At 43.7% G+C, this 144,179-nt stretch overlaps 1 protein-coding gene and 1 pseudogene across 2 annotated transcripts; one reads left to right on the plus strand and one right to left on the minus strand.

Moving 5' to 3' along the window:
* Positions 1 to 1,589: 1,589 nt before the first annotated feature.
* On the plus strand, positions 1,590 to 92,319 carry LOC307176060 (uncharacterized protein; the record flags this gene model as incomplete). The annotated part of the gene is made up of 4 exons (XM_079901805.1): positions 1,590 to 1,622; positions 13,841 to 14,033; positions 23,617 to 23,776; positions 91,751 to 92,319. The coding sequence occupies 4 exons, from the start codon at positions 1,590 to 1,592 to the stop codon at positions 91,767 to 91,769; spliced, it is 405 nt and encodes a 134-aa protein (XP_079757931.1). The 3' UTR covers positions 91,770 to 92,319.
* On the minus strand, positions 64,606 to 65,904 carry LOC307175810 (calreticulin-like; annotated as a pseudogene). Its single transcript has one exon. The product of its transcript is annotated as a calreticulin-like (transcript).
* Positions 92,320 to 144,179: the final 51,860 nt, after the last annotated feature.

Raw genomic sequence — 144,179 nt, forward strand, 5'->3', positions numbered from 1 at the left:
AAAATACACTCACAGAAACACTCATATACATACACACAGACACTGCATGTGTGTGCACATCCCCATAACTTGTTAGTCCAAAAGGAAAGATTTGGTTTATACAGGGAGAGAAGATGGAAAATGAAGGAAGAGGAGAATCAAACACACTGGTAAATATATATCTATATACATACACACGGTCTGCTTTGGATCCTTGACACTTTGAGATTCCAGTTTAATCATGTGTCGTCCCTTTCCTTTACTCTCGTTAGCTATTCTTTCCCCTTAGTTATTATTTACAATTTATACATAAGTGTATTGCTCAGGTGCAAGATAGTTTCTATTCCAGCTTGTATGGACGAACGTCAGCAAGATAAAGTTTTTTGCATATTACTTCCTGAAAGAAAGAAAGACAAGACATATTATCCCTTCAACAACACCCACGGTCTTTCTAAAATAAACCTTCCTTCTTCATTATTCCTGAATGGACATCTCGATCTGTTTCACACGAATGTAAAAGTGTGGATACTAATTAAGGAAAAAAAGCAAAGCACAAGTAATTAGTAAGGATTTAAAATTCTTGTGTTTGTATGGGGCGTCACTGTGACACGGAATATGCTTTTCCAGGTTTTATTTTATTTAATGACTAAAGCAACCTGTTAGAGAAAGTAGGTGAAGTATTATAATCCTCACTTCATAGATGAGAAAACTGAGGCTCAGAGAAATTAAGTATCTTGCTTAAAGTTACGTGCTTAGAAAGTGGCTGAATTCATTTATAGTTTAGGTTTTCTGACTCTAAATTCAGTGCTCTGTGTTGTAGGATTCTTAATATTTGATATCAACAAATTTATGTGTTCAATATTGAGGTTTAACCAAGTTTACAGTTTCCCGGCAGAAATAGTGAGTTTCATTTTGCCGATGGATAGCTTTTGTTCTTATCTTTTCATGTGTCAGTATTAATTTCAGATGGGTGATTTCCGAAAGCCTATTATCTGTTTACATGAATATTAAGTCCTACTATATATGCCCTTAGCCAGGATGGCTGGTGAGAAGCCACCGTTCGCACTGATGTTTCAGTGACGTCAGACATGCTGTGGCTTGCTCTGTGCACCATCAGGCCTGTGGACAGGGCGAGAGGTCCCAGTGTAATAGGGAAGAACCTTTATATTCTATTACAAGTTAATCACTAAAGGGATGTTGCCTATAAGTTTAAATTATACATAATGCCCCCCCCCCCCCCCCCCCCCCCCCCCCGCTTCCCAGGTAATGAGCATTAAGCTAAAATACCTTTGTTTAGCTCACAGGAAACATCCTGACCGGGCCCACCTGTGCACGACTGCAGGGAGGAAGAAATGAACACATGCCCTCCGGAGGCTGATGGGAACCAGGAAGTGTTTGACCTTACTCCCTCCCCTTTTAGTATAAAAGGAGCCTGAATTCTAATTCAGACAAGTCGGTTCTTTGGGGCAGGAGCTCACCGTCTTCTCAGTTAGTTGGCTTTCCCAACTAAACTAAAGCAATTATTCCTTGTCCCAACAACTCATTTCTTAATTATTGGCCTGTTGTACGGCGAGCACTACGAACTTAGGCTCGGTAACGCCAGGCGTGCTATGGAAAGAATTGGGGGAGGCTTCCTAGAGGAGGTATTTATTTATTTATTTATTTATTTATTTATTTTTGGCTGTGTTGGGTCTTCGTTTCTGTGCGCGGGCTTTCTCTAGATGCGGCGAGCGGGGGCCACTCTTCATCGCGGTGCGCGGGCCTCTGACTGTCGCGGCCTCTCTTGTTGCGGAGCACAGGCTCCAGACGCGCAGGCTCAGTAGCTGTGGCGCGGGCTAAGTTGCTCCACGGCATGTGGGATCTTCCCAGACCAGGGCTCGAATTCGTGTACCCCTGCATTAGCAGGCAGATTCTCAATGACTGCGCCACCAGGGAAGCCCCTGAGGTGAGGTCTTCAATATGATTTATCTTTCCCTGGTGGTCAAGGGGCACAGAGAAAGCATTTCAGGCAGGGGAGGTAGTGTGAGCAGATATACAGAGGAGTGATACAGCTTGGTGTATTCCAGCCATGCGGTCTGGAGGGGCTGGACAAAGGAGCCTGTTTCAGATGCAGATGGGCTGATGTGGGGTTGACAGAGATGAAGGTCAACCCAGCCAGAATTCAAGGCGTCCTCCAGTCTGAGAGTCAGTCCATCACAAAGGAGATGTGTGCAGACTTTCTGGGCCAGCGATTCTTACCCCAGTACACATTAGAACCAAGCCCACGGTTCTGACTCCTTGGTCTCAGGTGGGGTCCAGGTCTCCCCAGAATTAAAAAAAATGCTCCAGGTGTTCTTAACCAACTGTGAAATAATTATTCCAACACTTGTTAAAATGGTAAGGGAGACTTATTCAGACTATTGCAATGGGGATATTGCAAGAGGGGAGAGACATGGAGTTCAACTCCAAATACGACAAAGACAAGTGGGGGTTTATAGCCAATGGGTAAAATGCCCAGGGCACAACTGGTGACATTAAGATGTAGCTGACTTTTCCTATTGAAACTACTGTACACATTTTGAGTATAAGTTTTTTAGTTGCTAAAAGTCCAGATATTTGAAGAAAGCTTAGAGATCTAAGGGAGATGCTGGCAGCCATTCAGAGATCATTCTCCAATATTTTAACCTCTTCTTCTGGTTGGCAAAGGCTGCATCTCTCTGCAGGTAGAGGGTAAGGACTCATTCATATAATTCTAAAGTGACTTCTGTTTTTGTCAAGGAAAATTTGTTACAGTGGCAACTTTATAGTGAGTGACAGGAGGATGCAAGCATGGTGATTACAAATTATTGGTGTAATCTATATGGTTTTTTAGGATGAACCCTTCTAATGTTGATCCTGACTTAGAATAAAAAAGAAAGATTTGGCAATAGAAGTCTTTGAGCTATCATCTTAACCTTCATTAGTGTGCATCCTTGTTTTATTTTGTGCTAATTTTCCTTTGATGTACTTCATTTTTCATGTAGAAAATGGTCGAAATTAATTATTTTTTTATATTACCTCCATGGAATTCCATAAGTAATATGTTCTAACTAATCTGTGCTGAATAAAAATAGGATATTCTTGTAAAAAAAAAAAAGTAGCTGTATTTAAACTAGGATTCAGAGTAAGGAAGGAAGTTCAGAAGACATGATTTCCTATCCTGTACTTCTGCCCTGCTCCCTCACCAATAATGATAATGATAGTGATAATATATATATATATATAATATACTTAATATACTATATAACACATTATTTATAAAGTAAAATATAAGTGATGCTTTGGATTCTGTTGTAGTCATGAAACCTCTGAGCTGTGGGTCCACTGGAGAAGAGTAAAAGGATTATTGAGCACAGGGAGAGACCATCTGGGGCTAGATAACATGATTTGACTTAATAGCATGATTTATGATTTGACACCAGCAAGCTGGGTGGCTCAGAGGTAGAGACGGGGATAACAAATCTATAAGGTTGGCAATAAACAGAGTAAGATTGTGAACAAGGCACACATTTTGAGGTGGCTGAGAGGGTATTATTAAAATGACCTTGGGGACCTGGATAATAGGAAGAAGGGGGACTAGGACAAGTTTGAGAGACTGGGGTCCATGGAATCTGACACTTACATAGGCAGGAGGTCATTGATTCCTCCCAATAACCTTGTAAGAAGGGTAATATTATTATTCCCAATTAACAGATGAGGAAACTGAGGCTCAGAGCAGTTTTATGATTTGCTCCAGCTCATAAAGCTTGTAAGAGGTCACAGCAGGACCAGCACCCAAGTTTGTTTAACACTAACAACAGTGTCCTTTTCCTAGAGAGGGAAGAGTGAAGTCATGAGAAGACCCATGTAAGCCAACGAGGCAATATGCCCGTCTAAGTAGCCATTGTGGTCTTCCACCTTCCCAGCCCAGCCCTAGGGAAGCCCAGGGCTCCCTGTCCAAAGGCTCTGGAGAATGGCATCTGAAGATATTCTAGTGTCATCTTGCATGTGGTCCTGTGTGCCAGCATGACAGGTAAAGGTCAAGGCTGCAGTGAGGGATTTCCCATCTGTTGATAATTAAGTTCTTCAGCCAACCACTCCAAACTTGAAATGCATATTTAATAAGCTGACTCTCTGCGACAAAGCAATTTAACTCACTGATAATTATGCAGGTCCACCTCTTGCTCTCAGGATGCTGGCTTCACTCACAGTGTCCTCCATTTGGCATAATGAAGACCCTTACATCTGTCTTGGGCATTTAAATTCCCGGAGATGTGATCATTATTTTGGAAATGTCAAGAATTCAGAGTCCTGCAAAAGGACCACGTTTCCACTAGGTTTGGCAGTTAAATATAGGATACCCAGTTACATTTGAATTTCAGACAAACAATGAAGCATTTTTAGTATAAGTAGGTCCCAAATATCACGTGGGATAAAATTCTTTTTGTTAAATATTCAAATTTGATTGGGCATCTTGTACTTTTATTTGCTAAGGCTGGCCACCCTACTTTCCACTGAATTAAGATTTCTACTTGCTCACAGATTTCGGCTGAATCTTTAGCTCTAGGACAGAAGGAACCTTCAGCATATAAAAGGACCATGGATTGGGGGAGTGTAGTCCAGCTTACACTGACCTCCTTTTTAGATAGTTGCTCAAAGCAGCCATGTTTGTCCATGGGATCCAGACCCTCAGCAAGAGTTGATTGGCTGGGGTGACCATGTGAGTTGAGTTGGTCCAATCAGATCTCTTTCTGAGAATTGGGATTCAGAGAAAGCCAGTTAGTCTTTGCAAGTGGTTGGAACTGAGGGGATGGCCCATGAGATAACACATTATCTCTCCCACAAATCTTCCCCTTTCACTGAGCTAGACAAAGTTGATTTTTGTTACTTGAAACCAAAGAGAAGGGGTGGTAATCCTAGATGGTTTTTTAGTAGAGGCATGAACGAATCCTCTCCTGGGATTGCCTTGCTAACCTCTTCCCCACTGTCTTAGTCCATTCAGGCTTCTATAACAGAATATCACAGACTGGGTAGCTTATAAATGATAGAAATTTATTTCTCATCATTCTGGAGCCTGGAAGTCCAAGATCAGAGTGCTGGCATGATTGTGTGAGGGCCCTCTTCTGGGTTGCAGACTTCTTGTATCCTCACATGGTGGAAGGGGCTAGGGATCTCTCTGGGGCCTCTTTTATAAGGGCACCAATCCCAATCATGAGGGCTCCACCTTCCCTATTTAAGCACCTCAAAAAGGCCCCACATACTAATACCATCAACTTCAGGGGTTAAGATGACAACATATGAATTTTGGGGGGGAACACAAACATTCAGATGATAGCACCCACCCATTCACAGAAATGCTACTCATTCTTCAAGACCAGATTAAGTCCCATTTTGTCCATCTTAATGGTCCAGCACATTTTAAAAAACTGACCAATTGCCTGATTATCGAGGGCTACCTCAACTGAAATGTGAGTACGTGAAATTCCATCAGAAAAGTAGGACTTAGTGGAAGCTATAAAGAAGACATTTCTTTTCGACCTTTTTATATTTCTCCACTTGAAACCTCCATAGAGAGCCAACACTTGCATTACCTGAGACCCTTCCAGGCTGTACCCTCTCTGAGACAGGATAAAGAACCCTGCTTCAGGATGCAGTATATGAACCTGCTAGTTGACTTCCACTTTTGCCACATACCAAAGCGTGACTTTGGACAATGCTCTTGGGATGCATTCTCGCTTTGACTCATCTGCTTTGGGTCTGCATTGCTTGTAAGTGGACGAATAATTTCCTAATGAATGCCTTATCTTCAGCTTTCCCCCACTGTAACCTACTCTATGCACTACTACAGTTTAAGTCTCTAATTTATGACATGAGTAGACAAAGGAATGATAGCCTTAATTTATAAAGAGCTTATGCAAATGAATCAGAAAATCACTATGACCCCGAAAGTCTATGCCTTCCCACTCCCAGAACATGCCAGGCAGTCACGCCTCTTTTCCTTGCACATACTGTTCCCTCTGCCCGGAATCTCCTTCCCCTGCCTTTCTCCTAGTCACTTGTCAAGATGCAGCTTAATTATCACCTCTTCTGTGGAGCCTTTCCAGTCTCTTTCCCAGTCCCCTCTATCTCGATTGAATGTGTTCCCTGCTCTGTGCTCCCCTGCACTTTGTACTGTACATTGTCGCATTAGAGTATTTATCACATTGTATTGTACAACCGACCTTCCATATCCACAGCTTCTGCATCCTGGAATTCAACCAACCACAGTGCTGGTGGATGCTGAGCCTGCAGATACAGAGGGCCCACTGTATCATTTTATATAAGGGACTTGAGCACCTGCGGATTTTGGTGTCCACAGGGGCTCCTGGAACAAATTCCCTGCAGATACCGAGGGATAATTGTACTTATTATTACGTGTACTTCCTTGCATATCTGTCTCCTCCCACAGGCTACAAACCCCTCAAGGGCAAGGATGGGGCCTTCCTTGTGTCTGCAGCACCTGGCATGTATCAGGTGTTCAGATTGAAGCTCTCAGGATGAGAGTGAACCCTCCTCCCTGATACCCCATGGGTTCTTGGCCAAGTCATATGCAAGGAACAGTAGTCAAGTGGGGATAAAAAATTAGGAGCTTGCTTAATGATCTGCAAGTACCATAACCCGCACCCCACTGCCCCCCCCCCCACGGCAAAGAAGGCCTTCTTTGATAAAAGCTGGATAGGAGAATGGGGCCTCAGGCCAAGAGGAAAAATGGAGGTTCCTTCTCCCTGTTGTCTCAAATCTAGAATGGCTGGAACTACAGAGCCTTCTCCAAGTCCACTTACCCAACCAGCTCCAAGGTCCAGGATGGCCGGCTTGCATTCCACACCCAGTAACAGGCACAGAATCAGGCCCAGAAAGGGAGCTGGGTTCAGCAGGCTCTGCCCTGTGACAGAGAAATTGGGAAGAGGGTTGTGTTCACGGGTGCAGCACGTGTAGTGGTGTAGTAGGTCCACCTGACAAGAAACATGGTCCGATGATCCCCTCGGGTTCTGATCCGTGACAGGAGCTTGTCTCTCTCTCGGGGGGAAACTCTTAAGGGAGGGAGTAGACAGAGGCACTAGAAGTGATAAAAGGGATGGAGGTTCCTCTAATCCTATGAAAAAAGGACAGAAGACCCCCCCCTCCTCTTCTAAAAATCAGGAAATGTTTTTTGAGTGAACGTAAAGATTTTCTATACAGCCTCCTCCTTTCCTTACCTAAATCCTGCCTGAATCCTGCCTCAAAGGATGATCAGAGAACAAGAAATAATATAAAAAAGACCTAAAGATCAGACATTAGAAAGCAGTATAAGTACCGTATCCCCCCAGCCCCATTAAAAACCACTGGTAACTTCATAGAATCAACTCGTTTTAATCAGGCTTTGAGCAACCTAAACCAGCAGGTAGCCCTATTAGAATGATTAAAATTTGGAGATGGAGAAATTTACTGAGAAAAGCATTTAATTTCCTTCTCTGGTTGTGGGCTATATCTTCTCATTGGAAAAGCCCACGTGTTTTTAGAGATGCACGTGTCCCAGATGGGCTACTTAGAGGTTAGAGGTAAGCCAATCTCTCATAGGGGACTGATCTCCGGACCTTTCAGATCAGAGAAAAATACAAGCCCATTTGGACAGGCAGCTAAGTGATGCTCCCCCTTCTTGCAGACCCTCTGCATTGGCTGCCCGGTGCTGTCAGAGTCGCCCTTTAATACATGAACACTGTAGAACATTTTGAAAATACAGATTAAAGGAAAAAAACAGAAAATTAAAATACAATTCAACCACTCAGCTATTATCACTGTCATCATTTTTAGTCATTATCTTTCCAGGTCCCTGTGTGCGTGTGTATGTATGTGTGTGTGCACGTGTGTGCTTATTACATGAAAACTCTTATTAGGTCATATCACACATATTAGTTTATGTGTCTATGTACTTGCTTTTAAAAAAATGACCAAACAATATCATGGTCACTTTTCTGTGACATTAAATACTCTTGTACAAAATCATGTTCAGTGGCTGCTAGGTATTCCAATGTGGGGACGAACCATGGTTTAATTACCCCACTCTCCTGTTATTGGACATTTAGATGGTGTCCAATTTTTCACTATTATAAGCAATTCTGGGAATGAGGACTGTTAGCCATATTTTTGTGAACATCTGTGATTGTTCACCTAGGATAAATTCTTGGAAGCAGAACTGCTAAGTCAGAGTTTGCAAGCTTTTGAGGTTTTGGGGACAGCTGTTTGACATCAGGTTGCGCTAGTTCCTTTCAGCAGTGGTCATTTCCTCTGACATTCCATGACTGGGCAGTATTGGGTCTTCAGCATGTCCTTGTCTAGCTGGGAGATGAGGTGCTTTCCTCGGGGTTCAGTGAGCAGTGAGCTCCAGGGACACAAAAATACCCCTCCCGTTAACACACCCTTTATTGGTCTTCTTGCCTCCCTGTCTCACTTCTCCCACTTCCTCACCTGTCTTCCTGGGATCACGTCCCAAAGAAACTCCTTGCGTCCAAGTCTTTATCTCAGAGTCTGATTTTGAGGGAACCAACACCAAGGTTAGGAAACCCAACATAAGTCACGTGGAAACACCAGAGGCAGGATCCATTCTGCTTGGGTGTCTTGTTCAGGTTGCTGAAACAGAATACCACAGACTGGGTGGCTTATAAACAGTAGGAATTTGGGACTTCCCTGGCAGTCCAGTGGTTAAGACTTCACCTTCCAATGCAGGGGGTGTGCGTTCGATACCTTGTCCGGGAGCTAAGATCCCAGATGCCTTGTGGCCAAAAAACCAAAACATAAAACAAAAGCAATATTGTAACAAATTCAATAGAGACTTTAAAAATGGTCCACATCAAAAAAAAAAAATCTTAAAACAAAAATGGGAATTTATTGCTCCCAGTTCTGGAGGCTGGGAGTCCAAGATCAAGGAACTGGCAGATTTGGTGTCTGGTGAGGGCCTGGTTCCTCACAGATGGTGCCTACTAGCTGTGTGCTCACATGGTGGAAGAGAATTGGGGTCTCTCTCCAGCCTGTTTTGTAAGGGCACTAATCCTATTCATGAGGGCTCCACCTTCATGACCTAATCACTTCCCAAAGGCACCACCTCCAAATACCATTGCATTAGGCATTAAGATTTAACATATTAATTTGGGGGGCACACAAACATCCAGCCTATAGCCCTGGGAGAGAAGTGGTAGTAGTAGCAGTGGTTGTTAAAGTAATAACGATCATAGTTATAAAATGTCATGGGGATGTAATGTACAGCACAGGGAATATAGTCAATAATATTGTAATAACTTTGTATGGTAACAGATGGTGACTAGACTTACCGTGGTATCATTTTGAAACGTATAAAAATATTGAATCACTATGTTGTACACCTGAAACTAATATAATGTTGTAGATCAATTATAATTCAATAAAAAACGGTTTTGTACTCAAATTTTTTAAAGTAATAATGATAATGATATTGAAAATATATAGTAACAGTGTCATTGCTTATTGTGCGCTTACTGTGTGCCAGGCACTGTGACAGGCTCTTCCCGTGCATGAGGTCCCTTGATCCTCACAGTTCCATGAGGTGTGTACTGTTTATTATCATCCCTTTTTTTTTTTTTTTTTGCGGTACGCGGGCCTCTCACTGTTGTGGCCTCTCCCGTTGCGGAGCACAGGCTCCGGACGCGCAGGCTCAGCGGCCATGGCTCACGGGCCCAGCCACTCGGCGGCATGTGGGATCTTCCCGGACTGGGGCACGAACCCGTGTCCCCTGCATCAGCAGGCGGACCCTCAACCACTGCGCCGCCAGGGAAGCCCTATTATCATCCCTTTTGATGGATGAGGAAACTAGAGCCTCAGATAGTCCTAGACACTGGGTAAGAATGGCAGAGCTGGAAAAGTCTGACTCCAGGACCTGTGTCCTCAGAGAAGGGGACGTGTGAACTGGTCCTTTAAGGAGGAGTGTGTGGGGTCCATCAGGTGGATGGGGAGAGGCACCCCTCAGACAGATGGAGGAGGATAGGCAAAAGAGGCTTGCAGAGGGGCATGTAGGGAAAGTGTGATGTATTGGGAAGGGTCTAGATAGAACAAACGAGGGACACTGCAGCATTTGGCTGGGGCCGCATTGTGATGGACTTCATTACCTGCTAAGAACTTTGGGCTTGGAGCTATTGGATAGGACACTTAAAAATATATATATTTATTTATTTTATTTATTTCTTTATTTTTTTGGCTGAGTCAGGTCTTAGTTGCAGCATGCGGGATCTTTCGTTGCGGCGCACGGGCTTCTCTCTAGTTGTGGTGTGCAGGTTTTTTTTGCTCTCTCTAGTTGTGGCTTGCGGGCTCCAGGAAGTGAGGGCTCTGTAGTCTGCGGCCAGTGGGCTCTCTCATTGAGGCGCGTGAGCTCAGTAGTTGTGGCTCGTGGGCTTAGTTGCCCCGCACGGCATGTGGGATCTCAGTTCCCCAACCAGGGATCGAACCTGCGTCCCCTGCATTGGAAGGCAGATTCTTTACCACTGGACCACCAGGGAAGTCCCTGGATGGGACACTTTTAAGGACAGAAATGTCATGCTCAGGCCCGTGTGGCAGAGTGGAGAAGGGATAGTGAAGGGAGAGGTGGCAGGGAAACCAGTTGGGAAGTGATTGCAACTTGATCAGCCTCCATCCTACCGTTTCCATAACTCCCTCGGTGGAGATGGACCTGGGCTGCTTGGCAAACCAGCTGGGCAGCTCCCCGGGGATGATCTTTTTAGCAACTGGTTGTTCTTCCTATAGATGAGCTGGGTTTGCAGAGCAGCCCACGGACTGTCCTGATTTATAAATAAGCCTTCTCCAGCTCCATTCAGCCCTCCCCCAAGTGCTCCAGGCAAAGCCTTTTCTAGAATTCAGACAACCAGAGAAACCTCCGAAGCCTCCGTTTGGTGGGGACGGTCGTGGTGGGGGGTGGTGAAGAATGGACAGTGCTGAGGAATGTAGGTGGTGGAGTTGTGTATGTTTAGCTGGTCAGGACCTAGAGGGAGGAGACCTCGAAGACATGGGGAAACCGAGGCTCAGAGATGAGAGCCTGGGTCTCCAGACCCCTTTCAGTTACACAGCCCTTCCTTAGGTCCTTTGCTGTAGCCGTTTCTGTTGCCTAATGTTCTTTCCCCAGGGAGTCACTTGGAATACTGTGCCCCACCCCTTCCAGTCTTGTTTTACACTCGCATCTTCTCAATGAGACCCACCACGACCACCTATTCAATACTGCACTTGTTCCTTCCTCACCTGTACTTTCTTCTTTCTTTTGCCACAGTACTTCTCACCTCCGAAGATATGAGGTCATTAACTGTTTGTTTCTACCCCGTGTTAGCTTCTCAAGGTAGGACCTATGTTTGCTTTGTTCTCTGATGATCCCAAGTTTCTGGAAAGTGCCTGGCAACAGCAGATACTCAATAGATATCTGTTGGACTAACCATATTGTTTGTCTTTCTCTCTTCATGGCTGCCTTTAATGGCAATTTTCAACTGGTCTCACTGATGTTAAAGTGAGGTATAAATATGGTAGAGGGATGATGATGATAATTTTTAGCTAAGAGCCACAATCCAATTGTTAAAGAAGAACTTAAAAACCTGTAAATCCGTTCTCAAACATTTAATGAATTGCTTTTCTGAAAACACTAGTCCCTAGGCAGCCTTTATATTTCCAATAGAAATATAAGGACACACCTATATTTTAAAATTTTCTAGTAGCTACCCTAAAAAAAGTAAAAATGACAGGTGACATTAATTATAATAATTTATTTTGTTTAATCCAACACAGCCAAAATATTATCATTTTGAAATGTAATAAATATAAACATAATTGGTGAGCTAGTTTACTTTTTTTTCTCTAAGTCTTTAAAAGTCAGTGTGTATTTTATGCTTCAGCACATCTTGATTTGGACCAGCCACGTTTTTCTTCTTTTGAAGTACAGTTGATTTACAATGTTATGTCAGTTTCCGGTGTAGAGCAAAGTGTTTCAGTTATACGTACACACACATATATCATTTTCATATTCTTTTCCATTATGGTTTATTACAGGATATTGAATATAATTCCCTGTGCTTTACAATAGGACCTCGTCGTTTATCCATTCTACATATAATAGTTTGCATCTCTGGACTAGTCACATTTTAAGTGCTCAGCGGCCACAGGTAACTAGTGGCTACAGACAGGGGTTTGAAAAGGAAAACATAGCCCTTTCCCTCTAGGGGCTCATATATGAGCCAATAACTGCAACCCTGCGGTGTGTCCAAGAATAGAGGCAGGAACTAGGTACTAAGAGGGGACCAAGGAAGAGGTCATTAGTTTTGCTTCAGGAGAGGGAAATTGGCAAAGACATGAAAAATCAGGTCACATAAGAATCTATACTTAGCAGGTAAATATGGGAGCATGTTTAGCTTTCTTTATTATCAAAGAGATGAATTAAACTAAAGTCATAGTTTTATTTGATACAATTAAATTAGTAAGAATGAAAACTAAGGAGGTTGGTACACATGAATGGCTAGTGGCGGTGACAGTGACACAGCACTTTTGGGAAGCATTTTGGGAATATGTCTCAAGCACCAAAAGAGACCCTTATATACTTTACTCAATAAAACCCATTTCTGGGAATTCATCTTTAAAAATAATTCAGGGCTTCCCTGGTGGCGCAGTGGTTGAGAATCCGCCTGCCGATGCAGGGGACACGGGTTTGTGCCCTGGTCTGGGAAGATCCCACATGCTGCGGAGCGGCTGGGCCCGTGAGCCATGGCCGCTGAGCCTGCGTGTCTGGAACCTGTGCTCCGTAACGGGAGAGGCCAAAACAGTGACAGGCCCGCGTACCGCAAAAAAAAATTCAAAATGAAGGGAAAAAAGACAATACGTGACATTGCTCATTTTAGCGTTACTTAAAAACCAAAAAACTGAAAATGACTTAATGGACAGTAAAAGGTTTACCTCCATTTGGAAGACTATCTTGGAGAAAACGTACCAACCCGGGAAATGCTATTGTTACTATGATAAGGGAAAACAAGTTGAACCTAACATTATATCTATTTAATGCCTGTAACTCTATAAACATTACCCAAGCATCCTCAGAAAAACTGTGAGGGAACATGGAATGATTTTCTTGTATGGTGAGATTGTGGCCATTAAAAATTTCCCACGTTTTATCTGGTTTTGGAAAATTATTTAACATCTGAGTAGCATTCTCTTATCTGACTATCCCCTATTAACTGGATGATTGGGTTACTACTGAGTTTTTTATTGTTATAAAGCAAAGCTTCCAGCAGCATCCTTGTTAGCTGTCTTTGTGCACGCGCTTAATTATTTCTTCAGTTTACATTCCTGTACTGAAATTGGTGAGTAAATAGATTGCACAATAAAAAGTTTTAAAAAAGGAAATTGTTTTTAAAAAAGAAAAGCGGCAGCAGGACTTCCCTGGCTGTCCAGCGGTTAGGACTCCGAGCTTCCCCTGCAGGGGGCGTGGGTTCAATCCCTGGTTGGGGAACTAAGCTCCCGTGTGCTGCTCGGTGTGGCCAAAAAAAAAAAAAAAGAAAGAAAGAAAGGAAAGGAGAGGAACAAATTATAAGCAAATGATATGGTGATGGCCTCCTCACTCTTTCTGCCTCTCCAACTAACCCTACTCCCAGGGGCATCACTGCTAACATTCCCCTGGATAGCCTCCCGGAACCTTCTCCTAGATTCAGGCAAGCGTCCTTGTCCACTTATCCCCCTCATTCTACACTCACATGCACACACATTGCTTAAGGCTTTTGATTTGTAATGTCCATTTATCTTCCAGAAAGATTCTTTCTCTCATTTCCGCTTGTTTCTGTCTCTGACCCTGTTGCAGAGTTGCCTCTGCGAAGCACTGTGCCAGCTGCTGTGGCCTTTCGGCTCATCCTGGCTTTCGAGCTCTCTGAGGCAGGGCGGAGAAGGTTTGCAGCTGCAGGGGGAGGTGTTTCTGCATTGTGGCGTGTATTGGAAGCAACGCTCAGACCCGATTCTCATTCGGTTTTCACCCAGCGCATGTGTCACGAGGACAGGTAGGCACTGAGAGGCTTCAGAGACAGGTGTGGGCTCCTTGAGGGAGGTAATGTACCACCTCCACCTCGACAGAGCTTCCTGCTTCTTCATCATGAGGCTCGTGTGGAAGAAAAGAGAAAGAACAGGAGGACATAGTATCCCAGACCCTAATGCTGAGAGGGCTGGTTCCAGGGCAGAGGCAGGGAGCTCTGAGGCCAAGGCTACTGAGAAGAGGTGACCATATCATTTATTGTCCAAATGGGACATGAAAGAGACATTAATGATACTGATTCTGGGACAACAGCCATCTGGTCACCCTCCCGAAGAGGACGCTGGCTTCAGATAGGTGTGCTGTTGTGGATAGAGCACTGGGTTGGAATCAGAAGGCCTGGGTTTGAGGCCCTGCCCCTCATTGGCTGGTGAGACGTGAGCAGTCCCTTCACCCCCAGAGCCTGTTTCTTCCTCTGCAAAGCGAGGAGTGATACCATCGACCTCACAGGGACGTTGTAGTGAAAGAGTGGGATGCCAAGCTTTGTAAAGTGTGATTCTCTGTAAACATCCTAGGTATGGGAGACCAACCCCTGCAGTCTCTCATTAGTGAATCCCCAAGAAGGGCTTTGTGGGAGAAGCCCGATTAAGATACCAGAAGAGAGCCAGTGAACAGTACTGCCTCAAACTACATTGCAATCCTCCGAAAGGAGAAGAAACACTTACATTAACCCAAGGTATAGTCAAGGTGGGTGTAGGGGGTTGAATACTGTTCCCCAGAATTCACGTCTCCCTGGAAACTTAGAATGAGACCTTATTTGGAAATAGGGTCTAGCAGATATACTTAAGGTAAGGATTGAGAAGGGATTATACTGCATCAGGGTGGGTCCTAAATTCAATGTGAGCGCCCTTATAAGAAGACACACGCAGAGGCGGGGAAGAAGGCCACGGGAAGATGGAGGCAGAGGCTGGAGGGATGCAAGCACCGCCCAGGAATACCAGTAGACACCAGAAGCTGGAACAGGTAGGAAGTACCCTTCCTTAGAGCCTTTGAGGGTGCACGGCTCTGCTGACACCTTGATTTCAGACTTCCAGTCTCCAAAACAGTGAGAGAATAAGTTTCTGTTGTTTTTAGCTAAGAAGTTTGTGGCAATTAGGTATGACAATGCTAGGACACTAATACATTGGTGTTGATATTAGCAAATGCCATTTACATAGCACTTGGGCCGAACCAGGCACTGTCTTAAGCACCACATGAGAATCAACTTATTTCATCCTCGCAGCGCCATGAGATAGTACCTTTACTGCCAACAGCGGCTTACAGAAGAGGTCCCTGAGAATCAGGGAGGAGCAATCACTTAGCCAAGGCCATGTGGCTGATTGGTGGCGGAGCCAGGATTTATATCCAGGGGTTTCAACCCCAAACTCCTTATCTGCACCACAGGGCTCTCCTATCTCCTTTGGAAACAGGGGTCCTCACGGGACTGCCATGGGTCCAGGAGCCTGGCTGGTCCTCGCTGTGGTGGGATTTCAGGGGGGCCACCGTTTCTTTGAGGTTCAACCCTAGGCTTTCAGCTCATGCCTTCCTGGTATATGAAGCCACATTCTCTTGAACTTGCAGGGCCGGGTGGGGCTGGAAGGGAAGTGGTCTTGGGGGTTAAGTCAACTTACATGCACGTGAGAGGGTGGGAGCAGGGGATGCAGCGCGGGGGCTTGGGAGGACATCTAGGAACGTCATCATTCCCTTGTAGGTAGTGATGCCCTGGAAGGTCTCTGTCACAGAAATCGGAAGATATGGGGACCAGTCCTGTCACCTACCAGTTGTGTGTCTGTGGAGAAGTCACTTACATTTCCCTGGGGTCCAGTTTCTTCATCTGTAGAACAGGACTCATCTCTGCTCCGCTTGTATTATAGAGCTGTGTGAATAACAGGTGGAATTCTGCTCCTGGAAAGTTATCGTATGGAAAGAATTCAAAAGACAAGAACATAAATGTGGGAAGATATTCGTGGCAGCTTCATTTATAATAGCCAAACCAAAGAAACAAACACAAACAGCTCCACAAAGGAACCAGACTATAAATAAAGAAAGGAAACCCTCAAATTAACCTGGAAGCTATTCTGTGACATCACCGGCTTGGAAAATTGTGTAGCTATTAATAAGGACAATTGCGAAAAGCGTGTAGCTACTTGGAAGAGTGCTTGAAGAGTGCTACATAAAAAGAGGAATACAAAATTGTGTCTGCTCGAAAGCACATAAAATCACCCATGAAGGTGAGGCCAGCCTGAAAGGAAACGTGGAACCATGAAGAACCAAAGTGTTAAAACAAGGAAATGTTGAAGAAAACAATTCTTTATGAATACTAAAATGTTTTGACAATCAATGCAAATTAGAAAGTTCAAATAAAATATATGTGAAAGTGCATATTTTTATCTAGTGGCTAAGGGACTCTAGCTCAGACTTCTTGATGACAGGGGAGATGTGATTTGTAGGAAAATCTGAGAAGTTCTGAGGGAGAATAATGTATATCAGTCAGGTGACGACACTTGGAGCGTGAGGTTCCTGGGGGCAAGTATTATGTTCTCTACACCTCAGGGTCCTCCATGGGGCCTGGTCCGTAAGAGGCCCTCAGCTGGGAATCATATCCAACCCTCTAACAGTGATACAGGTGTGGGAGGTGGGGTAATTATTCCCATTTTACAGATGAGGAAGCTGATGCCCTGAAAAGGGTCAACTGCCTGGAGTTTTCGGCCGTGAACAGTCTGGTCAGGCCCGACCTCACGCCTCCCGCCCCCAGGTCAATGTCTTTCCAGTCCCCACAGGGCTGCTCAGTTACTACTGCAGATGGGAAGGGGACCAACTCCTCTCCATTCACCCAGGTTCCACCCCATCTCTGGAGCAATAGGTGTGGTAGGCAGAATAATGGCCCCAAAGATCCCCGTCCCTAGAATCTGTGAATATGTTAGCTCCCGTGGCAAAGGGAAATTAAGGTACATGGAATTCAGATCGCTCGTCAGTTGACCTTGAGATTGGGTTATTTTGCTGGATTATCCCAGTGGGCCAAGAGTCATCACAAATCCTTATAAGTGGAAGAGGGAGGCAGGTAAGAGCGGACTAGAGGTGTCAGCATGAGAAAGACTCCTCCCAAAGTTGCTGGTTTTGAAGACGGAGGAGCTATAGATTCCAGCGCCAAGGAGTACTGGTGGCCTCCAGAAGCTGAAAAAGGCCCCAAAGTGGATTCTCCCCTAGAGCCTCTAGAAAGAAGGCAGCCCTGCTGACACTTTGATTATTAGCCCAGTGAGACTCATTGTGGACTTCTGACTTCTAGGACAGGAAGATAATAAATTTGTGTTGTCTTAAGCAACTGAGTTCGTGGTAATCTGTTACAGCAGCAATGGGAAACTAATACAGTGAATATTCCTGAGTTCCTGGCTGGGCGCCTCTGAAAAGAGAATATTATGACCCCTTCTCAGTGAGGGCGATGTGTGGGCAAAGTCCCCTGTCTGTAATTAGTCATCATACTTAGTTTAACTGTTCACTAATCCAATGAGCAACTTATCCATCAGCTGTAACTAAATCATCTTCAAGCCGAGAGTCTCTTGTTTTAAGTCCCAGGTAAAGTTCCTAATGAAGTATTGTGGGGAAAGACCCTAAAGGGAAGCCTGATGAATCCTCAGGACAAGCCTCTGCCGTGGGCATTGTCATTCCCATTTCACAGATGAGAAAACTGAGGTGCAAGAGAGAATCAGTACACTGTCCGAGGTCGCATAGTGAATGGCACAACCAGGGCTTGAATCTGGGTTTGCTTGGCCAGACTCTTCCTCATACAACACTCTCTGGCCTGAGCTACCTTTTTCCTGAATGTGTTGTAGAGGAAGTTCAGACTCCCTCTGCAGAGACTCACTCCATCGTTGCCTGCTACGGTTCTGATGCTAAGTTACCACAAAGCTTTTCTGTGTTGCCTGGACATCAGCCTTCCTTTCCCCCATGGAGGTCTTGCCTCCTTAATTAGGTCATATACACTGAGAAGAAGCTTCAGCTCCTTCCGAATTCTGCTCAGTGCCAGGAGCCTGCTTTAGGGGCTCACCAGATTCCTAGCGGAGGAGAGAATGAAATCTGCCAGTACAGAAGGAGAAACACCTTTCTCTATTTTGAATCTGTGGGGAATTCCCATTCTCCTTCCCTGAAATCCCAAACCCACTTCTGCAATTGGTCATTACTGGATTGTAGCAAAGGTATGTGTATTAGCCTAGAAATTCCTTTAGTAGAAGTTTTAAAATTTCAACTTCAAAGGCAGGAAATGCTTGGTTAGTCTTTGATGTGCATGAGGGAAGTCAGCTAGACTTTTGGGAAGGGGGTGTGAGACACACACACACACACACACACACACACACCCCTACCTTTCTTTACCAAATAGGAAAGATTCTCACTGCTTCCTCCATCCTCAGATATTGGGAGGTTTCAATTCCTAGGAGACTCTCTGGCTATCCTAGGTGGGTGGAGAATGTTTCTTCAGATCTTTTGCTTTACTTTGCTCAGTAATGCCTTTCAAATAGAATTCCTGCTTCCTTCGATTGCAAATGGTGCTATAAAAAGGGCCGGGAGGGCTTCCCTGGAGGCGCAGTGGTTGAGAGTCCGCCTGCCGATGCAGGGGACACGGGTTCGTGCCCCGGTCTGGGAGGATCCCACATGCCGCGGAGCTGGGCCCGTGAGCCATGGCCGCTGAGCCTGCGCGTCCGGAGCCTGTGCTCCACAACGGAAGAGGCCACAGCAGTGAGAGGCCCGCGTACCGCAAAAAAAAAAAAAAAAAAAAAAAGGCCGGGAGAGTTTCAGCAGCAATGCAGTGCAGGAGAAATACACTGGCTCCGAAGAGGGAGGACTCGGACTTCTCCAAGGTCATTCATTTAATCCGTGGCCCCGAAAACTGCTTCCCCTGTTTCCATGAAAGTTACACATGTGAGCGCTCAAAATCTACTTAATTGACAAACTGATGTGTGTCCCGGGGGTTGTTCGTGCGACCAGCTGCTTGTGAATCTGAGAGGCGAGGGCGTCAGAAGGGCGAGCGTCTGGGATATTTTAATATTCAGTATTTCCAGACTCAGCAGGCAGCAGGCTAAATCTGTCTGCTGATGGGCAGGCATGAATTATGAAACTACTCACGTAGGTTGAGAGGTCGCCCGGAGCTCGGGAAGTGCCGCCACCAGTGTCTCCGCAAGCTGCTTGGGGGAGGGGTCTCTCCCCAGTCAAGAGGGAAGGTCTGGTGTGGACAGGTCGGTGATCACAGTGAGGGTATGGCCCGCACGCAATGGGGCTAGTAGGGGCTTCCCAGATTCTGGGCCTTAAGACGAGGTGGGCGTTGGGATCCGAGAACAGAAGAGGACCCACAGGACAGTCCCTGCTTTCTGCGTGGCTGGAGGGTGAGTCTGCTTCCTAGTGGCTAAGGTCCAAAGGGGGCTGACCTTCAAGGAGTCCAGGAACTAAACATGACCTCCTTCCTGACCCGAATCCTGATGCCTCCTGTGCAGGCTGTGGGCTGGGAAACAAGGTCTAATCATCAAGGGGAGGAAACTGAATGCCAGGGGTAGGGTAGGCAATGGTGGTGCTGTGTTGTGAGCCAATCCTCTGAGATGATATTTAACAAAAACACATCAATAATAACCACTTCTTGATGTTCTGTGTCTGCAGTGGTGCTAAGCACATTACACATATTTTCTCAGTTCTTCACGACAACCCTGTTCATTAGATATTATTACTCCCACATTTACAGATGGGAGGTAAAGTGAAAACTCCAGTATCGTCATCACCATGTCTGTGGTGTGAACAGTTATGTAATTCTTAACGTAACAAGCATTGTACAAGCATGATCTTATGTAGTCGTCACACTTATTTTAGGAAGCGGGTTTTATTATTCCTATTTTCATTGCTTCCATTATACCCCAGAGGAGTCTGAGGCTTAGAGAGGGGAGGTGCCAGTTATCTTTTCCAATGTAGCAAACCATCCCCAAATTTAGTGGCTCAAGCCCACAATCACTTCCTTAGTTTTTAATGCAGTGAGTTGGCAATTTGGGCCGGTTTCTGCTGGGTGATTCTTCTGGTCCCGGCTGGTCCAGGGAGAGCACCTGATCAGCTAGGTGGTTCAGCTTCAAGGGATTCGCTGGTTGCAGGCTGGGGGAATGGTGGAGACTGGTCCATGTATGCGCCATCATCCAGCAGGCTAGCCTGAGTCTGTGACTGGGCAGGAGTCGGGGCGGGGGGGTGAGGGGGGAGGGGGGAGGGGAAACATGCAAGGTCTGTTGAGTCCCAGGCTCAAAACTGGTACAATGTCACTTCTACTGAATTCACTGAATTCTATTGGCCAAAGCAGGGCAATGACTAGCCCAGAATCAAGAGACGGGGAGTCTAGACTCTTGATGGGAGGGGCTGTGAAATCACAGAGTGAAGACTGAGTGTAGCTATAGGGAGGGTGGGGAACTGGGGCCATTTTAGCCATATATCACTGGGTGGATATGGGGAATGTGTCCAGGTGGAATGGGGTCCCCAGGTAGAAAGAAGAGAATGAACAGAGTCTCCCTACTTCCAGGCAACTAAGAGGTATGTTTCTGAAAGGTAGGCTGGCGTGCCTGGAATACAGGAGGAGGAAGTTGGAGAAGTTAGGGATGGTGTGCCATTCTGAGCACTTCGTCTAGGTTAACTCAATCCTCACAACAACTCCATGCGTCAGCACTGTGTTTACCTCTCCTCTTTCTAAGTGGGGAAACTGAGGTGTGGACAATACCCTGAGTCACACAGCCAGAAGAAGCAGGATCAGGATTCCAACCCAGGTTGCTGCCACCACAACAGGTGGACGAAAGAACCTGGGAAAGAAGGGTCCTGGGGTAGAGTGTGAGGGCCGAATGCTGAAACCAATTTTCTTAGAGACCTGGAGACAATAAGGTGGAGATTCCTTGACACCCTCTATTTGTCCAAGATTAGGACTGTTTATTTCTGCTTGGTGGTGGGAGGGAATGAGTCTTTCTGACTCTGTGACCCTACTCATGGGTGTACAATAGTGTCAAATGTATTCACTGAGAGGCTTCTGTTTTTAAGCAACAGAAACTGATTTCATCTAGCTTAAGTTGAAAATGAAGTATTTCTTAGGAAAGTACTGGGAGAGCTCACAGAATGAGATGATCTTAGAAAGGGCAAGAATAGACAGGCTGCTGGGACAGCGGTGGCAGGATTTCCTGGGCTTACTTTCTAGTTTGCTGCCAGCAAACATGACTCTGTTCTAAAGACTTCCCATCACTGTGTCTTTTTGTTTATGTCTTGACTTCCCACGAGAGAGAATCTGGCACAACTTGGGTCATGTGTTTTCTTTTTTTTTTTTTTCGGTACGTGGGCCTCTCACTGTTGTGGCCTCTCCCGTTGCGGCTCAGCGGCCATGGCTCACGGGCCCAGCCGCTCCGCGGCACATGGGATCTTCCCGGACCAGGGCAAGAACCCATGTCCCCTGCATCGGCAGGCGAACTCTCAACCACTGCGCCACCAGGGAAGCTGGGTCATGTGTTTTTACACTGGACACATTGGGTCTGGCCAGGGGAATAGTGACGTCAGTGCAGACACGGCCCTGGGGGCATCACTATGAAGCCATCCCACTCGGAGTCTATGGCTTGGTGGCGGGATTAGTACTAAGCAACACTATCTACATCTACCCGAACAGTTCCCAGGACTCATCTCTTCTCAAGGAAAGGAGCAAGCCTTTCTCTCCTAGGGATCCTAGGGTTCCAGAGATTCTGATCAATCTCACATCCTGCAGATATACATTTTCATCAAGAGCATTTGAATATGGTTTAATTAATTGCATTTATTTATTAATTGCCTTTTTGAGTTCAGAAAATTGTTTTCATTAAACTGTAACAATCCAAGGCAGATGAAATCTTACAGCCCAAACAATTTTGCCATGCAAAGGTTATATTTCTATAATCGTGCTTTTCAATCCTGACTTCCTAAGTGATCAGGTTATAAAATATTTAATAGCAGTTCAAAGTCATTGCTTTTGTGAGTTCATTATCTTCTAAACGATAGATGTCAGGGCAGGCAGCTCTGTTTGGTTGATTTCACAGCGTGGTATTCAAAGGTGCTTCCTTGTGTTTGCAGAGGGATGAACCTGGGTTCTATAGATGATCAGCTTCTCTTCTGAGATTTGTATGTGATTTGCCCCAAGACTGAAAGGCCCACTTGCACAGATTAAATGAAATCCATTTTTTTAACTGGCTACTTACATTTCCAGAAGAGAACTTATCCATGGCACAGCTGACTACCTTAGAAATATTTTATGACAGTGATCATTCTGATTCTTGACATAAATACAATTTTTGTGGGAATATACTCGATTCTGAGGGTATTAGGGTTGGGAATTGAAGACTCAGATACGCAACAGGCCTGGATTTGCCACCAGTCAATTCATGATACGACCTTGGACAAACAGCCCAGCATCTCTGTACTTTGTTTATTTGAATACATCAAACTGGAATTGGTAAATATCAGTTAGGAATGTGTTCAGCTACAGGTAATGGAAAACCTGATAAGGGTTTATTTCTAACCCAGTAAGTCAAGAGTCAGAAAGTCTGGAGTTGGTGTGGTGACCAAAGGATGTTATTTAGGACCCAGGCCCCGTCTCTGTTCCTGTGATCAGCCTGTGGTTCTGGTCCTTATTGTGGCAAGATGGCTGCTGCACCTTCAGAAGGAAGAAGGGGGAAGGGCAGAAGGCAAGGGTCAAAGGGAAACGTTGGCTGAGTTTGTTCCCCTTGGTTTTGGGGGAAGCGACAAATGTCCTAGAAGCCTCCCCAAATCATCTTCTCCTTGTATTCTATTTGCCAGAACTGAAATATGGCCACCTGGACCTACCAAGGAATCTGGGAAGGCGATTTTTTTTTTTTTTTTTAAAATCTGGGCGTACTGAAGCCCTGAATGAAATCAGGAGTCTTTTGGTAAAGAAGAAGAATGAATATTGGTTAGGAACCTAATTGTGTTCTTTTAATCCCCAGAGGGCAGAAGGAAACTGTCATTTTATTGCTTCGTTTACTGGTCTTCTGCCAGGTGGCAAGCATTGTGCTAAGCCCTTTTCACCATTCATCTCAATCTAATTATGTTTTTGGCTGTGCCGTGTGGCTTGTGGGTTCTTAGTTCCTTGACCAGGGGTTGAATCCCGGGCCCTCGGCAGTGAAATCGTGGAGTCCTGACCACGGGACTGCCAGGGAATTCCCTCAGTTTAATGCTTACTCATGTGTATATGGTGGGTCTATAGAGATGAAGAAACTGAGGCTCAGAGACGTGAGGTAAATTGCTCAAGGTTGCAAAGTGGGGTGAATTAAAAAGTCTCTCTCTATTGGTTGGGAGGGCTGGAGGGGGTCTCAAAGTTATTCTGAATATGTTTGTTGTTGGCCTACGGAGGAGGGGCTTAAAGCATTTTTTTCTCCCTTTTTTTACTCCACATTCCCAAAGGAGGGTTGGGCTTGGGGGCTGGGGAGGAGCTCCCAGTGGCCCAGAGCCTCCCTCTGAGCTCCCATGGTGATTGCTTGGGGGTGCTAGGACTGTTGTCCAGACATGTGCCTGATGACGTCATTGATCCTTTGTAGATTTCAAAGCAGAGCTGTGGCTGTCGCTGTCGCCTCCCTACGACATTGGAGCAAGATCACTTCCTCACTGTCCCCCCACTGCAGACTTCATGCAGGCCACCTGCAGTGATGTGAGCGAAACGCGGCAGGATTCAACTGCCCCCGCTGCTCTAACAAGCAGGTAACCTTGATTTTTTTTTTTTTTTTTTTACATCTTTATTGGAGTATAATTGCTTTACAATGGTGTGTTAGTTTCTGCTGTATAACAAAGTGACTCAGTTATACATATACATATGTTCCCATCTCTCTTCCCTCTTGCGTCTCCTTCCCTCCCACCCTCCCTATCCCACCCCTCTAGGTGATCACAAAGCACCGAGCTGATCTCCCTGTGCTATGTGGCTGCTTCCCATTAGCTATCTATTTTACATTTGGTAGTGTCTGTATGTCCATGCCACTCTCTCACTTCATCCCAGCTTCCCCTTCCCCTCCCCGTGTCCTCAAGTCCATTCTCTAGTAGGTCTGTGTCTTTATTCCCGTCTTACCCCTAGGTTCTCCAAAATTTACAAGCAGCTCATGCAGCTCAATATCAAAAACACAAACAACCCAATCCAAAAATGGGCAGACGACCTAAATAGACATTTCTCCAAAGAAGATATACAGATTGCCAACAAACACATGAAAGAATGCTCAACATCATTAATCATTAGAGAAATGCAAATCAAAACTACAATGAGATATCATCTCACACTGGTCAGAATGGCCATCATCAAAAAATCTAGAAACAATAAATGCTGGTGAGGGTGTGGAGAAAAGGGAACCCTCTTGCACTGCTGGTGGGAATGTGAATTGGTACAGCCACTATGGAGAACAGTATGGAGGTTCCTTAAAAAACTACAAATAGAACTACCATATGACCCAGCAATCCCACTACTGGGCATATACCCTGAGAAAGCCATAATTCAAAAAGAGTCATGTACCAAAATGTTCATTGCAGCTCTGTTTACAATAGCCCGGAGATGGAAACAACCTAAGTGCCCATCATCGGATAGATGGATAAAGAAGATGTGGCACATATATACAATGGAATATTACTCAGCCATAAAAAGAAACGAAATTGAGTTATTTGTAGTGAGGTGGATGGACCTAGAGTCTGTCATACAGAGTGAAGTAAGTCAGAAAGAGAAAGACAAATACCGTGTGCTAACACATATATATGGAATTTAAGAAAAAAAAATGTCGTGAAGGTAACCTTGATTAACTGGCTCTTACAAAAGGCGTGATGTTGTAAGTAGTCAAGCACACAGTGTTGGGAGCAAGGTTGCTGCCTTTGAATCCCCTTGCCACTTCCTAGCTACGTGACTTGCAAGTTACCTGATTATTCTACATCTCAGTTTCCTCATCGGTAAAATGAGAGATAAATAATACTGCCTGTGTCATCTGGCTGTGGTGAAACTTTACATACACAAAGCACTGAGAACAATGCCTACCACCTTTGTGAGTGCTTAAGTCAGATCCTTCTGAATGGCCTCGCTTTTAGCAATCTTTGTGATTAACTTGCTTTTATAGATTCATTCTTTTGAATCTTGAAAACCGTATTTCCTGGGGTGTTTTTCCAGTTGCTGTTTGTTTTTAATGAGTCCTGTAGTTATCAATGAATGGCTCAGTTCCTGCTGTTAATGAAGAGCAAGAAAGAGAATAGCTAACATTTGCGTTCTTACTCTTCTGCCTTTCTAAAATACGAATTAACGGTACAGTGTGAGTTGGGGCTCCTGGAGTTATGCAATACGGTGGCCCTGGGATTAGTCAACTTGGGAGGGATGGCTTGGTAAATAGCGAAGACCCCTTTGTTTTCTTCACAGTTGGGGCGAAGCCTGCAGGTTTTAAATCCACTGTTTTCCTTGGCTTCAGCCCTACTTTTCTGTATATACGTTTCAGTCATGCGTGTATATACTCACATGAAATATGTACATTTCTCAACATGGATCACCACCTTCCGCATGCTGCCTTCCTGTCTTTCCCCAGTTTGCAGTCCTTGCCCAGTAGAACATCATGTGGGGACAAGAGGTCAAAGCACCCCCGTTGCCATGGTATCGGGCAAGTCACTCCTCCGCTGGGGTCTTCAGCTTCCCTTCCTAAGGGATGATCTCTAGGGTCCCTTCCAGCTCTACAGTTTTCCAGTATTCACTGAAAGATTCTCTTGGACTTCGGAAGCACAGCCTGCTCGGGAGATTTTAGTTTTGAATTTTTCCTTTTGAGGATTGCCTGAATGGATTAAGCATCTTGTTGCCGAAAGATACTATCAAGAAAGCAAAGGCTGAAGTTCCTTTTCCTTCCCCAAATGTGATGCTTAAATAAAATTCGATTTCATGGCACAGACACATGGAGCAGAAATGGCTAGGGCTTCTCCTGTCTTCCAGCAGTCCCAGAGGAGGCTGTAAACAGCAGGATATCCCTTCAGCCAGATGGGCTGCTGAGCTTGGAGAGCCAGGCAGATGCAGAGAAGAGAGAAATCAGTTGCAGAAACGAGGAAAGGCTGGTCGCTGTGTTGTTGGTTTCTTCTCTAGGCTGAATATAGCCAGCCTGGAGGCCACAGAGAAGAGGAAGATCAATCATGCTGAGAGGCTCTCAAGCAGGAGCAGGTAGGCTGGGACGTGCCGAGTCACAGTTCAGGGTCTGATGGGAAAATGGCCCATTGAGTTACCTTTGATGCAAGACCTTGAGAGCAGGGCTAGCTTCAGGGAACACTAGGACAGGGCAGGGTTAGCTGGTAATCCATCCCCCTTTGGTGGCTTTGCCTCATGTCTCTTGGTGCTGGGAACAGCCTTGGCTATCCAGGGTTTCTTGCTGCCTTCAGAGCCCTTCCCTCCATGCCTTACCTAAGACAGCCTTGACACTCTTGCTTTCAATTTTTTTTCCTGCCCCCTTCCTTTCACCATCAATTTTATTAAAATTTTCCTTGGGAGATATAGCATGGTGGAGTAGAAGGAGTCATGGATTCAGTCTTGGATGGTGAGCTTGGTCCTTTTGCTCATAACAATGGAAGCTTGGGTGAGTTACTTGATTTCCTTCAGCCTCAGTTTTCCCACCTTTGAGATGGGTATAGTAATATGTAATGTATAGCATGGTTGAGAGAATTAAATGAGACACAAAGGTTACCTCAAAAAAAACCAAAAACCAAAACAACCCAAACACCAAACCACAAGAAATGTTATTTCTTCCTTCCTATTCCATCTTATACTTCCTGCACATTAGACTCTGCAGAATTTAAAAAATATGTTGATGTCGGAGATCCACCCCATCCTCCATGGGGAATCGGTACTCTTTAAGAGCTCCTCAGATGACAGTGTGCAGCCTGGGGTGAGACCCACAGCCCTCCGGCGCTGCTGATTAAGGGTTTGCTACTCTACACTCAGTGCTGCTTCTATTCCTGTCCCATTGGACCTGACTCCTGACCCACCTGGAGGTTATCTGCATACAATTCCCATACAGCCCAAATCTTTCTGCATTTTTCTGCCTGAGGGTGTTCTCGGGCCATGGCAGCTTGGCCCTCACTTGGTGGCAAGATGGATGTATTGGGAAATTAATGGCTTTGGGGACATGTTCCCGTGGAAGGATGCAGTTCGTGGATGAACACCCCATCCTCCCTGCCCTTCGGTGGGACAGTCCTGAAGCATGTTCTGCACAGTTTCTCAGAAGGTCTGCTGTGTGACCGAGTCCCAGATGCCCAGTGACAACACCCTCATCATGAAGCCTTTGCTGGCCTTCCTCGCTTCTCCATCTCACTTTCCCACTCCCTCCTTGTCCTTCCTGGGATCACTTCACAAATAAGCTACTTGGACCCCCATCTTTGTCTCAGGGTCTGATTCTATGGGAAAACATGCATCTTTTGTCAGCCTTTTCTTATTCACAGGAGTTTTACATCTCTGTTCACACATCCGTCTGGTGAGATGGATGGGTTAATATTCTCTGGAGAGACATTATAGAGCTCACCACTTTATGCCTTCACTGTTTCACACGTCTTTCCTTCTGGAGTCTTCATGGATAGGGAGAGGAAGGAAATCATGGCAAGGGCAGTCCTTTTCAATCTGCAGGTTCTGACCCATAAGGTACTTATAAAATCCATTTTTTAAAAATGAAAGGGGGCTTCCCTGGTGGCGCAGTGGGTGAGAGTCCGCCTGCCGATGCAGGGGACGCGGATTCGTGCCCCTGTCCGGGAAGATCCCACATGCCGTGGAGTGGCTGGGCCCGTGAGCCATGGCCGCTGAGCCTGCGCGTCCGGAGCCTGTGCTCTGCAATGGGAGAGGCCACAACAGTGAGAGGCCCGCATACTGCAAAAAACAAAAAAAAACAAAAAAAAAAAATGAAAGGAAATGAGTGTGACCTATCAGACTCTACTACACATTGTAAGGGCACATACTGTTATATGAAATTTCATTTCAGTCATATGTGCGTACACTTACATGTTGGTGAAATAGATTTCTTAACATGGATTATGGTAAAAAATTTTGGAAGTCATTGCATTAGTGAGCATCTATGGTTTTTTTAGTCTTCCCAGGATCAATTCTTCCCATTTCCCTCCAGTAATAGCACCTGATATTCCATTCAACAAGGAAAGGAGACTATGCCCCTAATTGGACATAGTCTTGGTGGGGCTGTCAATGAAGGTTCCATCATCCCTTGGTCAAAAGATGTTCACATGACCTACGATGGGTCAACCAGATGATTGCTCCAGGAACTTGAACCTAGAGAGAGCACAAGCAAGGGCTGAAAATTGTTGAAGATGTTGCATTCAAAGGGGGTGTCTGGAAGTTAACATCTCTATTTTTCTTGCTAGCTAGATCTTTGTACTCCCTTGACTTTTTTCCTTCCAAGATATGGTTGTTCAGCCATAGGGTTGATCCTGTGAAATACCTGTGGACCCCTTCTCTGTTTTTTTACCACTCAGGTAGATTGAACTGTTTCCTGTTGCTAGAAACCAAAGAACCCTCCCATACCTGAGGGCTTTGGAGAACCCCAACTCCACTACTTCCTGCCTGTGTGATGGGAAAATTGCTTAACTTTTCTAAGCTTCAGGTTCCTCTTCTGGGAAACAAGGGTGGTAATGCCAGATTGGAGGGTATAGATAATATTTACATGGCCACTGGCCTAGACTCGCAATTAGTGGCAGCTACGATTGTGGACCAAATTGTAATCATCTTTGTTTTACTGGTGATGACTTTCCACTTATTAAATGTCTGTGGAGGGAATGAGTGAATGATTACACAGAACAATGGGGAGTTTCACAACTAAAACTCACAGCTGAACTTCTTTACAGAGGTACAACTCCTTGGGTGTTAAATGTGTGATTTATTGTTCAAAAACTTAACATGAGAAAATGTCCATGACCTGGAGTTAGGCAAAAGAGTTCTTACTAATGTTAACAAAAGTGTAATTTTATCAAAGTGAATTGCACTTTGATAAAAAAATTGATAAATTGGACATCATCAAAACTTTTACTCTGTGAAAGACAATGTTAAGAAAACGAGAAAAAAACCTAGAGACTGGGAGAAAATATTTTGCATATCACATATCCGACAAAGGACTTGTATCTAGAATATATAAAACTTTTAAAGCATACAGTCTAATTTAAAAATAGGCAAAAGATTTAAACAGACATATAACCAAAGAAGACATAAGGAAGGCAAGGAAGCACATTACAAGATGCTCAGTATCATTAGGGAAAAACAAATTAAAAGTATAATGAGATACAACTACATATGTATCAGAATAGCTAAATAAAAATACTGACAATACCAAGTGCTGATACGGATGCAGAACAACTGGAACCCCTCCACATTGTTGGTGGGAATAAAAACTGGTTCAACTTCTCTGGAAGACATTTTGATAGTTTTTTATGAAGCTAAACATACGCTTACCACGTAACCCAACAATCTCACTCCTGAGAAATGAAATGAAAACTGGTTCACATAAAACCTCTACACGTATTTATAACAACTCTCATCATAATCATCCCAAACTAGAAACAGCTCAAAGGTCCTTCAGCTGCTGAATGGATATACAAGCTGTGGTACATCCATACAATGTAATAAAACAACAATAAATAGGAATGAACTATTGATGCACATAACAAATTTGGATGAGTCTCAAAGGCATTATGCTGAGTAAAAGAAGCCAATATTAGAAGGTTACGTACTGTACGATTCCATTTGCGCAAAGATTAGGAGAGGGTGGACGGTGTGATAGTAGAGAGATAGCGCCAAGGAGTCCTTTGGGGGTGATGGAAGAGCTCTGTAGTCCAGTTATGGTGGTGGTTACATTAATCTATACATGTGTTAAAATTCATAGAACTGTACATCAAAAATATCAATGATAATGAAAAAAAGCCTTTTCATCATGTAGAGCGAGGTGGTATTCATTTGGGTATTTTGGTGTCCTATCTGAGACAGTACCCACCAGCCACGTGTGACTAGGCTGGTCCAAGTGGCGGTGTGGAGCAAGCGTAAAGTGCATCTGGATTTCAAAGACTTAGTATGAAAACAGAGAACATATGCTATCTCAGTAATTTTGTATGTTGATTATATATTGAAACAATACTATTTTAGATGGCTGGGTTAAATAAAACATATTAACTTCAGCTCTTTGTTTTTACTTTTAAAACTGTGGTTACTAGAAAGTTGTAATTACAAGATGTACCTGGGGCTATGTTTTTATTGAAGAGTGCTGTTCTGTATGACATACTTAGGGAGGAATGGGGAGGTCTGGGTTGTTCTCTCTCCATCTGGATGGGCAGGTGTAAGATTGCCCCACGCAAGGCTGAACAAGACCCACCCAGTCTCCCGCATTTGGGGCCAGGCTGTCTGAGAGGTGCGTGCCGCTCTCCACATCTGCTTTGTGTCCTGTCTGTCTGGTTTTCCCTAACCTCTGAAGGAGAAGAAGGCGAGGGCAGGGTGAGGCACACTGTCCCAGGGGAGGGCTAGGGCGATGGATTAGACGTGCGTGAGATTCGGCTCTTGTCAGACGTGAGCTTGAATTCCACTGTAACCGCGAGTTAGCTGCGTAGCTCTCGATGTCTCTTAACCCCAGTTTCAGTTTCTTCATGTGCCAGAGAGAATCATAGTTCCCCAAGGGGTTTCCTTACCCCAGAGGGCTGTGATGAGGGCAAAGAGGGAGCCGTGGGAAGCACTCAGTAGGCCTTCCGGTGATGAGAATTCTGCTGTTGCTCGTACTGCTTCGTGCTGTGTTTGCTGCCCCACCTCAGGCTCTGTTTTTTCTCTCTCAGTTGAACCCCGTAGGCGCTCTGCCCGACTTTTCTCCCTGATTCAGCACGGAGAAATGCCGAGGCAAGCTTTCCCATGAAGCTGCTTGTCAGCAAACGCCCACTCCTGTCTCTGCACTCCCCCCTGTGTCAGAGATGGGCCTGGACTCCACGCAAGGCCCAGGGTCCTGCCAGCTCCGGGCTTGACTGACACACACCCTGCCTCCCAGGCTTCAGGGCTCTGTTCCCAACCCGGGAGGGTAGCAGCTGGAGGCTCCCAAACAGTTCAGCAATGCGGGGGGAAAAGCCCTCCAACTGGCTGCAGGGGCTACAGCAATTTTCCTGGACTCCGTTTCAAAAGCATCAAAGCCTTGGTTTCAAACATTTAGTCGTTGCGTGGTCTGCCTTTTCCACTCTCTCCCCTTTGCCCTTAGTTTCCATTGAGCGTTTACTTTGTTATTCTTGCTGCTTGCCCCCGGTCGCTCGGTGTCACCATCAAACATTACGTAGGTACAGAATAACTTTATCAGCTACGTAGGTTTTCATCAAAAGAGCTTGTTAAGTTCCTGTCTGGGCATGGCAAGGCATGAGGCTCAGTGGAAGGGAAGTTAAACAGACAGGAGCGGTCTCTCGGGCCTCACGCATGATGGTGGTCACGGTTGCTACCTGGTAGGGCTGCCTTGATCTCTGCCAGGACTTTGAGAGCTGTGAGGTCCAGACAGATCCCAAGTTCACAGGGCCGTGGTTTAAAAACCTCAGAAGCAGGCCTGGGGTGGGACCTTGAGCCGCCAAAAGAGGCCCTGTTCCGGGAGTGGCAGTGGTCAACCACTGGGGTTTGGAGTCTGGCCGCTGTAGGTTTGCGTCCGGCCTCTCCCGCTCAGGAGCATCCAGGGTGAGGACCTAGTCTTCTTCTGTGACCTGGGATCACAGTACCAGTGTCCAGCTGGTTGTAAGAATGTAACACCCGCCATTCATTGAGCTGCTGCTGTGTGTCAGGCAGCGTGCTAAATGCTCTTCAAGGGTCTTCACATTTAATTCTTTTTGTTTGTTTGTCTTTGTTTTGCGGTACGCGGGCCTCTCACTGTTGTGGCCTCTCCCGCTGCGGAGCACAGGCTCCGGACGCGCAGGCTCAGCGGCCATGGCTCACGGGCCCAGCCGCTCCGCGGCATGTGGGATCTTCCCGGACTGGGCCACAAACCCGTGTTCCCCGCATCGGCAGGTGGACTCTCAACCACTGCACCACCAGGGAAGCCCCTAATTCTTAATTCTATGAAACAGGTATTGTTTCTACCTTCATTTTACAGGTGAGGAAATGGAGGCTTCGAGAGGTTAAACAATATGCCCATTATAACATTTGCCGACTGTATATGATCATACAGTCGGCAAATGTAGGCGAGGGATTTCAGTTCTAGCACTCTGCCCCACGCGCCGCCCCTGCCCTGACCTCCATGCCTGTGCTCAGGAGGGGACAGGGAAGGGGGTCTGGAACAGGCGGTTTGCTGAGAGTCCTCCCTTGGGAAGCAGGGGGTGGCAGGAGTTGGGGCTGTGTGTGGGGTAAGGCTCTAGGCCTCTGAAGCAAGATCCACCGTCCCTTCCGGCTTCACTTACAAAACACAAATGCGAAGGGAAAGTTTGATAATTTCAAGATGGTGACTTCAGAGCCTGAGACCCCAAGCATGGGGCGTTCTGAGTGCCCAGCCCTGTGTGACTGCACTGGTCAGATGCTCATGAGGCTGACACTATTTAAAATGCTTTTAATGGGCTTCCCTGGTGGCGCAGTGGTTGAGAGTCTGTCTGCCGATGCAGGAGACACGAGTTCGTGCCCTGGTCTGGGAGGATCCCACATGCTGCGGAGTGGCTGGGCCCGTGAGCCATGGCCGCTGAGCCTGCGCGTCCGGAGCCTCTGCTCCGCAACGGGAGAGGCCACAACAGTGAGAGGCCCGCGTACCGCCAAAAAAAAAAAAAAAAAAAAAAATGCTTTTAATGGCATAAACTTTTCTAAAGTAAGAAATAAATGCTTCCTTCTTTTGTTTTTTGTTTTTTTTGGCTTTTGCTCTTGGGAGTGGATGCGTCTACATGGATGTGTATTTTAAATTTTAAAACACCCGGCACCCGCTCAGCCTGTGTCACTCGGGGAAGATGTGTGTCTGGGCAGCCTGCTTTACGTAGTATCTCTGCTGTCCCTTGGGTGGTCATAGTAAGGACTTCCGGGCTTGCAGCGCTCCTGCCTGCCCAGTTCAAAGAGTGTTTAATTCACACCTTCCGTGGGAGGTAGACTAGAGCTGTGGCTAATGGCTTTGATTCCAAATACTTGCATTTATATTCCCAAAGGAGTCCAAATACTTGGGGTTATTGACTAAGCTCCCAACTCTGCCACTTTTTAGCGATTTGACCTTGGGCCAGTTACTTAACCCTTTTGAACCGCAGTTTTGCTCTCTGTAAAATAGGCATATGGTACCCATCTCCTGTGACTCTTTGAGGATTATAAGTGACAATGGTGTGACAAGCACCCAGCACAGTGCCTGGCATGTATTGCCCATTCAATAGCTGTAATTATTCCTGAGCTTAAGAACAGCAACAGAACTCAAGAATTGTGTTCATGTGTTAATTGTCTCAGGTACTAGGATAGTACCTGAGAATGAATTCTGAATGAATGAATGGTTTATCATCTAATAATAATGCTTGAGGTGTGTTAATCATTTTATGGTTCACAACCACTTTCTTACACATAATTCCATTCTAGCCCCCTAAGAGCCTGGAAAAGTAAAAGAGCAAGAAATTTATTATCCTGTTTCACAGATTGGGCAAATCGAGGCTCAGAGATTAATGACTGATCATTTATTCAACAGTCATTTATGAGCACTTACTTTGTGCAAGACACTATGTTAGGATAAAAATGAATGAGATTTTTTCCCTGACCTTTTGAAGACATTATTGTGCATCAGGGTGTCTGGAGCAGGCTGGATGCAGGTGATGTTGGAGAAACAACGACAGATTTCAGTGGCTTAAAAAACAAAGATTCATTTCTCGTTCGTGCTATTGGTTCATCATGGGTCAGTTAGTGGCTCTGCTCCACCCAGTTTTCACTCCAAACCAGACAGATGGAACAGCTGCAGGTTGGAACATCACTGATTTTTGTGATGGGAGGAAGCAGATCTGAGGTTGGGAGGGTCTCACACCAGCAGTCAAATTCTGTTCTCATGAACCAGACTTTTAATATGGTCCCACCCAACCACAGGGGGCAGGGCAGGAAGTAAAATTCTACTATGTACCCACAAGGCAGAGAGCTGGGAATATTTGGTGAACAGATTAATGACTATTCCAGCTGGGCATGTTCTGAAGGATGGGTAGGAATCCGGTGGGGTGGGATTGTGTGGGAAGAGTGGAAGAAGGATGACGATGAAGAGGAGACTTAAAGAGATGGAGGATGGGGGATGGGAAACAATGGGAGAGACAGGAGGCAGAAATGTGCGAGGTACTGGGGGGAGGAATAGTGAGTCTGCCAGTCTGTCTGGAAGAGTTTGATTCAACAGTTTAACAAATACTGACTCAGCACCTATTGTGTATTAAGTGCTGGGGATTTGAAGAAGACTAAAACATGGTACCTACCTTGCAGTCCAGTGGGAGAGTTAGATTTTGCACAGAGAACAAAGGGAATCAAAATATAAGAAAGAGCAGACAATGCTTATGTTTGCAAGGCACTCTTCCAAGATCTGCACATAGTTAACTCATTTAATCATCACTGTAGCTGCATGGGGTGATTGCTGTTATTCTTACCCATTTTACAGGTGGAAAAACTGAGGCATGGCATGGCTGTGCATAGCAGAGGGGGGCTTCAAATCTAGGCACTCTGAGTCCAGGGTCTGTGCTTTTGATTGTCACGATAGTGCTTTTTGCTTGATAATTTCTGAGTTGGGGCTGTGCCTATAATCTTGGATGGCAAGTAGTTTTGCCTTGAGATCCAAAATGATAGATTGTTATTGATTGCGTGGAGCTCCATATTGGAAAGGTTTCCAAGACCAAGCTGGGACTAGGGAGGAAAGAATGATGTGAGTAATTAGTAATGCCTGCCATGGGCATAGGAGGTGGTATTGTCAGCACAGTATATTTGGCAACCCTGGTCTATTTAATGCCTACAGGAAAGTGGATTTTTATCAATTTATTAACAAACAAAGAAGGCACAACCAAACAACTAATTCATTGACTGTTTTCCTCACTTTTCAATCTTTTCTTTTAAACTTTAAGGCTTTATCACCTTTATAGCAGCATAGGTACTCCTTGTTTGAAAAGCTACATTTCCTTTCTGGATATTAATGTTTAAAATACCAAAATTGCAGCCCCCTCAGGCAAGCATACACCTTAATTGTCAAAACAATAAAAATATCAGCCATGGCACATGCTCATTCCATTGCACCCCTGGTGCAGTCATCAGCTGGGATGCTATGGCAATGATAATAATAAAAAAGGATTCTACTTGCAGAATCCAAGTACTGTACAAGGAAGCCTCCATCAGCTGACCCGGGGAATTTAGCCGTAAGAGAATCCAGCTGTAGCATGTATCATCAGTGGAATTTCCTGTCCTGAAATGTTGTAGGCTTTCCTCTACAGGGAAGGTTCTACATTGTCTCCCCCACCCCCATCTACAATCTCTTTCCTTGTCTTTTCTTTCCTGGGTACCACTTCTCCCTATGCTCAGACTTTTGTTTCTTTTATATTCTTTCCCATACGTTTCTGGGAATGGAGCCCAAATTTAGTTGCATGGAGAAATAGATACCAACTAGGAGCTTAGAGCTTAGGTGATAAATAGTCATCCTCTCCTGAGTCAGCTCTGATCAATTGCTTGTGGCTACTGAAATGCTGAGTCAAGAAGGTTTGCAGTGGACTCAGGCTGAAAGCATTTGGGATTGATTAGTGATGTCTGCCATAGGTATATGCTAGGGACAATTATTTGTGGAGGCTCCCACTGGCTCTGTCCCAGCGGAAAGCCTGCACTGTTCTTACAGCTGTGATGTTAGTGAATGAACTTGGGGTTTGGTCCTAGGAGTTGCTAGTTCAAGTCCCATCTTTTCTCTTTGTGCATCTTGGCCGTGTTGCTTATCTTCTCTCTGTCTTAGCAATACTTGTATAAAACTAATCCTCCTTGTGGAGTCGTTGTAAATATTGTAGAGATGATGCACATTCATTCATTCAACAAATATTGGGTTGGCCAAAAAGTTCGTTCGGGTTTTTCTGCAACGGAACTTTTTGGCCAACCCAATATTTGTTGAGCACAGTGTGAGGTGCTGGGGGTACGATGGGGGACACACTATGGATGCGGTTTCTGCCCACATGGAGCTTACAGTCTACTGGGGGATTTATTAGTTTTCTATGGCTGTGTAACAAAGTACTGTGAATTTAGAGGCTTAAGACAACCCACATTTTGATGTCACACTTTCTGTGGATCAGAAGTCCAGGCGTGGCTTAGCTGGCTCCCTGCTCAGAGTCTTATGAGGTGTAGTCAAGAGGTTCACTGAGCTGTGTTCTCATCCGGAAACTTGACTAGGGGGAAAGCTGCTTGCAATCTCATTGAGTTTGTTGGAAGAATTCACTTTCTTACCATGGTAAGACTGTGGGCCCTGGTTCTGGCTGGCTATTGGCTGGATTCCACCTGCAGGTCCTAGAGGCCGCCTGCAGTTCCTCTTCTCATGGGCTTTCTCATGGCCAGTTACTTTATCAAGTCAGTGAGGAAGGACTCTCAGTCCAGTGTGCTAGGTTGGAGTCTTATGTAACCGTGGAGGTGACACCCCATCACTTTGCTGTATTCTATTGATTAGAAGCAAGTCACAGGTCCCGCCCATACTCAGGGGGAGGGGGTTATACCAAGGCTCTTTTTGTTCTACTATGGTATGATGTGCAAGTTATATTCTTTGGGGGAAAATGGCAAGTTACCAGAACAATTTTTTATACTCTGCTACTATTTGTGTAAAAAAAGATACGGGTATGGATTATTTCTGGAATAATACATAAAAAAGTGGTAAGTCACTATTGTTGGCTCCAGAGAGGGAAACTGGATGGCTGGGGAACAGTGGAAAATTTTTACTTAATACCCTATATTAGCTTTCACATTTTAAAACATGTGAGTGCTTCAATTCAACGGTAAGTGCTGCCTGTTGCTTACCTGGGAAACTCCACATCCTTGAGGCTGATCTGGCCTCAGCCTTCATTTTCAGGCTTATTATTCTCTCCTCTTATTTTACATTAAAAACTAGTGTGGTAAGCAGAATGATACCCCCCCCCTCCCACCCTCAAGATGTGCATGTCGTAATCCCTGGAACCTGTGCCTATTGCCTAATATGGCAAAAGGGACTTTGCAGATGTGATTCAATGAGGATCTTGAAATGGGGAGGTTATCCTGGATTATTTGAGTGGAACTAATGCAATCAATCCCAAGAGTCTTGTGAGCGAAAGAGGGAAATAGAAGTGTCAGAGTCAGATTAGGAGATTTGAGGATGAAAGTACAGGTTGGAGTGATGTGATTGCTGACTTTGAAGATGAAAGGGGCCGTGAGCCTCTGGAAGCCGGAAAAGACAAGGAAACAGCTTCTTTCCTGGAGCCTTCAGAAAGCACACAGCCCTGCCACACCTTGATTTTAGCCAAGTGACACCCATTTCAGACTTGTGACCTGCAGAAACTGTAGGAGAATAAATGTATGTTATTTTTAGCCATTACGTTTGTGGTAATTTGTTACAGTGGCCATAGGAAGCTAACTTCTGCTTCTCAGATGGTGTTTCAAGAAATGAGCCGTTGGGATATTCATGAAAAAAATTCTCCAAAGTCAAATAAAAACCAAATTATTATAATTACTAATTACATTAAATGAGGTATAATTTACACACAGCAAAATATACATTATGTGTACTGTTCAATGAATTTTTATATCTTTATTGGAGTATAATTGATTTACAATGTTGTGTTAGTTTCTGTACAACAAAGTGGATGAGCTATGCGTATACATATATCCCCATATCCCCTCCTTCTTGTGTCTCCCTCCCACCCTCCCTATCCCACCCCTCTAGGTGGTCACAAAGCACCGAGCTGATCTCCCTGCGCTATGCAGCAGCTTCCCACTAGCCATCCATTTTACTGTTCAATGAATTTGGACATATGTGTACATCCATGTTTCCCACTATCCCAATCAAGGTATAGAATATGTCCCTTACCCCAGAATGTTTCCCTGTGCCCCTTCATAGTCAGTCCTCCCATCTCCACCTCCAGCCCCAGGCAGCCACAGATTTGCTTTGTGTCACTATACAAATTATTTTAAGCTGCAGGCCTTCTCGGGACCTTTATGATACTTAGAGTATTGTGAATGCCCAAGGGGAGGTGCTATATAGCAGGTTGCATCTCCAGGTTCACTTGACCATGGGTCCTTTAATGCCAGAGCATCTCACAGTACGAGGGGCTCTCAGAACACACCTGAGTCATACTTTCCTGCTCACCTGTCTCAGCTCAGGCATATCCCCCTCTTGGAGTGCCCATCTCTACCCTTGAAAAATGTGCTCACCCTTTAAGACCCAGCTCAAAAATGAGCTCCTCCATGAAGTAGTGCCTTCCCTCTGCTAAGTCTCTTATCCTTTGTTTTATATCTCTTGCAGCCCACAAATTGCACAATGGTTAACATTATAGCAATACGATGCTCTATTTGCATTATAGATACATAGTCTTAATGTCTTTTCTGAGAACGATGAGTGACTATTTGCTTTGCTCTTAAATGATTGCCAGGAAATGCTCAAGTGTTCCTCAGGGAGCTAAAGAAGATATACTTCAAAGTAACTTTTGAGCTGCCCTAGACTTGGGGACCTCTCGTGCTAAAACATTTTATATCTCCACCATAGCAGTCCACAGCTGTGTGAGTTTACTAGGCTGATGGTGAATGAATCTCTCATCTTCCTACCTCGCATCCAGCCTGACACATCCCTTAGTCCTGTGACCCACCTTGCCCATCCGTAGTTTTCTTTCTATCCCCTCTGCCAATACCTTTGTTCAGGTTCTTATGACGTCTCACCTGCATGATTACAACAGCCTCTCAAGTGGTCTCCCCCCTCTTCAGTCTTGTGCCTCTTCCGACCTGCTTCCCCTTCGAATGCCAAGATCCTGGTCCTGTTGTTCTTCTGCCTAAAAACCTGAACACCATTGCCCACTGCTCATAAGATCAAGTTGGAAGGGCTGGCGTGCCAAATGTGCCCTCCCCACAGGGGACCCTGAGTCTCTCAAGCTGTACCTCCTTTCTACTTTTCTCTGCACCCCCTGTTCCAATCGCTGTGGTTCCCTGAAGTTTCATGGACACACCCCACCTTTCAAGGCACCATGTTGTTCCTTCACCCTGGGGCATCCTTCCCCTTCTCCATCTGGCAAACTCCTAAGTCATTGGAAGACCTTTTCAAATATCATCCCAGGAAACTTTTTCATCTTCCCAAGGCATGATAAAATCCTTCATTACGTTCCAGTAGTGTTTATATAAATTTCTTTGGAATAGCTCTTGTCTAATTGCATTACAATCGTAATGTTTAATTGTTTTTTATCATTGTATCCCCAGCACTTAGCACAGCACCTGGCAAAACATATTTGTGATTAATAATGACTAACATTTATTGAACTCTTACTATGTGCCAGGCACTGAACTACATACCGCATGGGTTAGCCCGATTATTTTATTATTCCTCGCACAGCCCTATAAAAAATGTTTTGTTAATGTCTATGTTTGCAGGAAAGAACACCAAGCCTTGGCGAGGATAAGGGAATTTCTAAGGACATACCACTGGTAAATGATGGAACTTGTATTTAAACCCGCGTTTATCCAATTTGTTCTCTTAATATTCGTTATTAGTATTTCTTGAAAAAATGAATGAATACATGAAGGAATGCATGAACACAGTCAGTTATTTGAATAGTTAAAGTGTGTATCTTCAAGCAGCAGACCACAGTCATCCCCTTGGCTTGGAAAAGGGAGAGGAGACTTCTAGGTAGAGGTCATGGTATAAAAGATAAGCAGGGAAGCCTGAAGATAGGGGGGTGGAGACTCAGAGAAGTGAAAAGACTTGCCCCAGGGTGCAGGGTTGTAAGTGACAGAGTCACGATTTGAACTCAGATAGGTTTCTACTGCGGGGGACCCTGAAGCTTGGTTCCTGCTTCCAGCAGCCTCCTTTTCCAGAGAAGTTCCAGCACTCAGGTGTTTCTAGCTGCAGGTTTAAGAAGTCAAGAGGGTTGGGAATTCCCTGGTGGTCCAGTAGTTAGGACTCAGTTCTTTCACTGCCAGGGCCTGGGTTCAATCCCTGGGCAGGGTACTAAGATCTCACAAGCCACAGGGTACAGCCGAAAAGGTGGGGGTTGGGGGGAAGAGGGAGCTCCACGTTCTCTGGGGAAGGCCACCCTTCCCAGGCCTCCTACCCTACTGCCAGCAACCAAGAGGTGCCCAAGCTCTGGGTCCTTTCCTGGCCTCCATATGACCTGAGGAGGAAGTGAAGGGGATATTCCAGAATTCTTTGTACTGCTGACAAGAGCCCTCTTTCTCCTTCAACACTCACACCTTCTCCCAGTTATTGCTTTGGGGTCAACAGGGTCAATCTCGCTGTGTTATCGCTGTTTACACCAGTCCCCACACACAGCCCAGGTTCCCAGGACACCCGTCATCTCTCTGACCTTCATCCCCATAGAGCTCTGCACATCCCCTTCCACGAGCTTATCGCATACTGCTCCCTGTCTCCTGAAACCCTTTTGTTATCACTCTGGGACCCGTGGTCTGCCACCAGCAGAATCTCCTGTATCCTCAACCATCTTCTTTGAATAGTCTCTTCACCTTCTCCCTCCTACAGACTGGATCTCACCTGAGGGCACGGTTTTCCCTGTAGCCCTTTCCCATGGTCCTCCGGGCACACTGGCCTAGATACGGGGTAGGTACCCTGTTTGCTCCCTTATGGCCCTTCTAGACAATTTTACTGTTTCCTCGTTAAAAAAGCAAAACAAAATTCCCCCTGTAACACTTGGGGGGACCCTACTCTCTCTAACACTTTGAAGATTTTAGCTCCTGGCTCATTGTCACTCTCTCCAAAATGACTCCTGTTCCAGTTCTTGGTGATTTCAGTATCTGTGTAGATAGTTCAGGACCCTCCAGTAGTCTTGCACATCATCTTACCTTAGCCATGAACTCCCATGGTCACGCCCTAGAACAGTACTGCCCAATTGAATTGTCTGGGTTGATGGAAATACTCTTTATCTGTCCTGTCTGATAAGCCACTAGCCACATGTGGCCATTGGGTACTTGAAATGTAGCTAGTGCAATTAAAGAACTGGATTTTAAGCTTTAAATTTAATAATTAAAATTTAAATAGCCACCTGTAGTTAGTGGCTACCATATTGGGTAACACAACCTGGACCATGGAATCAGCACTAATTGTACCCTCTTCATAATCCCAGTTGCAAGAACCCCATTCTCTATTACCATCTAACTTACCAGTTTAATTCTTCTAGTTTCTGAACCTAATGCTTGCTTGACTTTACTGGGACCTGCAATCCAGTGATCCTATTACTTTTTCACAGTCCTTATTTCTTTTGTGTGTCCTCATGTCCTTTTAATCGAGCTTAAATTCCATGATCCTTCATTATCGTCACTCTCTTGCATATGGCCTCAGCAAATTTGCCCCTTTCTCCTTCATTGTAGGTGCCTGGCTAAACCTCATCTCTTGTTAAATCCAACTCTCTGCTCTCTCCTTGAATCTGAACTTGACACTGAATGTGACTGGGGAAAAAGAAAAGAATGCTGATGTGTCACACAGGTGGAATCAATGCTGCTTAACAAGCATCTCTTTTCTAGACAGCTATTTCAGACCTTATTCTCTCTCCTCATACCTCTATGACTCTCCTTCCCCTCTCTTTCAATGGATAAACTTGATTCCTATTTCAAGGAGAAATCTTAAACAAAACAAGAGGAAACTTCCAAAACTCCCACCACTTCCTCTAGCAGTTTACTCACATCTGGGCACATATGATCCGCCTTCCTTAATGTTATTGGCTGAACTGTTCATGCTCCTCTTTTGGGCTGGCTTCTCTTGCGTGCTAGATTTCATCTCCTTCCACTTATCAAGGACATCATCACAATTCTTTCCTCTCCCTCAAGCAACCATCAACTCATTCTCATCAGTGTACACAGGTTCTATAATTTTTCCTCCTCAGGGCTTAGCATCTGCTGTTCCCTTCACCTACAATGCTGTTCCAGTCAATATTCACAAAACTTGTCTCTTCATTTCTTTTGGGTCTTTGCACAAATATCACCTGCTGAGTATGCTATTTAAAATTGCAAAAACTTTCCCTTCCATATCTCATTTTAATTTTTCTTCATGGTACTTACTGCCATCCGACATGCTATAGACCATTCATTTGATCCTCAAGAGCAGTGATTTTTCATTTTTTTTTTTCATTGTTGTATATCAGCACCTGGAATAGTGTCTGGCACATAATGGGTCCTGATGAATGTTTGTAGAAAGAACTATACAGTGACTTGCCATTTCTGACATTCCTACTGGTTTGTAGAGATGGTGGGACATTTATTCAGAATGCTGTTACCACCCACTGCTCTCACTCAGAAGTTTTTAGGGCCGAGCGTCTCAAACTTTAATGTGCATTTGAATTTCCTAGGGATCTTCTTAAAATATGGCTTCTGATTCAGCAGGTCTGGGGTGGGGCCTGAGATTCTGCATTTCTGCCAAGTTCCCAGGTCATATAGGTGCTGCAGATCCAGACCACAGTTTGGGTAGAAGCCTGCTTGAATCATCTTAAGCCTTGTTCTTCTTTCTTTTTTAATAAAATAGAGTGAGCATAAATATTTACATGGCACATTTACATATTTACAGTATAAACATGACCCTGAGTTCAAGCAGTTCTGTGGTTAGCGCCTCTGTAGCTGCAGGTTACAACGTTTGGATGGAGAGCTTCGTCCATCACTATATATGCCAGGGGAGGAAATATTGGCTGGTTAAGCTGTTATATGATGACCGTCCATTGTTCTGGGAAGAATTTATGTGTGTGTGTGTGTGTGTGTGTGTGTGTGTTAAGAATATTATTATTGATGCTAATAAGTTTCCTAGTAATTGTCTAATGCAATTTGCCATGTTTTGGCATGAAATCAATACAAAGACAAGTCCTGCCTTTCTGCTCAGGTTATCATTACATCACTCTGCTTCTGTCTAGAGAACAATGTGGAGTGTTTTCTACGATAATTGTCATCATCAGTTAGTTTTGAAATCATAGTCGGGGACTTCTGTATAGTTTGCACATGACACAAAGAGGCCCATCTTGGGGAGGGGGGCAAGAAGAGACTGGAAACTAGCTAGCACCTCTTTGCCAGGCTGGGTGCTCTGGCTGGGGTTGTGCTGCCGGGGGTGTGTGTAACCTTGGGGGAGGCTGTTTTGCAAATTGAATAAAGGTATCTGACATTTGATGGCTCCGGTCATAAAGCTAGGGAGAGCTGCAAAGGGAATTAGAGAGCACTGAGCACAGCACTTTGGTTTTAGGGCTGTAGAGATACTGAAGGTAGAGCTCCTGTCCTGGTTCCCATAAGCATCCTTCTCCTCATCTAACATTTACTGAGGGCTTAAGATGTACAAGGCATTGGGCAGATTTCTTTACATATATCGTCTCATTTGTTCCCTACAAGAACAGCCCCCAAAATTTAAGTACTATTTTCATCCTCTTTGGTAGACATGTAAACTGAGACTTGGAGAGGTTGAGGAACTTGCTTGGGGTCACAGAGCTATGCTGAGTGTACTTTTCAAAACAGTAAATCATGACTCTCCGGCAAATATTAAATGATCCTATGTCAAAGATTTTATTTAACTCACTAATTAGTGAGGGAACAAGTAAGATGTTAAAACTTATTCAAAGAGCATTAGAGAATTTAGGTATATGCTTGTGATTTAACAAATAAATATAAGGAAAGTGTGGTAGGCTGAATAAGTCTCCCCAGAGATATACATGTCTGGATCCCTGGAACTTGTGAATATGTGACCTTACATGTGAGTAAGACTTTGCAGGTGTGATGAAGAAATTTTAGAGGGAGAGATTATTCTGGGTCATCTGGGTAGGTCCCATGTAATCACAAGCATTTTTATGAGAGGGAGGCAGAAATGCTAGAGTGAGAATGATGCAGAGGGACGCAGAGGTTGGAGTGATGTGCTCTGAATATGGAAGAAGGGGCCACAAGCTATAGAATGTCGGCGACCCTGGAAGCTGGAAAAATAAAGGAAACAGATTCTCTTCTAGAGCCTCCAGAAGGCCCCAGACCTGCTGACACCCAAGTTTAGCCCAGTGAGACTGATTTTGGACTTCTGACTTCTAGAACTATAAGATAAACTTATGTTGTCTTAAGCCCTAATATGTGATCATTGTTACAGCAGCAGTAGGAAATTAATACAGAAAGTTACTGGATTAGATAGAAAGCTGGTTAATGTCCAACAGAGCCATAAACTATAACCCTTGGAACTAACTCTTCTACCAGAGTTAAATTATTTGCATCTTTACTGGATCAAAATTTACAAGTTAACCTCTGGCCCTACAGAGATAAAAATTGCCCAGTCAGTAGAAAGTCAAGTCCAGCACTGCACTGAAAGAATATCCAGTAATGTCTCCTGCATATTCTCAAGTTTAGGATACTCTTTTGGACAGCAAGGAAGTAGAGAAGCTGGGATTTGAACCAGGCTTTTCCAAGTGCAGAACTTCTCCTAACTCTTAAGGGACATACCTTCTCACTCGCATTAGTTGGTAAACTACCAAGGCAATCTGGGATAAAGAAGACAAAGTTCTCATAGGAACTGAGAACACAGCTCAAAAATTACCAGGATGATCCCCTAGATAGGGGACTAAAGAAAAAGCCGTGTCCCTTCTTAATGCCAACAGTGGAAATTCCTGCTCTAGCTCTTTGAAAAACTGAGTCAAGTTTTTAATAGGTTGTTTAGATAGGTTCTTAGTTGGTGTAACTCGAGAGCTTGGATGGGAAGTTGAAACACCCTCTCTACTCCTCCCCGCCTTACTTAGGAGCAAAGGTCCCCGAAAGTCACTTCTTTAAAAATATAGTACTTGGTTTGGCATCATAATACCTTATCTAGTAAATGCTTGATAAAGTTTTGAATGGCGTGTGGCTTGGTGGAAGGGAAGTTGAAGACTTTGGGGTTGGAAAATAGCCAGCAGGAGTAAATGGGTGGTGGCAAGAACTAGCATGGCATTCTTTTTTTTTCAACATCTATATTGGAGTATAATTGCTTTACAATGGTGTGTTACTTTCTGCTTTATAACAAAGTGAATCAGCTATACATATACATATGTCCCCATATCTCTTCCCTCTTGCTTCTCCCTCCCACCCTCCCTATCCCACCCCTCTAGGTGATCACAAAGCACCGAGCTGATCTCCCTGTGCTATGTGGCTGCTTCCCATTAGCTATCTATTTTACATTTGGTAGTGTGTATATGTCCATGCCACTCTCTCACTTCATCCCAGCTTACCCTTCCCACTCCCCGTGTCCTCAAGTCCATTCTCTACGTCTGTGTCTTTATTCCTGTCCTGCCCCTAGGTTCTTCAGAACCATTTTTTTTGGTTTGTTTGTTTTTAGATTCCATATATATGTGTTAACATACGGTATTTGTTTTTCTCTTTCTGACTTACTTCACTCTGTATGACAGACTCTAGGTCCATCCACCTCACTACAAATAACTCAATTTTGTTTCTTTTTATTTTATTTTATTTTTAACATCTTTATTGGAGTATAATTTCTTTACAATGGTGTGTTAGTTTCTGCTTTATAACAAAGTGAATCAGTTATACATATACATATGTCCCCATATCTCTTCCCTCTTGCGTCTCCCTCCCACCCTCCCTATCCCACCCCTCTAGGTGGTCACAAAGCACCGAGCTGATCTCCCTGTGCTATGCAGCTGCTTCACACTAGCTATCTATTCTACATTTGGTAGTGTGTATATGTCCATGCCACTCTCTCACTTCATCCCAGCTTACCCTTCCCACTCCCCGTGTCCTCAAGTCCATTCTCTACATCTGTGTCTTTATTCCTATCCTGTCCCTAGGTTCTTCAGAACCTGTTTTTTTTTGATTCCATATATATGTGTTAGCATACGGTATTTTTTTTCTCTTTCTGACTTACTTCACTCTGTATGACAGACTCTAGGTCCATCTACCTCACTACAAATAACTCAATTTCGTTTCTTTTTATGGCTGGGTAATATTCCATTGTATATATGTGCCACATCTTCTTTATCCATTCATCTGTCGATGGACACTTAGGTTGCTTCCATCTCCTGGCTATTGTAAATAGAGCTGCAATGAACATTGTGGTACATGACTCTTTTTGAATTATGGTTTTCTCAGGGTATATGCCCAGTAGTGGGATTGCTGGGTCGTATGGTAGTTCTATTTGTAGTTTTTTAAGGAACCACCATACTGTTCTCCATAGTGGCTGTATCATTTTACATTCCCACCAACAGTGCAAGAGGGTTCCCTTTTCTCCACACCCTCTCCAGCATTTATTGTTTGTAGATTTTTTGATGATGGCCATTCTGACCGGTGTGAGGTGATACCTCATTGTAGTTTTGATTTGCATTTCTCTAATAATTATTGATGTGGAGCATCTTTTCATGTGTTTGTTGGCAATCTGTATATCTTCTTTGGAGAAACATCTATTTAGACCTTCTGCCCATTTTTGGATTAAGTTGTTTGTTTTCTTGACATTGAGCTGCATGAGCTACTTGTAAATTTTGGAGATAAATCCTTTGTCAGTTGCTTCATTTGCAAATATTTTCTCCCATTCTGAGGGTTGTCTTTTCATCTTGTTTATGGTTTCCTTTGCTGTGCAAAAGCTTTTGTTTCATTAGGTCCCATTTGTTTATCTTTGTTTTTATTTCCATTTCTCTGGGAGGTGGGTCAAAAAGGATCTTGCTGTGTTTTATGTCATAGAGTGTTCTGCCTATGTTTTCCTCTAAGAGTTTGATAGTGCCTGGCCTTACATTTAGGTCTTTAATCCATTGTGAGTTTATTTTTGTGTATGGTGTTAGGGAGTGTTCTAATTTCATTCTTTTTACAGTTTTCCCAGTTTTTTCCCAGTTTTCCCAGCACCACTTAATAAGAGGCTGTCTTTCTCCATTGTATATTCTTGCTTCCTTTATCAAAGGTAAGTTGACCATATGTGTGTGGGTTTGTCTCTGGGCTTTCTATCCTGTTCCATTGATCTATATTTCTGTTTTTGTGCCAGTACCATACTGTCTTGATTACTGTAGCTTTTTAGTATAGTCTGAATTCTGGGAACCTGATTCCTCCAGCTCTGTATTTTTTTCTCAAGATTGTTTTGGCTATTCGGAGTCTTTTGTGTTTCCATACAAATTGTGAAATTTTTTGTTCTAGTTCTGTGAAAAATGCCATTGGTAGTTTGATAGGGATTGCCTTGAATCTGTAGATTGCTTTGAGTAGTAGAGTCATTTTCACAATGTTGATTCCTCCAATCCAAGAACATGGTATACCTGTCCATCTGTTTTTATCATCTTCAATTTCTTTCATCAGTGTCTTATAGTTTTCTGTATACAGGTCTTTTGTCTCCTTAGGTAGGTTTTCGCATGGCATTGTTAAGAGATGGTGACATGATGCTCCTGACTCAGGCTGGGGACTTTTATAGGGAAGTGGGATCTGTGGTTGGACAGGCAGAGTGTGGCCAGAGTGTTGGATGAGAGCTGGGGAATGTTAGTTCACCTTACAGGGAAATCATTCTTGAAACTGATTGAGCATTAAAATAGCTGGCGAGAGTTAAGAACTACTAATGCACAGACTTTGTATTGGTTTGCTAGGGCGGCCATAACAAAGTACCATGGACTAGGTGACTTAAACAATAGAAACTTATTTCCCACAATTCCGAAGCCTAGAAGTTCAAGATCAAGTTGTCATCAGGGCTGATTCCTACTGTAGCCTTTCTCCTTGGTTTGTAGATGACCATCTTCTCTCTGTGCCTTCAAGCTGTCTTCCCTCTGTAACTATGTCCAAATTTCCTCTTCTTAAAAGATAACAGTCAAACTGGATTAAGGTCCATCCTAAACAACTTATTTTAATTTAATTACCTCTTTAAAGACCCTATTTCCAAATACAATCACATTCTGAGGTACTGGGGGTTAGGACTTCAACATATGAACATTGCAGGGGGAACACAATTCAGCCCATAACAGAGCCCCTCCCCAGAGATTGATTCGAGTGGTCAGGAATGGGGCTGAGGCTTTGGTAAGGAAAGCTCTGTTTTAATGCATGCCCAGGAATGAGAATCTTGGCTGTAGGGTCTACAGTGTAGGCAACTGGGGCAAAAGCTGGGGATGACATGAGCAGAGTTGTCCACTGGTGACAGCCTCGCACTCCCCTACTCTCACCGGTGGATGTGTTACCGACCAGGGTTCTTGGCCTTCTCCAGTCAATAGAAATTGACAAGAGGCCAGACAAGAAATTCAGGCAATGCTTTACTGGGGCCACTGCTGCCACAGTGGGGAGCGAGAGCAAACCACAGGTTCCCTCCCTTGCTTGTTCGCTCCCTGAGGGGGGGCAAGCTTGTTCCTTATATGGGGCGAGGGTACGGGTGTGTCCAGGGGTCAGGCCAGAGGGGTGGCTTAGGTCATTTGCCCACCCCTCTGGTGGTCTTTTATGCGGGGGGCATGCGCAGTACCCTGCTTTGGCTCCCGACTCCCTGTTTTTGCTCCAGGCTCTTCAAAAGTGGCGGTTGGGTATTTTTGGTCTCTTTGAATCTTTTGGGTCTAGAATTTGCCCCAGCATGCACACAGTTATTTTTAGTCCCATATAGTTTCTTTGTATTTTGGTGCTCAAGGAGAGGTGTGTCCACGTGCAAGCACTGCAGCACTGCATCAAAGGGTCCCAGGTCCCAGCAAAGGCTCCCAGGTCCCAGCCTATCTCAGATGGATTTGGGAAAATTACTCAGAGACGTTGAGCTTCAGTGGTTTCATCTGTGAATAAAGACAACACTCTGCCTGCCTTCAAGCTTGAGGCTTCTTCAAGTTCCAAGACTTCTTATTCTGGAAGCAGTTGTAAGGTCAGTTGATGGTGGTGATGATGGTTGGAGGAGATAGGAAAAGGGACAATTTTAATGTGCTATGACCACCACTGCAGTGACTCCAAACCCCTGCCACCATTATTACCACTAGCAACTTCACCGACATCCCTGGGCCACCTCCATTATCATAAGCATTACCACCATCTCCACTGCTCTCTCTGTCCCTGCTCTCATCATCCCTCCCCCACTGTCATCAGGAGGGGCAACTACAACAGCCGCCGCAGCAGCCATGGCTTCCATGTCAATAGAAACACAGGCAGTCACATTTTAGAACTGGATCACTTAGACCAAGTTATTAATTTCGAACTGGATGAAACTAAGGTCCAGAGAGGTTAATTGACTTATTCCAGGCCACAGAACTGTTAAACAGAAAAACTAAGTCCAGGATCCTACCTTTTGACCTCACATTAACAGTCCTTTCTACTGGCCCACAGGACCTCGTCACAGCTCAACAGTGGGGAGGCGGGGCTCGTGGAGACCCCACTGTCAGAGATTTCTGTTCCTTCCAGTCAGGAGCACATCATCACGGAAAGCAGCCCCCTTAACCGCAGGTCCCCTGTGCCTGTGCTCCATATTTCCCTTTCCAAGGGGCTGAAATGCTCTGATATAAGGGTGGGGCATGATCCTTTTTTAATTTTTTCGGTGAGGACTTGGTCAGTAAACAGTGGCATAAACCCAACCCAACAAGGACTAAGCAAAACAAAAACTTAATGGCTCATGTAACTAGGAAGCCCAAGGGCAGCTCTGGCTTCAGACCAGGCTACATTCAGGGCTTGCAAGATGTAATCAGTGCCTCTCCTTCCCGTGCTGCTAGCGTCTTCCTGACTCAGTCTCAGGCTCTCCACGTGTCACGGTAAGTTGGCAGCTCCAGCCATTGAATCCTCTAGGTTTCTGGTACAGGAGGAAAGACGTAGTCCGTTTCTCAATAGCTCCAACCAAAGCCATCGAATGAAATAATTCAAAACATATTTATTGAGGGCTCACTATGCACCAGACACTATTCTATATGCTGGGGGTACAGAGAGAAAGGGACGGAAGAGCTGCCGGTGTTCGGGGAGCTTTCACACCAGGGCCTTTGTGGGCTCTGATTGGACAGTCTTTGAACGTGTGCCCTCTTTGAACCAATCACTGTAGCCTGGAGATGGGATGTCCTGATTGGCTTGGGCTGGGTCATGTGCCCTGCTTAAAGAATGCAAGCTGTTTCTTTCTTTTTTTTTTTTTTTTTTGCGGTATTCGGGCCTCTCACTGCAGTGGCCTCTCCTGTTGCCGAGCACAGGCTCCGGACGTGCAGGCTCAGCGGCCATGGCTCACGGGCCCAGCCAACCAGTGGCATGTGGGATCCTCCCGGACCGGGGCACGAACCCGCGTCCCCTGCATTGGCAGGCGGACTCTCAACCACTGCGCCACCAGGGAAGCCCCAAGCTGTTTCTTTTTGATTGCAGGCACTGTCATAGTTAATGCTTGCGGTGTGTCCCCAGGACATAACCCTGGGACTTGCCCATAGTAAGCAAATGAGAAATGACGTCAAATGAGTGAATGAACTCAATAAATAAGCAAAAGAGAGAAAGTGCTTGATAGGCAATTGTATAAAGACACATTCAAAGGGGACAAAACCAAACAAATCCAGCCATAAAATGATGCCACTCAGAAAAGGGATATAATAGTCACTGTAGATGGTTTGCTAAAAAAAATTTGCATGGTGTGTTTCTTAGCAGGACAAGAAAACTCCTGCTCATTATTCAGAGGAGCATTAGAAAGGAAACTGAAGTTGTAGTTACTTTCAGAGTTGTCCCTGGGGTCGACATACCCAGGAGTCACCCTGGGCCTCACACTTTGAGGAGATTGTGAAAGAAGAAATGGAGACAGCCAACAGCGGCAGATAAAATATGTTGATGTCATTATGTAAGTGTCTGCCACCTTCACCTTTCCGCGTTCACTGTCTCAGCCTGCTATGGCAGCTGGGAAACATTTCTCCCCATTGTCTGATGTTCTTGGGCACAGCTTCTTAGTTCCTTTGATAGAGGCCGCCCTTGATGTTCATTTTATGCAGATTTCAACTGGTAAAAAAGTACAAGGCAAGAAAGAAGTCTAGAAGAAAAATGTACACCTCAAAAACTTGTTAGCAGATGAAAGAGCCTTTTATTGGTCCTAAATTCTAAAAGTTTGTTTCTGTCTATCTTGTACAGAACCTAGGTGGGTCAGCACTTGCAGGAATGTGTGTAATTTTTGTCGTTCCACTACTCAAGAAGCGACATGTAGAGAACACATCGGAAGAGGCAAACTAAATTATTAAGAGAGACCTACATTTGAGAAAAGAGCTCAGAGGAGATGAACTCCAGCTTTAAAGAAATGAACAAATGCTATGAATTCATGCAGGGCGTAGAAAAAGATGCCTATACGTAAACTTGTTCATCAAATTCCAATAGTCCCAAATAAGAGGGGCGCCCATGAATTCTCAAAAGGCTAAAAGAGTTACAAATCTTAAGTGTGAGTGCTTTCACAAACAATGATGGCGAACACGTGGAATCCATTACCTTTAGATGTAGGGATATATCATTGTTTTTAATGTGCATTTTCCTCATGGCTACTGATACTCGATAACTTTTCTTTTGCTTTTGCTTATTTGCCACTTTGGTGAAATATCTGTTCGTGTCTTTTGACCATTTTCTAACTGGATTGTTTGTTTGCTTTTTTCCTGTTGGGTTTTGAGAGGCCTTTATGTAGTTTTGATACAAGGCATTTGTCAGATATGTGACTTGCAAATATTTTCTCCTAGTCTGCAGCTTGTCTTTTCATTCTCTAAACAGGGTCTTTCACAGGACAAAACAAGTGGAGGTTTTAAATTCCCATTTAGAAAAGCCTGACTTCTACTTGAGAGTGCTGAACAGGGCCGCTCCATTGGTTATGGCTCGTGAGGGCAGATCACGGGTCTAATTCCTGTTTGGCTGTGCTCACTCAGCTTTACAATAGCTCACCCACCATGGGCTTAACTCTATTCAGTGGCCACAGGTCAGTGTTTTTCAGGACATCACAAAAGGATGCGCTGAGAAAGAGTGGTCCACTGCTGAGAGAACAACTTGAAGGCAAGTCCCCAGTGATCCGAAAGTGATCTGTAGCATGTCCCCCTTCTTAGAAAACTGGAAAATGCACCATCGTCAGTAGAAAGTGAAAGCCAGCATTCAAAATGCCGGGAGACCTCTCGGGCCGTTTCATCACAACATAAGGCAACAAGCAGATGTGAATTCATTGGGTGAATTTAACCAATACAGAGAGCCAAAACACACATGGAATTCCAAACCAGAAATAATCTCAAGTTGGAGGCATCTAGTGCCCTTGTCTACAATGATTGCTTTCACCACATAAAAGTCAAATCCACTGCATGAGGCAAATCCTGCCTGGGCTCAGTTTGAGGGCTGCTGCCATGGAGACCACAAGAGGGGAGATTTTCTGACAGGCTGCCGGCATGAAAGGAATGGATTACAGCTCCATCTTATGTAAATTTCCACTGGGGAGAAAAAGATTAAAAGGAAAACAATCTTGCTTTAGTCATTCTCATTTAGGGTAATAAGATCCTTTAATTCCTTCTTGGAAAAAGAGGCAACAGCTGTCCTGTCATAAACGCTAAGACACTTTGCTCGACATTTTTCAGGAACCCAATCTTTAGCTGAAACTTTGACCTAATGGTTGCACTGAGTTTATGTTTTTAAGAGGAAGATAGATTTTCTTTAAACATATGACATAAGCCCACTGGCCCCAGACATGAAGAATTTAGAACGAATTGTACCAACCTCAGTTTCTGAAGTGGACAGAGAAATTTTATCCTTCTTGCCTCACCATGTCCAGGCCAAGTGGGTCTGAAGGAGGGTGAACTGTTAGGTAAACACTATTTCACGGGGTCATCAAGTGAACGTTGTATGTTTTCTCCTACAGACTTTATTCTCTTTTCACTTTGGCTGCAACGCCCAACTTTCTTGTGGGATGCACCTGACCCCAGCTCTCAGCCCACATGGTCACTTTAAGTTACTTTAGTGAATGACCGTATCTCACGTACACAGCTTATTGTTGTGGCTGCTTTATTATTATCATTATTATTATGGAACTTCTTCTCAGGCAGGGTAACCTGCTCAAGGTATCAAAGCTGGTAAGTGGGAACCCTGGTGGTCTTATTCCAGAGTCCATATACTCAAGTGTTTCTGCTCTGTGCTTCTGCCCTGTTGAATGTCCCTCTCTGGTCTCCATCTATTATTATCCCAGAATAATAGCTCCTCTTAATTGTTTTTTTCAAGGGCACAGAAGAAGTATGGAGTGTTTCTTAAATGAATCATCTAGAGAAGTTTATCTTACTTTGGGAATTCTACCGGCAGCTTAGGGTAGGGGAAATTTTGTTTTTCTCTGACCCCCTCTGGGGGAAAAGATGGTGAGGGGATGAGATAGAAATGATTGTATTCTCTCTTTGCTCAGGTAATGGGGAAGCAGCTTACAAGCTGTGAAGTTTAGAGTAATTCAGGAAACCGAACTTGCAGCTGTCAGAGATGGTGCCCAGTGTCTAGGTACAGCAGCCTGTGGGCCCAGAAAGAGCTGGAAGTCGAATGCATAGCTCAGATCCCCAGGAAGGCGGTAGAGCCAGGACTCACGTATCAGAGGCATTTAATACCCACGAGAGCAGGGGTTGTGTCAGTTTTGTTCACCGGCTGGATCAGCTGGATTGGTTCCTGGCCAACATCCGTAAACACTTGTTGAATGAAAAAATGAATGAATGAATGAATGCCAGCAGATGCTGGCAGGACGTCTATTTCCTCAGTCAACATGAAGGTGAAGAATATCAAAAATAGGAGGATTTAGACAATCCTCAGGAGTTTTCAGCTGCCATGTATCCTGACTTCATATTCCTAATAATTATGTTATTTAATTCAATCTTTCTTTTTAAAAAATAACTCCCTTTTCTTTCTTTACCTTCAGATTTCCATCCCACCTGCTAGCTCAAGTCCTTTATGGCCTAAAATATCTTACCTTGATCCTGTGTCTTTGTCTATAACCTCTCTATTTCTACTTCTCCTTTTAGCCAAATTCCTTCGGTCATTTATAGTTTTGTTTCCTCCTCTTTTTCTATGCACTTCCTCAAACCTGTTGCTGACCACTCCCATCCCCCCGCCCCCAGTCCCCTCAACCCCACCAAAGTATTATCATCAATGTCCAACATTTTACCAACCTAGTGAAGACATTGCAGTTCTTTATATTAATGAAATACATAATACTTTAGTTGCATTTGAAAGAGCTGCCCATTCAGGGTGAAAATGATAGTTGTGACATCATTTGATCCTGATTCTACTCCTAATTCTCAGACTACTCTTTGTTTGCAAGGTTTCTCTTCCTTTGTTTACGTGGTAGGTGGGGTCCTATGCGGCTCTGTCTTCTGGCCACTGTTTGTCTTGCTTGCTTCCTTACCTAGGCCCTGTGTTTTAGCTCACAAATGGTCACATGATCCAGCCAGGCCAACCAAAGTCTTCCCTGGGAGTTTTGTTAGAATTATCAGGAAGCCAAATTCTCCTTTCTTGGAGACAATTGGCTTTAAAAATCACGTCAGTCTGGAACTACCAATGACTATTTTCTCTAGGAGCAGAGAGCTAGCCTGAGAATAAAGTCAAAACATGGGAAAGCAGCATGGAGAAACACGTTGTCATCATGTTGCTTCTGGATCTAGCCATATCTGAAGCTTAAATTAATCCTGGATTCTAAAGTTATATGAATGAATATATCTGTTTTTAAGAGCAGGTTTGAGTTGTGTTTCTGACACTTGCAACCAAGAGTTTTGCAAAATATACCTTCCACCATCTTCCTGTTTCCAGTGTGGTCCTCACATCTACAACTTCTCCACTCTGCTGCCAGAGGGATTAATATAAGATGTACAACTGGCAGTGCTATTCCCCTGTTTAATATCTTTTAATGGCTCCCCAGAGCCTTCTCAGGGGAGGCAAACTCAAAAGTCTTGAGGGAACAGGCAGATGATGTAAATAAGGGAAGCAGGCCAGGTGGAATACAGTAGAAAGAGGTTCATCTGGAGATAAGTGCCCTGCCTCCAGCCAGGACATTTTTCAGTGTATTCAGAATGCAAACACTGTGTGCCTGTCAAACACGACACATCTGAAGGTCGGGTTTGGCCTCTGGGCTCTAAGTTTGCAAAGTCTGGCCTAGGTTGCAAGTTCAAGCTCCTGCACACAGTCCGGGAGGCGTATGCAGTTAAGCCGCTGACAATTCCGCAGTCGAGCCACTGACAGTTCCCAAGACACGTTTCCCGCCATTAGGTGCTCTGGTAATACTAAACTGGTGCTAACGTTCTTTTCACTGACCCATGCTTTTGCTTGTGCTCTTCCTTTACCTGGATCCTCATTCCACCCCCTCCTTCTATCATCATCTTCATCTTGCTAAATCCAACTTGTTCTTCAATATTCATCTCATGTGTTATCAGCTCCAGGGATCCTCCTCTTGAAAAGACGTTTGTCCTTCCTCCATGCTTTTACAGCCGGCCATATTCTTCTCTGTCACTGCATCCGATATGTATGCCAGACCTTGTTGATTGCTTACTCACAACCATTGCTTCTCCCGTTTGCTTGCTGGCAGAATTTGCCTCTCTCAGCAAAGGCTGAAAAAACCTGATACTCTTTCCCAGCCTGCCTTGCAGCTAAGGTCTGGGACGTGATCCAATCCTGCTCAGAGGGGTTGGATGGGAAATCACCTAATGGACTCTTGGGAAAAATTTACCTCCATGGCAAAAAAGAAGCGATGCAGAGAATGCCCTTCCTGTTCATTTCTTCCATTTCATATAGTTCTATGAGGAGTGGTGTTTGGAGCTGCAGCAGCCATCTTGTGACTATGAGGATAAAGCCAAGAGAGTCACGGAGAGGGTGAAGCAGATCCCTGCAATCCCTGAGCCGCTGAACCAACTTGGGAACTTATCTTTCAGACTTTTTGGTATGTGAGATATAGTAATAACAACCTGTTGCCTAAGTCACATTTTAGGGGCTGTTCTTGTCACTTGTAGGTGAAAACATTCTAAATGAGTCAACATATTATGTTCACATTGCCTTTGTGCTTTTCTTTTCTATTATTCTGTAAGTTATTTGTGGAGAAGGATGATTTCACACTCATATTTTTATCACTGATGTCTAACACAGAGTAGGAACTCAGTAAATTAAAAAAAAATTTTAATCGAAGTATAGTTGATTTACAATGTTGGGTGACTCAGTTATACATATATATATTCTTTTTCATATTCTTTTCCATTATGATTTATCACAGGATATTGAATATAGTTCCCTGTGCTATACTGTAGGACCTTGTTGTTTATATATCCTATGTATAATAGTTTGCATCTGCTAATCCCAAACTCCCAATCCTTCCCTCCCCCAGTATCCCCCCCGCCGCACCGACCTTGGCAACTACAAGTCTGTTCTCTGTGTCTGTGAGTCTGTTACTGTTTCGTAGATATGTTCATTTGTGTCATATGTTAGATTCCAAATATAGGTGATATTATACAGTATTTGTCTTTCTCTTTCTGACTTACTTCGCTTAGTGTGATAATCTCTAGGTCCATCGATGTGTGATGTTCATCAAAGTATTTATTTTTCCATAATTTTCCCACTAGGAACTGCAGTAAACAATGTGTGCCAGACAAGGTCTGTCCCATTTAGGAGATAGCCCCTGAGTGTTGGGGAGTGGAAATGTCAGTGAATCATATATGGGTAATCCCCTGGGGATTTAAGGGAATGAAGGATCTGGTACAAGTATAAGGTCATCTCAGTGGAATTGACTAGTACTATTCAAATTGTTTATTCAGACCTTATGAAAGCTTACTGCAAAGCCTAACACGTATATCAGATGAAAATTGCATTGGTTGGAGAAGGGAAGAGGTGCTGGGTGCTTACATCCCCCTCCTCCATGCTGGGCCTCTCTCATGTCCTGCTGCTGTCCCTAAGGCCCCTTTTCTGACCCTGTCCCCAGGGCTCAGTGAGACAGAAGTGAAAGCTGCCTTCATAATCAAATCCATCAAACACCTTGGACTTCTCTTGATCCTTAGCTACTGCCTAAACTCTGTCACTAAAAGTTGGAGGTTGCCCTTAGCTACTTGGAGGCTTGTGAGATTCCATTTTTATTAAAATATTTAGAGAATTACACTAGCTTTGGCTAAAAATGGCGCCGCAAATCAAAAAGGCACAGTTACTTTGGAGAATCCATTTGGCAGCCCCAGTTCTCTAAGTACATACGTTTAATTTTATGGTTTGTTATACAAATCATTTGAACTCATCGCATCAGAGGGAGCCCATGTATTTTGGAAACTCCTGTAAACTAAGAGCAGACATTCTTTGGGCTGTTTTGTTCTTACTTGTAAGGGAGAAATGTCACTTTAGATTTCAACGTTGACTCACAGAGAAGCCATTTCCCTTTTCTCATTTCCACATCCATGCTAACTTAAGTCCTGATTGCTTCATATCTTCTTGGCTCTGAATTTTAGATAGTGGAGTCAGATCTTCATGTAATCCAGAGTCTCAGAGTCTGCAACTTCTGCAGCCAGGAAAGTGCCTTATATAACAGTGTTGTTAAGGTGGAGAGTTTGAGTGGGGGTGAGCGTGGAGGCTGCTATGGTGATGACATTATTCCTAGATCATTAATGACCCCGACACACGAGAAGCCGTGTCTGAGTATGTGTGGGTGTGTGTATTTTCTAAGGAGAGGAGGTTAGATTATATTTCCATTTTTTTTCATGGTCACCAGTTTTTTTACCATTTGGTTTCAGAAAATTTAAATCTTCAGCTTTGATGAATTACAACCCGTGGCCAACAAACTCCCCTATATCCTCAAACTCTTGGCTGGGTTCCCCTCACTTTTCCCTGAATCGTGTCTCTTCTCCAAGGAAACAATATTCTTGAAGCCCCCTCGATTTCAGTCTGCTTTTTCTCCCATACCCCATGTAGCTCAGGGTGGAAAGATACTTTTTTTTCCTCTTTCATTAACAACAGGACTTTGAGATCTTTATACTATTCCCTTCATGTTATAGCTCCTTTGCAGCCCATGTCATCTGTCCATCCATCCATCTATCGACCCACCCACACATCCATCCATTCAACACATATTTGTTGAGCGCTTTCTATCAGGAATTTTTCTAGGAGCTGAGGATACAGTAGTGAACAAGCTGAGCATGTCCCTGGTGTCACAGAGATTACAACAATAGCCAAATAAACATTAAATACAGTGTCAGGAAGTAAAAGTGCTATGAAGAAAAATTGCAGTGGCCATGAGACTGGGACTCTCAGATCTCCTTCTGCAGGATGTGTGAGTGACTGAGAGCTCCAGCAGCCACGTTCTCAAATCCATTGCTGTGCTGCCTGGGACCCTGCTTCACAGGGTCTGCTCTCTGCCAGTAACTGAGCATGGCAGGGACGTTAAGATGGATGCAGGGAGCTTTAGCTGGAGTACTCTCTGAAGGTCTTGTGGAAATTTTCTTAGAAGTGTATTGTAGTCTAAGACCCTCCCCCTCACCTCTCTCCCTCCCTCCCTCCCTCCCTCCCTCCCTCCCTCCCTTCCTTCCTTCCTTCCTTCCTTCCTTCCTCCCTTCCTTCCCTCTCTCCTTCACTCAGGAGCAGACCTTCACTGCAGCTCTTCCAGCCCATTCCAGTTACAGTAAGTCCCCTACATATGAGCCTTCAAGCTGCGAACTTTCAAAGATGCGATCACGTGTTCCATCAATGTCAGGCGTGAGTGAGATTGCAGCTTGCCCTCCGTCTACTACTGCTGAGGATCCTTCAGCTCTACCATCTCCCACCTCCTCTCCCTCCTCCAGTCAGTAACTTTTCTTGCCTGTTCACTTGATGCCAGCCCCTATACGCCAGCAGTTGTACTGTACTACTGTACTTTGCAGGGTACTGTACTGTAAGATTAAAAATGTTTTCTTTATTTTTTGTGTGTTTGTTTTTTATGTATTATTTGTGTGACAAGTATTATAAACCTATTACAGTACAGTACCATATAGCCGATTGTGTTAGTTGGGTACCTAGGCTAACTTTGTTGGACTTAACGAACAAATTGGACTTACGAACGCGCTCTCGGAATGAAACTCTTTCATGTGTAGGGGACTTACTGTGCCTCCTTTTACTTTCTCATGTTTTCCCTGATAAAATTGTGCATTTCTTATCCCATCTTGGCATCTTTTTCCTAGAGGACCTGGACTAACACAAGACTAAGGCAGCCTGAAAGAAGCCTTGGAGGGGGTACTTTAGATAAGTGACCAGTAAAGGCCCCTCACGACAGGTGGCATTTGTTTAGGAACTTGATTGCAGTGAGGGGATGATCCATGCAAACACCTGGGGGAGGTAGCCTTCTGGAAGAAGGAAGAAGGAAGGGCACATGTGGAGACTTTGTGCCTTGGTTTTCTGAGGGGTCCTTTAAAACTGCTGAGGTGTGGGGAGCAAGATTAGGCAGATCTCTGGGTTCCCTCCAAGCTCACTCCCATTTCGAGTGGCTCTACCTTTATCTGCTTTGCATATTTGGCTTCCCCGAAAATTTTAGATGAACAAAAAGTTCAGGTTTAAAAAAAAGATACTCTGAAAACCAGTGTTCTGGATGGACTCTGTGATCTCTGCCCTATTTTATGACTCTATCAGTCCATTGGCTATGGGAAGAATGGGCAGTGGAAGAAACTGCCTCTATTTGGAAGCCTAATTGTTCCACAGAGATACTGGATTAGTGTGGGGCAGGTGTAGATAAGGGGAATTAGAGTAAGTGATTAAAGGACTTGATGCACGGAGTCTGGTGGAGGGAGTGGGGCTTGATAACGTGGGGGAATTTCATGTTAAGCTCTGAAGCCCTACAGTTGGATGGCAGCCAGAGGAGACTGGTATATATCAAGTAGGCAGAAGTGGACAAAGGATGGCCGGGAGGGGGTGAGGGTTAAAGGGTTGTCCTCCATGTGCACTGGAGAGGTGTTTAGAGAAACAGTGGAGGATGACAGCTGTGCTCAAGGATTTTGGTTTCAACATGTAAAATATTAAAATTGCCCAGAAGAAAGTTGACAGAATTTACCTCTTTCCGGGGGGGGGTTGATACCTGAACTTATAAAAATTTCCTGGCACTTTTTTAGTGTTAAAACTATATTTTTTTCCCCTGAGTTTTCAGTAGAAAGAGAGGTTGGCAGTAGTAATGCAAAGACTGAGCTGGCTGTGAGAGGCTTTTTTTCCCCTCCAGCCCTGTTTTTTTTTTGTTTTTTAGTTGAAGTATAGTTAATTTACAATGTTGTGTTAGTTTCGAGTGTATGGCAGAGTGATTCATATATATATATATATATATATATATATATATATATATACACACACACACACATATATATTTTTTTTTCAGATTCTTTTCCTTTATAGGTTATTACAAGATATTGAGTATAGTTTCGTGTACTATGCAGAAGGTCCTTGTTTACCTATTTACTATATAGTAGAGTGTATATATTAATCCCAAACTTCTAATTTATCTCCCTTCCCCCCCCCACCCTCTGCTATCCCCCTTGGTAGCCATAAGTTTGTTTCCTATGTCTTTGAGTCTATTTCTGTTTTGTAAGTAAGTTCATTTATATCATTTTTTTAAGATTCCACCTATAAGTGATAGCATATGATATTTGTCTTTCTCTGTCTGACTTACTTCACTTAATATGATAATCTCTAGGTCCACCCACGTTGCTGCAAATGGCATTATTTCATTCTTTATTATGGCTGAGTAATATTTCATTGTATATATACTACATCTTCTTTATCCATTCTTCTGTTGATGGACATTCAGTTTACTTCCATGTCTTGGCTATTATGAGTAGTGCTGCAGTGAACATTGGGGTGCATGTATCTTTTTGAATTAGAATTTTCTCCAGGTATTTGCCCAGGAGTGGAATTGCAGGATCATATGGTAACTCTATTTTTTTGTTTTTTAAGGAACCTCCATACTGTTCTGCATAGTGGCTGCACCAATTTATATTCCCACCAACAGTGTAGGAGGGTTCCTTATTCTCCACATCCTCTCCAGCATTTATTATTTGTAGACTTATTAATGATGCCATTCTGACTGGTGTGAGGTAATACCTCATCATAGTTTTCGTTTGTATTTCTCTAATAATTAGCGATATTGAGCATTTTTTCATGTGCCTATTGGCCATCTGTATGTCTTCTTTGGGGAAATATCTATTTAGGTCTTCTACCCATTTTTTGATTGGGTTGTTTGGTTTTTGATATTAATCTGTATGAGCTGTTTGTATATCTTGGAAATTAATCCCTTGTTGGTAGCATTGCTTGCAAATATTTTCTCCCAGTCCATAGGTTGTCTTTTCGTCTTGTTTATCATTTCCTTTGCTGTGCAAAACGTTTTAAGTTTAATTAGGTCCATTTGCTTATTTTTGTTTTTATTTCCTTTACCTTAGGAAATGGATCAAAAAATATTGCTGTGATTTATATCAGAGTGTTCTGCCTATATTTTCCTCAAGGAGTTTTATAGAATCTGGTCTTACATTTAGGTCTTGAATCCATTTTGAGTTTATTTTTGTATATGGTGTTAGAGAATGTTCTAATTTCATTCTTTTACATGTAGCTGTCCAGTTTTCCCAGCACCACTTACTGGGGAGACTGTCTTTTCTCCATTGTATATTCTTGCCTCCTTTGGCATAGATTAATTGACCCTAATTGTATGGGTTTAGTTTTGTGCTTTCATTTTTTAATTTATTTTTTTAAACATCTTTATTGGGTATAATTGTTTTGCAGTGGTGTGTTAGTTTCTGCTATATAACAAAATGAATCAGCTATTCGTATACATATATCCCCATATCCCCTCCCTCTTACGTCTCCCACCCACCCTGCCTATCCCACCCCTCTAGCTGGACACAAAGCACTGAGCTAATCTCCCTGTGTTATGTGGCTGCTTCCCACTAGCTATCTATTTTACATTTGGTAGTGTAAATGTCACTCTCTCACTTCGTCCTAGCTTACCCTTCCCCCTCCCTGTGTCCTCAAGTCCATTCTCTACATCTGCATCTTTATTCCTGTCCTGCCCCTAGGGTCTTCAGAACCATTTATTTTTCTTAGATTCCATATATATGTGTTAGCATACAGTATTTGTTTTTCTCTTTCTGACTTACTTCACTTTGTATGACAGACTCTAGGTCCATCCCCCTCACTATAAATAACTCAGTTTCATTTCTTTTTATGGCTGAGTAATATTCCATTGTATATATGTGCCACATCTTCTTTATTCATTCATCTGTCAGTGGACACTTAGGTTGCTTCCATGTCTGGCTATTGTAAATAGAGCTGCAATGATCACTGTGGTATGTGACTCTTTTTGAATTATGGTTTTCTCAGGGTATATGCCCAGTAGTGGGATTGCTGGGTTGTATGGTAGTTCTATTTTTAGTTTTTTAAGGAACTTCCATACTGTTCTCCATAGTGGTTGTATCAATTTACATTCCCACCAATAGTGCAAGAGGGTTCCCTTTTCTCCACACCCTCTCCAGCATTTATTGTTTGTAGATTTTTTGATGATGGCCATTCTGACCGGTGTGAGGTGATACCTCATTGTAGTTTTGATTTGCATTTCTCTAATGATTAGTGATGTTGAGCATCCTTTCATGTGTTTGTTGGCAATCTGTATATCTTCTTTGGAGAAATGTCTGTTTAGGTCTTCTGCCCATTTTTGGATTGGGTTGATTTTTTTTTTTTTTTTTGATATTGAGCTGCATGAGCTGCTTGTAAATTTTGGAGATTAATCCTATGTCAGTTGCTTCATTTGCAAATACTTTCTCCCATTCTGAGGGTTGTCTTTTTGTTCTGCTTATGGTTTCCTTTGGTGTGCAAAAGCTTTTAAGTTTCATTAGGTCCATTTGTTTATTTTTGTTTTTATTTCCATTTTTCTGGGAGGTGGGTCAAAAAGCATCTTGCTGTGATTTATGTCATAGAGTGTTCTGCCTATGTTTTCCTCTAAGAGTTTTATAGTGTCTGGCCTTACCTTTAGGTCTTTAACCCATTTTGAGTTTATTTTTGTGTATGGTGTTAGGGAGTGTTCTAATTTCATTCTTTTTACATGTAGCTGTCCAGTTTTCCCAGCCCACTTATTGAAGAGGCTATCTTCTCTCCACTGTATATTCTTACCTCCTTTATCAAAGGTAAGGTGACCATATGTGTGTGGGTTTATCTGTGGGCTTTGTATCGTGTTCCATTGATCTATATTTCTGTTTTTGTGCCAGTACCATACTGTCTTGATTCCTGTAGCTTTGTAGCGTAGTCTGAAGTCTGGGAGCCTGATTCTTCTAGCTCTGTTTTTCTTTCTCAGGATTGCTTTGGTTATTCGGGGTCTTTTGTGTTTCCATACAAATTGTGAAATTTTTTTGTTCTAGTTCTGTGAAAAATGCCCTTGGTAGTTTGAGAGGGATTGCATTGAATCTGTAGATTGCTTTGGGTAGTATAGCCATTTTCACAATGTTGATTCCTCCAATCCAAGAACATGGTATATCTCTCCATCTGTTTGTATCATCTTTAATTTCTTTCATCAGTGTCTTACAGTTTTCTGCATACAGGTCTTTTGTCTCCTTAGGTAGGTTTATTCCTAGGTATTTTATTCTTTTTGTTGCAATGGTAAATGGGAGTGTTTCCTTAATTTCTCTTTCAGATTTTTCATCATTAGTGTATAGGAATGCAAGAGATTTCTGTGCAATAATTTTGTATCCTGGTACTTTACCAAATTCATTGATTAGCTCTAGTAGTTTTCTGGTAACATCTTTAGGATTCTCTATGTTTAGTATCATGTCATCTGCAAACAGTGATGGTTTTACTTCTTTTCCGATTTGGATTCCTTTTATTTCTTTTTCTTTGATTGCTGTGGCTAAAACTTCCAATACTATGTTGAATAATAGTGGTGAGAGTGGGCAACCTTGTCTTTTTCCTAATCTTAGTGGAAATGGTTTCAGTTTTTCACCATTGAGAATGATGTTGGCTCTGGTTTTGTTATATATGGCCTTTATTATGTTTTTATTTTTATTTTATTTTTTGAAGACACAAAACTTAATTTAATAGAAATTTCGTTTGTCGTTCTTACATTCTCAATATGAGCCAAGCTAGAACCTGCTGCGCCACTCGGAAGTGGCCCAGTCTTGGGGGCAGGGGCGAAAGGAGAGAGGGAGGTCAGAGCTCAGGCCTTAGGAGCCCCATTCTTTCTCAGTGCCGGGGAGCTGGTGATGTCACCCTCTTCTCCTACCCCCCTGTGGGATCCAGGAAGGAGAGCAGATGGAACCTTGGGCCTCGGGCATCTCCTCCACACCACACCCCACCCCGAGTCCCCAAGTTGGAGGGGAACTAAGGGATCTGGGGAGATAAGGGGACAACAGAAAGCAAAGATGTCAAATCAAGAACGATGAAGGCCAGGGTTGAGGGCTGAAGGAGATTCAGAAACAAAACATCAGTTAAAAAAAACAAACAAACAAAAAAAAGGGAGGGTGGGAAACAAAACAAAATCCACCCCAAATTGGAACCTGCCTGAAAAAAAAGGAAAGTTCTCCAGTCTCATAGAGACATTATTTTGCACGGTGCATGGCCGGCTCTGTGGCTGGAGCACTCAGGCCTCAGTCCAGCTCTGGAGGCGGCAGTGTGGCCCCTGCAGCTCACCCTTGGCCTGGCCAGCGACAGCGTCTTCCTTCTCGTCCTCCACTTTCTCATCCTCCTCCTCCCTCCTCCTCCTTTAGCCTCTGCTCTTCATCTTGCTTGTCCTTCATTTGTTTTTCTGCTACCTTCATGACACCCCATGTCTCATTGCCAAACTCCTCAGCATATGCCTCATTGTTGGTGATGAGGAAGTTGTCAAAGATGGTGCCAGACTTGACCTGCCTGGAGATCAGAGATCCAAGCCCAGTACAGCAAAGTTTTCATAGGCATAGATGTTGCTATCAGGGGAATACTCAGGGTTGTCGATCTCTGGGTGGATCCAAATGCCCTTGTAATCTGGGTTGTCAATCTGCCAGGGCTTCCACTCCCCCTTGGACTCTGGGTTCTGAATCACTGTTGGTTCCCATTCTCCATCCATCTCTCCATCCCAGTCCTCGGGCTTCTTAGCATCAGGGTCAGGAATGTGCTCAGGCTTGTCCCAGTCCTCAGGCTTGGAGTCTGTAGGGTCATCAGTCTTGGCTCACTCGTCCCAGTCTCCAGGCTTTGCAGCATCAGGATCCTTTATCTTCTTGGGGGGCAAGAAATCCCAATCATCCTCCGAGGAGCCTGACTCCATCTGGCTGTTGTCAGTCTTTAGCTCACAGGTATTATCAGGCCACACAACCAGCATGTAAAGGTGTGTGAATTCATCGTCTTTGCAATGGATATCCTTGTTGATCAGCACGTTCTTGCCCTTGTAGTTGAAGATGACGTGAACCTTCTTGGTGCCAGGGCCACAGATGTCCGGGCCAAACATGATGTTGTATTCGGAGTCTCCACGCATGTCTCTCTGGTCCAGACCATCTGGAAATAGCTTCAAGTAGCCACCCCCACAGTCGATGTTCCGTTCGCGTTTCACAGTGAACTGCACCACCAGTGTATGACCCTTATTGCTGAAGGGCTCGAATCTGGCCAACACAGTGTAAGACCGGGCACCCTGGCTTGTCTGCAGCCCTTTATCTTTCTCCTGGTCACCATAGAACTTGCCGGAACTGAGAACGAATTTGCCAAAATCCGATTGTGTTTGGATTCGATCCAGCACTCAGTCCACCCGTTTCCATCCAGAAACTGCTCCTTGAAGTAAATGGCGGGTTCAGCGGTGGCCAGGCCAAGAAGGCGGAGCAACAGCAGCATGGGCAGCAGCATGGCAGGCCGAGGGGGTTGTGGTGCGCGGGCCCTTTAAGTCGCTTTTCGAGCAGTAGCTCTGCAGTAGGGACTGGCCTTTATTATGTTGAGGTAAGTTCCCTGTATGCCTACTGTCCGGAGGGTTTTTATCATAAATGGGTGTTGAATTTTGTTGAAAGCTTTTTCTGCATCTATTGAGATGATCATATGGTTTCTATACTTCAATTTCTTAGTATGGTTTATCACATTGATTGATTTTCATATATTGAAGAATCCTTGCATTCCTGGGATAAACCCCACTTGATCATGGTGTATGATCCTTTTAATGTGCTGTTGGATTCTGTTTGCTAGTATTTTGTTGAGGATATTTCCATCTATGTTCATCAGTGATATTGGCCTGTAGTTTTCTTTCTTTGTAACATCTTTGTTTGGTTTTGGTATCAGGGTGATGGTGGCCTCGTAGAATGAGTTTGGGAGTATTCCTCCCTCTGCTATATTTTGGAAGAGTTTGAGAAGGATAGGTGATAGCTGTTCTCTAAGTGTTTGATAGAATTTGCCTGTGAAGCCATCTGGTCCTGGGCTTTTGTTTGCTGGAAGGTTTTTAATCACAGTTTCAATCTCAGTGCTTGTGATTGGTCTGTTTATATTCTCTATTTCTTCCTGGTTCAGTCTCGGAAGGTTGTACATTTCTAAGAATTTGTCCATTTCTTCCAGGTTTTCCATTTTATTGGCATAGAGTTGCTTGTAGTAATCTCTCATGATCCTTTGTATTTCTGCAGTGTCAGTTATTACTTCTCCTTTTTCATTTCTAATTCTATTGATCTGAGTCTTCTTCCTTTTTTTCTTGATGAGTCTGGCTAATGGTTTATCAATTTTGTTTATCTTCTCAAAGAACAAGCTTTTAGTTTTATCGATCTTTGTTATCATTTCCTTCATTTCTCTTTCATTTTTTCTGATCTGATCTTTATGATTTCTTTCCTTCTGCTAAATTTGGGGTTTTTCTGTTCTTCTTTCTCTAATTGCTTTAGGTGTAAGGTTAGGTTGTTTATTTGAGGTGTTTCTTGAGGTAGGATTGTATTGCTATAAACTTCCCTCTTAGAACTGCTTTTGCTGCATCCCATAAGCTTTGGGTCATTGTGTTTTCATTATCATTTGTTTCTAGGTATTTTTTGATTTCCTCCTTGATTTCTTCAGTGATCTCTTGGTTATTTAGTAGTGTATTGTTTAGCCTCCATGCATTTGTATTTTTTACAGAATTTTTTCCTGTAATTGATATCTAGTCTCATAGCATTGTGGTCGGAAAAGATGCTTGATATGATTTCAATTTTCTTAAATTTATCAAGGCTTGATTTGTGACCCAGGATATGATTTATCCTGGAGAATGTTCCATGATCACGCAAGAAGAAAGTGTATTCTGTTGTTTTGGATGGAATGTCCTATAAATATCAATTAAGTCCATCTTGTTTAATGTATCATTTAAAGCTTGTGTTTCCTTATTTATTTTTGTTTTGGATGATCTGTCCATTGGTGAAAATGGGGTGTTAAAGTCCACTACTATGATTGTGTTACTGTTGATTTCCCTTTTTATGGCTGTTAACATTTGCCTTATGTATTGAGGTGCTCCTATGTTGGGTGCATAAATATTTACAATTGTTATATCTTCTTCTTGGATTGATCCCATGATCATTATGTCGTGTCCTTCTTTGTCTCTTGTCATAGTCTTTATTTTAAAGCCTATTTTGTCTGATACAAGAATTGCTACTCCAGCTTTCTTATGATTTCCATTTGCATGGAATATCTTTTGCCATCCCCTCACTTTCAATCTGTATGTGTCCCTAGGTCTGAAGTGGGTCTCTTGCAGACAGCATATATATGGGTCTTGTTTCTGTATCTATTCAGTCAGTCTATGTCTTTTGGTTGGAGCATTTAATCCATTTACATTCAAGGTAATTATCGATATGTATGTTCCTATTACCATTTTCTTAATTGTTTTGGGTTTGTTATTGTAGGTCTTTTCCTTCTCTTGTGTTTCCTGTCTAGAGAAGTTTCTTAGCATTTGTTTTAAAGCTGGTTTGGTGGTGCTGAATTCTCTTAGCTTTTGCTTCTCTGTAAAGGTTTTAATTTCTCTGTAGAATCTGAATGGGATCCTTGCTGGGTAGAGTAATCTTGGTTGTAAGTTTTTCCCTTTCATCACTTTAAATATGTCCTGCCACACCCTTCTGGCTTGTAGAGTTTCTGCTGAGAAATCATCTGTTAACCTTATGGGGATTCCCTTGTATGTTATTTGTTGCTTTTCCCTTGCTGCTTTTAATACTTTTTCTTTGTATTTAATTGTTGATAGTTTGATTAATATGTGTCTTGGCATGCTTCTCCTTGGATTTATCCTGTGTGGGAGTGTCTGAGCTTCCTGGACTTGATTGACTTATTTCCTTTCCCATGTTAGGGAAGTTTTCAACTATAACCTCTTCAAGTATTTTCTCAGTCCCTTTCTTTTTCTCTTCTTCTTCTGGGACCCCTATAATTTGAATGTTGGTGCATTTAATGTTGTTGCAGTTGTCTCTGAGACTGTCCTCAATTCTTTTTTCTTTATCCTGCTCTGTGTTAGTTATTTCCAGTATTTTATAGTCCAAGTCACTTATTGTTCTTCTGCCTCAGTTATTCTGCTATTGATTCCTTCTAGAGAATTTTTAATTTCATTTATTGTGTTGTTCATCGTTGCTTGTTTGCTCTTTAGTTCTTCTAGGTCCTTATTAAACATTTCTTGTATTTTCTCCATTGTATTTCCAAGATTTTGTGTCATCTTTACTATCATTACTCTGAATTCTTTTTCAGGTAGACTGCCTATTTCCTCTTCATTTGTTTGGTATGGTGGGTTTTTACTTTGCTCCTTCACCTTCTGTGTTTTTCTCTGTCTCCTCATTTTGCTTAACTTACTGCCTTTGAGGTCTCCTTTTCACAGGCTGTAGGTTCGTAGTTCCCATTGTTTTTGGTGTCTGCCCCCAGTGGGTAAGATTGGTTCAGTGGGTTGTGTAGGCTTCCTGGTGGAGGGGACTAGTGGATGTGTTCTGGTGGATGAGGCTGGATCTTGTGTTTCTGGTGGGGCGGACCACATCCAGTGGTGTGTTTTGGGGTGTCTGTAAACTTAATATGACTTTAAGCAGCCTCTCTTCTAATGGGTGGAGTTGTGTTCCTGTCTTGCTAGTTGTTTGGCATGGGTTTTCCAGCACTGTTGCTTGCTGGTTTTTGAGTGGAGCTGGGTCTTAGCGTTGAGATGGAGATCTCTGCCAGAGTTTTCACCGTTTGATATTACATGTGGCCAGGAGGTCTCTGGTGGACCAATGTTCTGAACTTGGCTCTCTCACCTAAGAGGCTCAGGCCTGATACCTGGCTGCAGCATGAAGACCCTGTCAGCCACATGGCTCAGAAGAAAAGAGAGGGAAAAAAAGAAATAATAAAATAAAATAAAGTTATTAAAATAAAAAATTAAAAAATATTTTATTAAAAATAAAAAAGTAATAAAGAAAAGAAAGAAGAGAGCAACGAAACCAATGAACAAATCCACCAATGATAACAAGAGCTAAAAACTAGACTAAAAAAAACAAACAAATCCCAAAAATCCCCCAAAACAAACGGACAGACAGAACCCTAGGACAAATGGTAAAAGCAAAGCTATACAGACAAAATCACACAAAGACGCATACACATACACACTCACAAAAAGAGAAAAAGGAAAAAAAAACATATATATTAAAAAAAAGGAAGAAAGCAACCAAATCAATAAACAAATCTACCAATGATAATAAGCTGTAAATACTAAACTAAGATAAACATAAAACCAGAAACAAATTAGATGGAGAAAGCAAACCCCAAGTCTACAGTTGCTCCCAAAGTCCGCCATCTCAATTTTGGGATGATTCATTGTCTGTTCAGGTATTCCACAGATACAAGCTACATCAAGTTCCTCTGATCCTGAGGCTGCTGGGAGAAATTTCCCTTTCTCTTCTTTGTTCGCACAGATCCTGGGGTTCAGCTTTAGATTTGGCTCTGCCCTGTATATAGGTCACCTGAGGGTGTCTGTTCCCTTTTGGGAAGTCTGAGGTCTTCTGCCAGCATTCAGTAGGTGTTCTGTAAGAGTTGTTCCACATGTAGATGTATTTGTGGGGAGGAAGTTGATCTCCATGGCTTAATCCTCCACTATCTTGAAGGTCCCCCCTATTTTTGTCCTTTTTATCCTGTTCCATTGCTCTATGTGTCTGTTTTTTGTGCCAGTACAATACTGTTTTGACTACTGTAGCTTTGTAATATAATCTGAAGTCAGGGAGCATGATTCCTCCAGCTCCATTCTTCTTTCTCAAGATTATTTCCCTAGTTGGGGTCCCCTCCAGTCCTTAAAAGACTGTGTAGGGAACGCCAAAACCACTGATAGGAAAGTGAATGTGTAACACATTGAGAGGAAGATGTGTTCACCTAGTGAGGACTCAGGGAGACCTCGAAGTACACTTTAGAATTGTTTGTTTGTAAAAAAAGAGGCTCAAATACAGTTGCTAAAACATACAAGGGTTTATTGTCTCATGTAATGTAATTTTGGAGGTAAGTAGTGTGGGGCTTCTAAGGAAGCTCCATGAATTAGAGACTTACAAGCTTTCTATCCTTCTGCTCTGTCATGTGCACCTACCATCCTCATGGTCCAAGATGGCTGCTAAAGCTTTTGCCATTATATCTGGATTCTAGGCAGCGGGAAGGAGGAATGGAAGAAGTCTGTCCTGTCTCTGTTAAGATGCCACTCAGAATGTTTCATACAACATTTCTGCTTATATATTATTATCTAGAACTTAATTTCATGGGCACACCTTGCTGCAAAGAAGGTTGAGAAGTGAATGATAATGTTCTCAGCTTAAAATTTAGGCTTTAGTTCATAAGGAAGAAGGGGAAAATGGCTTTTGGGAGGCAACTAGTTGTCTGAATAAACTAAGGAGAAGTATAAACATACCTGCAATGGAACACAAAATTCAGTCATTTATTTACTGAATCATTCATTCATTTACTGACTCAATAATTCAACAAATGTTAGTACTTAGGTACTGGGGACCTGAGCATGAATAGGACACTGTTTTTGTCCTCAGAGTGCTCCTTAATTGTTCAGAGATAAGGGCAATGGCATATGAGGAGTGATCTTACAGATCATTTTCTCTTTACAGTGATAGCTAAAGAAAATATTTAGTTCTGGTTGGGTTGGGGAGCTTTGCAGAAAAAGAGACACATGAACTGGTACTTAGAGAATGAGAGGAATTCTTCAAGAGCAGGTGGGGAAAAGACATTTCAGGGTGGCAGCATCTGCAGAGTCCTGTTGGTGTGAAATAGTAAGAAGGACCCATTTGGGAACTGCAAGTCCAGCCACAGTAGAGCTGAAGAGATGGCAGAGATGGACAGTGAGGCCCTTTTGTGTTCTGCTAAAGACTTAAACAGATGTTTTTCTATTATAGTCTATTTGGCTCCAAAACAGGATTGAAGGCAGTCTAAGGCATTTAGACTTTATCCTGTAGCTAACAGAGAGCCACAGATGGGTTTTGGGCCATGAAATGTGGGCTGAGGTGACCATGTGTCAGTTCTGAGCCTTAGGGGACATCATTGTTTCTGCTTGTCCCACTGGGATCTTCCATCATGGGAAGAACATGCCCATTTCTTGGCGTTCCTTCAGCCCAGGCTCCAGAATAAAGCGCATGGGGCAGACCTGAGCTTGACCCACAGCTCGAAGCTAACTCTTCCAGCCATCCCTCAAAGCCGTGAGAAGCAAGTAAATGCTTATTTTGTTTGCCTCACAGATTTGTAATTGTTCATTAGGCAGCATTATTGTAGTAAAAGCCTACGAATACACCTGGTAGTTAGATTCCTCTCTATCATTTCACACTGTGAGTGCTAGACAGGGGGCATGGCCAAGCCTATCTGTTGGTATACAAGCTGGCCTTGGAGTTAGTGGGAGGGAAATGCCTCACAAAAGTGGCATTTCACAAAACAGGGATGTGGGGCTCATTGGGATGTGAGCGCTGGCTCTCAGGTGAATGCCAGTGTTGGTTTAGCTCAGGGCTTCTCAACCTCTGCAATACTGGTATCTTGTTCTGTGTGTGGGGGCTGTTCTGTGCATAGTTGAGAAGCATCCCTAATCACTAGACTCTGGTGGCACCCTTCCCCCTAATTTGTGACAACCAAAGATATCTCCAGACACTGCCAAATATCTCTTGGGTGGCAAAAATCACGCCCAGCTAAGAACCACTGATTTAGCTGACCTGGCTTCAGTTTTTCTGTTAAAGAGAAGCACAGAAAATGACAACAAATGACACCATTTATCAAGCAATTACTGAATTCCAGACATTTTGTTAAGAACCTTCAGGAATTAATCCAATTTGGAAAGGGTATTAGTTAGCTAGGGCTGCCATCACAAAGTACCACAGGCTAGAGTGGCTTACACAACATAAATTTATTTTCTCCCACTTATGGAGGCTGGAAGTCTATCATGGTGTCAGCAGGGTTGGTTTCTTCTAAGACCTCTCCCCTTGGCCTGGAGATGGTGTCTGCTCAGATGGTCCTTCCTCTTCCTGTGTCTGTATCCTGAGCTTCTCTTCTTACAAGGACTGTGGTCATATGGGATGAGGGCCCACTCTAATGACCTGATTTTAACTTCATTACCTCTTCAAAAACTAATGCTCCACATACAGTCACATTCTGAGGCACTGAGGGTTTAGACTTCAACATATGGATTTTGGGGGACACAGTACAGCCATAACAGAGAGTTAACAAATGAGGAAACAGGATACAGAGGTGAAGTACCACTTGCTTCAAGAACACGTTCAGGATGTGGAAGAGGCAAGGCTGACCTGTCTAACTCCATGCTTCATACTGCCTCCCCAAGAAATCAATCCTGTGAGGGACTCAGGAGCGTAGGCGCTATACAAGAGTTATGTAAAGAGTTTCTCTCTCTCACTCTCTCTATGTTTTATAGTGGGCTTGTTCAGGTGTGATGCTCCCTCCCCTTAAAACCTGTGCATGGGAAGAACCTCCTCAATAGTAGCTTCTCTCACATGAGAGAAGCTATTTCAATTGTATGAAATTCTCAGCCACTGCAGGGCTGGTCTGGACAGCTCAATTCACTTCCTAAAAATATGTTTCTAGACCCCATGCCTCTTTGATGAGCAAGAGAAAAAATCTTAAAAATTTCTACCGATTAATCTAGCAATTCCACTCTTGGAATTTATCCTTAGCAAGGAATCAAATATGTATACAAAGATTTATGCATAGTATATTTGATTTTAGAGTGATTTGCAAGAGCAAACATTGGATAGATATTGGATAAATAAATGACGGCGTGTCCATATGGTGGAATGTTCAACTTGTAGATGAGTATTTTCTTCCAGGGGAAAAACTTCATAATATATTATTCTTTGAGAAAAAAAGATTGGAATGCCATATAGAGTATGATCCCGATGTCTGAAAATGTGTATGCATGTCACTATCATAGTGGACTAGTAGGGACTCATTGGATGCAGTGGAAATGAATTGTATCCTTAGTCTCCCACCGTCCTGTCAAGATTTTCTGTAGTTATTACCTTGCTCTTTGATAAAACTGGACTTCTTTTCACTTTGTCACTCTTATCTGTGACACAGTCCTCCAGTTACTTCTTTCACAAAAACCCAGACTGTATTTAGTAATTAATAGGTCCACTCCAGTGTAAAGATTCAACCCCTCAATCTTCGAGGACAGTTTCCCTCCCCCAGCTCAGCTGGCCCCCGGAGCGAGAAGGGGTGTGGGCTGTCGTGTGTCTTTTTCTTCACTTGGCGCTTCTATTTTCCTCCCATCTCCCCTGAGCTTCCTCTGCTTCCTCCAGAATTGGGAAGGGGGAGAGAGGAGGAAAGGGGCTGGAAAAGACTTACTGGATTGGTGGTGTTCTAGCCCTTGGGGTCTGACAGTTGACTGATCTCGAATGTTCCTTCCTGGGTTCTTTGCAACCAGTCCCTCTCTGTTCCTGTTGGGCACCTGCAGTTTGCTTGACTGGAAGTTGTGTGTCTTCTGTTGGTTCCTACATGACTACTTCATCTCCCAGTATCTGGCGGCACACCTCCTGAGGGGCCAGCTCTGGTTCACAGGAAACTTTCTCACATCCGTGGCCATGACAACTTGGGGAGAGCAGGCCACCAACACAACCTCTCCTCACTCTGCCCTCAGAGCAGCTAGCCGGCCACGGCCCTTTAGATTTCTCAGAGTGAGTCAGACACCAGTCTACCAAGTCCCTCATGTTCTAGGAACATGCATCCAGCCTTCCAAGAGGTCACCGCAGGCCCTTTGCCTCGACTTTCAGTGAGATGATGGAGCCCCTCCCCAGTGGGGAGCATGGATGTCTAGACTTGACAACTCTCGCCCCAAATCCTCATCTGACAACAGCCCCTCTCTCTGCCTCTCCAACTTCTTCAAGCTTCCGGAGGTGGATGGGTTGGGCTCTTAAAACCTGACTATGTTCTCCCCAAGTCTTGATGGTCTTACCCTCACTTTGAAACAGGAAGCACCCGGCTCTTATTGTCTTGGGGTATCAGCCGATATCGAAACAGAAAGAACCTGTTTTTAACATCCTGTTTTGCACGCAATAAAGAGGCAGACGGCATGCACACCAGTCTTGCAGAGGTGTCTGGGGGAGAGAAGAGGACGGGGGTCTGGCTAGAATAATCTTCAGGGTTCCTTCCAATCCAGAGATCGTATGGCGGGCTGGCAGGGAACAAAAGAAAGTATCAAACAAATTCCCTGTCGTGTTGAAGGGACCAGGCACTCACAAAGCATCGTAGTTGTAAACTCGCACACGTTCTTGAGAGCGAGAAATGTAGTAACAGGAAGTCTAAATAATCAGGCATTAAAGTTTGGAACTAACTTTTTGTCTCAGAATAGAGAAGAGTTAGCTCACTGCTGCAGAAAGTTCCCGGCAGGAAGAACGCATAAACTAAACCGAACAGAAAGAGGAGATGCGCCTCAGTTTCAGCCTCTGCAGCCTCTCCTCCCAGGATCCGGGCTTCCTTGTCCCCCCAGATGCTACCCTGCTAGGAAGTCATTCTTGATCTCTGTAGCTGGAGGTACACTTGTCGTCTCTCACCCCCACTTGATCTACACGCCTGTTTTGCTCTGACACCCGGGGGGAAACACACACAAATTATTATTATTGTTGTTGTTGTTATTGTTATTTCCAAGGCACTGAGTTCGTTGTTGGCTGAATCAGGATTAGAGCTGGGTTTCTGGGTTTCGACTACCAGGCTCTCCCCACCCCTCCTTCTGGCTTCTCAGGTCTTTCTCAGGCACCAGAAGCCTGGAAAGCACTTTGCAGGATATTCCAATCCTGCTGGCATTTGTGTTGGGGATCTGTGCCCAAATCCATCTTGTATGTTTCCAACTCGGAGCCTCCTGGAAGGCAGTGCTCCCCAGAGGCAAGGAGAGCGGCCACAGAAAGCTGAACTCCCAGCGTTGGTCCTGCTGATGGGGGGCTGGCACTCTCGTCCCAGTCAGCCTCCCTTCCGTGTATCTTTGTATGAGCGTTTGGCCTGCGTTTCAAGCAGACCTGGGCTTGGGCGCTGGGCATGGAAATGAACTCCTGAGTTAGCTCTTGGAGAACAGTAAAGGGCTGGCCTTGGGCCTGATTGGAGCCCCGCTTCTCTGCCAATGCTATGTAGAGAAAAGAACAGTTGTATTGAATAACTGCATTTTTAAGCAGAGTCTGTTTGAACCGCCTTATTTTACAAGATGGAAACGAAGCCTTGGAGAGGGGCAATCGTGCCCAAGTTTATACATCTGGTTTAGTAGAGCCACTATATAGGCCAGCTGGAGAGAGGTCTGAGTCTCCTCCAACTTCGCCCCCGTGCCACCTCATCTGGGGAGAGTTCCCTGCTCGCCCCGGGCTGCGTTAGATGCCCCTACACGTACCAGTGCTCTTATCCTCGACTGTGGAAACCCTCCACACAAAGCCATGTGTTCCTAAAGGGCCGGGACCAAGTGTTTATCATCCCTGGGTCTCCAGGAGAGGCTCCACTGTGTGCCTGTAGGGATCCTGTCCCTGGGGTAGGTATGGGGAGGGTACTGGCGTGGGGCTGGCTTTCCCATGGGAAGTCAGACCCAGTTCTACCTGGTGATGCTCCTTCTGTCCTCTTTCACCAGGCTGAGTGGTTTCTTCTGAGGATACAACCCTGTTAATGGCAGGAGGGCAACGCTGCCTGGGGCGGCTGGAGTTCCTGGCCAGTTTCCAATGCAAAGGGAAGTCGGAAGAGGGTCTAGAAAAGTGCTGTCTGCTAGAAAAATACAGTTGACCCTTGAACATCATGGGGGACTAGGGGCCTCAACCCTCTGAGCAGTGGAAAATTCGAGTCTAATTTATGGTTGGCCCTCTGTATCCATGGTATCTCTGTCTCTGTGGTTCCACCTCTTTGAATTTAACCAACCGCAGATTGTGTAGCTCTGTAGTGTTTAAAAATACGCATGTCAGTGGACCCACGCAGTTCATCCTGGGTTGTTCAAGGGTCAACTGTAAAGTGAAAACAGGAAAAAGAAACAGGTAAAATTAACTTTAATAATATAGTTTATTTAACCCAAGATATCCAAAATATTTTCACATATAATCAATATAAACCATTATGAATGTGATATTTTTGCTTTTTTTTGTAGTAAGCGTTCAAAATCTATTATATATTTTATACCTACAGCACATCTCATCTGGACTCTAAGTTTTCATCGAAAGTACTTGATATGTATTTCGATTTTATAAAATTTACAGTTGAAAAAATAGATTCATCTGCCCTCGTTGTTCCAAACATGAAGTTTTCCGATAACTGAATTAAGTATTTGTCTTTAAATTTGGATGAATTAAAATAAAATAAAACGTCAACTACTCATCACACTAGTCACTTCTCAAGGACTCTGTAGTCAGGCCCAGGCTCTAGAAAGCGGGGTGGGAGCTTAGGGAGCTGGTGACTGAGTGTGAGAAGAAAGCCCAAGGGCTCTCAGGGGTCATGGCAGCTTCACTCATCATTTCTATGTGTCCAAATATGCTTTTCATATATTTTCCTCAGGACTTCAGGGGCTGAAGGCAGGTGGCAGTCACGATGGGAAACATGCTCTTGGGTGCCAGCTGCCAATACAGTCTTCGTTTTGCTGCAGTTTCAGCAGCGTTGGGAAGTTTGGACGGTGCTGCCACTGCTGAGGGGACAAAGAGGATTGAAACTCTGGGGAGAGTCTCCTAGGTCCACAGACCCTGGAGAGTAGCTGGAGGCTGGGGAGGGCCCTGGAGCTGACGGAGGGAACAGACTCGCCCCCTACCGGGAGCCAGAGGAACAGCAGTCCTGCTGCTGGGTGGAGTGTCGAGGGAGTTACAGGACTCAATCAACAAGGTGTTTTCTAGACTCGCCCTTTGTGTGCAGGAGGCAGTGATAGGAGTCTGGTGGAGCATGGTGGGCAGGGGCCAAGGAAAGGCTGCATCCTCTGGGTTTCCAAGTCTCAGAACCCAGAGGCCCTTGACTTTGGAAGCATAGAAACGTTAGTGCAGAAAGAAATCTTAGAAAGTGAGGGTAAGATTATTTAATAAAGCTCTGTAGTTTCCAAACTCAACACAAAAACTATTTGTTTTTCTCTAGACTTAGTCAGACAGCAATTATTAATCTACAATTGTCATATGCAGAAAGACCTCGCATGTGAAACATACATTTTCAAAAATGACGTATCAAATCCCTTCAGCGGTCTCTTCTAACATATTTATAAACTGAAGGCAAAATGTAAAAATAATTCCAACTGTACCAAAGGTTATACAATGCAAAGCACAAGTCTCATCTTACCCTTGACTATCTTTTTAAAATGCTCAAAGCATGTGGCTTATAGTAGGTGCTCAATAAATGTTACTTAGCTACTGATGAAGGTGGACCAGAAAACTAACAGCAACAAAAGCAGGATTATTAAATCACGCACCACCTGGGCAGCGTGTGAGGGGCAGGGTCAGAGGGCCATAGATAGAGGTGTGGTAGGCAGGTTCAGCAAGATTGCCTTTGAATTTGATAGTTTTAAAAATTTAATCCAGACAATCTACCAAGCCCTTAGAGAAAGTACACTAATTGACTTACTCTGGGAGGTCTGGAAGCAGAGAACCTGGGCAGACAGGGACACTGTTTTTCAGGTGACGGGCACATGGCGTGTAGGGACTGGAGTTGGCTGTGACAGAGTTGCCCCCAGAAAAGGAAGCTTTGAGCTGGGTTCTCTCCTTAGCAGAAGGGTTGAGTGACATTGGATCAATTCAGTGGATATTCAGGCTAGTGGGTGAGGATTAAAAGGGACTAAAAGACAGTCTTTTAAAAGTTATTTTTATTTGCTGTGATTTATAATGGTAAATAGGTTTCATGTGTACAACATTATATTTCTACTTCTGTGTACACTACAGTGTGTTCACCACCACAAATTTTGCTTTCATCTCTCACCATACAGTTGATCTCTGTTACCCATTCCCCCCCCCCCACCAATCTGGTAACTACTCCTCTGTTCTCTGTATTTACATGTTTGTTTTCATTTCATTTGGTTTGGTCATTTATTTTGCTGTTGTTGTTTTCAGTTTTTTATATTCTACATATGAGTGAAATCATACAGTATATGTTTTTCTCTGTCTGACTTATTTCACTAAGCCTAATACCCTCAAGGTCCATCTATGTTGCTGCAAATGGGAAGATTTCACCTTTTTTATGGCTGAGTAATATTCCATTGTGTGTGTGTGTGTGTGTGTGTGTGTGTGTGTAAAATATACCACATCTTCTTTATTCATTTATCTGTTGATGGGCACTTAGTTGCTTCCATATCTTGGTTATTGTAAATAATACCATGATGAACACAGGTATGCATATACCTCTTTGAATTAATGTTTTTGTGTTCTTTGGGTATATACCCAGAAGTGGAATAGCTGGATCATATGGTAGTTCTCTTCTTAATTTTTTAAGGAATTTCCGTACTGTTTTCCATAGCAGCTGCACCAATTTATATTCCCACCATTAGCATATGAGGGTCCCCTTTTCTCTAGAACCTTGCCAACACTCTTTATTTCTTGCCTTTTTGATAACTGCCATTCTGACAGGTGAGAGGCATCTCACTGTAGTTTTAATTTGCAGTTCCCTGAAGATTAGTGATATTGAACATCTTGTCATGTGCCTGTTGGCATCTGTATGTCTTCTTTGGAAAAATGTAAAAGGCAGTCCTTATCCTCAAGGAGTTTGCATCTAGGGGAAGATAGAAGGTAAACCCCTAATGGATAATGTAATGCAGAGCATGATGCTAGCAGATGGCAAATTTGACGGCAAATTTCCTTGGGGTCCAAAGGAGGGGGTCAGCAAAGTATCAACCTGCCCCAAAGGCTAAATCCAGCCCACCACCTGTTTTGGTAAATGAAATTGGATGGGAGCAAGGCTTGCTCATTTGTTTGTGTTGTCTATGGCTGCTTTCGCCCCCTAATGGCAGAGTTGAGTATTTGCAGGAGACAGACCAGATGACCCTCAAAGCCTAAAATATTTACTGCAGTATTCAGCTCTTAAAAGGAAAGTTTTGTGAACCCCTGGTTTAAAAGAAGGGACAGCTATTTTCAATAGAGAGGGCATGTTAGAGTGGCTTCTGGGAGGAGAAGAAAGGGAATTCTGGGTACAGGCAACAGCCTGGGTAAAGGCACAGTGGCCTGATACCAGGATGGAGGAGCCCGCCAGCCTGGGAGACTTAGATTTCAAGCCGTGCATCTGTGCATCACCTCTGAGGTGAAAGGAACTGGATCCATTTTTCCACACCTTGTAAAAGAGAGAGAGAGAGAGAGAGAGAGAGAGAGAGAGAGAGAGAGAGAGAGGGAGAGAGAGAATGAACTGATGTCTGTAAATGCTTTGAAAATAATATGATGAAAACAGCCATTAATCAAGACATTATTTCTATGGTAATGTTAAGTGGATGCTAATTTTCTCCATTTCTTTCTTTTTTTCTTCCCAGCCCTGGCAGCCAATTTCTTCCTTCCTGTTGTTCTGCCTTGAAAAACAAAACAAAAACAAAAACAAAAAAAACCCAGGCAAAAAACCTCCACAAACCACAAATGTATTTACCTCAAGAAATGTATTTTTATTCTTTTTCAGATAGGTTCATAAGATCTAAATAGGTCCAAATAGGTTTCACAAGGTCCAGATATAAAAGGTTTAAAGGGTGTGCAAAACGCCTCCCTTCCATCCACTAGGTTCTCTGTTCTCACGCTGGAGGCAGCTAATAGCACCAGTTTCTTGCAAAATGTATATTCTTTCTGAGATATTTTAGGCAGGTACAAATATTTACACATATATTATTTTTTCTTCCTTTTAACACAAATGATTATCTCCTATATATACCATTTTGCACTTTGCTTTTTCCCCCTTAACTAATGCCTTTTGGAAGGTGTTTCATATCAAACATACAGACTTTCCCCATTCTCTTTTATTGCTGTACAGTGTCCCATCATGTAGATGTACCGTACCATACTTACGTGTTTCAGTGGCAAATAGGGATGGCTGTTGCTCTCTCTTCTTTCCTGCCAGCAACAAGCCCCGGGTAGCATTGTCGGATTCAGCGGATGGGATCAATAGCAGTGACTAGGTAAAAGTTCATGGTGCTGATGGCTTTAAAGACAGCTGGTATTTATTTATTGTTTTTAACCTCTTTATTGGAGTATAATTGCTTTACAGTGGTGTGTTAGTTTCTGCTTTATAACAAAGTGAATCAGCTATACATATACATATGTCCCCATATCCCCTCCCCCGTGTGTCTCTCTCCCCCACTCCCTATCCCACCCCTCTAGGTGGTCACAAAGCACCGAGCTGATCTCCCTGTGCTATGCGGCTGCTTCCCACTAGCTATCTATTTTACATTTGGTAGTGTATATATGTCCATGCCACTCTCTCACTTCATCCCAGCTTACCCTTCCCCCTCCCCGTCTCTTCAAGTCCATTCTCTAGTAGGTCTGTGACTTTATTCCTGTCCTGCCCCTAGGTTCTTCAGAACCATTTCTTTTTGTTTTCAGATTCCATATATATGTGTTAACATACGGTATTTGTTTTTCTCTTTCTGACTTACTTCACTCCGTATGACAGTCTCTAATTCCATCCACCTCACTACAAATAACTCGATTTTGTTTCTTTTTATGGCTGAGTAATATTCCATTGTATATATGTGCCACATCTTCTTTATCCATTCATCTGACAGATGTTCTTTAGTAGCTCGATTCCAGCAATCATGCTGGCAGGGGCCACCTGTCTGCCTGGGCTGCCTGCGGGATTCACTCAGTCCCTGTGGTCGCCCTACCTCAGGCTGCAGTGGGAAAAGCACCCATTATAACCGGAAATTGAAGGCAGGATTATTCTGATGGCGTTGGATTGGGTGTTGGTGGTGGCATTTGGCAGGTGTATCGGTCATGGCTTTTTTTCTTGAAAGTTGCAAACATCTACCTCAAACTGGCTTAAGCAAAAAAGGAGGATGTGTGGACTTATATAGGTCAACAAGGCAAATTAAGAGTTGTGGCAGACACTGCCCATTGCCTTCCCAATATGCATCCCTTTTATCTTCTCATTGTGCGCAACTAAAAACAGCTCTCCAGACTCCCTTGCAGCTAGGTGTTGGGGGAGGGGGCACAAGACCCTTTTTTAACATTGAAGTGTAAGCAGAAGTATGCAGGATGGGACTTGTGGGAGTCCTGACAAAAGAGGACACACTTAGCTGGCATATGCTTTTTGTCCTTCTTGTCTGGTATGCGGATATGATACCCAGAGAGGCAGCATAAGAGGTGAGAAGGAGAGGTGATGAGAATGGTGGGGCAAGAGAGCGGGAGGATGTTGGTCTTTGCTATCGTCACGGAGCCAGGATTTCAGATCTTGCCTTCTGGCCTTTTGACCACTTGTTACCTGAGAAAAATAAACTCCTCTTTGGTTAAGTCCCAGAGCTGGGCTCTTGTTACATGCAGTTAAATATAGGCCTGGCCGTGAGTCAGCGTAACTGCGTTCTGGGATTTGCATCGTGTCACATTTCTCTGCCTCTTTCTCTCCAGTTTATCCTCTCAGAATACTCAAAGGGGGTAAGGGACTTGGCACCAGCAGCTTTGGAATCATGCTGATAGCTTCCAATCTAGGGACAGAGGGAGCTAGGCCTCTGACTCCAATGGGAGGGCAGAAAACTCCAGAGAAGAGATTTGATTGGTTTGGAAGATGCTTTTTGAACCAGTTACCATGGACAAAGGGAAGAGGTAATATGATTGGCCAGGCCTGTGTCACCTATACCCACCAGGAAGGGGGAGTAGGGAGCAGTTTCCAAAGGAGGAGGGAGTACTTTTTCCAAGAGGGGAGAAAGGTAGGCAGGCAGATGAAAACAATAGATGGCTCTCCAGGAGACGCTGAAAGTTTAAACATGTGGGGAGGAGAGAAAAAGTCATTTCAGGGGGATTGTCACCACCTCCAGGAAGCCTTCTCTGATAGCCTGATTAGCCATTTCTCTTTCCACCCCATTAACTCCCTTGCTTACTCTCAGTATAGCACATGTCACTGTGTCTTGCTGTCTGTCTCCTCCTGGTAGCTCCTCAAAGGTGGGCATTTCATCTTATCGATCCTGTATACCTCCTTCCCATTACTAGCATGTAGAGACCACACTGCGTTTGTGCTTAGATGAATGAATGAAGGGACAGCAGGAACAAAGACAGAGAGTAGAGAAGTCACCTTTGGTTTGGTTGGAATCTTGGGTGTGTGATTAATACAAACAGTAAAGCCTAAGATTCTCAAGGCGGATTATGGCTGGGTTGTTGTAGGGCCTTGAATGTCAGGCTAAGGAGCTTGGGTTGTGCTACGGAAATAGGGAGCTACTGAAGGATTTCGAGCAGGGGAGTGGTGTGATCAGAGCTGCTGCGTTGCTGAGCCTAGATCCTTCTGACTCCTGGCTGCTTTGTGTCTTTATTTTCCATCCTCTGGCTTGTCCGCGATCCTTCTTGGCCTGGTGCTTCATCTGTCTCAGCTGCCTTTGGTGCAGGTGACCCATCAGTGCTTCTTTCCTTTTCCATCTCCTTCGCTGTTCAGTCCTGGCCTTCTTTGTGCAGGTGGAGAGGATGCTTTCTCCTGACTGGTGCCAACTGGGTGACCTTCTGTGGAAGAGTCCCCCTTAGTGGTTCTTGCCTGCCCTCTTCTGGGAACTGGTGGGTACAGCCACCTTCTCTTCTGGAACTGGATGTCAGCGGGTCCCAGCCTTGCCTCATGACGTGACTTCTGCCTTCTTCTCTCTGTCCCCAGATCTCCCTTAATTACTTACAAATACAATCAGAAGTTTCTTTTTGAGTGACTACTGTGTATGTCGGTTTGTCTGATGATAGCTAAGTAAGGAAAAGCCTTCTGACTTCCAGTGATCTAGATATTTTTCATTGTGGGATCTAAGTGCTACGTAAATGTCAGAACATTGATTTTTTGCTAATTTACATGTCTCTCCTATTTTACTGGTCTGAACTGAAGTCACTTTATTTCAGCCATTGAAGAGGTAATGTGTTTGAACTTCATAAAAATGTAAGGCTTACATATGTATATTCCCTTGGAGAAAAGTCTCCCCAATAAATCACACCCAGATGCTTTTATCAAAGTACAGAAGTCTGCAAACCTATTTTTATTATTCACAATAAAATCAAGGCAGTGCCCTAATTAATGATTTTGCTAAGACGTAATTGCTGTTCACATGGAATTTGGGTCTGTAACATTGATCAGAAACCATCCCTGGGTTTGTTTTTTTAATCACATAAAAAGATGGATACACATCCTCGCAGAACACCTGATTGGATTCTTGGCCTCACTGTGGGTGACGGAATTATTTTTTTCTGAATAAGTGGTTTTCCTCCAGCCAGAGGCTAAAACTTTGCCTCTGCCCTTTCGTTAGCAGATTCTCATTCAAATGCCTTGGCTCCAGACTCGGAAATTTTTTCGTGATGCCAAGACCACATCCTGCTTTCCTGGATCCACAGTTTGAATTCCTTCGTCTCCCCATCCATCTGAGTGCAGCCCATCTTTCAAGACCTAATTCTCAACTCTTTCCTCTGAGATCCCTTCTCTGCATCATGATTTTTCTTTCTTCTAAACAATAACACTTCTGCAGTTTGTGGTATTTATTTAGTAAAGGTCCTGTGTTATCGTGTGACATCTTTTTACTTTTTGATGAAATATTATTTATAAATTGGTTGTTTAACTTTACAGAAATTTCTGCCTCATGTCTTTCTGAAGATCTTTAGTGCCAGAAACTATATCTTACACTTTTGGTTGTTTATCCCACAGAAGGTTGAATGTCTGTTGCTATATATTCAGTAGATGAGCAGCAAAGGCTGTTGATGGATGGTTTGCTGTATCATTTGCCTATCCTAGCTCTAATTAGTATACTTCCCTTAGAACTATTTACAAAAGACAGATTGGCCCAGGCCATGATTAACACTTCCTTGAAATATTTTCATGCATTTAGATGCTCTGCAAAATGTATTGCCCAAATGGTGCCGTGTGTCTCTGTGTGCACACAGTGTGGGAAGCCAAGTTAAAACCGTCGTTTGAATTTATTGTTGATGCACGACCATTTCAAAATTTGGTTTTCATTTTCATCAAAGTTTTATACACATAATTTTAGGTGTTGTCTTAATCTGTTTGAGCTGCCATAACAAAATACTATAGGCTGGGTGGCTTAACAACAGACATTTTATTTCTCAGAGTTCTGGAGGCCGGGAAGTCCAAGATCAAGGCGCCGGCAGATTTGAGAGTTTCCTGGTGATGGCTCCTTTTTTGGCTTGGCTTCTTGCTGTGTTCTCCCGTGGTGAAGAGGGAGAGAGAGAGCGAGAGAGCGAGAGAGCGAGAGAGCGAGAGAGCGAGAGAGCGAGAGAGCGAGAGAGAGAGAGAGAGAGAGAGAGAGAGAGAGAGAGAGGTCTAGTCTCTCTTCTCCTGTTTTAAAGGAAACTGGGTGTTCACCCTCATGACCTGATCTAAACCAAATTACTTTTCAAAGGCCCCACCTCCAAGTACCATGACCTTGAAGATTAAAGTTCAACATACACATTTTGGAGAGACGCAAACATTCAGTCCATAAGAGGGGTCAAATAATTTCACAAGGCACATTAAAAAAAGCAGCCTCCGCCTTGCTGCATTATTTTCCTGCTTTCTAGAATCAACATGTCCAACCCTTTTAGCTGATTATTTGATTACCTCCTTATCTCTTTAATATGCTTATAGTGATCTTTTCTTTTCTTCTTCCAGCTTTAGGCATTATTTATTAGCCTCTCACTATTTTAGCTCTCTATCACCCCCTACCTCGTTCCATCATGCAAAATTCCTGAGCCCCCTAATCTCCCATTATCTCACTATTGCTATTTCATAATTTTGCTTAGGTTAATATTCCATATTTAGTGTGTATATTATCCTTTCTCTTTACAGGCTCTTCACAGTTGAAATACAATTATTTTAATTTTCTTGTATGACCTTTAGGTTTTCCTGGAGTTAATAGTTATGTTGTTTTTTCTGCCTTTGTTTTGCTTTATATCACGAATTCATCCCAAACTCTCCCCTCAGTTGTTTAAATCTCCCTTCAATATATTCACTCACATCAGATATTGCAACAGGGCCATCTTTTTGGCTTTCTCTCCTGTGCCCTTCTGAGCTGTTCCAATCTGGACTATTTTCTTTCCAGGCTGAGCGCACAGCTGTCCTTCTTGGATCTCCCTTCATCTTCATCCCTGAGATTCTCTTGGCTTTTTCTTGGACTGATGCTCATATTTCCCAGACCTGTGTCTTCTCTCTTGGTTTCCTTCCTAATTTAGGATGAACAACCTCTCTAGCAGCTTCTTGAGAAAGGGTGTTATGAGAGGTAAATGTTTTGAGACCTATCATGTCTGAAATGTTTGTATTCCACCCCGACATTTAATTGATAACTTGGATGGGTAGGGGATTCTAGGCTGGAAAGGATTTTTCTACAGAACTCTGAAGTCATTGCTCCAGTATCTTTTTGCTTCTAGTGTGGTTATTGAGATTATCCTGATTTTTTGAGTAACATTTTTCACTTTTTTGGAAGCTTAAGATTTTTTTCTTGTCCCCATTATTTTGAAAATTCATGATGATAAATTTTAGTATGGGCTTGTTTTTATCTACTGAACTGGGTATTTAACATGCCTTCTCAGTCTAGAAACTGATGCCCTTCAGTATTGGGGAATTTCTTAAATTACTTCTGGTGTTTTCCTCTCTTCCATTTTCCATGTTCTCTTTTTCTGAAACTTTATGTATTCAGATGATGGACTTTTAAAGTTTCTTTTCTATCCTATCCTCCATCTCTTTGACTTTTTACTCTGCTTTCTAGGAGATTTCCCTAACTTTATCTTCTAACCCTTCTATTAAAATTCTCATTTTGGCCAACATTTAGTTTGACTTTATAAGAACTCTCTTTTGGTCTATAATTGTTTTCTTTTTGATAGAATATTATTTTTATTTAATAAATACAATAACTTTACCTACTTTTCTGAGAATGTTAGCAATAGTTTCCTTTTAATTTTTTATCTTCCTGTATAGACTGCTACAAGTTTTTTTTTTCCCCTTAATATTTTGGCCTCTATTTTTAAAGTTAGAGAATTTCCTTGGAGGTCTGGTGATCATTGGCTAATGCTCACATTTTAAAATGGGACACTTAAAAGCTAACTAGAAGGTCTGTGTGTGAGGGTGGAACCTGTTAGCTGTGGACTTCACTAAGGTGATTTGTAAGGTGTAAGGTGGTTTGGTTGGTTTGATTCTTCCAGGAAATTCTGCTGTCAGCATGTTTGTGACTTTTCTTAGAGTGGATAGATTTTTGGCATATTCAAGAAACAGGAACAATGAAAATGTATTAGTCAAGGTTCTCCAGAGAAATAGAACCAGTATTTTGATTTTGGAGGCTGAGATGTCCCACAGTCTGCTGTCTGTAAGCTGGAGACCCAGGAAAGCCTATGTGTAATTCAGTCTGAGTCCAAAGGCCTGAGACTCAAGAGAGCAAATGGTGTAAATCCCAGTCCGAGAGCAGGTGACCCATGTCCCAGTTCAATCAGTCAGGGAGAGAAGGACAAATTCTCCCTTCTCCCACCTTTTCTTTGTTCCATTTAGTCTTGAATCGATTGGATGAGGCCCACGCACATTGGGAAGGAAAATCTGCTTTACCCAGTCAACTGTTTTAAATGCTAATCTGAAAACACCTTCAGAAATACACCCAGAATTAACGTTTAGCCAAATATCTGGGCATCCTGTGAAACAGTCAAGTCGACACAAAATCAACCATCACAGCCGGTGTGGAGAGAGAGGAGTGAGCAAGAGGAAGATGGGCAAGAGATGCTGTCAGAGCGATGGGCAGGGACTCAGCAGAAGGGGCTTATAGAACACAATGAGGAGGCTGGATTTTAGTCTCAGTTAAGTGGGAAACCTTTGGAGGATTTTGAGTGGGGATATGACGTGATCTGATTTATCCTTTCAAAATGTCCCTCTGTCTACTATGTGGAGAGTTTACGGGCTAAGTGGTGGGGGAGGGCAGTGACATGGAACTAGGGAGTCAAGTTGGTAAGTGTATTAGTCAGGATGGGCCGAGCGGTGCCACAGTAACAATGCTTCATGTTTGGCAGCTCTCCTCCACCTCGTCTCCACTCTAGAATATGGGTTGATGGAGTGGCTGTATCTGGAACATTGTTGGTCTCATGGCAGAAACCAAAAGGATCATGGAGACTCACATGCAGATTCTGAACTCTTCTGCCTGAAAGCGACACACGTCACTTCCTTCACAGTTCCTTGACTGAATGAAGTCATGTGACTAGCCCTGGCAACAGTGGGGGTGGGGAAGTATAATCCTCCAGCAAGAGGAGCAGTGAATACTTGGAAACCACGGTGTAATCTACCACAGGAGGCTCTTGCAATAATCAAGGCAAAAATGAAGCTAGCTAGAGTGGGAGCCGTCAAGGTGGTAAAAAGAGTTCAGATCTGGAATAGAGGTGGGAGGATTTGCTGATGAGTAAATGTAGGAAACTAAGTAGGAATGAATGAAGAGTTAAGAAAGATGCCAGGGTTTTCGTCTGAACACCTTGCGGAATGGTGGTATCATCTGCTGACTTGGAGAAGACTGAAAGAGGGGTGGGTTTAAGGGGAAAAATGAGGAATGCCATTTTGGACATGTTGGGTTTGAGATTCCTAATAAGAAACATGTTGGGTTTGAAAATAAAATTTGCGAGTCATCGGTATATAGGCTGCCTTTGAAGACTTGGGACTGGATGAGATCACATAGAGGAGACAAAAAGGCTGGGATTGAGTTGTGGGGTATCACAACACGCAAGGGTCAGGAAGAAGAGAACCCTGCAAAGGAGGGAGGGAAGAGACGTATTGGGAGAAGAGAAACAAAATGTGTGGCCCAGAAGCCAAGGGAAAAAGTGTTTTATGAAGAGAAGGCTTGACTGTGTCACTTGCTGCTGAGATACTGAGTAAGATGAGAACTAAAATCCATTGTTGGATTTGGCCAGATGCAGGCAGGCACTGGTGACCTTGACAAGCCATTGGTGACCTGGGGGTGAAAGTCTCATTGGAATGGGTGGAGAGGAGCACATGTATCCTTGTGGTTCAAAGTCCAGTGCTTCCCTTGGTTTGCTACACTGCAGGGAAAGTTCTCTTGTACAGAATGGAGTTGTTGAAAATGTTATGGAATCAAAGAACTTGCACCTTATTCTTTGAATCACTCAGCCTGGGAGAACAACCCCCTAAAAACTTGAAGAAAACCACCTGAGCATAACTAGTTCACTGTCTTTTCCTCTGTGAATGTGTGGAATAAAGTGTGTGTAGAAATCGCTCTGTTTCTCTCGAGGCAAGCTCTGAGCCAAGTCTCCATAAATGATGGGGAATGTTATACATGTGTTAGTCCTCTTAACCACGGAGACACAAGGGGAGGCAGGAATGGAGGGCTGGGAGAAAGAGAAACATTACTGTCCAGATTCAAGTACAGGAAATAAAACCTGCTTCTGAGAGCAATGCATTGAGTTCAATGTGGTAATTTTACTCCTGAATAATCTTCCAAGGGGCATTCCAAAGTAAAATACCCGACAGCAAAAACGATGAAATAAAGTGTAAAAGAGGTGAGACATGGAAAGGAAAAGGAAATGTGTGCCTGTTACTGTGTGCATTTTTGTTTGGCCTGTGGGGCGTGCCTGCTGACAACTGTTTCTGGTTGTGTGTGAGAGTTGCATGGAGGTGTGGGTAGACCAGATGTCACTTCTGTGCCTTGGCCTCAGGAACTGATACATCCAAAGTGAGCCAGGTTGGTAAGGCCAGGAAAGCAAGGCTGGGAGGTGCTTTCTATAAACGTGAAACACTTCCAAATATTTTCTAAAGGTGGTTGTGATTCTTGCCTCTTATAATTGTGTTCTCCCAGTCTAGGGCAGTATTTCAAATATTTAATAACTAATAAAGAATAGGCCCGGATTATTCTTTTTTTTGTTTGTTTTTGTTATTATTTATTTTTTAATGGAGCAAGAAGGAGAAATTGCTTGGAAGAAGCAATGGGGAGCCAAGAGGATACCTGCTCCACCCTCACATCCTGAGGCTTAAGGATTATGAGAAACAAAATCGTCTCTGTTTAGGAGGCTGTGGAAGACTCAGTGTCCCCAAGAACAGGCTACATTTTAGTTAGTAGGAGAAGGTGGCAGGAGTGTACAGAGAAGAGGTTGAGGATGAAGGGGAGTTTGCTGGGGAAAGCCTGAGCTCCAGAGGGCTCTGTGGAAAGGTTTCCAGGGGGAGAGAAAGGGTGGGAGATGGTTTTGATTAGGAGATGCACAGGCAGCGTGAATAGAAGTGTCACGTAATGCTGGGACTTCCCATGGTGTCTGAGATGACTCAGATTTTTTTTTTTTTTGCCGTATTAAAGTCTTTTTGCCTTTTAAAAATTTTATTTTTTATACAATTTTAAAAGGTTACACTCCACTTGCAGTTATTACAAAATTTTGGCTGTATTCCCCATGTTGTACAATACATCTTTGTAGCCTATCTTACACCCAATAGTTTGTACCTCCCTCTCCCCCACCCCTATGTTCCTCCTCCCTCCCCACTGGTAACCACTAGTTTGTTTTCTGTCTGCGAGTTTGCTTCTTTTTTGTTGTTATTTTCACTGTTTGTTATATTTTTTAGATTCCACATATGAGTGATATCCTACTGTATTTGTTTTTCTCTGTCTTTCTTAGCATAATGTCCTCCATCCATGTTGCTGCAAATGGCAAAATTTCATTCTTTTTTATGGCTGAGTAGTACTCCACTCTGTGTGTGTGTGTGTGTGTGTGTGTGTGTGTGTGTGTGTGTGTGTATCACATCTTCTTTATCCATTCATCTGTTGATGGACACTTAGGTTGTTTCCATGTTTTGTCTATTGCCAATAGTGCTGCTATGAACATTGGGGTGCGTGTATCATTACGAATTAATGTTTTTATTGTATTTTATTTTTGGATATATTCTCAGGAGTGGAATTGCTGGGTCATATGGTAGTTCTATTTTTAGTTTTTTGAGAAACTTCCATACTATCTTGCATAGTGGTTGCACCAACTTACGTTTCCACCAACGCTGTATGAGGGTTCCCTTTTCTCCACAGCCTAGCCAACATTTGCTATTTGAGTTCTTTTTAATGATAGTCATTCTGACAGGGGTGAGAAGATACTGAGATGATGGAACTGATCCTGAATGTCTCGTGGAAGAGGCTGGATAATCAGCTAAGAATATGGTCCAGTGTTTAGCTGGGGCCATGGGACAGGTGCTTGGTCCTCGGCTCACAGAGTCAGGATGAGAAGCAGGCAGGTGGACATGATTAGGTAGCTTAGGACTTGGGGATGGCCTGTCTCTCCCTTAGGTGGCAGGGTCAGGGCACCTGGGAGCTGCAGCAAGGTGACTATTGTGTAGCAGCATATTTTTCCTCTGGTGGAAAGGGGATTGAAGGTTTGGGGGTCACTCTCATGGTTGGAGTGTGTGCGGAAGAGTTCAGAATGGAAGCAACGGTGCCTAAGGCCATGTGGTTAATCAATGTCAGACCTGGAGTTCAGACGCAGGTTTTCTCAGTTAGTTCATTTCACTCTGCACTACACTCCTCAGGGCGGGGGCTGGGGCGGAGGGGGGGGAGGGGGGGGTGAGATGTCCCGAAGGCAGGGAAGAAAAGCGGCTGAGGAAGGGCAGAGGAAGGGCAGAGGATCAGGCAGTTGGAACGTTTGCTAGGAACTCCAGATAAGTTTTTAGGCAGCTCAGTAGCAGAAATAACTCTCTCAGGCATCCCAGGATGTGCCCTGCAGGACCACAAACCTTACAGAGAAGTTCAGCCTTATCATGGCCCCTGGCGGTTAGTGGGAAACAGCTGAGGAAGGCGTCTCAATAGATACGAGTTCTCTGCAGCCTGTGAATGTGGGCGAGGGGAGTAAGGGAGTCACTAGTTCCCAGGTAGCCCTTGGAAAGTATAAGGGGTTGAACTGTGGCCCCCAAAGGTATGTCCAGGTCTTAACTCCTGCATTTGTGAACAGAATGTTATTTAGAAATAGGGTCTTTGCAGACACGGTCGAGCTAAGGATCTAGAGATTATGTCATAGTGGATTGAGTGTGAGCCCTGTGTCCCATGATTGGCATCCTTACAAGGGAGAGGAAGGGGAGGCTTGAGACGCAGGACAGGGAGAAGAAGGCCATGTGAAGACGGAGGCAGAGAAAGGAGTGATGCCATCACAGGCCCAGGGAGACCAGAGCTGCCTGAGGCTGGAAGAGGCAGGGAAGGACTCTCCCCTGAGAGCCTAGGGCTTTGGGAGGAGTGTGCTTCTGCTGACACCTTGATTTTGGACTTCTTGCTTCCAGATCTGTGAGAGAATAAATTTCTGTCGTTTTAGGCCACCCAGTTTGTGGTAATTTGCTACAGCAGCCCGGAAACGAATAGGGTGGTGGAGATATGGAACCTGAAATAAATAACTGCTGAGCCAGCAGAGGCCTGGCTTCGGGACCAATTATCTGGAGACTTTTCAGCGGGAGGCAGAGGGCCATGACCAGACTTCAGGAGGTGGTGGCGGCTTAGTGCCTCAAAGGATGGGAAGGGATTCCCTGCACCCGAGGAGACATCCGTGCTGGGCTCTCGGGGTCCAGACCAGCCCAGCTGCCTTCCAGGGAGGACTCACCTGCTCCTCCCCAGTCACCATGAGATGAGAGCTGTGCTCTGCACCCGGCAGGGAGGAAAGACTGGCAGACTAAACATTTCCCTCCCAGTGACTCAGCTTGAAAGACGCTGTTTTCCACTGGAAGGGGCTGAGAAACCTTCAGTTGGTGAGTTCCTGCTTCCCTGTGGAAGGAAGCTCGTGAATAAGTTTAGATCAGGTGTAGAAAATAAAATGATGGCCATCTTGGGGGGGCACAACTTAATTATATGTTTACATAGTATTTACTATTTATATAAAATATAGTTAATTATTTACTTAATCATATATTATCACTATTTATTATTTATTATGAATATTTAATGATCATTAACACTAAATTATTTATGATTACTTAATTATTCATAATTATATAATATTATATATTATTACATATTATTTATTATATTATTAAATTATTATAGAAATTAATTATATATTATTTATATAGAATGTTAAATTATATATGAAATTTATATACATAATGATATAATAATGTATATACAGTCTATAGTGACATGATAGTGTGCATATCTATGTACTGCTATAGCTATATATCTGACAATCTCAACCCCCTTAACACGGTAATGAGAAGCAAAAGGAATTTTGTTTCGGAGCCACGTTTGCAGTCTCCCAGCACCTGAAGAAAGCAGCCTCAGTTGCCAAAAGGTTACGTGTGGGTTTAGTTGCTAGGCTGTGGGATTACTTTCCTGGGCTCGCTAGGGAAAAGGACGAAAGGGAAGACGTGAACTAGCAGAGGCATGTGGCATTTCTGTGCTGGGACTTAGGCGAATTATGTAAGTGTCCTTTGCGTTCAAGTTTGCTCCACTTCCACCTGAGAGTTTGCTGAGGGGACAAGTGAGATCCCAAAGTTCAGTCCGCTGCAGTGTGCAAAATGCTAATCAGCGTCGCAGCCGGCAAAGCCGAGGGGGCGTGGCTCTCGGGATCAGCGAAGACGGGGAGGAGCCCCGGCCTGGGAGCCAGGAGGAGTCCTGCTGACTCAGCCAGCCGGGTCCGAGGAGCGTTCCTTCTCACTCATCTACGCAGTGACATCTTCTTGGTGGGCAAGGGGTGGGCCGCACACAACTGTGTTCAAGAGGGTCATTAGCAACGGGATGGAGGGTTTGACTATGAGATGGCACCCGGATGGCATGTGGGAAATGCTGATTTGGGGACATGCTTCCACATCTCTACAGATGTGCCGTTCCAAGTCCCCAGTGAGATTTGAAAAAGCCCTTGGAGATCGGCTGACCCCCTTCCACTCGCCTGCGCAGTGGCTCTGAGTCTGGCGCCTAGCAGGTGCTTAGCAAATATTCGTTTAATGAATGAACGAATGAATAGAGTCCAAGTGCTTGGTTTATAAGCAAGAGAATCAGGGCTCAGAGGAATGGAGAGATTGGTCAGGGTCATGCATCAAGTGTGCGGAAGATTCCAGTACACTGATCACTCAGAGGGGAATTTTCTTTCTGTTCCATCTTGCTGCTAGGACAACTGTAGCCACCAAAAGGATGCTTCAGTACTCTTGAAAGTTGGGCTGCATGTTGCTGTGATACAGACTTGCAAAGAGCTGATTGCTCAGTTGCAAGGGCAAGTGCTATATATGTTGGCTAAGTTAGAAGGAAAGGCTGCCTTGCAGATACCATTTGTTAACTGCCTCTTTAATATTTGTGAGGGGGCTGCCTCAGTAACATTTTGTGTATATATGCTGGTAAAGTTTACCTTTTAAGGGCTGTGATGCCCTATTGCTATTTCATGGAAAAAGCTTTCCTTTCCTTCATATTTACCTACATGAAGAAAAAAAAACAGCAAGGGGACAGGAATGAACATACGTACCTACATACATATCTGGGTGTCCCTCAGTATCTGTGGGGGATTGGTTCCAGGACCAACCAGCAGATACCAAAATATGATTCTCAAGTCCCTTAGTTGGCCCTCCCATATCTGCGTGTTCCACATCTGTGGATTCAACCAACCACGGATCGTGTAGTACTGTATGTATTTATTGGAAAAAAAATCTGTGTATAAGCGGACCTGTGCAATTCAACCTGTGGTGTTCAAGGATCAACTGTATGGAGGTAGGAGGTGACCATTTGTGGAATACTTGCTCTCCTCCAGGCCTTGTGCTAAAACTGTTGACATGTGGAATCTTATTTAATCTTCCCGATAACCCTGAAGTGTGTACTGTCACCACCTGATAGTTTAGCAGATCATGTCTCTGCCCCACCCGTACGCTGTCACCCACTCAGGTGACCAGCAGAAGCTTTAGTGGACAGTTTCTATCCATGGCAAGGGCATCTTAACTCCGGCATCTTTGTTTCTTTGACTGGGGGTGTTCTCTGGCTGAAGAAGCATGCTGGGACTATTTGTTGGAGGTGAGGAAGCAGGTCAGAATTGCCAGAGAATTAATTCCCAGGAGCAACCTCGAAACAAAGAGGGAAGGGAGTTGGTGGATAGGCACCATTTTTTTTTTTTTTTTTTAAATCCCTGATTGGGGCTCTTCTGAGGTGTAGTCGATGGAGGCTTTCAGAGGATACCCAGGAGGATCTGGGCCCCGTTGCCCACAGCTATTGCTCTCTCATTAATGCACTCTTCATTGGCATTCTTCCCTTTCCTCTCTCTCTCCCACCTCTTCACCACGTGTCCTAGAAACAGAACCCACGTGCATTCCCTGGAAACAGAATCTGAGGTAGAGATTTGTAAGCAGGAGGCTTATTGGAGAATACATGTATTCCAACACCTGTAAGAAAGTGAGAAAGCAGGCCCGGGCCGAGGGAAAAGTGCAACTTTGATGGAGTTGCAAAGGAGCACGCAGTCAATCTGTAGGCGCTCTGGAGCTGAGAAGGCTTTTCAGAGGCAAGGGAGCTGGGCTTTTGGACCCAAGTATGAACAGTCCTTCAATGTGGGCTGCCCCTATGGAGAGGGTTTAACCTTGGGCTAGGCAATGCCGTTAGGCTGAAGGCAAGTCCCAGAGAGTGTTGTTATTAGGAGCTCTGAGCAGTCAGCTCTCTGGAAGCTGGGGAGTGAGTACCTTGATTTTGAACGGGGTTTCTGAACACCGCACCCCAGGATCCACTGAAGTTCACCCTTTATACTCCTCTAAGTCCAACTTACATCTAAGTTCACAGCAAGTGTGTCACTGGGGGTGATTGTAAATAGGACAGTTCCCACTTCCATCCTTTGGCTCCTGAGCCCACGTATTCTATTTGTTGGGTACAGAGCACCACAAAATGGTCATTGATTTAGGGTGTATATCACATCCTGAAGGATAGCACTCCATCACTGCAGGATATTATCGCTAAAAAGCACCTTCACGTTGCTCTATGAGGCTGGCTGTTTCTGGATTGTGTGATATGAATTACACCTGGTGGGTCCAACAGCCATATGCCCACTCCTGCACCTCTGTTGCTTTAAAGTCGAGTCCCTTGAACTGAAGCCACGTACTGTAGGATTCATTTCGGTGAATCTAAGACTCTGAAAGCCCTTGGGTGCTGGTGTTGGCCACGACCCTGAGAGCTGTGATGGCAAACCTGCACCTGGAATGTGTGTTGATTTCATTCAGTGTGAATCCCTGCCCCTTCCATGGTGGAAGGGATATGGTGTAACCAACTTGCCCACAAGTAGCTGGTTGGGAGGCTGAAGGGGTAGTGTCATACGGGGAGCTCAGCATTGGTACCTTCTGCTGGCAAGTCCGTTACTAGCCACAGCTAGATCAGCTTCAGTGAGTGCTGAGTCCAGGCACATTGCCCATCCCTGCCACCATGACCACTCTGTTCGAACCCCCATCCTGCTAGCACTGAGGTGGCTGATTACAAAGGTCAGCTGGCCACGTCATTCTGTCTACGTGGCTCTGTCATGCCTCTTCCATGGTGGATGCTCTCTGGTGGGCGCTGACGTGTGATATAAAGCAATCTACACTCCACGCCATTCCCATAGGTTCATCCACATGCCTCTTCCTGACCTTCTTTTCCCCAGCCCTCCAATCCTTTTCTTCCCAGACCCCTGATCTATTAGGCAAGTCTTCTGCCTCTGCTCGTATGACTGCCTGGGCTCTTTACCCACACAGGTGGATGACCACTACCTGAAGCTCTGACCACCAGGAGGACTCGCCCTCACCCCTGTCTTTCAGGGCCACATTTAAATGGGGCTGTAATTCAGCTGGGTCCATCTTGGCTTGGACGCACATGCTGAGCCAACCCACGTGAGAACAAGCTTGGTCTTTTTTTCTGTTCCATCACTGGTCATAAGATAGCCTGCCTTCACTGGAGCCATAGGTATGAGTTGAGGGAGAGGTATCAGTGCAACAATGGTGGATGGTAGGGATTTGGGCCAACTGCTCGTGCAACTTATTTGTGCTCTTTGACCTTGATAGTGGCCCATTATGGATGTATCTCCTCCACCTTGCAATGGATTGTTGCTGGGTTGCCTTACCTTATGACTTGGTGGGTCTGATAGAACCCAGTGCATGATGGGAATCTCTGACTGCAGCATCATTTGATGTCTGTGGTGATATGCTCCATCTCTATTAGCATGTGATGAATTATTTTTCTGAATGGCATGTAGTTCTCTGCTATGAATGGCATGAAATTGCTACAGAACTACAAGGAGTCTATGCTGTAATTCTTCTATTTGAGCTCGTCATAGACCTCATATAGCATCTTTTCCTACTGCAGGTACCTCTAGAACCAACTGGGTGGGGAGGTTGAATTAGGAGTATGGGATTAACAGATACATACTACTGTACATAAAATAGATAAGCAACAAGGATTTACTTCATAGCACAGGGAACTATATTCAATATCTTATAATAGTTTATTCCGTCCATCCTTTCCCCTTTGGTAACCATAAGTTTGTTTTCTATGTCTGTGAGTCTGTTTCCATTTTGTAAATAAAGTCGTTGTATTATCTTTTAGATTCCACATATAAGCGATGTCATATAATATTTGTCTTTGACTTACTTCACTTGGTATGATAAGCTCTAGGTCCATTCATGTTGCTGCAAATGGCATTATTTTGTTCTTTTTTATGGCTGGGTAATATTCCATTATGCATATATTGTAATATATATATAATTATATATATATATATCACATCTTCTTTATCCATTCATCTATTGATGGACACTTAGTTGCTTCCATGTCTTGGGTGTTATAATAAATTGTGCTACTATGTACGTGTATCTTTTCAAATTAGAGTTTTTGTCCTTCCACAGACACTTCTTATTGTTGCAGTAAATGAGGTATCTTCTGGGTCCTCCTATGGGGCGTCATTGGCTGGTGGGTTTTCCAGCCCTGGGTAGGGTGTTCGATATCTATGTCTTGCAACCATACCGTAAACTGAGCAGCTTAAAACCACCTTCATTTATTATCTCATAGCTTCTGTGGGTCAGGAATCTAGACACGGCTTAACTGGGTCCTTGTTCAGGGTCTCCCAAGGCTGCAGTCAAGGTGGTGACCAGGCTGCATTCCTATCTGGAGCTCAGGGTCCTCTTCTAAGTTCATGCGGTTGTTAGCAGAATTCAGTTCTTTGTGTTGTAGGACCGAGGTCCTGATTTCCTTGCTGGCAGTCAGCTGGGGGCTGCTCTCAGTTCCTGAAGGTGGCCTATAGTTCCTTGCTGCAAGGGCCTCTCACAACATGGCAGCTTATTTCTTCAAGACAGCAGAAGAATCTCTCACTCCAAGATGCTAAGACAGAGTATTATATCCCAAGGTGGAATCATGGGTGTGACTATCTCATTACCTTCGCCATCCACTATTGGCTAGAAGCAAGTCCCAGGTTCTGTCTGGCTCAAGGGGAGGGGATTATACAGGGATGTGACTTACAGCGATCACCTTAGGGTGTGCCCACCTCAGGTAGCATAACCACTCCAACACTCCTGCTTCTCTAAGCCTTCAGTTCTTTCCTCCACTGTCTGCTGTGGCAGCTCTGGCATTTCTACCTCACTTACTATGAGACGAAACTTTCCCCAGGCTTTCAAGAGCCATCCAAGGTGTATCTTCACACCACCTCCTATGGTTCTTGCCAGGGTGTTCAATCATTTTCTTGCATCAATAACCTCTTCCTTATTTGGCTTTATATTCTGTCCTCCTTGGCCAGAATATCCAGTATTCCAGTCCTATACATACCTTCCTGGCTCCTGTTGGTGCGTTTTGGCTGGGCCCTGCATCTCCTTTGGCATGTAGGCCTCTTGCAGCAGGTCCAGCACTTCCCTGGGCAGATCATGTTGTGACTTGATGCCAGTTATTGTTCTGGTGGCCAGGAGAGGAGGTGGAGTGAGATCCCAGCGACGGCATATGTTGTCTTGCAAGATGGTAGCCCATGCATTCAAGCTGTCTTCAGCAAGGGCTGGGAACACTAACCTGTAACAAGGAGGAATGGGCTACTTCTTCAGGCTTAGAGGGTTCAGGAGGATCTGATGGCACAAGGTTTGTAAATGCATTGAGTCAGCTGTCACTACCCACGTGATAACCAGGGTTCCATTCCTTGCCCATCGGAGCTCTATCCTAGACACAGCAGCCTTGCCGCAGTTGGGATTCCAACCTTCTCTGGGGCTTTGCTTCCTTATAATTAAGTTCTGGGCCTGTTGCTCCATTTTTTCTGCCTTTGGGCTGCAGGAGGTGAGATTCTACTTGCTTCCAAGGAGGCCCTCTGACTTTTACTCCTTACCTCTCAATGCTGATGAACCACCTCAGCCTTTCACTGTCTTTCTCTAATGCATTTATAGCTCCCAGCAGCAGCCATTGAGTCCATTGTGTTTATGATTACTACTTCTCTTGCCCCGTGCCTCTCAAATGCTCTGGGGGTTCACCAGCCAATGCATTGCCTTTTAGAAGTATCTCATCCAGTTCAGAACAAGTGACAGTTTTAACAATTGCAAGTCCAATATGCTAGGGCTCTCATACTCCACCTACCACCATGATGGGGTACTTATTGCCAGCTAGCTAGTGGGGAACACAGCTCCCAAAATTCTACTTTAAAATCAGCCTCCTAAGACACCTCCTGACAGTAAGTCTTAGTTCAGTTTCCCCAGAAGCAGACTCTGAGGTGGAGACTCGCATGCAGAAATCTTACTGGGGTGTGCACTTGGGAACAGCACCTGTAAAGAAGTGAGGGAAGCAGCACTGGGTGTAGGGAGAAGGTAAACCATGATGCGGTTGCAGTAGAGGACTTGCTGATCCCACAGAAAGCTCTGGAACTGGCACTGCCTTTTATGGTCATCCTGCCTTGGGAAAAGGGAGCCAGGTCTTTCTGTCTATGCATTGACTAGTCATTGGATGTGGTCCCTTGGGGAGGAAGCATAACTTGGGGTGAGGCAGGTCTCTTTGACAAAGGGCAATTTCTAGGGGGGGTGCCTCTGTGAGCAATTAGCCTCCAACATCCCCAGCTGCTGGGGTAATGAGTCCTAAAGGGGGATCTGGCCATATGCCACAGTAGCCACTATACCAGTGTTTCTTAACTAGGGGTGATTTTGTCTCTTGGCAGGGTTTGGAGACATTTTTGGTTATCACAGCTCGAGGCAGGGGGTTTGCTACTGGCATCTGTTGGGTAGAGGCTAGGGATGCTGCTAAAAATTCTACAGTGCTCAAGACTTTCCCTCACAACAAAGAACGATGTGGCCCAAATGTCAATAGTGCTGAAGTCGAGAAACCCATGCTATGCCATGCTTCCTTGGATCAGCTCCCAAATGAATTAGTTGCACCAAAATCCTTGTCTTAGGGTCTCTGTTTTGAGGACTCCAAACTAAGACATTGGGGAATATCAGAATTCAAAGAGACAAAGTAATTTGCTTGGGGTTGTACAACTTGTGGGTGGAGGAACAAGAATTGGCACCCCGGAATTTCTGTTTGCTGAGCCCACGTTCTTCTCTATGGACCATGCTGCAGGGCTGGTAGGTGGACCACTCTCCAGGTCTCACAGCATGTGTAGGATTTGGTAATGGGGAGTATTAGGCATTTTGGCAAATTCTGGTTCCTTGACAAGTTTGTTGGCTATTCAATTATCATACAACCTTTCTCTACTGGACTGTAGAACATAGTGATTGGAATGACTATTTTTCAATTCTCCCAAAGTCTGTAGATAACTAGTACCATTATAGATGAATAGAGATAAATTAATTTATTACATACAGTGGATGCCTTATGGCACTAAACCTTAATTCTCTTTCAGAAATTTGATTGAGAATGGCTATATGGGTGGAGATATTCCTCTGAAGTTGCTGAGCTTCCATTTATTAAAGTATTTGTTGATTCATTCTTTCTTTCCCTTACCTGTTCATGATCTCATTTAATAAGTGGTTGTGCTCAGCGGTAGACACTCTCGTATCATAGGCATAGCTATTATTGTCAGATGATTCTACAAATGATGGAAATGAGAAGCCCAGAGAGGAAGATGAGTCATTTTCTCAAAGGTCTTGGAGCTAATTCAAGACAGAGTTAGGATTAGAACCAGGTTCCAGAGGGGGACAAATGTGCTGAGGGAAGACAGCGGTATGGTCTTTACTGCAAGGACAGGAACGTGTGACTCTTCTCAATTTGTACTTTATTAATATGCGTCTCATATTCATTCTCTCAGCCCACTGCCCAAAGGTACAAAGATGTAGCTTTTCCCTCCGTCTATAATCTTCTAGAAAGCTGTCTGCCACTGGGAGCCTTTGAACTAGTAGGTCTCATAGTCCTGGCTTTGCTTTAATTTGGACCAAGGGAGCTGTTTAAATCCAAGGAGTTCCTCTCCTAGCTGAAATGCAAAGCACAGAAATGCAAAAGTTCCCAAATCTCTGGGGCAAGAGAGCTCTAGCTCGCCATTGAAGCAAATAATCTGTGATACTACCTGCTTTCTGCAAACAATGAACCAAGCCAGCTTTAACTTTTGCCAACCTTAACTGTAAGCAGAGAAGTCATTGTCAAGAGTTTGTAAATTGGGATTTTCCTCAGGCTCAGAACCTTGCTTAGAAACCACGTTACTTTCGCACTCCGCCCCAGTCCCTGTGCACACTTAATTTTCTCATTCTTCTGGGATTGAGTTACACACCTTTGGATGCCGGTATAGTGCTGGGGAGAAATCTGATTTTGTTTTTCCTGACCCACTGACTGAGTTCATTCTGCTTAATTCAGATCTGAGCGCTGCCAATTCCCAATCTTATAATCCCGTTCAGAGTATTATACTATCATTACCACTAAGGTGCCTTTCCCTGGCATTTGGCTGCTGGTTTCATGCCAGAGATTCACATGGGTTGCAAGGAAGTGGTTCCCAGTGCCCAGTACAGGAAGTTAGAGGAGAGTTATTTCCATAGGAACTGCACCTGTCAGGTCAATCATTGACTCCACATTTACTACCAGTGGATCTAAGCCTAAACTAATTACACTGTGAATTTCTATATTTAATTTCTCTCTTTAAATTCTTATCCTTATATTAGAGAAGAACTTGTGGTTGCAGGTGAACCCTGCTAGCATTTGCTTATCAGCAAGGGAGCTTATTGGTTCAGGCTATTGGGAAGGTCATGGATGAAACTTGTTTTCATGATAACTAGAATGGGGGACTAGAGAGTTCTCAGTATTTGGTCTGATCAGTACATATTTATTAGGGGTAAAGTCTTCCCTAATCCTGGTGCATCCTGACCCATGGAGGTGGTACCACTAGGCTAATACTCTGGACCTTCCCCATCCCTTCCCTTTGCAGAGGAGGGCTGCTGATCTCTGATCGTAAGTTGGGGGAGAATAGACTGGGTAATGTTCTCAGCTCAGACTTTCCACTTCTTAGAATCTCAGTGAAGATGGATCTTCTCTGTCCCTCCCACATGCCTGGGGACAGACCTGTGGTTTTCTAATACTGCCTAGGACTGGGCGGAAAAGTCTGCCTAACTGTGGGGTTTCTTACTATTTCTTATTTGTTCCCACAATTAGAATCCACCTCTCCAGGAGCACCTGCTGTTGGTAATAAAGGTGATATTTTGGCCTGCCGATGTCTAATCTTGTCTATCTTTCACATGATTTTAAATCTGAACGGGGAAAGGAGTGTTATTTCCTGGGCCCTTTTCAATCTCACCCTTGATCATTTGTTCAGCAGTTGTTTGTTGCACGATTATTATGTATCAGGCGCAGGCCCTGTTAGAGACAGAGAAAGACATGGTTCTTGCCCCTGATGGACTCGTGGCCTAGTGACAGCTGCCCACTGATGCATCTCCAGGGCCCTGCACACTTGATAAATATTTGTTGAATGAAAGAAAGAATGAAGACACTGCATTAGAATGTGGCAGGTGCGCAGTGGATACAGTGGTGTGTTACCGTGATCTCCCTCCAGGACCCTGGGACCCTTTCCTTCCTACTCTAAGCGTTGGCCCCTGGTGGCTCTCAGCTGAGCCTCTCTCCAGGAATTGCCTTCAGTGGAAGAAAGCAGCCCTTAACTGCCCGTGTACCATCCCCAAGGGCAGCCCTTAACTGGGCAATGCAAGGTACAGAGACCTGGCCCCCATGTTTCAAGGTGGGATAACTCTGAATGGCCAGTTCAGCTCTAGAGCCCCTGTAGGGTTGGGCTGAAGCTTTTATGTGACTACTTAACAGTTCAGCTTCTGCATCTGCCCAGTCCTGCTTCCTTCATTCCTTCAGGTGTTGATCCTGAGAGCATCCCATGACAAACTTCCCCCGTGAGAATTTCCATTTCAATGTCTGTTTCTAGGAACCTGTTCAAGGCATAAGTGCAAACTATTATGGGATTATAGGGGAGGGGTTATCAGGTCAACCTTGGCCATTTAGTGAAGCAGAGATAGTACCAGGAATAGAGGAGAAGATGGGAAGAGGGATTATAGGGGAGGGGTTATCAGGTCAACCTTGGCCATTTGGTGAAGCAGAGATAGTACCAGGAATAGAGAAGATGGGAAGATTGGGCAAAGGATGGTAGGGGCTTGCTAGAGAAAGTAGGGAAGGATGTGATTTGGGAAGAGAGGGGCATGGAACAAGGTGAGAAGGTGGAGATCCTGAGACAGAGGGAGTGCATGCCTATTGCTGAGATGATAGGCTTCCGCTGTTGCTCTCAATTTACACTGCTCTGTTCAAGGAAGCAGCCCAGCTAGAGAGATGTGGGGACAGATGTCTTGACTCTAGGTTGAAGAGGTGGTGGGGTTTACCCATAGTGATAAGGGAGGAGCAAGTGTAGAGTCAGGGATCTAAGGGCACTGGAGAGGGCAGCATGGCATGTGAGTGGGGATTCCTGGGTGGAGAAGACCAGAAGGCTCCAGAATGTCGTGACTGACTCTTTGCAGAGCTGGCTGTATATGACCGACTAGGGAAGGGCTTGCTTTAGCTCCTGGGGTTCCCTGACATAATGCCTGGGCATGCACAGCCTGCAGGGAGTGGAGGGGGACCAGGATGCCTGCTGTGGCCAAGTGGGCTCAGCCAGGATGAGCATCTGCTCCTTCTCTGGCAGGTGCCAGGGCAGGGGGATGAAGCCAGCGAGGAGCAAGCTGCCCAGAGGGCAAGGGAGACAGGAAGCGCAGGAGCTGAAGGGGTGGCCCAAGGAGAGGACCAGGCAGAAGAAGCAACCTCTGACTTTCTTTTCTTTTATTTTTCTTTTTTTTTTTTGCGGTACGCAGGCGTCTCACTGTTGTGGCCTCTCCCGTTGCGGAGCACAGGCTCCGGACGCGCAGGCTCAGCGGCCATGGCTCACGGGCCCAGCCGCTTTGCGGCATGTGGGATCTTCCCGGACTGGGGCACGAACCCGCGTCCCCTGCATCGGCAGGCGGACTCTCAACCACTGCGCCACCAGGGAAGCCCCTTTCTTGGTTATTGATATAAAAAAAATCAGTTTCCCTCTCCTGCCCCCAGTGCCGCAGAAATGAAAAGCAAAAAGCTTTAGCTTTCTAGATGGCTAAAGTTTTTGATCATGCTCATTGCTTCTACCTAATATAAGATCTGTGAAATTAGAATCCGATCCAAATCACACTGCATAACTAATATATGCCAGAAGCTATGCTAAGCAGCCTGGCTTCATGTGCTAGTAATTATAATCAAAGAAGCAGTTCCTAAAATAATTAAATTTAATGAGAGAAGAATAAACAGAAATGCCATTTGGTTACTCCTCAGTGGATTGTTCTTACCTTGCTGTGGATGTTAGCTAGGTTGGTTCTTTAGTGGTGAATCCCTAATGTTTCATAAATTTACGAAACAAAATGTTATTGAAGGTCTTTGTGGTGACAGACACTGTGTCAGGTGCTGGAAATGTACGTGACAAGTATAGCGGGCAGCAAAGAGATGAGGCTTTTAACACCTAAGGACAAAATAATTTGTTTTTCGATATTAATTCCTTTAGATTTGAATATGTTTAAATTTTAACTTTCAGGAGGATTTAAGTTTTCCTAAATTGAAGTATAGTTTATGTACAATATTATGTTAGTTTCAGGTGTACAACATAGGGATTCAACATTGAAATACATTATGAAATAATCAGCATGGTAAGTCTAGTAAACATTTGTCACTATACAAAGTTATTACAGTATTATTGACTATATTCCTTATGCTGTTTATTACATCCCTGTGACTCATGTATTTTATAACTGCAAATTTATACCTCTTAATCCCTTCACCTATTTCACTCATCCCCACCCCACTTCCCTCTGGCAACCACCAGTTTGTTCTCTGTATCTATTGAGTCTGTTTCTGTTTTATTTTGTTTGTTCATTTGTTTTGTTTTTTAGATTCCACGTATAATCATGGAATCATATGGCATTTGTTTTTCTCTGTCTGACTTATTCCATTTATCACATTACCCTCCAGGTCCATCCATGTTGTTGGAAATGGCAAGATTTCATTCTTTTTTTATGAATGATTAATATTCTATTGTGTGTATGTGTACGTATGTATATATATACCACATCTTTATCCATTCATCTGTGGATGGGCACTTAGGTTGCTTCCATATCTTGGCTATTGTAAATAATGCTTCAGTGAACATTGGGGTGCGTATATCTTTTCAAATCAGTTTTCTGTTTTCTTCAGGTAAATACCCAGAAGTGAAATTGCTAGATTGTATGGTAGTTCTACTTTTAATTTTTTGGGGAAGCGCCATCTTGTTTTCCGTAGTGGATGCACCAATGTACATTCCCACCAACAGTGCATTAGGGTCCTCTTTTCTCCAAATTCTCACTAACACTTATTTCTTATCTTTTTGATGATTGCTATTCTGACAAGTGTGAGGTGATATCCCTTTGGTTTTGATTTGCATTTCCCTGATGATTAGTGATGTTGAGCATCTTTTCATATGTCTGTTGGCCATCTGTATATCTTTTCTGGAAAAATGTTTATTCATGTCCTCTGCCCATTTTTTTTTTTTTTTTTTTTTGCGGTACGTGGGCCCCTCACTGTTTTCGCCTCTCCCATTGCGGAGCACAGGCTCCGGACGCACAGGCTCAGCGGCCATGGCTCACGGGCCTAGCCGCTCCGCGGCATGTGGGATCCTCCCAGACCAGGGCACGAACTCATGTCCCCTGCATCGGCAAGCGGACTCTCAACCACTGCGCCACCAGGGAAGCCCCTGCCCATTTTTTAATAAGGTTGTTTGTTTTTTTGATATTGAGTTGAATGAATTCTTTATATATCTCAGATAGTAACCCCTTATCAGATACATCACTAGCAAATTTCTTCTCCCATTCAGTAGGTTGCCTTTTTGTTTTGTTGATGGTTTCCTTCACTATGCAAAAGCTTTTTAGTTTGATATTAACACATTTGTTTTTTGCTTTTGTTGCCCTTGCCTGAGACGACAGATCCAAAAAAAATATTACTAAGACTAATGTCAGAGTTTACTGCCTATGTTTTCTTCTAGGAGTTTTATGGTTTCAGGTATTACTTTAAGTCTTTAATCTGTCTTGAGTGTATACGTATATGGTGTAAGAAAGTGGTTCGGTTTCACTCTTTTACATGTAGCTGTCTAGTTTTGCCAACATCATTCATTGAAGAGGCTGTCTTTTCTCCATTGTATATTCTTTTTAAAAAAAATTTATTTAATTTATTTGTTAGTTTTGGCTGCGTTGGGTCTTTGTTGCTGCATGCAGGCTTCCTCTAGTTGCGGTGAGCAGGACTAATCTTTGTTGCGGTGCACAGGCTTCTCATTGTGGTGGCTTCTCTTGTTGCAGAGCATGGGCTCTAGGCGCGCGGGCTTCAGTAGTTGTGGCTTGCGGGCTTTAGAGCGCAGGCTCAGTAGTTGTGGTGCACGGGCTTAGTTGCTCTGCAGCATGTGGGATCTTCTCGGACCAGGGCTTGAACCCATGTCCCCTGCATTGGCAGGCAGATCCTTAACCACTGCAGCACCAGGGAAACCCTCCATTGTATATTCTTGCATCATTTATTGTAGATTAATCAACCACATAATTGTGGGTTTATTTCTGGGCTCTCTATTCTGTTCCACAGATCTATGTGTCTGTTTTTGTGCCAGTACCATGCTGTTTTGATTACTATAGCTTTGTAGTATAATTTGAAATCAGGGAGCATGATACCTTCAGCTGTGCTCTTTTTTTCCCTCAAGATTACTTTGGCTATTTGGGGTCTTTTGTGGTTCCATACAAATTTTAGAATTATTTGTTCTAGTTCTGTGAAAAATGCCATTGGTATTTTGATAAGGATTGCATTGAATCTGTGCATTGCTTTGGGTAGTATGGACATTTTAACAATATTAATTCTTCTAAACGTATGAGCTCAATATGTCTTTCCATTTATTTGTGTTGTCTTCAATTTCTTTTATCAATATCTTGTAGTTTCCAAGTACAAGTCTTTCACCTCCTTGGTTAAATTTATTCCTAAGTATTTAATTCCTTTTGATGCAATTGTAAATAAGGTTGTTTTCTTAAATTCTCTTTCTGATAGATTGTTGTTAGTATATATAAATGCAACATATTTCTGTATATTAATTTTGTGTCCTGCAACTTTACTGAATTCATTTATTAGTTATAATAGATTTTTTTTTTTTGGTAGAGTCTTTAGTATCATGTCACCTGCAAACAGTGACAGTTTTACTTCTTCCTTTCCAATTTGGATGCCTTTCATTTCTTTTTCTTGTCTAGGAGGATTTAATATTTGAATGCGTATCTTATTCTAAGAATTTGATAATGGGACATTTCTAGGTTGTAATCATTCTATTATATGATGTCTATATGCAGTTCATTATTGGAGCATTATAATGTTGTCATTTAATCTCATTATTGAATCTTGGATATGCTGTATTGGACAGTGTGACTGCACATATTATGATTTGGGAAGTGGGACAGGGAGTGAATTTTTAGCCTTGGGTCTGGAGTCACCCTGGCATTGATTGAATTTTGGTTCTGTTCTAATGCATTTCAGAGCCTTCTGAAAGCATTGTCTTAACCACCCATTTATTAGTTGTTGTATGAGTTGCAATTGATACTGGAGGTTCAGCATCATATTCTGGTGATCTCCTCCTATGAGGGCCATGGCCACACTGTGGTTGACCATGGACTTAACAATGAAGGTTACTGAGTTGAGAGCAAGAAGCTAAAGAATGGTACAGAAGAACATTTCTTCCTCACTTCTGATGTTTTCTTCTGTGTTAAAGAAACTCAACGTGATTTCTACCCTGTCTCTACTCCAGGGGAGGGAGAGTGACTTATCTGATTGGGATCTGTGGGAAGAACAAACTGGGTGTGTCTGACTCATATTCATCTTTCTCCCTCTTGGGAATGAGCTGCTCTCAGGGAGCAGTGTTCCTCTTGGTTCTTCTAGGGGAAGGCTTGCTTCATTCAAGACAGCTGCCTGTGTCAGAATGGGTAAGTTCACTTAGTCCACCTATATTTTGTTCTAACCCATTTCAGAGACTGCTAAAAGCAAAAATCTAAACTGTCCACCAGTGTCCTCAGGAGATGCCAAAGGAGCAGACTCCAGTCGGCAGGTCCATCTGGCTTTTGCAAAAATCCTCATTTTCTCATCTCTTCAGTAAGAGAGGGAGTATTTTGAAGTCCCAACTGGAACTCCTATTTTCCAATTTGAATTCAAATATAGAAAAAACAGAGCTATTTATTGCTCTCTCAAAATCTAGTACCCCAGCCATGTTCAGTCATTGTCTGGGAACCCCTATGGGTTTCATGGTATTCGTGGAGGTGGCAGCTGGTGGCTGCCAGCTATGCTTTCTGCAGTCGGTTCCTTCAAGGGAGGTCTGAGAGGCACGTTTCCATGGACACCACGGGCTCTTTCAGGGTAGGAACTGGACTTATTCTGTATCCTCAGGGTTTGGACAGTGGGTGGGTCTGGAATACAAGGCGCTTGATAAATATGTGTTGAAACATTTTCAGGAATATATTGTGGAAGGATTTGAGGTTGTATGAGTAACTTGAATTAATGTGTTATGAAATGAAAGTTATTAAAGTTTTAGAACAGAAGGTCAGAACTGTACTTAGAGAAGAATGTAATGTGGATTAAAGTGCGACTCTGACTTTTGTAACAGTATAGGAATGTGACTGGTGGTAGGCATAGGAAGGAAGATGCTGACAGCAAAAGGTTTTGGAAGTGATGTTTTTAGGACTTGGAAACTTATTTGAACTTGGGATGGGGCAAGCAAGACATTAAAGATGACAATGAGATTTCTAATCTCAGAGACTGGATGTATAGGAACAGAGGATGAAGAGGAGCTAGCATTTCAGGGGAAAATGCTGAGTTTGGTGTTAGGTTAGCTGAACTAGATGTGCTCACTAACATCCAGGTGGAAGTGTCAAACTGGCGGTGAGGATTGCTTGCCAAGAGCCTGCCAGAGAGGTCCAAGTTAGAGATCCATATTGAGAAAAAGGAGCAATGAGATCAAGGTGAAAATTATGAATAGATTTCAAGGAGTAATTGAAATGGACCTGTTGCATATTTTGCAGACAGCTGTTAGGCCATTTATGCATTCTTTTGTAGGTTTGAATAAAAAAACCGAATGATTATTTTTATTCCTTTCTATTCCTTTGATTCTTTGGTGAGAGAGAGGGATTCCTCTTGTGTGACTGTTTTTACTCTGAGATTGTGAACTTCCCAAGACTGCATCTTTTCATCTTCGATACTCAGAGAAGAAGAGAGTTGCACAAAGACTGTGAACTCCTGTAGGGTAGAGACCTCACTTATTTATCTGTTTGTCTAGTGTCTAAAATGGTGTCTGGACAACAGTACTTGTCCTGTTGTGAAGTGCTCTGTTAAAATTCATCAAATTGAATTATTTAATTTGTGTGATGCTTTATAGTTAGTAAGTCCTAGAAGATATATTTAACAGTCCTCACAAGCGTGCTGAGAAATGTTGTTACCCCTCATTTACAAACAAGGAGACTGCGCTTTAGAGAAGTTAAGCAACTTACTTGAAATCATACATTTAGGAAGAGGCTGTATCAGTCTGAATAGGTTAGGTTATGCTTAGTAACAAATAACCCTAAACATCTCTGTGGTTTAATAAAATAAAAACTTACTTCCTACTTATAAAGTCCACCATGGGTCTGGGAAACCCACTGCAGAAGCTGTCCTTCATGTGATAGCTCAGAATTCCAGGCTTTTTCAAACATATCTGCTTCTATAGTTGCTGCAGAAGACGAGAGAGTACATACAGAACCATGCACTGGTTCTTAAATGCTTCTGCCAGGTAGTGAATCTCATCTCTTCCACTCACATTTCATTGGCCAAAGAAGTCACATAGCCTTACCTGGTTTCAAAGGAGGAGGCAAGGGCTTTCTCCCTGTGTACCTGGAAGGAGAAGTGGACACTTTGATGAGTAACTCTATTATCTAATCACAAAAGCATTATTGGGTCTTGAGTTTAGATTTCTGATTTCAACAGTGGTCACATGTTACTCTTTGACTCATGTTTTGTTTTTTACTAAGCATATTCAGAAAACTATCCACATTTATGGCAAACTCCAATATGTAATTAATATCCTGAAAAGCAGTCACACTCTCCACCCTTTTCTTCTGCTTTCTCTCCCACAGTCCTAACCTCTGTCTCTTAACATTGGGTCTTAGAGGACAGAGTCTCAAAGGGACTCAGGATATCAGAGAGAATTAACATATACACACTACTATATATAAAATAGATAACCAACAAGGACCTATTCTATAGCACAGGAAACTATACTCAATATTTTGTAATAACCTATAAGGGAAAAGAGTCTGGAAAAGAATATATATATATATATATATATATATATATATATATATATATATATATATAAAAAACTGAATCACTTTGCTGTACACCTGAAACTAACACAACATTGTAAATCAACTATACTTCAATACAAAAAAGAAAATAGCATGAGAAAAAAGATATCAGAGAGAGACCAATGCCCTAGTTAGGGTTGGAGATGGGGTAAATATGTATAATGACATTTGAGTAGAGGACTCAGAAATGCCAGATCTCGCCTCCAATTCAGTTTCTTCTCTTCCCCATGAGATTTGAAGATGACAAATATACAAATGTTATGACCTTAATTATTAGCTGGGACAGTGCCTCCTATTTTCCAGTAGTCTTCTCCAGCAAAACTCTGTTAGGGCTCACTTTTTAGGCTCAGGCCATGTGGGGTTTCCTACCTCGGAACAAGTTCAAATCCATACTTGGGATCTTACTCCATTATGTCCCTGCTTATGGGGTAGGAACCACGACCAGCACGCTTCTGTGATGAGAGGAACTACATGACTGGGACTCATAAGCAGTACAGACAGAGGGGACTTTGGGAATAAGTGGGCTGGACAGACAGACATATATGCACAATCTATTTACACACACGGACCTTCTCAACCACTAAACGTGGGCCAGTACAAGTCTGAGAACTTGCCCTATTAGATGAGCACTCCTGGAGATGAGATGTTCCGACAGCTGAGAGTATCTCCTCTGACCACCCACTTTACTTATAAGGAAATGGAGGTCCTTAGATATTCGGGGTTCCTTGCTACTTAGAAATCGGGCTGCTTTGACTCCAGCTCCGGATGGCTGCCCCTTTGACTTACAGCTCTGGAAAGATCCTGAAGCAAAGTAAAGACTCCAGGGTCTGTCATTAGAATGATAACGAAAGTAGCATTACTGAGCTTTTATCATATGCCAGCCCTAAGTGCGAAGGTTATTTTATCTAACCTCACAGTACTGTGGGATTGATGCTTGAACATCCCTTTTTTCATAAATGAAGAGTATGGGGCCCACAGGGAAGTGTGTTTTTTGGTTCGGGAGGGGATCTATTTCGCTGTATCCCTAGTGCTTAGATCAGTGCTTGGTGTATGTATATATTAGGTACGCGGTATGTTTTTGTTGAATGAACAAGCGCAAGGTCACTGAGCTAGTTAGCAGGGGAATCAGCATAGGATCCCAGGCAGTCTGATTTCAAGGATCTCCCTCTGAACTGTGGCATTACAACGTGACCTCCTGTACACGTCTGATAGTTATTAGCTATGACAGTGTTTGCTGATTATCGCATGTTGATTAACCTTTTTCCACACCCCCTCCCCATGAACTGTGAACCCCTTGAGAGAAAGAGATGATGACTGATTCCTGCCGCACTTTCCCCACCCTCCGTTGCTGGGTGAACGGGAGGTGCAGGTTCCATGTTGATTGGTTGCAGAGGTTACCTCCTACCCCAGGCAGGGGGTGGGAAAGGCAGCTGCAAGTTTTTGGCAGCCGGCTTTAACTTGGTCAGGTAGTTTCATCTCCCCACACGCCTCCTTCCGGAGACAGAGCCGGTGTACTCATTCTGCTCCGCTAGGGGGACCCAAATGCAAAGGAAAAAACCTCTCCTGCCTCTAAAGGTAATGGGATCCCACCCACAGCCCTCCAGAGGTGTGGGCACTGCTCCGCCAACGGCAGAGCTCCAGCAAGTGGCCCTGCACAGCTCTGGTTCTGCTTTCTGCTTGCCTGAGGGCAGCTTTTATAGTCAGGGCTTCTGGAGCAAATTCTACCCTTGTGAGGCCTGCTCGGTTCCTGGGAACCATGCCGCTTCTGCCGGTCATGACGTATGGATTTGTCTTAGGGACAGAGGAGATGGATTTTGAAGGGCTGCCGGCCTGGTGACGAGGCTGCTTTGGTTTCACAGGGGAAGACCTGCAATCCAGGTCTGGTCAATCAAAGATGCTTCGTCTTCTCCAGCTTCCTTCTCTGCCTCTCTAAAATCGGGGGGCCTTACCCACTTTGATATTTCAGTGCGAGGCCAGTTAAAGTTTAATGCTTCCTTTTCTACAGCAACAAGAACTGGAGACATGGTACTTACTAGGGCCACCTGACCTGTTGAGACAGATAGAATGATCTGTTTTGGCAACTTATCTTACAGGGATGGATATATTTATAAAACGTTGGGCAGTTTTGTTTTATTCTTATTATTTTTTAACACTACGCTGTGGAACACTTTTTCTCTTTTTGCACAGCTTGCTAGCATTAGGCAAGCATTTGGCAAAAATTCTCAGTTTTATGTTCTCTGCCATAAAATATGATACAAACTTCTTTCTTTTCTATGACCTCTAATTAAATCGTTGGATTCAGTTTTTGTTGTAGAGGTGTTATCTCTTTTAAGATCTGATCTTTTCCTTGGGGAAGAATAATATAGATATTCTTAAAGAAACATATTTAGTATTTTGGGGTTTAAAGAACTCTTAGAAATACTGGCATAGATATACTGGCACAAGCAGAGAAGGGGTTCGAGAGCTCTTCCTACTAAAGATGGGGCCCATAAGACTGATGAGTGTTAAAGTCAGCCCTAGAGGAGTCCTTAGAGATTTTCTCATTTATAACTCATATTTGACAGATGAGAAAACCATGGTCCAGAGGGGCAGATGACTTGGCTCGTCACACAGCTGGTTAGCCCTGTAGGCCTCTGGACATCACTTTTTACATTATCGCACAGATTTTCGGGGTGAACTGAGGGTGAAAGTATCTTTTTTCCCCATGGCTTTTAATTTCACATGAGTCTGCCAAGGAAGTGTCTGGAATAAAAGAAGTAAAGCAGAGAGAGAAAAGAGAGAGAGGGCTTTGACCATTGTGTGATAACGTGTTCTGGTGACTCAGTGCCCTGTGACCTGCAAGATGGTGTGAAGGGGAAATGGTGAGTAACTCTGTCCAGGGGAACACGAAAGGCCACAAGAACCTCTTGAAAGTCATGTCCAAGAACAGAAGGCACACTCATCAGTCTTGTTCAATGACCATTTAATGAGACCATTAGGTAGTAGACACTGTGGAATGTTCTAGAAAGTGCCACCTGACATTGTATACATCCTTTACATTCTCTAGGCACTTTTTCACACATCATCTCCTCATTTGACACTTCCAGTATCAGCCAGAGTTCCTGGTGACTTTGGCTCATCTGAACATGGTGAGAACTATTTTGGAAAGATGCAGGTGGGTCATGCCATGATAGGTCCCAGAGAAGCTCTGGGGATGAGGGAGCAGAAACCAAAGGGCAGTTTCTGGGTGTGGCTTTATCTCTGAGTGTTTTCATTTTGTGTTATTCTGCTTAGGATACCCATTCCATGGTGAGGGTGTCTGGTTGGCCCAGCCTGGAACCCATGGGCACTCGTTGACCAGGGAAATATTGAGCCATCTTGATGGGCGGGTCCTTCAAGGCTATACCCAAAGGAAAATCTGAATGGTCTTGACAAACATCCCCTTTAAATCCTATGAAGGGGGGATGCTTGATGAAATGATTACCTCCATGGTATCAATGGAAACAGAGAGGTGAAGTGAATCGCCCAAGTTCACACAGCTATACATAGCAGAACAAAGTTATATCTCTAGATCCTGCTCTTCCCACCAAAAGGAGTAGGTAAAGCTTATATCTAATGCAATCGCTTCTCCTTCCTTACTGCTTGCATCATTCTGCTTTTCCCCTCCATAGGCTCACCCCATCACCTGCCATCTTTTACTCTACTCCACTCCTGGATGCCCAGATTTCTGGGTACCAGTGTAATAAGCTGAGGAATATTTCGTTAGCTGTGTGCTAATGGAAAGAATCACTCCCAAGTTGGTCTTCTGGACACGATGAAAGTCCTCTCTCACTTCTTATTCCACTAATTAACTTATTGTTGGGATCTGGACCTTGTAGGAAGAAGGATCAGGGAACCCTAGGAAGTCATCTATGCAAGTTTCTTTCTTTCTTTTTTTTTTTTTTTGTGGTACACGGGCCTCTCACTGTTGTGGCCTCTCCCGTTGCGGAGCACAGGCTCCGGACGCGCAGGCTCAGCGGCCATGGCTCACGATACCAGCCGCTCCGCGGCATGTGGGATCCTCCTGGACCGGGGCACGAACCCGTGTCCCCTGCATTGGCAGGTGGACTCTCAACCACTGCGCCACCAGGGAAGCCCCTGCGCATTTCTTTGAAGTGAGGTCTGCCTACAAGTGGGGCCTGGCCTCTGATTCATGGCCCCATCACAATATCCTTGTTTAGAAGTGAATGAACTAGGGGCAGTGGTTCAAAAATATAGGGTTCTCCTGTAGAACAAAAGCTCATATTCCTTTGGTTAACTCTATGATATACCACTTCTGATTTCTGGGGTGCTGGCTATGGAAGGATTCTGAGTCTCTGGGAACAGTGGGAAAGAATTCGACTAGTGATGTCTGCTGGGGACGTAGAATGGACAGGGGTGGATTTGACGTTCACGATGGAAACTTTCCATGCTCTTCCTCCAACCTACCATGCTCGCTCCATCTCCCCTTCCTTCTCTATGCTTTCTATATCCCTTTGGTGCTATGGTTTGAAAAATTTAAATGAACTGAAATCGTTTCTTCAAATGAAATTGCATATGGAAGCCCAGTATGTAAAACAAATAAAAACTGAGTTACTCTAGAGATGAAGTGGGAAGGGGAGCTTCAGAGTCTACTGTGACCCTGAGGGTCTGCCTTGGGATCCCCTGGAACACTCTTCCAGCCACTCTTCCTCAGACGCATTCCACCCTTCCTCCCCCTTTGCTTTTCCTCTCCCCGTTCCCTTAACCTGGAACGATGTCCTGCCAATCGTCCAAGTCGTCAGGGGTCATCTCTTCCCTAAAACCTTCCTTAATTCCCTCATGCTGAACACGTTCTCTCTGAAAACCGCAGCATACTTCTTGAACTCTCCCAAGGCTTTTATCATTGCTCATTTGAGTCAGTTTGCCCTGATATGCTATGGACATCTCTAGGTAGGTCCCTGTGTGATGAGCAGTCTGAGATCTGTGCAGTCAGTTCTGGTCAAAATGCTAATAGACTGTGTATGCACGTTGTTTATTTTGTTTTACAGCCTTTGCAAACTCTTTGAAGTTTCCCACCTCCTCTATTCAGCTACACTTAACCTTTTTGGACATCTTTCTGTTTTTGTAAAATTGGGGTAGTAGTATTATTGGCTCCAAAGGGTTTCTGAGATGTGGTAATTTATGCAAAGTGCTTATAACAGGGCCTGGCACAGAGTATGTGCTTGGTAAGTGTTATTACTATTATTGTAATTATTACCTCAACACTATTAGGATAACAACACTTCACCTTGACTTCAATCCCAGGCTCTGGCCCAAGGGGAGGCCTGCATTTGCTTTTCCCTGGGATGCAGGAAAAAGTGAACCTTTGGACTCTGGGCTTGGATTCTGGGTGTACAAAGTGAGAATTAGTCACGGCCTCATTGACAGTCTGAGAACATTCACACTGTCTCATCTGCTTGGAGAAGCTTGGATTCAACCAGTGAATTTCGCATTTCCCAACCCCAGCCTGTGCCCTGGGGAGGAGCTTGACTTTCAAAATCTTGCAAAGGCCTCCTCGAAATGGCTCAGTGACTGCATTCTCTGGGGAGCGAGTGGGAGAAGGTCTGTGAGAGGCCGGGGAAAGCTGTGTCAGCTGCTGTCATGTTTTCTCAGGCAGTGTTCTTCCAGGGTGCCAGTCCTTGCCTGTTCCCAGCGTGTGCCTTTAAATCCAAACAGTAAGAGTGTCCTTTTGCTAAAGAGACTGAGAACCTTTCAGAAAACTGCCACGGAGGGAAACTATTGGGATGCCAGGTCCTTGGCTGGAGTCATTCAGTGAATTTGCAACCTCATCTGCTGTAAGTGCAGTGGCCATCCTGATAGCAAAGGTTTTACCTGGGTCCTTGATGCTGGTTTTGGGGGGATACTTCGTTTCTCCTTTGTTCTACCTGTTCGCCTTCACGGTTGCTGGACAACTTTCATTTACCATGTCTTTCTCCCTTCTGGGCTTCTACCTAGAAAAATTGCCCCCTCTCCTTCTCCCATCCATCTTTAGCCTTCAGATTTACACATTCTTCCCCTGGAAGTCTGTCTTGAGCCCAAAGACTTTGGGCATTCTTCCTTAAGCGCCATGTACCTGCCTCCCCTATGATGCTCCGGGCATCATGGCCTGTTTCCTTGTCTATCTCTCCTGCTGGAAAGTGACCTCCATCTCCCCAGGGACTGTGTGGTTTGTTCATGATTTTAACGCTGGGGCCAGCCCAGGGACCTGGTCAAAAAAAAAAAAAAAAGAAAAAAAGAAGCACAAATGAAGGAATGAAACAAATGAATAAATAAATGAGTAAATAAAAGAATCAAGGATAATCAAGGTTATTTCTGGTTATGTCATTTCCAATGATCTGACCCAAGCATGAGAAGGTGAGTAGTGACACAGAAGAACAGATTTTCAAATATCCTTCCACAGTAGCACCCTTTCAGTAATGAAATTGTGTGCAGCATCTCAGTTTCTGGAACAGATAATGGGAGGACTTTTCTGGTTACTGGAGGAGTGAAGCCATATGGTCTGACTTTCCCCTTCCCCCTTTGGGGGAGCCCTGACTCCTTGGGCAGAGTTTGAAAGTCATTGCCCCTAAAAGGATAGTACTGTTTTGAAAAGAACTAAACAGAGGGACCACATTCCGGTTGGGGTCCTGATTTCCTTCTTAGTTCTGGTTAAAGCACACATTACGCACATAGGTTGGACCAGTTACTCTGCTAAGTGCTTTGTTTATAGCAATTTTTCATCCTCACCATAATCTTATGTGGTGTCTGCTTATTTCTCTTTTGGAAAGGAGGAAACTGAAGAGTTTTCTAGAGAGTGGTTAATAACATGCCTGGGGTTCCATGACCACGGCGTAGCTGGGTTAGAAGTCAAACCCTGGATCATCTGCCTCTGGGGGCTCAGCCCTGAGCACGCGGTCACCTGCAGCAAAGCAGTAGAACTGCCCGTAAGAGCATCGCCGTCCGCTGAGTACAGTTGTGGCCGGCACTGTTCTAAGATCTTCACAAGCGTTAGCTCGTTCAACCCTCACTACACCCTCCGAAGTAGAGACTTTATTGCCATGTGACCGCATGGGCACCAGACCAGCCCTGTCTACCCTTCTCTGCAGATTATCAGGCCAATAAGGGGTCAAGTTAAAAAAAAAAAAAAGAATTTGCCCAACATTTACATACCTTTTGTAACAAGCCCACTTTTTTTCTTTTCCTTTTTAAAAAGAGGCATAGATTACTTGAGACCAAGGATGCTAATTAGGTTTGGCAGCTTCAGCAGGGGAAAATAAATTGACCAGTCTACTTTTTGGAAGCAGAAGTTGGGAAAGAGGCTACTTCTGAGCTGACTGCACCAAGAGACAGATCCTTGTTTCATATAAATTATCTGTGAAAATTCCTCTAGAGCAACACAGGAGGGAAATCTGGCCCAAGTCCAGGATAAAGATTTTTTTTTTAACATCTTTATTGGATTATAATTGCTTTACAATGGTGTGTTAGTTTCTGCTTTATAACAAAGTGAATCAGTTATACAAGAATAAAGATGTTTGAAAATCCTTTCAGAAATCGTAACTTTGATGCCTCTTCCATCTGCCCCATTTCTGTCTATTTCTGTCAAGAAATATGACCCTCTGTCTCATGGAATTCTCAATGCACTGGAGGACTCCAGAATGATATGCAGAGTAGGAGGTATTGCTGCTTCTCACAGTGGACAATTCAAAACCTCATGTAGCCTTTTCTGAACAGACTTTTAGGCGCTAAGAGCCCTATGATAAGAGGTCTAATGAGAGGTGCTTATATATATATATATTTTTTTTTCCATGTTTGTCTATAGATTACCTTTTCACTTTCTTTTTTAAGTTGAAGTATAGTTGATTTACAATATCGTGTTGGTTTCAGGTATACAGCAAAGTGATTCAGTAATACATATATATGTATATATCTATATTCTTTTTTTCTGTTCTTTTCCATTATAATTTATTACAAGGTATTGAATATAGTTCCCTGTGTGATATAGTAAATCCCTGTTGTTTATCTATTTTACATATAGTGGTGTGCATCTGTTAATCCCATACTCCCAATTTATCCCTCTTCCCCCCTTTCCTCTTTGGTAACCATAAGTTTGTTTTCTGTGTCTGTGAGTCTGCTTCTGTCTTGTGAATGAGTTCATTTGTACTACTTTTTACTTTCCACATATAAGTGATATCATATAATATTTGTCTTTTTCTCTCTGGCTTACTTCACTCAGTATGACAGTCTCTAGGTCCATCCATGTTGCTGCAAATGGCATTAGTTCATTCTTTTTATGGCTGAGTAATATTCCATTGTATATATGTACCACATCTTCTTTATCCATTCCTCTGTTGATGGACATTTAGGTTGCTTCCATGTCTTGGCTATTGTGAATAGTGCTGCTATGAACATTGGGGTGCATGTATCTTTTCAAATTAGCACTTTTGTCTTTTCTGGCTGTATGCCTAGGAGTGGGATTGCTGGATCATATGGTAGTTCTATTTTGAGTTTTTTAAGGAACCTCCACACTGTTTTCCATAGTGGGTGTACCAATTTACATTCCCACCAACAGTGTAGGAGGGTTCCCTTTTCTCCACATGCTCTCCAGCACTTATCATTTGTAGACATTTTGATGATAGGTGCTTATATTAATGGCAGTGCCTGTCCAGTCTTCCTCCAAGGGCATTTTTGGGTACCATGAAGGCATGAAGCCTCATCCAGTACAGTCAGGAAGAAAAGAACTAAGGGCAATGGAATTCTTTTGAAAATCAAGAGGATGAGATTATGAGGCTGTGGTATTCATTAAGGCTAGTCATAAATATTTTGGTTCTGTTCTGGGCAATGGTGGGCTTGTGCTTCTCCAACCCCATTAAAAGTAGGCATGGCTGTGTGACTTGCAATGGGCACTGAAATCTGAGTGAAAGTGATGTGTATCAGTTCTGGGAGAAAATGTTAAAAGCCAGTGTGATTCATCATGTTCTCTTTCCCTCTGCCTCAGTGACAAGTGACAACCAAGATGATTGAGATGGTGACTGATTCTTTAGCCTGACAATGGTTAATTTTATGTGTCACTTTGGCTAGGCTATGGGCCCAGTTGTTTGAGCAAAGGGTCTAGATGTTACTGAGGAGGTGTTTTTTAGATGTGATTAACATTTAAATCGGTGGACTTTGAGTAAAGCAGATTACCCTCCTCAATGTGGGTGGGCCTCATCCAATCAGTTGAAGGCCTTAAGAGCAGACTTAGGTTTCCCATAGAGGAAGGACTTCTCCTCCAGACTGCAACGCAGAGACTTGGCCTGAGTTTCCGCCTGCTACCCTGTGGCATTCAGACCCAAGGCTCTAATAGCAACACGTATCTGAATTTCCAGCCTGTTTGGCCTGGAGATTTTGGATCTGTAACCTCACCATCAGGGGAGCCGATTCCTTAAAACAAGTCTCTTTTTCTCTGTGTATCTTCTGTTTCTTTGCTCCTTTCTGACAAATATACTGGGTAAGGATGGACTAGAGCCGAAACCATAGCCAACTCATAACAGAAAGGTAGAATGAACAAGAAATAAACCTTTGTTGCTAAAAGCCACTGAGATTTGGGGGCTGTTTATTACTGCAGCATAACCTGGACTCTCCTTACTGATGGGAAACTTACAGTCATCTGTTCCATTTATCTGTTTTTTTTCCGTATACTTTTTCAGTAGTACAACTTAATCTCAGTTGGACTTTAAGATCCAGCTTGGCTTAAACAAACTTAAAGTCATTCTAATGATTACCCCTTCTCTAAATATTGATAGGAGATATAAAAATCAAATCTATAGAATGAGATTTGAGAAAGAATGGAAAGAAATTATCATGAGTTGATGGCTTACTTCTGAACTGAACCAGGTACTGAGCCACAGGCTTAGCATACATTATCTCATTTATTTCTATAACTAATTTATAAGGTATGCATTATATTAAGGTATGCATTGTATTATTATATTATTTTTATGGTATGCATATTATATTTTTATTTTATATTTTATGCATTATATTATTTGAAGGCCAAAGACACTGAGTAAGTGAATGCTAGATGTGGAATTTCGAGTGAGGATTATGTACTCTAAAGCTTATGGTAATTCTATCAGTTAGGATTCTTAGCAGCAGAAAAGGAATTTATTGTAATGGCATCAGGCAGCTCACAGAATGGATGGGAAGGACTGGAGAACAGGTTCATAAAAGAACAGGTATGATGAGGGCTCCAGGGGTTTAGGAGGCAGGAATGCTGCAGTGGTCTCACTGGGAGATGCTGCTGGAATGAATGGGCTTTTTCTCGTGTTTTATGTTTTTGTGCCATTTCCAGTCAAGTTCAAAGTCCTAAGTTCAGCTGGCCTAGCTTGCATGCTGGGCTCATCTCCTGGTACTTTCACTGATAGTCCCAGTAAGGCTACCTACTACTGGGGGATCTGTGATTCCTCAGAAAGACATCAGGGGCTGTTGTCACAAAAATCTGTGTGTGTGTGTGTGTGTGTGTGTGTGTGTGTGTGTGTGTGTGTGTGTAGGTGGAAGGGGGTTAATGTTAGACGGCCAAAAGGATGAACAACTATACAACTTGGTTTGGCTGGAAAACTCCCAGTTTTCTGTTGTCCTGATGTAATATTAATAGAAGTCACCTTCATTCTTTGAAGTGTCCTAGATTAGAGGATAAATTATGGGGTCACCAAATAGCACACCATATACACAGCACTATTACTCACATGAAGGCTTCAGAAGCTGAAATGGGACATTTGTTAGGCATGGAGGGCTATTATGGAGTTGTTTTTCTCTGGATTTATTTTGGTTCAGCTCATAGCAGCATATTTCTAAACTCCTGAAATCATTTTTATCTTACTGGCTATTATCTAGTTCTACCACCTAAAAATCATATGTGCCTTTTGCTGATGAAGAATTATGCTGTTTCTAGGTGATACTCTGTCTCCTTGTTGATGAGAAGGGCTAGTCGTGATGGGTACTAGAACAATTTCCAGGCTTTATGTAGGGTTTTGATTGTTCGAGAGGCTGTACCAAGATCATGTGTGAATTTGGATGTGATTGTGGTGAGCAGGTCCTATAGATCCCACTTCCTAGATAGCTTTCTTGTTTTCTTTTTTTTTTTAAGTTTTTTTTTTGATGTGGACCATTTTTAAAGTCTTTATTGAATTTGTTACAATATTGCTTCTGCTTTATGTTTTTTTTGGGGGGGGGCTTGAGGCATGTGGGATCTTAGCTCCCTGACCAGGGATTGAACATGCACCCCCTGCATTGGAAGATGAAGTCTTAACCAGTCGACCACCAGGGAAGTCCCCCTAGATAGCTTTTGAATCCATCCACCATTCTACCTTCATTGCTAACACCTTGGTTCAAGCTGCCATGATCTGTCACTGGGATTACCACCTACTGATTGGCACCTGGCCTTTAGTGTTGCCTCTGGTCAATCTGTCACCATGTGGCATTTGAAGTGATCTTTCTGAAGTGACATCCTGATTACATTGGCCTCCTTGCTCTGATGGCTCCTTATTGCTCTTGGGTAAAGACCAAATACCTTCACCTGGCCTCCAAGACCTGCCTGATCTGGTCCCGTTTACCTCCTCAGCCTACTGCCTCAGCACTCCCCACGTGGTGCTCCTTCCTTCTGATGCTCTGGGACTCAGCCTTTTGAAGATGCTATTTCTTCTGTCTGGATATCTCTCTGTTTTCCCTTTCCCCACTTAATCGTAACGCTTAGCTTAGGGCTAGTAATAGTCATCATATTAGTAGCTCATCTATACAGAGCACTTATTTATATGCCAGATGCCATGCTAAGTGATTCACGGAGAGTATCTCCTTTGATCCTTTAAGCAATCCTAGCAAGTAGGTGCTATGATTATCATTAGCATCCCTATATTATGGATAGGGAGGTTGGGGGTTTAGAGAAAATACCAGGATATAGAGCCAGTAAGAGGTGGAGCCAGGATTTGAACCTGGGGAAGCAGTCACAGAACCTGTGCCCTTAACTCTGTGCTGCATGGCTGTAAGCATTTCCTCCAGGCAGCCTTTGCCTTCCCTGACTTCTAAGTCTGTGTAGGGGCCTTTTCTTGGTGCGTCCGTAGCCCAGAACCTTCTCTAGCATTTTCCGCAACACCCCATACTGAAATGGTCTGCTTACTTGTTTTTCTTTTCTTCTGGAGTGTAAAACCCATGAGTTTAGTGTCTATTTCATTCCTTTTTAGTCAAGGAGGCATAGTTATTTTCACATAGCAAGTGCTCAGTAAAATGCTGGTTGAATGAACGATTAAAAATAAGATGTGGGAAGAGATATGGGAACATATGTATATGTATAACTAATTCACTTTGTTATAAAGCAGAAACTAACACACCATTGTAAAGCAATTATACTCCAATAAAGATGTAAAAAAAAATAAGATGTGGGTATTTAGGTCTTGATAAGTTATCCGATGCTTCTTCCACCCTGCCTCTCTGCCTTGTTCCTCCAGTTGCTCTCCATTGGTCCAAGAACTGTTTCACCTCCTACTATTAGCTTTTAATATCTCTTATTCTAGACCTTTGCTTGTGAGATTTCTTCCATGTGAAAGTCTCTCCTTTCTCCTCTCTGCTAATTCACATTCTTCTTGCTGCAGGTGCCATTAGGGTATGAATCTTCTTGGGCTTAACTCATCTGGCTTCTCTTACCTCTTTTCCTTAATGGGACTGGAGACTTAAGGACCACCCCTGGGTATGGCCTGGGCCGGTGTTGTCCCTCCATATCTGCCTTCCCTTCATCATTAGGGAGATGGCATCTTGCCAATGATTAAATGACTGCCTTCCCTAGTCTCCCTTGCAGTGGGAAGGAGCCTATGGTTGACTTAAGTTTTGACCAGTGATATAACTGTTGTCAGTGAATTCAGGAAGCATCCTTACAGGGAAGAGACACACCATTTTTCTTATTTTTCCTCCATGCTATTGTCAAAGGTGTAAGCTGCAGCTCAGGCTAGCATCTTGGACCATGAGATCAAGAGCTGGTGGTGTGGTGAGCCAGAAGGAGGCTGAGACCCAGAGAACTTGGCATAACTTTCCTTCCATCCCTAGATAGTCATCAGTGAGCAATGCACACTCTTATTTTTAGCTTCTGTGTTATATGCAGTCAAAGCAAATCCTGTCTGATACACTGGTCTATGGGAATCTCCACATACTGAGGAGTCTTGAGAAGTTGGGTGATGACTCTAGATGACAGCTGTCAGGGTGAAAGAGGTGGGTCTCTCACAGGTACTTGAAAAATAGGCTTCTACAGATGTAACCTTGACTTCTGGCTGTGGTTCTGACATACATTTTCCATATATTCTTGGATAAGCCACTTCATCTTTCTGGACCTCATTTTCCCACTGGGGATGGCTGGTTAGTGGATGAAGTTGGGACATGACCTTGAAAAGGTCTTTGGTACCAAAGGTCATGTCTTCAAGGAAAGAACTGCTAAAGACAAGGACCTGGACCAGTAAAAACTGATCTTGACAGAAAAACTTCTCCCTTAATTGTTTTCTGAGACCTCCTGTGTCTCCTCCCTTGCTCTTGCCCAGATGTGCTCTCCAGGAACTGGCTTCAGCCTGGGATGTGGGCTTTTTGGCTGGAGCAAATATTAGTGCTGCTTGTGAGTGACAGCTCTGACTCTGCTGTTCAATATTTAGGTGCCTCTTGGATCTCAAAATCTCATCTTGTTCTTTGGGACTATCTGGGATTCCACCTCTGCCAAGCCCAATAAAACTGCTTCCGTTCTAAAAGTCTCTTCCTCTAGTAAGCTATTAACAAAAGCAAAGCTGATAGGACCACCCTAATCCTGCATTCACACGTACTTCCTTCTGCACATAACCATTGTGTGTGTTGTTTGCTCTTTAAAATTTTCCTGACCTTCATTTGCTCATTTAGACCTGACTTCATAGGAGTCAAGTGCATGTGTGTGTGTGCATATATGTGTGCAAATTTATGAGTGTTAAGAGGGTGTAGGGAGAGGGGAGAGGAGAGAGGATAGGGGGCGAGTATTATGAGGTTAAAATCTAGTTGGCTCTGGTCCAGAACCTACCTGGAGATGGTCCTGAGTCTTTAACTCTACTTCAGATGTCTCTGCATTAGAAACCATTCCATCCTTATGCATCTGGGTCATCAAGCCTGTAGCGAACAATACTTACTCCTTCCCAATCTCTATTATCAATGTCCCTGTGGCAGACATTGATCATCATCTCTGCCCTCTTTTCCTCTGAACTAGATAGTTGATCACAAGTTGGTGTCAACACGGTCCTCCTTTCAACCTTCACTGGTGAATTCAAGTTGGCTCAATCTGCACTGATTGGCTCTGGTCTTCCCCAGTAGAATGTGTCCTCCTGCTGGGGGGCAGGGACCTGTGCCTGGTATGCTGAGCAGCCATTGTGCACCCAGGAAACATGGTGGCCCCTGAAAACACAAGGTGAGCTGGAGAACCCTGAAAATACACTTCCATGACATTCCTCATCGGACTCCAGTGTACTTTATAGCACAGTCCTTTTGGGATGCTCTTTCCAGAACCGAGCAAAAGAAGCCAGGGAATTGGGGTTGGATGAATTAGTTTGAAGGTCACGTGAGCAAGAGTGATTTGAAAACTGTAACATCCTGGTGGTGGAAGTAGCCCAGGAGCCAGAGAAGATTTGGGCCCAAAGTCCAGATTCTACCATTTTCCTTGGACAAATGCATGGAGCTATCTAGTTTTCTAATTTTCCTGACTAATAAAATGGGAATAAGAATAATGATCAGCTCCCAAGCCATTAATGCGTGAACTCATGGTTGAAGGAACATGGCTTGGTAACTGGAAGCCCTGGACTTAAGCACTGCTCTTCCTCTTCTAGATGAAGAAATCTTAGCAAAATCATCTACCTCTCTGAATCTCCCTTCCCTATCTATTAAATTGTACTAATAATAGCTTCCACTTCAGAGCGGGTTGTGAGTATTAAATGAGAAAACATAGAATGAATGTGCTATGATAATTATGCATTTATTATTATTATCACTAAGAATGGCAATAATGACTTTCTTCGAAGTTCCACCTTGAAACTATTCATACCTGACTCTTTCCAATTTGGGGGGGTGGGGTGGTGTGTGACGTGAGTCAGCTTTTCTGATGTATAGCAGCACAGGGAAGATAAAGTTTTATTATTTATGATAGTTTCCTGGGTTTTTTGGTTGTGGTATTATTAGCAATAAGGGAATCACAGTAGCAAGGAGATGACACCTTGCCCCGTGGACCAATGGGCTCAGCATTGCTAGCCCCACTCTGATTGTGCCTGCTAAGCTTTGAGTACAGGGCTAGTTAGACAGCAGAGACCATGCATAGACACATGATAGACTATGATATGATTGGTGACCCCCTGGAATGGTGCAGTGCACAACTTGTACAACTGGATGTGGTGACTCTGGTACCTACCGTCCATCTATAGACGTCTAGATTTTCTCCCTTTAGAGTGGTAAGGAAGCAAAAATTCAGCTCTTCTGTTGGGGTTTTTAGTGCTGGAGGCTATATTGGAGAGATTTCCTCACCTGAGTCATCAGGGGACCCCAGATTCAAGGCAGCGTGCAGAGACAAGAGCCATGAAGGAGGCTGAAATTTAGAAGCCAGCAGGGGAACCCACGCATTTTCCCAAATGAAGGGCCTTGAAACAGCTATCAAAGTTGGGAGTGGAAACAAGAAATTCCAGAACAAGGGAAAAGAACAAGCTCAAGTAAATAGAATGCATAAAGAGGATTGAGTCACCCCCCCAGAGAAGGCAATGTTGATCTGAGATCTGCTTTAATGTGTAGGCTGAAGTATAATGGACTGTGAACCTGCCAAGTTCAAGGGCCAAGGATCTGATTTGGCTCTTTATAATAGAAACTGCCCAACGATAGTTTATTTTTAAGGTTTCACTTTCTCATGTAAACGAAGACCAGAAATAGGCATGATTGGGCTGGTATGGTGGCCTTATAGAATCACCTGAGAGCCAGCCTTCTTCTGTCTTTTTGCTCCAAGGCTTCCATCTCAAGTTTACCTCGTGGCCCAAGATGGCTGCTGGAGAGCCAGCTATTTCCAGGAGAGAGGATAGGAGGAAGGGCAAAAAGGACAAGCTTCCTGGCTGAGTCAGTTCCTTTTAAAGCAATCCTCCTGGAAGCCCCCTACACTTCTGCTAACTACCTTTGGCTGAAATTAGTCTCATGGCTACATCGAGCTGAAAGGGATGTCAGGAAATTTGGCATTTTAGCTGGGTGCATTTCTGCCCCAAATAAAGTTGGACTGTTGTTTCTAATGAGGAAGGGGAAAACTGTTATAGGCAAGTGATGGCCTCTGCCACAGGGGCCTTTTGCATATCTCTTTATACAACTTAAAAAAAATTATTGTAAAATTTTTTATTATTTTTTTATTGAAGTGTAGTTGATTTACAATATGGTGTTAATTTCAGGTGTACAGCATAGTGATTTAATGATTCAGTATTTTTGCAGATTATAATCCGTTATAGGTTATTACAAGAAAATGGGTATAATTCCTTGTGCTATACAGTGTATTTTTGCTGCTTTTCTATTTTATGTATAGTAGTTTGTATCTGTTAATCCTATACCCTTAATTTCCACCTCCCTTCTTCCCTCTCCCCTTGGTAACCACAAGTTTATTTTCTGTATCTGTGAGTCTGTTTCTATTTTGCATATATATTTATTTGCTTATATGACTATTTTTGATGGAATTACCCTTCTTAAAAAGCAAATACCAGGCACAGGTTATTGTGCTGGGCATATAGTTACTGCTCAGCAGACGCCAACTGGGTAACTGAATTAGAACGTTTGTTCAATCATTACTGTACACTGATTGTAGGGCAGGGGAAAATATGAACTCCTCTTTTTGAATACTTGGTGGTCATGGCCAGAACAAACACTCTCTGTAATGTCAACCTGGCTCGCAAAAAGACCAACTGTTCCCAAAACTCAGCATGGGTCTGAACTTGATCTTTCCTTTGTTGCTGTTTCAAATGACAGTCCTTCATTAGTACGTTGTGTAAGGTGGCTACTGGTGCCATAAGAAAGAGGTTTGTGACTCATGAAATTTGCTTCTTAGCCAGAAACATATTAAGCTAAAGTAATGAGGCAATGACATTTAAAAAAATCTATATTCCAAGGCATTACTTGCCAGTGATTGCTCAAGGAAACTTGGCCTTGACGTGGCATACCAGCATATACTGAATATTGCAAACATCTTAGGGTCGCCCGATCAATGGAAAAGCCAGACCATATGTGTTAGATCATTAGAAGTTCAGCTTTGTTGATTTATGCTTTGAAGTGTCAATCATTACAAGTAAAAAATTGTTGAGCCTGTACTGTGCTATAATTTTCGGACGGGCAGCTGCAAAGATAAATGATACTTGTTTTTTGCCATCAGAGGCCTTATCATTTAGTGTAGGCGATGGGATGCAGACGGAGTTACCAAGGTAGAATGTGAGGAGGGCTCTAATAGAGATGCAGAGGGGCTCAGATCGGGCGGGACTTGGACAGACGGCCGCGTGGTGGCTCCCGGGAAAGCCGTATAAAAGAGGTGGGGCGCTGCATCTTCAAGGATGGGGCAGTTTGGGACCCATGGAAACAGGTTAGAGCAATTGTGATGAAGGGAGCAGCTGAGAAAAGCCCAGGAGAGAAGACAGCCTGGGGCATCCTCAGAGGCTTCAGAGAAATCATACTGCGTTCAGCAGATGTAAATATATACTCTGGGATAGGGAGCCCCATAAGCACATAAGCTTAGGGAAATGCTAGAGATTTTAATTGAGTGTTAGAATATCGAAGGCTCTGAGAAGGCCCTTTCTTTCAAGGCAAATTTACATCTGTTTAACTTTGTTAAACAAATTTACAGGAGCAGGAAAGACCCTCTTTACCCAGATGCAGAGTGCTGGAAATGTGGTTTAGCAGTGTTTCCAGGAAGAAATGGGTGTGCTGGGTATCTGGCCAGTCTCTGCTTACAAACATACTGCTCAGACTGGCATACTGGCCCCAGAGCAGACAGGGTTCTGAGGCCAGAGTTCTTTCTTCTTCACCACCTATTCCAGTGCTCATCCAAAAAGAAAGTAAAAAGCAATGGTCTTCAAAGTTCTTTTGCTCCTTTATGCCCTGAAAGTATTTTGAAAAATTATGTCCCCGCTTACATATTTCTTAAGTTAACTTACAAGTTTTTAACTCATAAATTTAAATAATTGCAAAGGATGAAATTTCTATTATGTTACAAATATTGAAATTTTAATACAAAATAATGCATCACTCTTTTAAAGTAATCCAGTGGCATATAGATACCATAGTGATTTGATACCCACTATCATCGGATTTAAAAAAAACCACACGAACAGGCTTTCACTTAATAGCGGGAAGTTCTATACATCACATCTTTTCACCTTAGAAATCACATTTCATTCTTCTTCCATCACAGAATTTTTCTCTTACTGTAACGTAGTTTCATGTTTGGAAGTCTTTTATTGATCAACCTATACAGCTTTTCTGCAATAAAAATATGTTTAAACATTGAAACAAATTACTTCCTGTGACTCCAAGCCTCCAAGTTTCAAAACAAATTTCTTTTGGATTGAGTTATGATCGTAATTATTATTAGTTCACAATTGATCAAAATAAAGTATGTCTATATACTGTATATTTTAATACATATTATTCACAAGTAAAATATTACTGGAGATGCTTCTCTTAGTGATAAATATGGGGTTGGGGTTATATTTCCCTGTTCATGGAGGCTCTGCAGATATCAAAATTGTCAATTATTCGTTTGTTGGGCACCTTGGGTTTGTTGCATCCTTTGTATGGCTGAAAAGTGGGTCCTTTTTTTTAGAATGGGTAAAGAATGGGGAAGGAGGCTGGGAAAAGAGCATTGGCTTGTTGCTTCAAGATGCTTTCAGCACAGATCAATTTTATAAAAGAATACACATTTGAAAATTGCAAATCTGAAGCTTGTGTCCTCTAAAACTATTTTATCTGTACCCATAGAGGCCTTGGGAGGTCTTCAGGTGATTATAGTCCAGTTTGAAGATCACTGTTGTATGGAAAAGAAAAATGACTCTGATATCAGGATACCTCCTTTTGCTCAGAACTGTCTGTAATAAGTTACGTATCCTCAAGGGACTCAGTCTCCTCCTGTTTGAAAGAACTTTGAGGCCCTTCCAGCACCCATATTCTAATTCCCAGGCATCCTCATGGGAGCGGACATGATTGTATAACTGAGGCTGCGTTTCTTACCGAATATATAAATCAGATCATCTTTTCCCAACAATTGGATTCTGCAGCAGTCTCATCTCGACATACCAAACAGATTTATGAAATTAATCTTTGACCTTTGTGGCAACCAGAAAGGTACATAGATGAAGGGAACAGAGCTTTTGGGCTTTCCTTTTCTGTTTTGGTTTTGGCTTGATTAGACGTTTGACTTCCATAGCTTGCATGAAGAGTACTCTGCTTCAGTGATGCCCTTAAAACCTTAGCATGGAAAGATGGAAAAATTTCCCTGAAATTTTCAGGAAACATTTATTACAGACTATTTTATATGTCTGGTCAGAATGGGCTGACTGATTTTTCACAAGAACAGAATTTGGCAGAAAGCCTGGTCTCTTTCAGCCCCGCTCTCGCCAAAAATCACCCTGGAGCCAACCTGCAGGCCTTGTGATGTCCCGTATAAGGTCAGATTGAGAAATGGCTTGAGTGGGAGTAATCCTTTCACCTACAATGAGAAACGAGATCCAGGGAGAGATAGAGGACCTCCCCCTACCTGTGTTTCTGGGGATTGCAGGGTAAAGCTCAGAGGCTTTATCTTCCTGGAAACGGAATGATGACAACTTCTGTATGGAAGATTGGGAAAGGTACAGGGAAGCCAGGCCACAGTCCATCCTCTTAACTAGCAAGAAGGACCATGTAGGAAGATGGTCACCCATCCTTCTCTTTCACATCTCCCCAGATTCCATGGTTTACCTGGCCCAGGCAAGTACCCAGCCTCTGCATCACCTCCTTCCCCCACTGGTATGGCCATTTGGTCTTCATCTGAAGATTCAGCCCTATTCTGGCTCCTAGAGCAAATCCTAATAAGCCGCAGGAAGGGTTCAAATGGGGTGTGTCAGGATCAGATTTCACTTTTAGATTTACTGCTGTGGCTGCAGCTGTGTGGAGGATGTTCAGCTTACGCTGTGGCGATAAAATTGTCATTCTGCTAGAGAAACCCAATGAGTTTTACATGTGTGTTGCCTGTTTTATGTGACAAACAGTGACAGTACCTCTGGCTGTTTGCAGAAGACTGTTGTTATAATCGTTATTGGAGATGAGCAAACCAGGCTGAGTTCCTGAAAATGGATATTTTTAAGAGTGTCTCCTCTAAGTCAGCTTGGGGGGCCTCGACCTCTGGACTCAGTCCAGGATCTGATTGCTCACACCTCTGCTTACTGTGTGACCTTGGGCAAGTTACTAAACTTCTCTTAGCTTATTCCTTGTCTGTAAACTGGGGAGGATGATTGTGTTTGCTATACAGGATTATCATGATGATTATGTTCCTGGCCTGTATAAATGTTATGTTATCTATTTTCTTTCCAGTGCTGAGGAAAGGTGGGGAGAACTGTGGTTAGGAGAGAATGGGAAGGGTGCTTGTGCAGGAGGTGTGAGAGCAGGATATGATGTCTTTGAGTTGGATGAGCAGAGATACGGCAGTTTTGTCCAAGAATAGCATTGGCTATATCTGTCTCAGTGTTAGCTCAGACATCCTAACTGATGGCCCATAGGCTGGTCATGGTCTGAACCCATTCTTGTTTGGATTAGCTGGATCTGAGTAATAGCTGGTCCCTTGAGGTGTGAGTACTAGCGTTCTCCAGAGAAACAGAACCAACAAGGAGTGTGTGTGTGTGTGTGTGTGTGTGTGTGTGTGTGTGTGTATTTATTTTAAGGACTTGGCTCACATGATTATAGTGGTTTGGCAAGTCTGAAATCTGCAGGGTAGACCAGCAGGCTGGAGACCTAGGGAAGAGTTGGGATCTGAGTCCAAAGGCAGTCTGCTGGCCAAGTCCCTTCTTACTAGGGGAAGGTCAGTCTTTGTTCAACAGATTGGACGAAGTTCGTCACATTATGGAGGGCAATCTGCTGCAATCTGCAGATTTAAATGTAAACCTCATCCAAAAAGCACCTTCACAAAAACATCTAGACTAATGTTTAACCAAATATCTGGGTACCGTAGCCCAGCCAAGTGGACACACAGAGTCAACCGTCACAGTGGCCATGCACGGACAGTTCGCTGTGGCCTAGAGTGTCTTTCACCTGACCCCCGCCATTCATTCACTTACCCTCCTGACTCTGGGAGGTGTTTGAGTTTGTGACCCTTACTCCAGTATCCCTCTTCCTGATTATGTATAAGGTTACGTCATCAGACACTACACAATAGTTCGATTTCCTGGACTCAAACAACTTTCTGGGCAAAAATGCCCAGTCTTCCTTTACTGGTCTCAAGTCTCTCCTCTATTATCATGAACTGGCCAGAGGACAAATGTGAGGCACGCTGGGGTGTTTGGCTTGGATGGACGTCCTGTAACTCATAGAGCTCAGGTGTGAGGTATGTTTGGATCGCAATAGCATGGCCCCAGTGATGGAGAGAGAGTCTGACATGGCAGAGTGCTAGGAAAATCAATTAGCAGGGGCAGATGGCCCAGGAGGCAGCCTGGGGACCCAACCCACAGTGCCCAACGGATGCAGCAAGTTCTTGTGTGTTTGTGCATCTTTGTGTTTGGACGGCGAGGTCCACTCTGAAAGGGAGGTGTGGGAGGGAGTGGGAGTGGGAGGTTCCAGGAGGTTGGCAATACTCTAGGGCTCTGGGCTGCAGGGCCTGGGTAGGGTGGAGACAGCATGAGCTACACTGGGTGTGCGTTTTCTTTTTTTTTTTAATTAATTTTTATTGGAGTATAGCTGATTTACAATGTTGTGTTAGTTTCTGCTATACAGCACAGTGAAGCAGTTATACATATACATACACCCATTCTTTTTTAGATTCTTTTCCCATACAGGCCATTATAGAGTATTGAGTAGAGTTCCCTGTGCTATACAGTAGGTCCTTATTAGTTATCTATTTTATATATAGCAGTGTGTATATGTCAATCCCAATCTCCAATTTATCCCTCCCCCTACCTTTCCTCCTTGGTAAACATAAGTTTGTCTTCTATATCTGTGACCCTATTTCTGTTTTGTAAATAAGTTCATTTGTACCTTTTTTTTTTTTTTTTTTAGATTCCGCATGTAAGCGATATCCTATGATATTTGTCTTTCTCTGTCTGGCTTTACTCAGAATGACAGTCTGTAGGTCCATCCATGTTGTTGCCAATGGCATTAGTTCAGTCTCTTTTATGGCTAATATTTCACTATATATAGACACACACCCACACCCCCCACATCTTTACCCATTCATCCATCAATGGCCACTTAGGGTGCTACCATGTCCCGGCTGTGGTAAATAGTGCTGCAGTGAACATTGGGGTGTGGGTATGGGTTTTCATTCAGAGAGCTCAGGCTCAGGGAAGGGTCGAACGGAGACAGGACCCAGGTCTCGGGATGGCCAGCCTGTACTACAGGGGCTGGGGTTGAGGCTTCTGTGGTTTAAAAGCCATGTGGTGAGCCCAGGTTATCCCAGCACAACCCAATCCACTATAGGTAGCAAAATTCATCTCAGACCTTGTCCGTTGTTGCTGTTGAGGCAGCTGCCCTCACCTAGACTGACAAGGGGATGGGGGCTGAAGCTACGATGGACACGGATGCCATCACTGACTATGACATGCAGGCAGCAGGGCCAACCGTATGTGTGTGTGTGAAAGTGTGTTGATGATAGTTGTCCCCAAGCTTTCCCAGTGTTCTCCTCGCTCGTGTCCTTGGATGAGGCCAGAGAATGGAAGGGCATATGCTCAAGAGGCAGTGGTTGACTTCTCCATGAGATGGCGCTCATAGCGTGTCTTTGTTTGTCCCTGTGGGTTTTTGTTTGTTTTTCTGCTTTGGTAAAAAGAACCTCATCCTGTAAATTATATTCATGGAATTTTAGAATTCATGGAAGTATGACTTATCTTTCCTAATCTAAAGAGCAGGTTCATGATTCCTAGGGGATCTTATTTCTGATGGTTAATTTCTTTCTCCCTCTGGGATGTGGTGACAGAGGAAGGTGAGAAGCATATTATAATCCCCCTGCCCTGATACCCTGAAATCCCACCCCTTCCCCAAGGAGCTCACCATCTGGCTAGAACTGAAGACCCATGTAGTCCTTTGAATCAAAGTAGACTTTGAGATGTGCTGTGTTAGAAATAAAAACAAGATGGTATCCCTGGATGAGTGAGGTAGAGATTAATTCTCTCTGTAAGCTTCTTGAGGGGAAACTGGAACATCTATGGAGTCTGAAGGAAGGATAATATTTATGGAGGAAAATACTTCTTCTGAAGAAGGTGAAGTAAGAACATTACAAACAACCCAGGTCTCCCTTGACAATGTTGTCCAGGGCAGACCTTTCCCGAAGAGCTGTTTGAGACAGAGACCTTGTTTATGAGTCTGAACTTAAATGGAAGAAGGTGAGAGGAAGGGACAGAACTTTAAAAAAAACCCAGGAAATGCCCCCAACTTCTGGAGAGAGGAGCGATCAGGTAAATGCTAAAACAGGGCTTTGCCATTAGGTGCAAACATTCTCTTTTGAAGTTGTTTCAGGCAAGAGTTAGCAAGAGGTGATGTGAAAATGCACAACTTGGGAACAAATAAATAATTAATAGCACATTGGTATCATACTTTATGGCTTAGAAAGCAGAATTGCAATGTAGGAATTTTATTGGTATTTCTGTTTAACAGATGAGGAAGCAGAGACTTGGCAAAGTTAAAGTGAATTACCTACGATCACATAAATAGTAAATAGCCACATCCTATTGAAAGAATGGGTTTTGGAACAATTCTTGATCTATTTTTAGCAACTTGTGAAACACTAATCTTTCTTCAATAAACATTTATTGATGAGAAAACCATAATTCAAAAAGAGTCATGTACCAAAATGTTCATAGCAACTCTATTTACAATAGCCAGGACATGGAAGCAACCTAAGTGTCCATCAGCAGATGAATGGATAAAAGAAGATGTGGCACATATATACAATGGAATATTACTCAGCCGTAAAAAGAAATGAAATTGACTTATTTGTATTGAGGTGGATGGACCTAGAGTCTGTCATACAGAGTGAAGTAAGTCAGAAAGAGAGAAACAAATACTGTATGCTAACACATATATATGGAATCCAAAAAAAAAAAAAGGTCATGAGGAACCTAGGGGCAAGATGGGAATAAAGACACAGACCTACTAGAGAATGAACTTGAGGACATGGGGAGGGGGAAGGGTAAGCTGAGACAAAGTGAGAGAGTGGCATGGACATATATACACTACCAAACGTAAAACAGAAAGACAGTGGGAAGCAGCCGCATAGCACAGGGAGATCAGCTCGGTGCTTTGTGACCACCTGGGGGGGGGGTGGGATAGGGAGGGTGGGAGGGAGATATATGGGGACATATGTATATGTATAGCTGATTCACTTTGTTATAAAGCAGAAACTAACACACCATTGTAAAGAAATTATGCTCCAATAAAGATGTTAAAAAAAAGACATTTATTGAGCAACTACTATGTGCAGGTACTAGGTATTTGGTTTGTGATAACATGGTTTCTTCCACCTGGAAGCTCAAGCCTAGTGAATGGTTCTCAACTGGGGTGATTTTGTCTCCCCCTCCCTGCCAGGGGAAGTATGGCAATGTCTGGAGACATTTTTGGTGGTTGTTGTGACTGTGAAAGGAAGGTGCAACTAGTCGCTGAGGTCAGTGATGCTGCTACACATCTTCCACTGTTCTGAACAGTCCTCCACAACAAAGAGCTTTCTGGTCTAAACTGTCAATAGTGTTGAGGTTGGGAAAAGTTGGTCTAGTGCATCACTCATTCATTCATTCATTCATTCTATTATTCTATTAACTTTTTTTTTTTTTTTGCGGTACGCGGGCCTCTCACCGTTGTGGCCTCTCCCATTGCGGAGCACAGGCTCCGGACGCGCAGGCTCAGCAGCCATGGCTCACAGGCCCAGCCGCTCCACGGCATGTGGGATCTTCCCGGACCGGGACAGGAACCAGCATCCCCTGCATCGGCAGGCGGACTCTCAACCACTGCGCCACCAGGGAAGCCCTCTATTACCTTTTTGAGTACCTACTATGGACCAGGTACTATCCTAAGCATAGAGAACATGGTGGGGGAACAAGACAGAAAAAGCTCCTGTTCTCCTGTCATTTACATGCTGAGTGTTGAGTGGAGGGAAGGGGAGAGGGAGAGTCAGACATTAACAAGTAAATGAATTAGTAACAAGGAAAATATCAGGTGGGGCAAGCGCTATGCAGAAAGCTCAGATGTGTTGGTAACTCGGGAGTTGCTTTTGATTGGCTGGTCACAGAAAGCCTTTTTTTAAAAAAAATTGTTAACATGATTTATTTATTTTAGATAGTTTACAATTGGCAAAGTGCTTTTATATTCATTACCTTGTTTGATCTTTTCTTTTTTGAAAGTGAGAGCAATTTATTTTTAATTTTTTAATTTTTTTTTACCAGAAAGTTGAGTAAAAAGTTAGCCAAGAAAAAAGAGAGAGTTGAGTGGGGAGAATGTTCTAGGCAACCTTGTTTGATCTTGCTGTCACAAGAAGGTTGGTATTTTCATAACTGTTCTTGTTTTATTTATTTATTTAAGTATATTTATTTAATTAATTTTTATTGGAGTCTAGTTGATTTACAATGTTGTGTTCATTTCTGCTGTACAGTAACGTGAATCAGTTATAGATGTACATATACATAGACCCACTCTTTTTATTAGATTCTATTAAATGTAATGTAGGTTATTACAGAGTACTGAGTAGAGATCCTTGTGCTATACAGTAGGTCCTTATTAGTTATCTATTTTATATATAGTAGTGTGTATATTGTCAATCCCAATCTCTCAATTTATCTCTCTCCCCCTCCCCTGAAAGCCTTTTAAAGAGGTCATATTAATGACTCAAACTGAATGACAAGGGGCCATCTAAGGAGAGGGCGTATCAGGGTGTCAAGTAAAGGGAACAGCACGTGCAAAGGCCCTGAAGTGGGAACGAGGTTGGAATGTTCTTTGGAGGAACAGCAAGAAGGAAGTTCAGGGTGTTTGGAGTTGGAGGGAGAGGGAGAGAGTGATGGACATGCTACTGGAGAGGGTGGCCGGTGCTACATCCTATTAGGGCTTTGTTAGCCAAGGTAAGGAATATGGATTTTCTTCTAAAGCCTTGCATATGGTTATTCTCATGATGAAAAATGATAAGAGTTATGAAGAAAAGGAAATACAGATCTTCCTCCACTTATGATGGGGTTGTGTCTTGATAAACCAGTCATAAATTGAAAATATCTTAAGTCCAAATGCATTTAATATACCCAACCTACCGAACATCATAGCTTAGCCTAGCCTACCTTAAATGCGCCCAGAACACTCTCATCAGCCTACATTTGGGCCAAATCATCTAACTCAAAGCCTATTTTATAATAAAATGATGAATATCTTGTGTAATTTATTGGTGCTGTACTGAAAGTGAAAAACAGAACAGTTCTGTGGGTACAGAACGGTTGTCAGTGTACTGGTTGGTCATCATCGTGATCACAGGGCTGATTTCCTGTCACTGCCCAGCGTGACGAGGGAGTATCAGACTGCATATTGTTAGCCTGTGAAAAGGTCAAAATGCAAAATTAAATATATTTTTTACTGAATGTGTATTGCATTTACACCATCGTAAAGTTGAAAAATTGTAATTCAAACCGTCAGAAGTCGGGGACCATTTGAAGAGTCTTGGGGACAGAGTGACCGAGGGTATATACCATTCAATTTGAGGGGCAGAGACGGCTTCTGTGAGACCTAGATGTTGAGAAGAGCCAGTTGGGAAGGCCTGGGACACCTGGGAGACCTCTGGGGCTGTGGGCCAAATTGTGGCCTCCTTCCCACCACCTGGCAAGTACACATGTTGAAGCCCTAACCTCTGGTACTTCAGAATGTGACTGTATTTGGAAACAGGGCCTCAGAGAGGTGATCAAGTTAAAATGAGGCCAGTAGAGTGAGCCGGAATCCAATTGGACTGGTGTCCTTGTAAGAAGAGGAAATTTAAACACACAAAGAAACACCAGGGATGTACCCACACAGAGAAAAGTCCTGGTGAGGACACAGAGAGAAGGTGGCCATCTGCGAGCCAAGGAGAGAGGCCTCAGAAGAAACCAATCCTGCCGGCACCTTGATCTCGGACTTCCAGCCTCCAGAACTGTGAGAAAAGAAATTTCTGTTGTTGAAGCCCCCGAGTCTAGGGTATTTTGTTGTGGCAGCCTGAGCAGACTTATCCATCTGGGGTTTGGTTTTCTCATCTGTTGAATAAAGAGCTGTTGTGGACCTTTAAGATTCTTTCCACTTCTAAGAGCCTTTGATACTGAGAAAGACACAAGCTCCTCCTCAGGGCTGCCAGCACTCTGTAGCCTTCACTTAATTCCTTAATCAGAGAATGACAGAACAGTCCTGGGGGAGAGACAGGAGCCCTAGGGAGGAATCTGGAATTAGATGTGGGCTTCCCATCAATTTCAAAGAGCGCCTGGGCTGGGAGAACTGTACATGAAGGGGATTTGAAACCCCAGATGGAGCTCCACGGGATCACAGTGGCATGCGTGTCTCCCTTGAGGACAGGTGGAACTCTGTGCCAGAGTTTCCAGAGGGGAGATGGAACTTCAAGAATTTTCCCCTTGGAAAGACTTCACGGGTGACGACAGTCTCCATGGAGGAGTTTCAGCTCTGTCGGTGCTGGCCGCAGGCACTGTTCCAGGCATTGCAGGATCCCTGCCTTCTGTGCGAAGGAGCTCCTTTGGCTCTTCTTGTTCTCTTTGGCTTTTGTCTTGTTTCTGAGGGGAAGGTTGGAGGATGTGATTGGCTCCAGGACTCAAGAACAAGATGGTTGAAGCTTCTGCAAAATTCTCAGGGGAAAAAAAAAAAAAAGTCTGACTTAATAGGCAGCTCTGTTGTCCTCTAAACAAGAGCCCTTGAAGGATGGTGGTTAGTATTTGAGCAATTACTTTTGTTTCTGACTTTTTCCTTACACATTGAGATACATCAGAACATATTGAAGGGGCAGACTGAGCCTTGCTGGCCAGCCTTTCATAGTTAACCATCTGTCCAAATACTATGAATTCAACAAATATTTACTAAGCAATTCACGTTGCTTACAATTTTGTGGGGGAGGAGACACTAAAACAGTATTTGATGTGTGTGTGTGTGTCTGTGTGTGTGTGTGTGTGTGAAGTGTTTGAATAAAGTGGCTTGTAGGGAGTAGTTGCGCATTAATTGACTGCTAATTGAATAAGTGAATGAATGATGAGGGAAAAAATGAATGTGTTGGACATTTTACGCTTTAGGTTCCATTTCTGTCCCTGCCTCTAGTATTGGTGTAAAATTTTACTAGAATGTAACTCCCTCTGTCCCCCACACCCAGAATGTAAGTTTTCTGACAGCAGAGGCTTTTGTTTGTATTAATCAATGCTGCATCCCCAACGCCCTGAACCGTACCTAGCACACAGTAGGCACCCAACTAATATTTATGGAATGAATGAATGCACAACCTTAAGAGCATAGATGGATCTCTCTGGGTCTCATGCATTTCTCTGGTGCACATGTACTTGGTCTATGTTGGGTTCTGAGGATGCAGAGAGGATCTAGTTAAAGTCCCTGCCCTCCAGGAGAGGTTTATTGAGGGAAACAGAAGTGAGCATATGCTATCAATACATTTTGATGATTTCTATGGTGGAGGAGAGCAAAGGGAGCGCTGAAGCACAGAGCCGCCAGGGCTGTAGCTTAGGTAGAAGCGAGCCAGGCAGGAAAGAGGTGAGGAAACAGCATAAGTGAAGGCATAGAGCACAGAGGTGTGAGAGGCTTGGACTGCAGTGTGTTGGGCAAGGCTGGGTTATGGGCACTTTATGAGAGGAGTGGGTTAGTGGAGGGAGAGGAGGGAGATGGAGTTAGAGAGGTAAGTAGGAGCAAGGTCATGCATGGTGTTCAGTGCCATGCTCAGAGGTGTGAACTGTAGCTTGCACGTAGTGAGGAGCCGTGCAGGCGGGGAAGTGTCAAGATGAGACATGTTTTCGAAAGATCCCTCTATTTGCAAAGTGGAGAATGGCTTGAAGGGGGTTGAAACAGAAAACAAGGAGACCACTGAGGAGGGTACTCCGGTAATCCAGGTGACAGATGATCAGCCTGGGCAAGCAGAGGACACCGCGATGTTTAAGAGGCAAAGAAGAGAGCACGTGGTAACTGACCAGTGGTGGGGGTCAAGTCTAGGGAGGGATCTCTAAGGATCTGCATCCGGGTGAATAGGGTGTGAATTATGAAGACAGGGAAGGGGTGGGAAAGATCACTGGCCACTTACAAATAGACACTGAGCTGAAGAGGGGAATCAGTATCACTGATGTAGATCTGGAATTGATAACTTAAGTTGAAACCTGGGAAACACGAACAGAGCCCTGAAAGATAGAATCTTGGGGAAATGGCAACCCCTAGATCAGGAGGAACATTGGACATTGAGAGGCAGTCAGAGAGGTGAGAGGAAAATGAGGAGAAAGTGACACCTCCGAAAATCAGATCGTGTCACCTCATCACTCTGTAGACAACTTTGGTCCCACAGGATAAAACCCCGTCATTAGCACGCGTACCTGCGGCACATTGGAAGCTTTCGGCTGGGAATTCATCTCTTTGTATTTCTTCCTAACAGAATCCTGATTTGCTTAGCTCTCCACCCTCTTGGACTCAGGGAGGCTGTGGCCTCATTTCTAGCTCCACGGATCGATCCTAACTAGTCTTGCCCAGTCAGCACATGACAGTCCTTGGTGACTGTCACTCATCCAGGGACTATCATGACCTACAATGGCCCTATCCGGGTCCCACACAAGAACTCCCATTCCACGCTAGAGGGGAATAGGGGAGACTGTAGACCCAGCTTCTGTTGGCAGCCTCAGGATAAATCTGACACCGTGGATGGCCAAGCAGAGAGGCAGAGGGGATCGAGATTTTTGATGATGGTGATAGACTGTATTATTATTGTTATTATTTCCATTTAATAGTTCTTTGTTGCCACCCCACCCTTGCCATACTGACCCACACTACCAACTTCGGCATTGGCCTGGTGACATTGCTTTCACCAATGTCTGTCAATAGATAACGCCATTTGCCTTGGAGTATGATTGTGTAGGGTGTCTGGAGCTCTCTGGCTTCTGCTCTCCAGCAGGAATGATAATGGCATGGTCCAGAGAATGGCTACTCCTATGACCTGGGCTCCAGAATCAGACATGAATGCTGAATGGAGCTGAGACTGGATGAGCTGGGTCAAGCCCAGTGGATAATATTGTGAGAACGAAATGAACATGAGCTAAATGACCATGTGTATGCCACTGAAATTCTAAAGTTGTTTCATTGTCAGCATAGCCTAGTGAGAGCTGGTGAAAATAAGAGGCTGCTGAGTGGCTGAACCCATCAACTCAGGGTGTATGTACTTCCAGAGAATCAGGTAAAAGTTCCTTATTGATGAAACCACTGTGAGTTAGAATTTTCTGTTACTTGCCGCCAAAATCATCTGCCCCATCTCTCAAGCTGTTAGTGACTAACTTTCCCCAGTCTTGTCTCCCTAAGTGTCTGGGGCCTTTGTTGGCATTATAGCCTCTCCCTGAAGAACCTCTGCTTTTCCTGACAAGCTTCTGCTCATTCTTTACAATTTAGATCAACGCTATCTTCTGTGTGAAGCCTTCTTTGACTCTACTGGGAAAGGTTAGTTATTCCCATAGCACTTCAGTTTTTCTCTTATTATGACCTTTATCACATCGCATTGTACCCGTTTACAAATCTATCTCTCCTTCTAGACCATAGCATAGTCTGTGTGTCTTACGTGTTTTTGTATCTGTTGTGTCTCGCACAAGCCTGGTGTATAGTAGGTGCTCAGGAAAATTGTGCTGAATAGCTGAGGAATATTTCGAATGCATTTCTGTAAGGTGTTAGTGGGAGAAGATCAAGTGTTTGTTTTATGTGTGTCCCTTGATTTGCGGGTCACTAATGGAGTTAGACCACATTGGGCTGTGTGATATAGAAGCATCAGTCTTCCAGATTTGAATGGAAAAAGGGGAAAATATTGAGAATCCGAGACTATCTATTCATCTGGCCAAGGCTTTCCAACAGATCAACAGGCTCTGGGATTTGGCGCAATTTTGTGTATTCAGAGACTCAAAGAATTTACCAACCCTCTGAGAACCATTTTTGCAAAGACTATGAGACTTTTAGGTCATCTTCTCTGATATATTTGGCCACAAATGGCCTGAAGAAGCTTACATTAATATATGCCACATAAGTCTGATTTTGTCATCTGGTCATACAGCATAAACTATTTATTGGCCTCTACCATGTTCCAGATGATGTGCTAGGCATTTCAAATAAAAATCTCTCATAATACCAGAGACCCATTTTACAGATAAGAAAACCGAGGTTAAGAGAGGTCAAATAACAAGCTCAAGGTCGCACAACTCATATGACACATTTGGGATTTGACCTCAGAGTCTCTGACTCCAAGTCCACTTTTTTGCTTGTTTTCTGGCCTGTAACATAGAGATAACGATATCTGCTTGGATCACCTTCCAGGGCTGCAGTGAGGATTATACGAGATTGTGTAAATAAAAGCTCTTGTCTAGGTAGCATTAAAATCAGCGATGCTTAGCTGAGGTTTGTTTTTAATGCCTTCATCTGGTGTATTGAGAAACATGGGGCTCTCTGGCATCCTAGGACGCTGGTGCGGAACGGGGGGCTGCCCAGCCCTCTCTCACATTCATCGCGGAGGAAGGTGTCTAACCTGCCAAGGTACAGGCCATGCACTCCCAGTGTCCTCACTGCTAACGATCTAATGGAAATAATGGCTACAATTTAGTGAATGTACATGGGCCTGCTGCTTTTCCCATTATTTTTAATCCTGCAATAAGATGGATTTTGTTATTTTCTTTTTACCGGAGAAGACAGTGAGGATCAGAGTGGTTAAGTAATTTGCCCAAAGTAACACAGGTGATGAGAGACAGAGTCAGCTCTTGAACCCAGGTGTGTTGATTCTGAAGAGTAAGGTCATCGAACCTGGTCATTATTCTTTATTCTAATAGTTTATGGATGCGGTTCTGGGTAATTCCTTCCCCCGACATATTATTATGACTTAGGATCTTTAAAAAAAATCAGTGTCCTTCCTTAGGTGAAAATTCCATGGTTTGCCAATCATTTTATATACATTTAAAAACATAGATTGAGCTGGTATGGATCAGAAGCTGACTTTAATTCTGTGTGTATTGCCTGTTTGTACCTATAATTTGAGCATGGGTTGAACAAAAGCATCTAATGATTTGGAAATTAAATTGATGACAATTCATTGCATCTCATGCTCTTCTGCCTTGATCAAATAAAGCTCAGTAAATTAGACACTTAAATGCAAAAAAGGCAGATGAACCTTGGGTGATGTAGCTGAGGACACAGGCCAGAGGTTGGTTTACTACGGCCCATAGGCCAAATCTGGCCTGCTGCCTGTTCTTGTATGGCCCTCAGGAGCTAAAATGGTTTTTACATTTTCAAGTGATTGGAAAAAAATTATGGAAATGTGTTTTCTTTTTGTTATGTACATACCCATATAGTATCTTGATTTTGCTTATGGGCCCATAGCACCTAAAATATTCACTATCTGTCCTCTTACAGTAAAAGTCTGCTGACTCCTGACATAGGCCTTTACCCCTCTGAGGGGAAGAAGACAGGGTGCAGCGCCTCCTTTATTTCTGGAGCTTTTCTATTCTTTTTCTTCCAGTTCATGTAACAGACATTCCTGATGGGCCCTGGGCAGACGCTGGGTGCTAAGGAAATGCAAATAGATAAGACTGGTCTCTTGTGGGCCGTTGGACCCTGTGGCTTTGCCTTTTTTCGAGGAAGAGGGTTTTGTTCTGGAAGGAAAAGAAAATGTCTCAGGGAAACCATTCTGCGGTGAGCCGAGTGGACTCCTCTGTAAGTACCTGGCTTCTAATCACGGGCCCACCACCAGCCTCGCCTGACCTGGGCTCCACGAGTGCACAAATGCCTGAAGAGTTTGATGTTTTTTGTTGGGAAAAGAAAAACTTCCTCTTTTCTCTGGGTCAGAGACATTAATGGGGGAAAGTCTGAGAGAAGCTCTTCTGTCTACATCAAGAATGAAAGGGAGGTTTTTATTTTTTATTTTATTTTATTTTTTTGCGGTACGCGGGCCTCTCACTGCTGTAGCCTCTCCCACTGCGGAGCACAGGCTCCGGACGCGAAGGCTCAGCGGCCATGGCTCACGGGCCCAGCCGCTCCGCGGCACGCGGGATCCTGCCGGACCGGGGCACGAACCCGCATCCCCTGCACCAGCAGGCGGACTCCCAACCACTGCGCCACCAGGGAAGCCCAAAAGGGAGTTTTTGTTTGCATAGGCTTCAAGCAAGACTCGGCGATAACTGGTCACTTGGCCGGACAGCTGGGCTTTGTGGCTTCCAGCTCTGTTAGAGCGTCCCAGCAAACTCCTCCTGGCAGTCTGTCTTCTGAAGGCCCTGATGTTTGACACCGGATGGTGGGATGAGAGCTCAAAGGGAATCTGCCCAGAGCACGGGCTGCTTCAGATCTGTGTCCTCAGCCAGAGTCAGGCAGCTGGAGCCTAATCAACATCACGCAGAGCCACGCCTGCTTCTGTCAGCTGCCGGGTGGGCACAGACTTCCTGTGCTTTGTGCCGCTGGTATCCATGAGCCCTGCAGGTTGGCTGCTCCCTTGTCGTTATTAGAGATATAAAGCTGAGTTTCTTCAGAGTGGTCTTGGAAAACCAAGTGCATCCA

This window comes from Stenella coeruleoalba, assembly GCF_951394435.1.
Source record: "Stenella coeruleoalba genome assembly, chromosome: 17".
Lineage (NCBI taxonomy): Eukaryota > Metazoa > Chordata > Mammalia > Artiodactyla > Delphinidae > Stenella > Stenella coeruleoalba.